The 143,100-nt window shown below is 44.6% G+C and overlaps 2 protein-coding genes and 2 long non-coding RNA genes across 7 annotated transcripts; 2 read left to right on the top strand and 2 right to left on the bottom strand.

Moving 5' to 3' along the window:
• Positions 1-998: 998 nt before the first annotated feature.
• AHSG (alpha 2-HS glycoprotein) lies at positions 999-7,689 on the bottom strand. The gene is made up of 7 exons (XM_015637410.2): positions 7,362-7,689; positions 5,970-6,080; positions 4,734-4,818; positions 3,743-3,906; positions 3,342-3,455; positions 2,474-2,554; positions 999-1,632 (listed from the first exon to the last, which is right to left on the bottom strand). Exons 1-7 carry the CDS (start codon positions 7,563-7,565, stop codon positions 1,357-1,359), a joined length of 1,035 nt encoding a protein of 344 aa, XP_015492896.1. The 5' UTR covers positions 7,566-7,689; the 3' UTR covers positions 999-1,356.
• Positions 7,690-68,450: 60,761 nt separating this feature from the next.
• On the top strand, positions 68,451-116,759 carry SENP5 (SUMO specific peptidase 5). 4 transcript variants are annotated; one of them, XM_015637635.1, is made up of 10 exons: positions 68,451-68,516; positions 74,380-75,953; positions 79,065-79,170; positions 79,320-79,467; positions 80,073-80,120; positions 82,023-82,100; positions 85,360-85,497; positions 87,162-87,245; positions 88,625-88,675; positions 88,765-92,096. In XM_015637635.1, the coding sequence occupies exons 2-10, from the start codon at positions 75,002-75,004 to the stop codon at positions 88,873-88,875; spliced, it is 1,716 nt and encodes a 571-aa protein (XP_015493121.1). In that variant the 5' UTR covers positions 68,451-68,516; positions 74,380-75,001; the 3' UTR covers positions 88,876-92,096. The 4 variants fall into 4 exon arrangements, with proteins under 4 accessions (XP_015493121.1, XP_033372725.1, XP_033372726.1 ...); XM_033516834.1 differs by lacking the exons at positions 68,451-68,516; positions 88,765-92,096 and adding exons at positions 71,506-71,589; positions 116,530-116,759; XM_033516835.1 differs by lacking the exon at positions 68,451-68,516 and adding an exon at positions 71,506-71,589 and having other exon boundaries at positions 74,380-74,634.
• A 2,565-nt stretch (positions 116,760-119,324) lies between these two features.
• LOC117244882 lies at positions 119,325-120,210 on the bottom strand. Its single transcript, XR_004498779.1, has 2 exons — positions 119,943-120,210; positions 119,325-119,822 (listed from the first exon to the last, which is right to left on the bottom strand). It is a non-coding gene; the product is annotated as an uncharacterized LOC117244882 (long non-coding RNA).
• Positions 120,211-122,656: 2,446 nt separating this feature from the next.
• LOC117244883 lies at positions 122,657-129,030 on the top strand. Its single transcript, XR_004498780.1, has 2 exons — positions 122,657-122,999; positions 127,968-129,030. It is a non-coding gene; the product is annotated as an uncharacterized LOC117244883 (long non-coding RNA).
• The last annotated feature ends 14,070 nt before the right edge of the window (positions 129,031-143,100 follow it).

Below are 143,100 nucleotides of genomic sequence, written 5' to 3'. Positions count from 1 at the left end.
ATACTGTGGTTTATAAAGTCTGAGCTGATTCCCCTTTTCTTTACACACCCACCTGAAACACTGGTGCAAGTGCCAGTGACTTTTCCCTTCCCCACTGACACAGCAGAGCAGAACCTTTTTCTATTGTGAGCTGCTGCACTATCACCAAAGCAAGTGTTAGTTGTGTTGCTTACTGAGTACTGGATGGTTGTAACTAGGAGAACAGGACAGGTTATTTGAAACAGTTCAGAAATGACATGTGTTCCACAATTTTTTGCTGTCTGCATGATAATTATCTTGTAGCAAGCACTGTTCCTGGTTAAACATTCATGACTGTCTTTGAGACTGCTCCCCAGGGCCTGCAGAATTCCAGTCTGGCTGGCAGTAAAGATCCTTCTGGCCTGAACCCCTTATTAATTCTCTACCTAGAATAGATTCTGCCTCTAACGTGCCAGAAATTCAGGGAAGATTTGATTGCCAGGACAATGGTAAATTGCCATCACTGTCTGGGTCCTGTTAATGAGATACATGCCAATAATATATTTTTTATTCCCTTGAATTGGCATTTCCTCATATGCACACAGACCATGCAGGACCCCATGATTGTACTGCACCTGTGTGTCTGCTGGAAGACAGACAATACACATGTATTTGGCTGCAGGGATTGATGCTTTCAGCCTGCCAGCAATGAGAGTGTCAAGACTCTGTTCTTTTCATAGACATGGATGCTCTTGTGCCACGTCCAAAAGTTTTGAGGTACTTCTGGTGGATATCAAAAGTAGTAGGAAATATTATAGGTGGAAGAGAAAAATACTTTTTTCCTGTCACTTCTTTAGTGTTATTGGTGTGTGATCAAAAGGGAGGACTGACCTGATTTTCCGCAGTGCTCAGCACCCACACATCTTAGTGAAGCTGATGAAGAAGTGCAGGAGCTTAGTGTTTTTGAAATCAAGCCCAGAATATGACTCATAATGCTGAGAAGGAGACACTTGACAACTAAATGAAAATATATACAGATAGAAGGTAGCAAAGCATTGAACATTTTATTGTGAACTTGCCTTTCAGGTGGTGTTTCTATCACAAAGCTTCAACTGTTGTATAGCTCTTACAACAGCTTAACTGAAACAATATTTTCTGTATTTTAACTAGAGAATTCCTATATGTAAAGTAAACTACTGCTATATGTTGTCATCATCTATATTTTGGAGAAGGCCTCTGCAAGACCCTGACCATGGCTTTGCTCTCTGGAGGATAAAACTCATTTGGGCTCAGAGCCAAGTGCTCTTACGTATTTGTACTTGATGTTGTGGTCTGTGTGGTGTTGCTGCTGCTGCACTGATCCCTCAGTTTGGCTGCATTGCATGTCTGAAACACAGCCTAGATATCAAAATGGCGAATCTTCCCAGGGCAGGGAGGAGGAGGAGGCACAAAGCCAACTGGGCGAGGTACTTTGACATGCTGAGCAGCCTCTGCAACTGCTCTCTTTGTTACTGATTTTGCTGAGAGCATGGAACGCAAAATTTCTGAAGAGCTGGATTCAGATGCAACAGGGTTATTGTGGGAAAGCCGAAGATTATGGTTTGTGAAGCCTACAGCACTGGGTGCCAGTCCTGCTGATGTGTCTTGACCTGGATGAGTGTAGGTAACTCCAGGCTGGAAAAGAAAAACAGGTCGTGTTGGTTTTCAGTGATTTAGGGCTGGTGACATCCAGGTAATTGATGCCTTACTAGGTACCCTGCTCCTAACTAGCTATGGGCCTGCAATTCAGGTTCAAATGTTCCTGACTATCACAGGAACATTTGCATGCAGTGGAACACATGCACAGGAACCCAGGAACACATTTTTTATAGCCAATGAATCATCAGGACCAAATTCTGTGCTACATGATCTTTCAGGGCCACCTGCACAGCTGGTGAAACATTCAAGACCAGCTGTCTCATTTTCTCTTTCATATACCTCTTAGACAGCTAATTACTATTGAGTTACCAAGAGCTGCTGTCCATGGGAAGTATTCAACCACCACCTAGTCCTCCTGAGACCAAAAGTAGACTAAAATACGTGAAGAGCACTCAGGTCAAGTGCCTATGTTTCCTTCCCCTTGCTACAGCAGTGCAGGACGAGACCTCTGAATTCAGTGATGTGTAAGGACTAAAAGCCTCCAGCTTCACAATGCTGATTTCTCTTTTACATTTATCTATCCCATCTTTAGCTGATCAGAGTTGGTTCCCTTTGCCATGCTAGACATGTGAATCTCCCAGATGGCCAAATTGTGTCAAGCATGGATGGCAGACATGACTTAAGTCAATTCCCAACACAGAAATCCACAGGATAATCAGGAGCTACCTCTACCCTGACTTTTAGGATACAAATTTAAGTTATCACAGGTGGCTAATGCAGTCTACAGTGAAAGAAGTAAACTCAAGATGATGGCTTGTAACAGTACCAGTAGGCTATAGAATAACCAGGAAAGCAAGGGAATATCTAGAGCTGTTACCTGATGTCCATACAACTGGCAGTTCACCTGAAGGTCTTGTGAGGGATGTTTTACCACCTCTGCTGTGCAGAAACCAAAATTCTGGCAAAGCAGAACATAGTCAAGAGAAAGATAGTTAGAAAATAGAGGGAGACTGAATTAGAATTTTTAATTTCAGCACATTTAGAAATGGCTACTTGTTCTCATGTTTTATATGAGCAGTAAAATGCTTGCTTTTTAGCCTGCTGGGCTCAAAAGCCAAGCTCTTTAAATGCATAAGCAGCAAATAAGGGAAACACCTGTATTCTTCTGTAGTAAGATCCTTTGTATGTCTGGATATGAGGGAGCGAGAGAGTATATAATAATCTAGGTTAAAAGTTCCCACCCCCTCAAACTGCTTAGGACTCAGTTTCATCAGAAACAGAAAAAAAAAACATGATAAAGTACACAGTATAATTCTCAAGAGCATATATATCAGAACTGAGCACACTGGAATTGTAGGAGAGGGAAACAGTCTGCTTTTTTTTGTTTTTTTTAATGTGACTGCGAACTGTCCAGTACAAAGACCCTGATTTTCTCAGGCACTGATTTTAAGAATAAACAATAATATATATTCCATTGATCAAAAATATTCTGTCTCTGGCCCTCAAGCCTTTTTTAAAAGTTTTCAAATCCGTTAGAATTCAGCCCAGATACCTCAGAGAAAAGAGAAAGGTGTGATATAGCTTTAAGAATGATATATTGAAAAACATATAATGATGGTACACATCTCTTGCACTTTGTACCCCACAGGGGTCTATTCCTGCTCCAGTGCAAGCACCTCCCAGCATAATGCTACTTTTCTACTTCAGAGCTAGGGAGACTGGGGCTGATGTGCTGCCATACTCACAGACTGATCCTCGGGCAGCAGCTGACAAGCCCCCACATTGGCTTTAGCTTCTTCTCCAGAGCAGTTCGTGGCACCCACAGCAAACTCAGTAACAACAACGTGCACTGGGTGATACTGATAAAACAGGAAAATTGTTTAACTGACTTTGCACTCAGAAACTGCAGAGCTGCTGAGAAAAGATAAAAAGCAAATGTTGTGGCTTCATTTCCCACTGGAGTGAAAGGGAATCCTGTGGCTAAAATGACACCTAATAATAGTTGGGAAATTAAAAGCAAATCAGGTGGTCAAATCAGAGCAAGCAAATTATGTCTATTTGCAAACATAACTAGGTAGCAGCACACAATTACTGTAGAAGAAATATTATGTTTGCATGAAAGGCTAGACATAGTTCTAGAAATTACCTGTATTACGGCTCTTCCGATCTCGAGGAGCCTGAGGTAAGGACCAGTGGTTTTGCTGTTGTAGTCATTGAGTGCAGCTGACACTGCTTCTAACACGTCTGTGTCATTCAGATTTGCCAGCAGGGGACAGTCCGGGCAGACTTTGCTAATGTCTTCACGGGAGTCTGCAGGAGGAATAGATCATGCTTTGATCAGATTGTAAATTGTTTAGAAGGGCATTATAGACCTATTCAGTAGCACAAAACACTGTTTAAAAGTCTGTCCCAAATGAAAGTGGCAGGAATTTTTCCAGTGCAGGCTACAGATGGCAGTGTGTCACACAACTTGGCCATTCAAATCTTTCTGCAAGGAAAAGTGCTGTGGACTTCAGTAACACATTTTATTACTCTATTTTTACTAAATTTTCTTTCTGGAAACCTCTATGACACTACTGAAAAGGTGCTTTAGTTCACACAAGGAATGGTAGAAAAATGAAGATACTTTAACTTATTGGAGTTGTGTTTGTGTGTGTTATTTCAGTCATTGGTTTTGACAGTAGTACTGAAGATATCTCATACAGAGCAAAGAGATCTCACACTGAGCACACAGAATAGACATTCTGCTTTCCCATGGTAGTATTGAAAATGCTAGATTTAAAGAAGCTTCATCTGCCAATGGGACTGATGACCAAAAAGTGCAAGCAAACTCAGACCAATAAGGAATCAAATTCTTAAGGTTAAACTGCTGACTGAAAAGACTCAAATCTGGGACTTGCTCCCCAGTTAGTCTTACAGTATCTTAATTGTCAAAGTAAAGAGGAGCAAAGAGAAACAGTGGGTTTGTAAGGGAATGAAACCAGAAAAAGGGGCTGGATTTAGAAAACCCATTAACTGTTGTTCTTTATTCCATATTTATACCCAGCAGTTTAGAATCAGAAAAGCTACTGAACTGTAACCACTGCTATAAAAATACTCCAGCCTCTAGATTTAAACCTACAGAACAAAGCCTTTACCTGCATGTGAGTGGCATTTGCTAGCGAGTACAGATAATATCCCATTCACCTTCTGCAGTTTAACATCACAGTCACCCTCAACTGCCTAGAGAGAGACAAAAATCAAAGGGTTACATTGTTCAGATAAATTGGATTTTCTGATAAAGGGCCACTAAATTCAAAAGAACAGATCCTAGCTGACCATTCCTGGAAACATCGGCCTGATGGCAAAGGCACTGCTAGGCATGTCCTGATGTCTGTGATTTTGTAAAAGGCAGATCAGAGATACAAAATCTGGATCCAAATCTGGATCTCAAAAGTATCAAAAGTACCAGGGTAGCAAGATTGTGGACATTTAGTGCAGGTTTTTCTCTCATATAGAGCAAAGAATATGAACACTTATGAATCAAGACCTTCCACAGAACTGTTTGATAACATTCCCGCTAATCTCAGCTGGTCAGTGGCCATGGTAACAGCAGAGTGTGCTGCCTTGTGTGAGCAACATGATCCAGCAGGGAGGAGATGTCAAAGGCAAAGCTGGAGTCACTGGGAAGAGGAAACAGTTAGAGTTACCTCCCCCCCAATGGAAAATAGAATCTGAGCCCTGATGAATACAGGGGTAGATCATGATTCATATTTAGTGAGCTCTGTGAATTGGGCCCCATTCTAGAAACAGCAGGCTCAGACAACATTTCCAATGCTTTGGTCAGGGAAAGAGCCTCACAGTTGGATCACACTTGCATATATCTGAGGCCAGTAAATTCCTGCTGAGCTTTACTTCAAAGGCAGAGCCCCATCTGAAGAGAATAGCTCATCTGCAGTTGTAACTAGGAAGAGGTGGCTTGGTGGAATTGCACCAGGTAACAACCCACATGTAGCCAAGGGAAGGGTATTTTTGCACAGATTCACAACCTGCCCTGTCTGTGGTTTGCAAGGAGGCAGTGACATCTGGGCTGAACAAAGGGACTGAATCTGGAGCCCCTAAAGAAGGCCCCATGGCATTCATGGACTGTATATGGGATGTTATGTTGGCAGAGATCTGTCCTCTTCAGATAACAGGGCATAAAAGAAATCCAGGAGTGAAGTCCTTCATGACATGAAGGCAGTGAAGTCAGCGAGGAAGTTACAAGTGTTTGAGTGGCTATAAGCTTTTACAGTGATATGACATTTGCTTGGGAGTCTGGTGATAGCCTGGCCTCTGGCATCAACATATCGAACGTGCACCTTTGGACCCAGCTAGAGCATTTAGGTACTCACATGTTCTGCAAAGCTCCTCACTGTGCAATTTGCAAGAGGTGTAGGGCTGAGAATAGGGCACTTGGTCTCCAGTAAGTCAAGTTCAAGAAATATGATGTCAATATTTGGCCCCTGAAAGAGACAAAATAAACCATTGGAACTGATGTAATTTCTTGACAAAACATCACCAGATTTCACCCTGGGGCTGCCCATGGGTAGCTCCAGGTATACACCAGAGTAAAGCAAAAGGTCCTTACTTTTAACTTCATGAAAACCAAGACTCCAAATCTGGAGCAAGTCAAGACAATCACACTGATTTTATCCCAGCTAATAAGGAACAGGCTCATAAATTTTGGAAAGTTGAGCTTGTATGTAATGAGTAATTTCTCTTAAGTTAATTTTATGTTGTTGGGTAGTTTAAAAAATCAACAGCTTTCTTTTTGATGAAAAAACTTCATGTTTCTATAACCAGATACCAAACAAACACCAGTGAACACTGATCTGTCTTGTTTAGTCCATTGTAATTACACTGAATTGCACCAGTTCCTTTGCATCTATAACATAGGACACAGTTCCTTGGGTTCCCTAGGTCCAAGATTTATTCTGATGTTCAAGTCATGAGTGATTCCATTTAAACCAATTGAGTAGTTTTAATGTAAAATCATTAATATGAGCAAAGCAGTGTCACCAGTGTTTTTGTGTAGTTAACTCTGGACGCACTTCTAATCTCATTTATGTCCATTGTAGTACTTTCTAAATGAGTATTTTGGTATCTTCTCTTTCATAACAAATAGCAAACAGCCATGGAGTTTCACTCACATCACTGTGACTATTTTCCATGTTTTAAGAGAATCAAAGGTTCTGAATTGGTATGTACATTGTATTCCTGACCATTTCTGTGTCCTTTCTAGATGCCTACAATGAAGGCAATAGATCTTAGGGAAAATAAGCCAGTTATTTCCATTTAGACCCCTTGGCAGCTCAATGGGATATTAGGTAAAATTAATGCCTACTACAAAGTCACTAATAGCATGGAGTTTTGATAGGCATGTATTTAGCCAATAAGTAATTACCTGTATTTCAAATATTATCCTCAAGTTTTTTCCAGATTACCTATGGGTCTTGGGAATCAGCACCTGGAATGATCTGCTGTAGCAAACCTGCTGTGTTTGTGAACCAAGCCTTTTCTAGCATTGTACAAAAACATCTGAACATTTCTCTCTTCCCCTCTGTTCTGCTCTTTGAGAGATACATTCCAATGACCTGGATTCTCCACTGCTACCAGGTGTCCTTGCCCCATTTAAATCAACAGAGCCATGCTGATTTCCTCATGTGAGGATACAGCCCTTGCAGGCCCTTGCACTGGTGTTTGCCAAGTGAACACAGTGTTCTGCCCGCAAGCTCCTCACTTACCTGGGGTACCACGCGGATATCCTCGATTCTGTTCAAGGCAAACTTGTATCCATGATGACTGTGGCCATTAATATAATTCACCGCAACTTCAGCTGCTGCTTCAGATTCTGGGTCATCACAGCCCAAGGGAGCAGGGGGAGATTCTGCTTCAGCTTTGTGAATTGCAAGCTGAACAAGCAGTATTAAAGCTACTAGTGCCTTCATGGCACCTGAGGAAAACGGATCCCTTTCAGAAATAAAGATCTAAGAATACAGATCAGATGGCAGCTAGGCAGTGAGAACTGGGGCCTCATTTATATAGTACATACCTCAGATTTACATGAGCACATGCCTGATATTTGTCCCAGTTCCAAGAAGCATTGCAAACAACAAAAGAGAAAAGTAAATGTTAGGACATCAAGCTGACTGATTAATTTTGGCCAAAGTAAATTTTATCAGGTAGGACATTGCAAAGTCTGCTAAAGCAGCTTAAGAAGAAAGCGTCAGCAAAAATGTAACACAATTTTTAGACACTTCTACCAAGCAAATACTGTCCATGTAAGAGGAATGTGATCCCTTCTGTTAAATGTGTAGAGATGCTAGTGCTAATTAAGCTTTCTTGTAAACAGGACACATTCTGTTGGGGCCCAAATCTCACCAGACACCAATCCAAATTGTGAGATCAGTAGCATGGTAATTTAGAAAATGGAATTTTAAGTAGTTCTAAGGATCACATTCAACAGCAAATGTAATTGAATGGCAACTTTTGCTACTGAATTTATTTGGAAGAGGAAATGAGGCATAGCTCCTAAATCCTTTGCATCAGCTCTTTCTTTCTCTGAATAATCTGAATATGTCCAATAGTTCTTGGAGTTTTATTTTGCAAAAGAGGCATCTTGTAGGAATGTTTCTGGAATATGTTGTACAGATTTGAGGATTTGGCAGAAGATCCTAAAGAGCACAAAGTGTTTTAAGGAGAATATAGAGGAAAATTAGCTGCTTAAATGCTTAGGAATGCTGGATCCAATCTTATATTTACATTCACAGTGTACATATTTACAAAAGAGTAACAGGATAAAAAATATATTCTTTGTAGCAGAATAAAGCATCTATGATGTGACCAGCATTTAAAGTCTTTAATTTAAGGTGAGATGACTTTGGCTAGATAGATTCTAGATAGACAGACTGACTCAACCAGTAGAAATGGTTTTCCTGCAGGGGTTTCAGAGCAGGTTTCTACCATCCATGTTAGGGCACTGATCAGGCTGTAGAACAGTAAAGGTCGCTTTTGGCTTTAAGGTGTCTGAATCTCTGTTGTCATTTTTAGAGTTGAGGAGCTAGCTGCAGATTTGAGATGAATAGAAGGCCTTCAGCATAGTTAGAAGTTGGGGTTTTTTACTTTAGATAATAAGTATTTCTCCTCAGCTTACATGATATTTGAATGAGGCTAAAAGTTTTGGGAAAAGAAACAGTCTTAAGTTATGCCTGTCCTAGAATCTGTGAATAGAGAAAACACTATAATTAGAAATGGTTTAATTGGATAGATTATGTGATAAAGAAGAAGAAAGGGAAGAAACTAAAAAGATTGGATGATTTTCTTCAGTTGTGTGGCATGAGGTGTGTTTTGGATGCTAGGATTTGCAAATTGAAGAGATTTGTGGGGAAAAGAAAGACTTTTTCTCTCTCTTGGATTAAAAAATTGGTTTGAGCATGATTTGTTTCTTCTCCATGACTTGAAGTTGGTGTTATTTGGAACTTGTTCTTTTGTGTGGATGATCATTTATTTTCCTGACTTTGGCCTGGAACAATTAAAGAATAAAGGTTTGGTGTCCCCAAAACACACTTTAAGCGTTCCTTGTGGGCATCTTTTGAATCACAGCAAATTTATTTAGAAAAATAGTATTTTACTCTTTACTGTTAATGCACAGTTCAGTTTCTAACCTCTAAATCTTTTAATTTCCCTTTTCCTTTTTTTGGTATGAAGCACTGAGGTGAACTTCCACCAGGTGCAGATTGAAATTGTTTTTCACCTGAGTGACATATAATTATCCCAGTAAAGGACTTGGAATATTATTTATAAATTTCATGTGGTCATTACTCAGTTTCTTAGGTTACATATTCTCTACTTCAGAATTGAAAATACTATAGGATGTATAATATTTCTGCAGTCAAGCTCTACATATTCCTAAATATAATATATAACCCAGTTCAGTCAACTTCAGGTTCCAGTTTCAAAGAACAACTTAAAACCTCAAATAGCAAACAGGATTTATTATCTTCTTTCTTTCCTCTTCATTGTCACTCACATTCCATATTCCATTTACCAAGCAGGACAAAAAGGAAATACTTTGAAGCCTGCTGTACCTCTCCTTAGTTTCTCTATAGGCTTACTCAAGCCCTTCCCCTCTTGGTGACTGGGTGAACTTTATTTATGGGTATACAGAGGATCAGAAATGTGCCCACATGATTATTAATGCTCAGTGCAATGTGGAATGTTTGCAGTTTGCAGGTTTTGGGTGACTTGTGATACGTGTGAGGAAATTTGTGTTTGGTTTTTATGTTTGGGAAAGGAGTTTAAAAATACAATCAGGTAGTTTGGGTACAGGTAATATGACAAAGGAGCCTTTCACCTTTTGGGTACAGACTGACACACATCTGCCTAAGTATTCCCTCTGAAAGTGGGATTGCTGGTGTCAGCTCCCTGCAGGCCTGTGGCCCATCATGACTGGCCTTTTTATAGACCCCCTCACTGAAGAGGCAATAACTGCAGAGATAACTTCTCACTGAACTCAGGGCAGATCTATTCTCTCTCTTTCATGCCTGAGACATAGTAACACATTGTCCTGTATTTGCAGCAGTGGCTGCAAATAGTTCTTACAGTACAAGAAAGTGAGCTGAATCCCTTGGGCTCCTGCACATAAGGTGACATCTCAACCCCACTGAAGTGGACAAGTCTTTCACAGAATCATGATATCACAGAATGGTTGACTTTGGAAAGGACATCTGGGGGTCACCTTCTCCAACCCCACTGCACAAGTAGGGAGGGACACCTTGAAACAGTCACCCAGAACCATGTCCATGTGGCTTTTGATTATCTCCAAGAAAGGAGACTCCCCAACCTCTCTGGGCAACTGTGCCCGTGCTTGGTCACCCTCACAGTAAGGTGTGTTTCCTGATGTTCAGACAGAACCTTCTATTTCAGTTGATGCTCATTGCCCCTTGTCCTGTCACAAGATACCACTGCAGAAAGTCTTGCTCCACCCTTTTGCATCCTCCCTTCTTGGATTTATATCCATTAAGCCCTTCCAAGCCTTCTCCTCTCTGTGCTAGGTAGTCCAAGCTCTCTCAGCCTTTCCTCACAGAAGATGCTCCAGTACTTTAATTACCTTTGTGGCCTTTTGCCACACTGTCCCTGTCTCTCTCCCATATTGAGGAGCCCAGAACTGGGCACAGAAACCAGGTGTGGCCTCACCAGTGCTGAAGACAGGGAAAGGATCACCTCCCTAAAGCAGCTGGCAGTGCTTTGCCTAGTGCAGCTCAGGGTACTGTTAACTCTGCACAGCAAGGGAACATCACTGGCTCAGCTCAGTGCCTGCCTGGACCCCCAGGTCCTTTTTGACCAAGCTGCTTTCCAGCTAGGTGGGGCCCAGCATATTTTCCTACGTGTGCTCCCCCAGGGGCATGATTTCAGACTTCTCACTGAACTTCATGAGGTTTCTGTCATCCCATTTCTGCAGTCTGTCATGGCCCCTCTCAATGACAGCATGACCCTCTGGCATCCGTTACTTCTCCCAGTTTTGCTCATTATCCAGGTCACTGATGGGGACATTGAACAGGACTGGACCCCAGTACTGTCCCCTGTGGTGCTTACTGCCCCCCATCTCAGCTTTGTGCCATGATCAGCACCTCCAGGCCCAGCTGTTCAGCCCAGTTTTCAATCCACCTCAATCCACCTTTCACATTAGTGCTGTGAGACTTTGGCCCTGGTGAATCAGGTTGCCTGAGAGACTTGACAAGACTTCACTGTGATGGAAGCAGAACAAGCTGGGTTTACTGCCCTTGTTATATAAAATGTAGTATTGATTCTATGCTCAAAACTTGAGGCTCCACTGAATCTCAATTCTTAATAATTCATATAAATCACAATGGAAAGGTGAGTTGATGGTTTTCTTTTTTTCTTTCTCTCTTTTTTTTGGTTGGATGCTTGGAACAACTAGTGATGATTGGAAACTTGCTGCCCCTGTGCAACCTCATTTAGAAAAAAGCAAAGAACCAGTTCCCTAGATGTCAAATTGACACCTTCCTGAGCTTAAAATTCAAGCAAATTAACCAAGCAAACAGATAAATATCATCTTTTTAAAGCTTCACATCAAAGTTAAACACTTGTGGGGATTTCTGAGGCTCTCTTTTCAGATTACTAAAATGTCATTTTTTGGTAAAGCAGACAGAACTGGTCCAATTCTCTGCACCACATCAAAAGATGCATTTCTGAGCAGTCAGGCATTGTACAGTACCGCAAAACTTAATCACCTTTTGCTTTACACTTGATTAAGTACATTACTTTTGGATCATCGAGTTCACAAGATATTGGAACATCAGGGCTGTCTTCTATATAGCCATCACCTACTCAGAAACCTGCACGCAAAGGCAAGAAAATGTCTGCAGGGGAAATGTCAGAAAGTTAAAGTCACCAGTCTTGTCAAGGCAGCATATTGCTCCCTTAAATGACAGTATAATCAGCATTTAAAAATAAAGTGTGCAAAACCCCATAGAGGTCTCCGAAAAACCTCAAGACAAATTAGACTAATTGATTTGCATAGTCTTATTGGCCCCTTTCCACTACATGGGCAAATCTTCAGCAGATATAAATTGGCTCAGAATCACTTCAAGTCCCTCATTGTCCCTATAACAGGAATTTCAGGCTGAAGAAAAACTGTGAAGTCTGAACAGTTTTACCAGATTGTAATAGTAGAACACTATATGTAAATTAAATTGTTTTTATTAAATATGAGAGTCTTTACGAGAAGGAAGGCTGACCATGTGCCCTAGCTTGCTGTGCTATTTGCAGTTGAGAAATTTCTTACTGTGAGATATAAAGTGTGCAGGCATGGCATCTAATTTGGGAGGCTCTAGTCCTGGATGTTCAGCTAGAGATTCCTTTTCAGTCAGCTTTGCTGATCTCAATCTGTTAATCTTTATTTTCTTTTAACTGTAAGATGAAAATAACTATTTCCCCTTTTAATTCTGTGATCTGAAATAACTGACTGAATTTTGTAAAAATGTTTGCTATCACTGGGTAGAAGGATGTATTCAAAACATTAGAGGAATCCAAGAGACAGGAAAACCAGATGCCAGTCAGTAAAACCTTAGATAAGACTATTTCCTGGACTTATTAGAAATGTAGGAAGATTGAGAGGGTTGAAATTTGGTCTTCCAGATTTAGTATTAATTATTTCAGGGACATTTTTCACTTGTTATAGTTTTTTAGTTAAAAAAAAATATTGTTTTTATTTTTCTTTTCCTTTGAAAGAGCATAAAAAGTTGTCAAGAATTTTGAAATTTTTACTGAAATGGAAATTTTAATTTTTGACCAGCTCTCCCAGACAAAGCCAACCAAATCTATTTCTGTTCTGTTCTCTCTTGTTCTATTTTGCTCTTCTATTGTCTATTCCACTGAAATACTTGAGTGCCTTCCAGAAGTACATCAACTGACAAAACTAGCATTTGTTACATGAAAGTCTATTCTACTTCTCCTCCCAGTGGGAAGATTATATAAGATGTTTTGTCTTAGTGAAGTTTTTGATTGATTTAAATTTTCCCCCCAATTTCCGCATTTCCCCTGCTCTGTATTTTGATGTTGCAATCAGTAACTTGAGCAGTTTTATGAGTTGAGGGTTTTCAAGCCTCTGATTGACTTACCCTGTGTTACGCTGACCTGGTATGGGAGACCCCCCCTTCCTAAATTTGTTATACTTTTTTACCCTTTTATCGAGGTCAAAGTTATTTATGTTGCCATGCAACTCTAAACAGTGGGATATTTTTGCTTCAGCCCTGCAGGGATGTCATGGTTCTCTCAGTATCATTCCTGTGCAATTTGATGGGTGTGGGAAAGCTGTGCTGGAGATGGATAGGTGGCAACTGTGAAATCAGAGATTAGCAGCTGCAGAAGGATTTGGGGGGTTTTGGCTTTATGTTCTTACGCTATAGTTTGTTTTTCCAGTTTATATGGGTGTTCCCCTGATCATTGCTTCACGCCAGAACCTGGAACAAACAGAGCAGGATACCTGGGAAGAGACTGCAGGGCTGAACCACAGGAGCAAACAGTGGATCAGAAGTAGAAAGAAGGTATTTCACACTGGGTAAACAAATGCCCTGAAGTCACACTGACCTCTCCTCATCTCCATGAACATCAAGGGAATTTCAACTACACTCCCTGGGAGAGCTGGTGATGTCCTGGCATTACCAGGGTATGCACAGACACATGGCTCTAGTTTAAAAGCACAAATTGAAACATGCCACATTAATTCCTTTTACTTACAGGAATCTTTAAAGATGTAAGTGCACAATTTGTCTGGGTGCTGTCATGTTGTATGATGCTGTTAGTCTCTTTGATGGAGAACTCCACATGATAACTCCACATGTTATCTTGCCTTGCTGAGTTAAATCCTGAAATTTAGTAGCAAGTGTTAGGGAAGCCTGCTGTGCTCTCTGGATTCCCACATGCTCAGCTGCAATGACATATTTTTGATGTGAGAAACGAAGTTCACTCTTGGCACTGTAGGTAAGTGCTTTTTCCACTGAGTTTTGTAGGAAAAAACACCACATTCATTCTTATGCTGTGGCAGTCTGAGAACATGAAATTGTTCCCTACTTACACTGGGCTACTGTTTTGAAAATAGTGCATGTGTTTCCATGTGGAGGCTCATTGGCATGAGTGACAGGAGAGTCCACACTATTCCAGGTAGGGCTAGGGAATGGCAGGTGGGAGGATGGCAAACTGGTATCCTTTCTCACCTTGGAGCACTCCTTCAGGGGCCTGACAAACTCAATCAATATCCCAGTGAGATTTACATAATTCTGACTAGCAAGAGAGTCTTAAAAAAAAATTAAAGTTATTTATTTTTAGTGAGACAGATGATGAAGTCCTATGGGGTTTTTTTTTTACAGCTACATTCCCCAAAATCACCCATTTAATTCAACTCTCTGCTGCCTTCCAGCCACATGGCTAAAAATCTGGAAGTAAGATCGGAAACATGAGGGGGACATTTTAATTTAATAGTGTGGAGGCGATATATTAATAACACATTTGCAACAGGGGAAGTGGGTCTTTCCAAGTTAGTACAGTTTGAAAGAATTTATATAGACATTCCTGCTTAAGGAGTTGAAATTTTGCATGTTAGACATAAAGTACGGATGACTTTTATGACAACAAAGTAACTACACTTACAGCTTTCCTTGCTTAATTTACACAGCCTCAGATTCACAGCAGACCGGGACCCCAGGCTGACAAGAGCAATAAACACGAGGTTCTCTGAACAGACACACCAGTGCCCAGGTGACCTCCTCCTCTGTGCCTCAGAGAAAGGGAGATGTGAATGTGAGCATCATGAGCTGATTAAAAACAACATCCAGTGTCACATTTCTATAAAGAGGTGCATGTCAACACTTTTTCCTGATGTGTTTGTGAATTTGTTAAGTTTTGTTATGCCAAAAGAGAGCTGTAGCTTTGTTTATATTCAGCCCAGAAATTCAGAACCAAACAGTGATGTTAAATGTTGCCCGTTAGAAATTGTACCTGGCTAGTGCAGAACATGACTTTTGTACTCATGGATTTATGAATAAAACAGGCAAAGAGAACTCACAGAACTGCTTTGGTGAGACTACAAAGTTCTGCACTGGGCATCTCAGCCTTTGCTGCTGGCATGTCCCCTCTGCTGTTCTGTTGAGCATTGTTAGTCTCAGTAAATTTCTAATTTTTCCGTTCATTATTTCCATTCTTCTGTCTCTTGAAGAGGATCTTGGATCTTTTTGAGTCCTCTTGTCTAACACAACTACTCTGGGTCTACAGCATAATTTTCTTCCTATCAAATGTATCTGAAAACTCTGTTTTATCTGTCACTGTAGCTCAGTATGTTTATATTACGATGATCTCCATATGATGACTTCCTCTACCATTGGTTCTATTCCCTAAGCAAGGCTGTATTTCTTAATTTCTCCAAGTGGTTCCCCATTTACAAGAACATCAAGCTCAATTTTCTCCTTGCATCTGCAAGGCCCTGGCCAAGACCAGACCTTCTCTCTCAGCTTTCACCTGGATCTCACCTTGTCCCTTCTGCCATCACCATCTATTTGAGCCATTCAGCCTTGTCACTGGCAGATATGTCTCTTGCACTCTCTTCAGAAAGAATCCCACTTCTGAGCTTTTCCTTGTGGCCATCACCTCTCTGAGTTCTCACAGGGCCTGAAGAGCTGCCTCTTGTCACATTATCTGCAGTAAAGTGTTACATGACTTTTAAACCTGTTATTGTTATATAGGTGGTTGCACTTACACTGAAAAATTTTAGGACTTCACAAGGCAAAATGTTTGAAAACCACCTAAAATGGTCAATTTATCTACCACATTTCTGTTTTGACAGGTATTTTCTTAATCTGCCTTTAAGAGCACACATGGCAATGACACTCTAGGGACAGTCTTATCTTCTTTGCTTACCAAAAGCAGTTTGGTATGAAACATTCCTTTGAAAACCGTCTCATCTGGCCCCTTCCTAACTCTTGCCTTCATTTTGGAATATGTGAGGAGCAAAGAAACCATCCTGTAGTTCATACACAAGTCTTGCAAATGAGGCTGTCCTTGGGATAGCTGAATGAAAGCCTTTCACTGACAAAAGGGAACATACAATATTTACTTGTTATGGAAGAGGAGGTGAGGTCTAGTTCATACATTTTGAAACCTTTGAGTACCTAAGAGACAGGTTGGTAATTCTGGTGTCAAACATGGTTATTTGTCTTGTTATGTAACTTACCTGTAGCTCAACTGCAGTTTTAAGTGTTTATTAACTTGGGAGCATAAGGCTTGAGTAGGATTACGGTGTTGCAACTCCCACATACTTTCTGAAAGGAAACAAGATCTTTTGCAAACCTTGGACCAATAAAAATATAGTAGCTGTCATTTGTATGAAGTTTCTTGAGAATTGATTTACTTCATTTGTGTGAAGCCTCCGTCTAATGACGCAAGTTAAAAATTTGGGTTTTGAAACAGCTGCTAGGTGTTGGTTAGAAACCTTACAATCTAAAATCTCACTCAGAGGATATTTCCAGAAACGGTAATTTTCTGAGTACAGCTGAAGATGTTAAAGATGATTGTGTAATGTTATGTGTGTGTTATAGGAACAGGTAAAAACAGGCACCAAAAGGGGATTTCTTTGCTTGAAATTCCCACCTATTGTCAGCATTCATCTCTTTCTTGGTTTTTGATACAGCCCTTCAAATTTTTGAGAGTCAGATACTTGGGGCAGGCTCATGGAAATGCCAGGACAGATGGACAGATGAGCTACATGTGCTTCGGAGAGCTAAAGCACTGTTGCAAAGACTTGCTGGAGACTATTTGTGCACAGAGAAACAAATAACTCATATTCCCAGCTCTGTAATCAAAAGCCATTCTTGGCTGGGGGAGATCCCCGCAACAACATTCTTGCCTCCCCTTGAGAGAAGGAAGCCAATGATTATTCTGTTACCCTTCATTATCATTCAGTGTGGTATAAACTGCCCAGGACTTGAACTCTCAAGTGCCCAGGAGGGCCAGTACATGAATATACCTTGTGTCAGCAGAGGCCATTTCAAATAATACAGATGATGACAGATTGATGTTGGTAGCTCATTAGGCAAAGCACTGACCGAGACATCAAATTCCTTTCAGCGAGAATATGGCTGGAGTGTTTGCTGTTGTGCATTAAAGGAGAGACACATTTTTCTTCTTTGATTTCTCTTGCTTTCTGCTTCCCATGTTCGCATCAGACAGTGCCAGCTATCAGATCTGTCATCATGTTTGACTTTCCTAATGTGAACATCTGTGCCAGAAGAATCAAGGTGTAAAGCTAAACCAAATCTGCAGATATAGTATATATATTTCAACAAAAGACCTGTGTTCACAAGCCTCCTGTGGCAAACAGATTTTAATATAACACTTGGCTTCTAGCTTGTCCAGATCCACAGTACAATCTTCCCACCCGTGCCTGAACAGATAGAGAACAGATTTCTGAAACAGTGTAAGGTGTATTCAGATTGCTGTCTCCTTGATATGCTAGCCCCCACTCGTACAGGTTATGTTTTCTCACTTTTGGGGCATGCCTTAACCCACATGGTTAAGCTGGTAGCCTTCTGCCTCTTCCTGAAGAAGATGGGGAGTTTTCCATGCGGCACATGCTACCACAGTTCTCTACCTACATGTCACAGTCCAACAGAGGAAGCCAGGTGACTTCTGCTGCTATCACATTCCTGCACAGTGATCAGTCTGTGGAGGAGGACAGAGCACATTGCACATTGTGCTGCAGAGAAGAGAGGTAGGTCCAGGATTCAGTGAGGGAAGGAATCTCCAGTCCGTGTTTGGTCCTTGAGCCTAGACAGGATAAAATACTTCTTAGTCTGAGGGCTAAGTAAGAGCAAACACACCTGAGGCTGGATGATCACTGTTGTGTCAGTGACAGAAAAGAGGAGTTCACACCTACTGAGAGGAACCACAGAAATGAGATGGACACCAGAGGAAGAAATCAAAGCAAGAAGAGGAGGAGGGGAGTATTCAGAAATTGAAAAGGCCCCAGGGTGAGGATGGGTACCCAAGGCTCTGTTGGCTCCTGCTGCCTGTGGCAGCTCTTCAGCCACTGCTGATACCAGGCAGCCAGTCCAGCACCACTGCACAGCATTCTCTGCAGCCACACTGTTCTGGGGCTTTGTATGCACTAGGTAATCTTAGAGTACACAGGGTACTTTATCCCCACAGTGTTTTTCATATCCAAAATGATGTTACAAACTGTATCCCTTGGAGGTAGGAAGAGACAAACATTGCATTTATACAAAATACAGTATTGGAATAAACATCACTACCAGTCTAGTGTGGCAAATGTCACAGAGGGATCTGATTGCCATGGTACAAAAATGATGTTTTAAAGTGAATGTGTGTTTTTTCCCTGTTTACTGCTCTGCTCTTAGATCCGTATCTTTCAGGTGTGGTCTAAAGTGTATCCATAGAGTAAATTGCAAGGATCATGATGAACTGCTTTAAATAGAACTGGCTTTAAATAAAGTCAATGAGAAATGACATTATGGGGCAGAAGTCTGTCAGACATTTCCCACAACTCAGTGCTGGGCTAGACTGACATGAAAAGATTAGCATTAACATTATGTCTAATGTTACTAGTCTGATTCACATACAGTTTATTGATTTTGTTTGAATTGAGTTTGTAATTGTTGCTTTGGTCTTCATTTATATAACCAGTGGCCAAATGCACTGTTTTCTTAGTAATTCTTGCACTACTGAGAGCTACATGCAATGACAGTAACTGTGCCTGGCAGTCTACCATCTGGGTACATGCTAATAAAATAATCATCTGCATAATTTTGGAAGTCATTGCAGATACTGGGGGGAAAAAATGTATTTGGTTTGAGATGAAAATTGCAGACAGCTCAGTAGAATAATAATGATACAAATAATTTCCCCTAAAATCCTGGAATGGTCTCTGTTGGGATTTGTTTTACATGCATCATGAAGCTGCCTATGCTAACTTTGCTTTGATATGAAAGGTAAATAGAGGATGAATGATTAAATAATTTCTATTCAGTTTTGTTGAAAAGAAAATTTAAGTCAGTAAGAAATGAAAAATTTTTCTGCTGTATTATGACAGTAATGAGGGAGGAAAACCCTTTTCTCTTGCATCTGTAAGTAATAAACTAATAGGGATTACAGATCTTGGTCACAATTTGGTCCCACTGCTAGGATCAATATGTGTTTGTCAGTAAAAGACAGTTTGATCTGTAAGGAATATATGCCATTTGCTTCTTCTGCATTCTGAAATCAACTGTAATTCACCCCAAAGATACCCCCTAATAAATCCAGAAAAAGTAATAATTCCATAAGAAGTACGTGTCTGTGAGAAGAAACACGTGGTTCCAACAGATTAGCACTGTATTCAGGAATAAATTCACCTATTCCAGTCCAAAGGCCCTTTCTGCAGTTGGAGCTGAACACAAAACATCTTATTTGGACGGAGGAATAATTTCTGAAACAGCTCTTTCCATCTCCAGTTCCCATTCTGTCCCCATCCAGTTTATATTTTCCAGAGACACTGGAGAAGATTCAACAGTGCCCATGAAAAAAAACACAGGAGCAAAGAGCCAGACTGGTTGGTATCTTGGGTAGAGCAGGGAGATGGAGTGGAGATCTTCGGATATTTATGATCTTGGATGCCACAAATTGAAACCTCTCAGCAACTAAAGCCTGTGAAAGGAATTGTGGGAGGGGAAAAATAGGAAAGTGAAATAGAAAAATAGGAAAATTCCACTGAAATTTATCAGGTTAGAAGAACCAGCATGTAAAGTTTTGTAGATATTTAAAAAATTATTACTGGCCTGTCCCTTCAGACTAGAGACAATGTGGGATACATAACACTGAAGTTTGTACTCAGGCTTTTGGGAGATTGATATTTAAATGGAAAGTTTGAGCTGGGAAACCAGTTTAGCCAACTTTGAACAGACTACACAATGGAAAATATACCAAGAGCAAAAGAGATAACAAGATGGTGTAAAACAGACTTGCAGAGTACTACGGGAAGCTTATGGAAGAAGACAGGAAGAGATGAACAGGCTTTCTTAGAGCAGAAGTTCAAGTTTGCTGTGTAACAACAGTCAAAGACACTGAATCTGAAATAAGAGCATATTTTTGAAGATAAGCTATTAGGGCAGAAGAACCTGAGCCTACAAACAAAAAATGCTTCAGAGTAGCTAGAAACTAGAGGAGGTGCTGTGCATGGGCTTAAGAACATTTTACCTGCTACCAAACTCTCTTAATGCCTAAAATCTTTGGTGTTCAGAAAACTGTGGAAAATGTGCACAAGTAGCATGTCCCAGAGAGGCATATTCTGGATGCAGGGGTTTGCACCTTCAGCAAGAGGGTGAACATGCTGGCAGAAAATTAAGGAGATGGTGCTACTAACAGGTTTTAATCACGAGGCTCAGAGACTGCCCCTGCCAACTGTTTTCAGACACGGCTCTGCACCTGCAGTCCAAATGCCAGGATCCACGCCTAATGCTTCCCAATTGTAGCAAACTTGGGGCAATCTGGCAGACGTCCATCAGAGGTACTCAACCACACCTATGGCACTGTGACAGGTTGGGGGAACAGGGCAGGCATGGAGAATGGAGCAGGCTCAATTCCCATGTCTGTCCCGAAAGCACGGGTTGACATTACGGGTCGCTGATGTAGCTGCTAACTGCCCCGGAAAGGGGAGGTCCCATTCCCTGCTCCTGGCCACAGGCTCTCACCCTCCTCTGGCATTGCTCCTTCATTCACCCAACCATGCAGTGCAGTGATGCAGGGAGTTCTGCCATCAGAAAATGAATCACTCACTGTGGTGAGGTTGGTTCTTTGGCAGATTAACTCCAGGAGTTGGGTTAACACAGACCCTGCAAGTGGCTGTGCAGCCACATAGGAAACAAGAGCCACCAGAGGGGAGCCTGGATAATCAGTTGAGTCACTGAACCATAAAAAAATTCTGGAAGGAATCTCTGGAGATCATTTGGACAAACTGCCGACACAAAGCAAGACTATCACCATCGTTGCAGTGGTGGTTGGAGGCTCCGGCTGTTTCAACTTCAGTTTCTGTGCGTGTGAAACAGGGGTGACACCACACTGGGCAAGCTGAATACCTGTTTGGTGAAGCATCTGGAGATCAACGGGTGACAAGCACTGCCTCAGCCTGAAGGATGTACAAGACTACTCAAAGCTGCTGGTGGTCAAGGATAAGAATTTTGTTTTTCCTGGCCTTTGTGTAAGGCTTGTGATATGGATTCATGTTTTAGACACAATAATGCTGAATTTGTTCAAATATTAACATTTCTAAGCATAGCTTATAGAAAAAAATACAACCATATTGATATATATGCCATTGAAGAGGGGATGATACAGCCCTAAATATTCATCTGTTTCCCAGTAGATTTAAAACCAGTGACTGCCTGGAAGCTATTCCTAATGAGATGCTGGCTGTCATATTTGTTTACCTAAACTGAATGATATCAAAATAGAGATACCTTCTTTGCTCCTTTATAGTAGCTTCCATGTTTCAGACTGGATCAGGTATAGACCTTTCTTTCAAAGAAAATATTTACTTTTCATCAGAAGTTTACATAACATGTTCTCCAAAGGAACAAATACTGTGTTTCAGCACAGTTTGAAACATGGGAGATGGCAAATAAGTTAATGAACAACATTTAAGTCAACACCAAACCACTTTCTTTCTCTAGTAAATACCCAGACCATCACACTGTGATGCAATAAGGAGAAGTTCACGGTCAGTCTCTTTTAACTCACTCTTTATTGTATTTTTGGGACCTCATGCAAAAAATTCTACACTGGCCTTGAAAGAGTTAACTGCAGGCAGGGATAAATAACACATATATATACCTTAAGGTGAGCCTGATCTCGCTGGAGAAGTCCGAGGGAGAATTATATAAAAATATTATAAATAAATGAGAATGAGTGGAGAAAGCCTTAGAATCCTCTCTAGCAGAAGAAAGCACCTGGTGATAAGTACTGTGGGACTCCTTTAAAAAAATTACTGCTTGGCTGGCAAGACAAAAAAAAGGGGAGAAGGAGTAAGAAATACCCAAAGTTTGTGACTCTCAGCCTGTGGCAGGGGTCTTTCCTGCAAGTCCTGTGCTGGGAAGGAAACTGAGCTGGATTTCCTTTCTGGGAATGGGGATGTCCCCTAAACAAGCCCACGCTGTTTGTGTTCAGTACTGGAGACTGCTGGCTTTTGTGAGGATGCTTCAGCAGCTGAGCAGACCCAAGGCTGGGTATGAGTTAAAGAGAGGAGTTTTGGAAAGAGCTACACCTTTGCAGACATGCATGAGGAGTTTGTGGTTCATCCAAGAGACAATCCCAGTCCATTTAAGCCGATGACAATGGTACATAAACCTTTTGCATCTTTTCATTTTATGATGATCTCTAGCCTTGTCCCAAACATAACAGGAATTAGCAACAAACTGCCTGTTTACCATTTCCCTAAAAAGCCATTGGCAGAGATGGAAGAGAGAAAATGTCACAGCAAAATCTGCATTTGCACAGCAAAATCTGCACAGGGCACAGGGGACAAGGCACTTTTTGTACTAGAACCCTTTCAGACTGGGAACGAGAAACAAGCAAACAGAACCTCAGGCTTGTGATTGGAGAACAGCAAATAAAAAATGCCCTCTGTTTCCAAGCAGTAACAACAGGGTTGCTTGACTTGTAACAGTAGCATGTAATACTTATGAATAGACTTTGGAGGGAAGAATGAGAGGAAGGATAGGAGGGACAGAGAGAAGAAGTGAAATAAAATGTAGGAAGCTTTTACTAACTTTGGGTCATGTCACACTAATATTTTTAAGATAATCAATTTTCACAGGAAAAATGTGGATCTCCTAGGCTTTAAGATCTGATAGCTGCTATATGGGGAATTACTAAAGATGTTACTTACATATTACAATTCTGCTGGCTAAAGAGGAGACACAAAAATATGTACTATAAATAGGAAATGTATCAGCTTGGAGGAAAACTGATAGCAAGGTTTTCCAGATATCTTAGGCTAGTCTTCAAACTTCTCCTGCTTTAATATATTGCTTCATGTCCTGAGCACATGGGTAGGGACGCTGTTGTGCAAATTGCTGGTAGCATTTAGAGGACACCATTAGTAAAGGAGGATCAGGATATGCTACACAAAGGGCCACGTGACCTCAAAAAGTGGAGTAATAGAAGTGGAATGAAATGTAACAGAGGAAAGAAGAGAAAAGCAGAGCCATAGCTGGGAATATTGTGCTGTAAACTTATCAATAGTATAAAAGAGGGGACAGGAAAGTGTGGGCATTTAGCCTGATTTCAGGATGATTGGACTGTTAGCATGTAGCATCTGGAAAAGAATTTCAGGGTCTCATGGTGAGGAGCAGCAGGACAGGGAGGTGTGAATGCCTTTGCCCAGGAAACTGGTAGAACATCTGCAGTGCCATACCCCTGTCTGGCACCCTGCTCAGGAACAACCTTCTGTGGAAATGGATGTAGGAAAAGGTTTCTAAGGTGAGCACAGTCCCTTACACAGGAGCAGACTAGGGAAGAGTAGCTCTTTTATTCTTGGAAATTCAAGACTAAGGGAAGGTAAGGGCAAATAAGGCCTTTTTTGTTTTTAACAGTACAGTCTGTCAGTCATTATCAGTCACTAAACCCTGGACAGATTAAACAGTCTATCTGTCTGAATCAGAGAGGTTCTCCCAAGCTTCCACTTGCTATTGTGCTTCCACTTACCACATTGTGCAGTGATCTGGAAGCCCCAGGCACGTGCCATTCCCTGCAGACCCAGCAATGGCCGTCCTTAGAGCAGTGACAGCCTAATCAGGTCCATCTCAAAAATAAAAGAAAAATTGCAGATGTGAGGAACAGTAATGTGGAGATAATTCCATCTCCCCTGTGTGGGAAGTAGGTGTGCACTGACTGCAGAACTATTAGACATTTGTCTATGAAGCCTTTAAAAAGGAGAGTTTGAGGATGCTGATAAAATAGCTGAATCTCGAGAACTAGTGCAAAGGCTTGTTTGATATCTGCCTTGATATTTGATATAGGTGGATAAAGCAAATGGATGTAAACTCATGTGAATGTGGATGCAGCCTCTCTGGCAAGGCAGTGTTGCTTAGGAATGCCAGTTAGGACACATATTTAAGTCAGATGGCTTGGGGTTGGAGGGGGAAGCTGGGTTGCAGTCCCCATTATGCAGACCTGAACCTGGAGTGACTCTGCCCAAGTCGCTGAGGTTTTACCAGTTGGCTTCCAGCCCAGTTTGGTTCTCTTGACCAATTGTCTTTTCACCTTTGCTCGCAAACAGCAGCAGATAAAAGTTGGCCTTGTCTGTGCTCTTTTGGGTGACTTAATCCCCAACACAGGCTTACTTATCAGACCTCTGTACACAAGGCAGAGTTAATTGGCTCTGATCCACCCGAGTGGAGGTCCCTGGAGCTATGCTGATTTTTACCAGAATATGTTCTGACTTAGCCATTCGATTTCCTTATGTAAAAGAGCCAGTTGGATTTTTCAGTGAGCTTAAATTAGTGATAAAAGATAAATCTTTTCCCATTTCATGAGTTGGAAATATATTTATTGTGTGAGTACTTGCTGGGGAGGTGAGAAAATTGTTCCCAAGCTACGGGAATGTATTTATTCCATCTCCCCTGCTCTCTAACAGCAGACTGTGTTTTGGCTGCAGCAATGTATATCCACCTGTGAGTTCCTGAGTGTTGATGTCACAACCCCTGCCTAAGTGGCCTCTGTTTTTATTCATCTTGCCTTACAAGACAAATAAAGGATCTCGAAGGATGAATAAGGAGAAGCCGAGGAAGCAGGGAGGCGCTGGGGTGCAGTACGCGCCTGCCAACAGCAGGGGGTGCTGCTGCATCTCAGTACCAGCCCCTTCCCGAGGGACTGCAGCGGCCGGAGGGGCTCCGATCCGAATCCGCTAAAAATCACCCGCCAAAGGCTGGGGAATATCATCTCCTCACCATCACAGGCTGTTTAGCAGCCCAGTCACGGCCCCATGTCAGTCTGTTGAGCTTTGCTGAGTTCTCAGCTGAAAAACGACCATAGAGGAGAGTGGCAGGAAGCATAGAGGTTGTTATGAGACTTTGTGAATTTTAAATCTCTTTTCAGGAGTTCATAAAAAATTCTCTCTGGCCTATACTGGGGAAGCACTCTGAAAATTATTGCAAAGATATGAAAGGCCAAGGTGCAAAACTTGAGATCAGCAGCATAGATTTTTACTCCTTATTTTAACCTTTTTTTTTACCCTACTGATGTCTCTGTTCCTTATCTTAATTATCTCTGAAGGAAATCCTATTCTTTCCTCCCTTTCTATATAAGATCCTGCAAATGTCATTAAGTCACATTGTTTCATTGCACTGGGGAGCCCAGGGAGTGTTTCTATCATCCTTATGCATGTGATTAACACAGATTTTTGTAATGGGAAGCAGTTCACCTGGACCGGTTTCCATGGTGCCGCTAAGCTGGAAGCATGGGATCTGGCACTCATTTGCTAAAACCTGATGAGAAGTTGAAAGAGAATTTTCCCTTTGACCTTTCTTGGCAGAGGTCACTAGTGCTAATCAATATCCTTATTGGATTTCAAGCATTCAGGGACTCTTCTTAGACATACCCCCTGAAATTGCCATGAGGACTGATTACAGGGAGACAATCAGATTTGCAATATGGCAATTCCTTTCAGCAACCACGGAAAGGGCAATCAAATACTTGCAGACCATTATGAACCACTGGACTCCTCTTCTTCTTTAGTGACAAGGTGAGCTACATTTTGGTTTGAAGGCAGTATTGCTGCCAGATTGTACAGTTCATGTACAGCATAAATAGAGAGAGATGAAGATCTTAAAGAGCAGGTTTAGTTTTGACCAGGGATGGTTTGACTAAGACTGTCCCTGCCTTTCAGAAATGGCATTATGTCAGATTCATTCTTTTATCCTGTTTTATAAATTTTAGAGTAACCTTCCACTATTCATTGAAATGTCTGGGAAATTAAAAATCCACTTCTCTTTATTGTGGCAGTGATAGCAACAGAAAACACATTTTATTTACCTGTTTACCACTTGAGTCTACAGCTTGGCACAGTGAATAGGTGCATGACTTACGTGCACAATAATGTAGCAAAGATGTAGTAAAAGCCCATGTGCCAATGCCTGCTGACATTTTCATCATATTTTTGCATTGCCCTTGTTCAGTATGAGTTCCTAATCAATACTTACATCCAGATACCACTTACTAAGAATTTTACCAATTAAAATCAAAGCTAATAATCAATCCAGATCCAGCAAATCAGTGAAAGCTTCCTGTAGGTTGTATAAGCAAACAGGTCAGCATAGTCTGACCAAAAGCACCGAAATCAGTGCAAGGATGCTTATGCAGTTTAGTGGATGAACAGAGTCAGGGTCTTTCTTCTCTCATACACAGCCTCACCTTTACACTCACAGCACGTCTGGGCATACACAGAGCTACAGAAGACAGATCCCTGAAACCTGTTCAAAAACATTTTTGAGGTTAGGACTCGTCTTCAAGGAGTTTGCTTCATCCTAGAACAGTCAAAATTAATAAACTTTTTGTGTAAGTACATACACCAGGTTTCACTTTAGAAGCATTGGTCAAAAACAAATGCATTTCATTAGGAATTTAGGGGATTTTTTTTCCCAGATAGATGTGAAATAAATAATGTGAATATTCTCACTTCTAGACAGGCAAAATATATTTAAGAAATGGTTAAAAATACCCGTGAGAGAGCTAGCAATCAACACTCTTTTTACTGGTTTTGTTTTGTATTCTTTTCTGACTAGTATGTTCATGACCAGCTGTTTTTAGAGCTAGTAAAAATTCTCAAGCTCACATTAGGAAGGTTTTCAGTTACATGATCTGTAGCTACAGTTGTTAGAATATTTGGCAAGGCCTTTAAAAATGAGAAAATTGTTTTTGTTGAGTAAAGCACCAAAGCTCTGAAATAATATTTCACTGGACTAACAGAAAATGTGTTTGAACTTTGCTTTTAATGCCCAAGTGACAGGCAATTTAGTAGGCAGGGAGTTTCTAAATATGACTTAAAGCAATGTCCATTTAATCTGTGTGAACATTAGAAATTTCTGTGCATTTATGAGGGAAGAACTTGTACCAAATCAGCCTTGACCAATATTTCTTTGTCCACACTAGTGTGCTATCTTGTCTCACCCAGGGTTGCCTCAGCAGTGATGGGGAAGTGCTGCAGCAAAGGCGTCTCTTGTCTTTGCTGCTCACCTTAAATGGAGAAACTGCCCAAGTGTAGTTAAATCCTAGCAAGTTTTCCTCTTAACTGTGCACAGCCTAATAATGTTTCTTGTTTTCTGGGCAGAAAATACCTATCTTATCTCCATCAGTCCCTGCCTGGCAGCTTGTACAAACCTCTATTACAGAAGCAAGCACAGTAAGAAGCATATTTGGACTACACTGATAGAGAAACTGGGGCTTATAATGGTGCAGTGGTTTGTTGCTCTCTCAGATTACTTCAGACTCCACAGGGAAAATAGATTTTGGGAGTAAAAGGAATGTGTGAAATTCAGAAGGGTTACAGGAAAAACTAGCCTGGCATTCTCAGAGCAGCAAAACTAATGAAATAAGGCTGAATGATTGGATTTACCACTAAGATTTATTAAGCAGGATAGTTTCAAGAGTCATGAAATAAGGTGAAGGGCACAAATGCCAATATTGCCTGTAGCCCTACTTCCCCAGGTGCCCATAGGGAAAGAAGGTCTTGGGAGAGCACCGAGATGGGCCAGCCTGCTTCCTCCCTTTCATACCGGTGTTTTTGCCAAACAGGGGAAAGGCTACATCCCTTCTTCCAGCTCCTGTGACACTGCAGGGAACAGGGAGCAGCTACTGGCCCAACGCTGGCCAGGTCAGGAAAGAAACTCTGACCCTGTCTTTGGTCCCAGGTACCACCAGTGTAGCGAGGAAACAGCCCTGCAGAGACAGTTTTCACAGCAGAGAAGAAAAGCTAAGTGGCCCTTCTCAAATATCCTGTGATTAAGTCCCAGCCCTACTATTTACTCCTTGAAAATAATTCCTATATGCTATAGTCATTGTCTCCATATAAAAATTCAGAAAATAAAGTTACAGAGCCAAAATAGATCAGCATAGGCAGTGTCAAAGAATCTGAATGATGAGTTTTATTCTTAGGGTAGAAGTGGTCATTGCTTTGGATATGAATGGACAGAGGATTCAAAATTCATAAGGAAATCAAACATTCAGCTTCACATTCAGGATATCACTCTGTGCCTCCTCTCAACCAATATGATGACTAAAATGATCAAGGAAGTTAAATATCAGTGGGGCTGGTTGAGATTTTGTTTTGGTTGTGTAATGAGAAATATGGCACATTCCTGCTTTTTTTGAACTGGGAGTCAGATGGAGTGTAACTAACATTTGTCATGGTACCATTAGTCAAGTTAAATTCACTGGAGTGGAACTAGAGGGGAACTGAGAGGAATAATTTGGTCCCACAGCCATGACTTATGGACTGGAAGCAGGACAGTCTGGAGATGTGACAGTTCCTGGCAATTATTTTTGTCCTGCCATAGACAGTTGTAACAATTACACTTACACTTAATTACTGCATTTAGACTGTGGTAGGATAAAGCACTCCATAGGATAGGAGGTGTTAAGAAGTAGAATACGTTTTAAATTTAGAAAATCCCCTTGAGAAATATCCTTATTTCACACTTATTATTAGCAAAGCCAGCTTTGCAGTAAAAATCTTTGCTTCCATGACTGGAACTAGTGTCTTCAGCAAGAAGCAGGCGTACAGAAATCTCTTGTATGGGGACATCGACATTCCATCTGCTCTGAAAATCTAGGAGCTGCTGAGTCATCTCCCATCTCATGTGTATTTGACATAATTTTTAAAGGTTATCAATACTGGGGCACTGAGTGCTTAACAGAGAGGGGCTTTTATCTTACTTCATTTTCCATGAGCCAGAAAGCAAATACCTGCCTGATCCTAGTACTGTTAAATTCAATTACTAAAGTCCTTGTTTGTTCCAATGATAGAGCATTTAATGTTGCAAACTTAAATAATTGAAATAAGTGACCCACAGTGATATGAGGCACACATCCAACAGGCAGAAGGTCATTTTCTTCTTAAGCTGTTTATAGGTGTGAATTAAGATGCCTATGAAAAATGCTTTACCATTTCTTCCAGATTCATCCATGTAGCAAAATACATGCAGAGCAAGCAGAGTTTATAGGGGAAGGACTGGAGCAAAAAATTACAAATAACATTGTGCAGCCCCCAGTCTTGGCTGAGACTGTCAGCACCCAGCAGTTTCTGTTGTGCTGCTTATGGGCTGGGATTTTTGGTATCCTGTGTTCACTGCACACCTTGTGTGTTGGTTTCCTTTGAAAATTTAGGTACTTGTTTTCCTGCCTAATTGGAAGCAGAACTCATTTGAAAATGTATTCGCTTTCCCTCCAGGGATGGTGCTATACCAAAATACAGTGTATGCTTTGGCTTAATTTAATAAGTCATAATCTCTTCTCATATTTTATTACGTCTTAGTGCGAGGTGATTTTTTCCAGAGATGACTCAAAATAATACAAAAGAAAAGGCTTGTCCCATGAACAAAACATGAATTATAGCTGATAAAATCAAGATAGTTTGAAGGCTTGCCAGTACAAAGAATAAACTCCCTCAGATTCCTAACTTACAAAGTAATGTTAGCAACACCAAATTTCCCGAGTAATTTTGAAGTCTAAAGGAACCTTAAGGACAGTCTAAGGAAATCAGTAGAAAGAAAAAAAAAATCTGTTAATGCAGAAAATTGCTGCAAAATGAGGAAAAGAACAAGGTAATTTCTGCTGTTCTGATGAAGACTCACAGCTTGCAGTGCTCTTGGACACACTTAACCCGTGCTTTTCGGATATGGATGTTGTTATGCTCATTGGGAACTGCCATCTCAAGGAAGTATGTAATGCTGCCTGTGGAAATGTCAGCATAAGCAGAATGAGGTGTTCACTTGGTTTTCTGAGCTGCCTGCACAGGGATATTCTGCTGAGGCTCTGTGTACTGCACTATCTCACAGCTCCTTTGCCAGGTGCTGTTCAAGATGAGAGCTTTGGCTCTAAAGCCATTTATGGGTGGAACACAGCATTGCTGGCTCAGGCTGAGAGCCTTGACAGGGTGTAAACTCAGCAAGCAGCACAACTGAGCGCTCAGAGATTTACATTCTGAGCCCCATAGGATTTGGGAGTCTGGTGGAGCTGTTCATTTCAATCTTGAGGAGCATCTTTCAGTCAGACCTTTCTAACGAAGGAAGTGGAACGTGAGAGAAAGAATATATTGGATTTTTTAATATATTGAACTCACTTTTAAGAAAAGAAATAAATTCATAAAAATTCATTCTATAAAATGTGTAGAAGAGCCTCTCTTTGTCCTCATTATTTTCTCTGTTGCAGAATGCAGTAAGTGAACTGATTTCAGTGGAGACTGTATCTCATGAGCTGAAATCAGCCCTGGTTCAGTAAAGAATAGAAGAATGTATGTAAGCACTTTTACATTAAGGCTTTGGATGTAGGCAGAGTTGTGACTAAAGTGAAACTCATTTTTGTTAAACACTTTTAGGCGTGAAAGAGGCAATTGCACAAAGTGTCTGAAGCTCTCTGCTCTTCAGGATGTCTCACACGGGAACTTTTCTCTCTGTGCACATGATGTACAGGCTTGGTATTTTTAGAATGACAAAAGGCTGTTCTTTCTTCATCAGATCATTCACTTTTCTGGATGCCTTAGACCAGAGTTTTCAGAAGGTATCCACTGGCTCTGGACCTCTGCACAGTTTGAGAGATTTATAATCACTCTGCTGCTCTGCCTCGTGCTTTAGAGAGACGTTCTTGAACATTCCCCCAGTCTGATCTCTGTTGGTGTTTTTGGGCCTCTCCAAAATTATAATTCTCAGAAATTAGACCCCTTAAGCTACTGACAATATATTTAAATGTCTGAAGATCATATTCCAGACTTCTTTTGTAGCCTTGGGCAAGTTCCTTAACCTCTCTGTAAGCTTCAGTTTCCTCACCTGAAAAGGAGGGAGAATATGTAATCATGCTGTGCCACTTAATTCAGGAATATGACCAGGAGGAGCTCTGGACTCCTGGGGGTAGAATGCAATTACATTACCAAATATTATTAGTACTAGTATTAGTATTAAATAACAATACATATTTATTCTAAATATCCTCTCATTCTACTTCATTCAATACCATCTAAAAGACCATTCACATTACAGAGGGACGTGCCCTGTGTAGCTTGGCTCAAGTCTGAGCTTCATGAAAATTTTGCCATTGGCTCATGTGGAGCCAGAATTTCATTTCATGGTCAATCTCAAACCTGTATAAATCAGTGCAAGGACAAGACTTCTGTATCGTGAAAGTGTGAGTGATCCTTCATTATTATAAATTCTACAGAAACATATTTTTTAGGCATAAAGTACATTTAAAAGGAAAACAATCATAACTATGCATTTCAAATCAGTTAAACATTGCTGGCATTAAATATACTTTAGTCTTATGAATAATTTGGAAAGATTATTTCAGAGAAAGATTAATCAAGTTTCAAAAATATCCCAGAGTCAATGATACTCATTGCAACTGCTGTCTGAAAATCAGTATGTGCTTTCTGAAATCTGCATAGGACTGGTTTCTGCCCCAAAGAATTCAAAATATAAGGTGGGAAAGAGAAATCCCTGAAACAAAATAATAGCCTCTTGGTGTTTTTCGGATGCTGGAAATAAAATTGGTCAAAGCTGATGGCGTCTACTAATGTCTCTCCTATTCCTTAGGATTTTGTTAAAAATGAAGACTGCAACACAAAACATATTGAGAGGAACAAATCTGAGATGAGGAATCAGTTCCCCATTGACACATTTTTTGCCTGAGGAGTACATAGCCTCAATTTGAGTCAGACTTTTCAATTCTCCTTGTATAAGTGTAAAAGTGGTTATTTTAAATGCATGCATCATACTGAAAGGATGGTGGAATGGATCCTTTCTAGTTCAAGGTCTGCTGCTGAAAACATTTTCTGCTTTATTAGCTGTTTGCAGGCTGTGATGTCTCAGTGCTCAGTGAGAGTACTCTTGGGTGCCAAGATTTGCAGGGTTCAGGCCAGAACAGAATGTAAGATTAGGCTCTGAACTGGTACAAGTGGACTAACTGCAGGGGTGTAGACAGTAGCAAAATTACACTTGTTGCTGCCCACTTATCACCTCCTGATGTCACTTGGAGTTTTCTCTTTCAGTCTGTTGCTGCAGCATGTTGGTCTAATAAATCACTTGTTTTACACCATATGCACCATGTGCTCTTCTCTGCTGCTTTTAGCTCACTAACAGTTAATATCTGTGAGCCATATTCTCCAACAAAGAGAGCCACTCTGTCATGGAGAAACTCTTTATCAGCCTGGCAACTTGTGAACTCCTTAGCATTTGATCTGATGCAGACAGCGCTCCTGATGAAATCAATAGCTGCATTGATTGAGTAACAACCTGAGGGACTGGGCCCTGGCCTGGGCTAGCACAGCCAAGCGATGAATTCAGTGATTGAAATGTTTTCAGTTGAGTTAGGAGCTGTCCCCTAAGACAGGAGATTTTCTGCAGACTAGAGATTTTAGATGTCATCATACAAACTCTGATATATGGACAACTCACCCTTAAATCAATCTTTTCACGGTATAAACATGGCTCTCAAAGTTCTCAGTGTGACTGAACTCCCAAGAAGGGCCTGAAGGTGCTCCCTTTTGTGCTTCCCCAGCTGTGTTCTCCATGAGGCAAAACACTGGCTCCTTTCAGTACAGAACATGCAGCTCACTGGCTCCACAGATGGAGCCTCCTTGGAGTGTCTGGGAACAGCAGCACTTCAGAGCTACCCTGGGCTGTGCTGCCACAGCCATTCCAGCCTTTTGCTCTCCCGACACCAGGAAAGGCAACTCTAATTGCTGCAGCTCTCCACATCTTTTCAATGCCTCTGTAACACTTTCACCTTCCAGTCTTTCAGAAGTAATCCTGAAAATGGGCACTGTCAACTGAGAAAAAACAATGTGTTAATCTCCACAGTCACCTAAGGGGCAAACCAGACTTGGAACGCTTCAGTAGCTGGGCTTCATGAGCTCTGTGCTTCGTGCCAGTGTGACCAACCTCTGGAGACCTCACAGATTCATTCCTCACCTTGGCTAACCAGCTTACCAGCAGCATGACTGGGGTCAGTTACACTCACTAAACTCCTGACCTTGGATAAAGCCTCACTGATCCCCTCAGCAGGACAACATCCTTTTGCAGTACTGATAAAAGATCTGGTTGTGTGCACCTTTGTGCAGTTTGTCATTGAGTTACCCTTGACTAACACCAACATTAGGAAAACACTGCAAAGATTTCTGAAACGTTTACTTGGAATATTATTTTGGTGGGGTATTTTGCTATTTGTTTTTTTTTAATTGATACTAACTGATCAATACTTTTTCCATGGCACAGTGAGGATCAAAGCCAGAAATGGGTCTGTATCTACTTATCAGTGCTCTTTTGTACTGGAAGACATCATAATTTGCTGCAAAATATCTGATATCTATAGGATAACTAAAGCTTTGTCTATGTGGGAAAAATACAGTGGATTAAACGAAAGCATAAATTTAAGGTTGGGTGAAAATTCTTCTTTTGTTGTATGAGAGATTTGTCAGAGTTTAGCTTAAAATAAAACTCAGAGAGACAGCATATCTGGGTATTCTACCATGAAAAACAATAAAACAATGAAAAACCCACCTCAAAACCCCCCAAACAAAGCCAAACAAAAACTAAACCTTAATTAATTAACTGTGTTTTCTCTGTTTAGTATGCCAAAATTTTGACCTAGTGTGTGGGCCACAGGAGGTGTTCCTAGGTAGGTGCTCAAAGAAGGTTTCTTTTCCTCTGTGAGACCTTTCTTACCAGGTGATTCAGGTGATTCTGTGATAAGCCACAATCAGATATCCATCAATGAATCCAATTCTGCTAAAAAAAAGGGTTATTGTCTCCCAATCTTTCCTCCTCTCCCAGCTGTTTGTTGGTCTTCCTGCCAGATGTTATCACATGCTCAGATTGTTTGCAGAAGAGGGTCCTTAAGGTGCTTCTGACAAAATCCTCTCAGTTAGCAAAGAGCTATTACTTAAACCATTTTAAGTAAACCTGTCTTGTTTTGATTGATAGGATTGGGAATGCTTAACAGATCATCCCTTAAGAGGCTGTGTCCTGCTTGCCTGTTGGTCTGGTGGCAGGGCAGTGGCAGGTAGCTCGAGGCAGTAACCACTCAGGAATTTTTGGCCACTGCATCTGCCCAACATCCCCTGGTAACTCCTCAGCTGGTGCTGCTGGTGGGCTGGGACTCCTGGGCTCTGTTTCTGGTTGAGTGCTGACCCTGTACAGAGTCTTAAGCACATCAACCATTTATGCTTCAGTTTCTGCATCAAGGCATAATCATCCTTACAGCAGGAGCACTGTGAGAGTTTATTGTAGAGTGATTTGATCCCCTTGGTGCTGAGTTACAGGTGACTGCTGCTACTTCTGCCTTTCATAAGAATTAACTTTTTTTTTTTCTCTCTGATGTCTTCAGTAAATTAAAAGTCAAATTTATGTTCACAATGGGAAACTGTGCTTCACTTTGAAGAATGTTGTTTATTCTGATGATTCACTATCAGGAATGTTGCTATGTAAAGTGGCCCAGCAAGAAAACCTCCCTCTCAGCCCTCATCAGAACAAGCACACAATTCCCAGAAACAAAGCACCCAACTATTCAGCTATCCACAGGGAGGGCTAAAATCTTTCTCTGGATGCCCCTCACATCCAGATCAGCTTTGTAGAGCTGGGTAAGGTTAGTATGAGTGCATTCTTGTGTGTATTCAATTAAAACTCACATCAGCTTCTCAGGGAGACCAACACTCAGTGGAGTGCACAGCAGCACACACGACATGTCAGTGAGAACAGCAGGAGGGAAGAGTCCTCTTCCAACACTAACACAAGTTAGGAACACCTTTTCTCCTCCCAGAGACAGGCACATAAAGCTGTGTGCTGTAATGCCATATGAATCTAAGGCTACAGCTCTGCAGTATAAAATATTTCTCAGCAATGCCAGCTTGAGGAATTCCAGTTGTCATTCCAGTGACAGCACGGTCCCTCAGGTGATCATCTCTCCTGGCAGCACACCCCAGTGCAGAGGTGATAATAAAGTCAGGGGTCATTTCACTGCTGAAGAAAACAGAACATGTTAGTACACCTGAAAATACCTGCTAAGGTGGTGCATTGTTCCTCCTTACACCACTCTAGCTTTGGCTCTTGTTCCTCCTTCCACCACTCCAGCTTTGCATGTACGTGGATATATATATATATATATGTGTGTGTGTGTATGTATATAGTGCATAATATGGTCTGAACATCTCTTCTAGTGGAATAGCTGGGGTAAGGAGTGTTGCTTACATGGCTGGAAGAATCTGAAATTGAGCCCTTAAAATGAATATTAACAAGTATTCCTTGGTAGTGGCAAAGGGTCAGTGTGCAAAGTGAGTGATTTTGTAAAACTGCTATTGCCCAGGAGTCAAGAAGCTATTTTCTAGCAAGTATCCTTCCAGAAAATTCTCACTCTTCAAATTATTATAAGATGCTTTCAGCTCTCCCAAGATGATATGATGGATGGTGAGAAAAGCAAATGAAACATACTGAGTTTAAGCTGGTTTACTGAGTTTAAGCTGGTTTACTGCTTAACTGTATCTTCTACTGGGTTTACTGTTTTTTTTATTTTAAGCTGCAAAAGGGTTATTACCATCTTAAACCTGGAAGCTCCAGTCTCCAAATCCTTATAACATCATGCAGAAGTAAATGGGACAGTGAACTGACAGACACTGTCATAACTTACCCGCTGGAAGCTCACTAAAATCCTGCCTGTGAAGGCACAGAACCAAATCCCATCATCACCTGTGGCTAAGACAGTGTGACCATGGCAGCTTTGGGTGGAGCTTTGCCCACATCACCACACACAGTTAAGGGCCAGCCCTTACCTTCTCTGTATTCCAAGGACATCTCTTCCTCTTGTGTCTGCCTGAGGAGTCCCAGTGTGACAGCGCCTGTCATGACTGAAATCTTTGAGAGGAAATATGGAAATAGTGCAGGAAAGTTGGGAGATTTGATTTACCAGAGAAGCTTGACCCAGTTCATTCCCCCAAGGGTAGGTTGGAATTGCAGGAATATCTCTTGTCAGCCTCCTGCAAATAGGGACCATCCACCCTGGTCCTTGGAGGCCATCTCTCCTTTCCTCCCTTCCTCCCTCCCTCCCTTGTCACCACCACGCCAGGGCTCCCTTGGAGCAGTGTTGCCAGACATCTGTTAGCTGCTGCTACCTCTGATCACTTCTCTGCTTACCACACACTGAGCCCCAGGAGCAGCTCACACTCTCCCTGGTGACATTCATTAACTGCTCTTTCTTCCTCTCTCCATGACCACTGCTACTTTTGGATGGGTTTGCACTGGCACCAGGGTTCCTCCTTCCCCAGCAGCTTGGAGCCAGGGGACAGGACTTGGGGCAGGGAGGGCAGTGTGAGAAGCCTTTCCCCCTCCTGCTCTGCTTCCAGGGTGTAGTCCAGGCTGCTCATCTGTTTTTCTGAGACATTTCTGCTTGCTCCCTACAAAGGCTCATTTTCTCTGGCTGATTTCAGAAGCCGTGGGAGATGCCGATGCAAAGCCAGTGTTGTAAAAGCACACTGAAACCTAGCTTAGACTTGGAGCCTGGCCTAACCAGATCAGCAGTAAAATTATCAAAAGGAAAGAGGAAAAAAGCTATTTCCCATCACAGGAGCAGTGGGGTGTTTTCCATGGGAACAATGATGTTCTGGTTAAGTTCTAAGAACTTTTCTAATTATTAGGCCAAACCAATGAGAAAGCTGATGTCAGCAGGAAGAGCTGATGGGAGGAATTATAATTGTGTCTGGGGCCCTATGAAAGCATTATACCATGTCTTGCTCCAGACTTCGCATGAGTCATTTTCCTCCTGGTCAGGATTGTGTATTGAAGTGCAGACTGGCAGTTGTCTGGATTTTTCCTTGTGCCAAAACTGCTGTGAAGTTGGTTTTGTTTGTTGTTGTTTTTTTTCCAGTGGCACTGTGAGAAGTACCATCAATAGAATTTCTTTTCTGTGGAGGCAGCATCAAGCAAGGCATCACACTGTGTGGGGCAGTAATTGCAACACTTGCTGCTGATCTATTGTCAGCAACTTCTCTTGTGGAGAGAGTGCTTCCTCAGTTCCATCCATAAAACTCCAGTGGTTTCAGGAGGAATTATGGCTGCTTGCCACTTCTGAGTATCTGCCTTTGAGCACTTCAGTCTTTAACTGTATGTATGTAGATTTTCTGTAGAAGCCTATTTGGAGCAGAGACCTACTTTTAGACACCACAGTGCAGGACTCTTCCCAAATTATACTGTTGTTTCTATATGTAAAGCTGAGATAACAGTTTCACCTCTCCCTTGATTAGAATGCATTTTTAAAAGTAGATGCACCAAGTGATCTACCTCTTTCCTTCCCTTTCAGCACATTCCAACTCCTCTTGGTGTCACTGGACAAGTACCTATTGTTTTCAGATAGAGATGGATTGAATTTCAGGATACTCTAAGGAGACAGACATCAATTTATTGTCATTTATTTGTCATTTATTTGTCACTGTTGTCAACAGGTGAAATGGGTTAAAAGACAGTGTAAATCTAAATTTTGTAGGAAGCAGCAAAGTAAGCAGAGAAAACAGAAAATGAGAGAAGTCTGAAAATGATCCGATAGTTGTGCCAAGCACTTCCTGCAGTCTTCGAATCAGAAAGAAAAAGCCATCAGCCACCTCATGCTCTGTGTATGCCATGCCCATGTGATGAGTTAAGGCACCACAGCAGCTTCAGTGCCTTCACTCACAGATCTACGGGACCTGCTGAATCTTTGTGCAGTCTTTTCAGGGCATAATCTGTAAGGTTTCATTGTATGTTAGGACTACTTAAATGTTCATGCACTGAAAATATGCAAAGGCTTCTGTCACAGCAGCAAGGCTTGGCAGAGCTCTCCCTCCTCAAACCTCTCCTAGGCAGCTCTGGGAGAGGCTTAGCTTTTCAGCCACTGTGGCTGTAAGTGCTGTCTGTGCAGGTCTGTGCTCAGCCCTGGTGTGAGGTCTCTGTTCACAGTGGAGCAGAGATTTTTCCCAGACTCAGACACAGGGATACTCAGAACTTTTCAGTTTATGCATGCAAGGATATGTCCTTGCACGGAATGCACTTGCTTTGCACAGAATATTAAAGTACAATTGCTTAGCAGCACAAAAAATAGAGGAATCTCAAAAAAAAAAAAAAAAAAAAGTAAAAAAAGGCCACCAACAAAATATCTTTATTTCCGACCTCTGTTTCTTTATCACTATGGGTATTATTCAGATAATTGTAAGTTGATCAGTTTTTCTTTGCAATTCATCTTATGACTTTTGAGACCTGAAATCTGTTCCCAGCTCTGCCTTTTGGCTGGTACCTCATCTAAACCAGGATGGGCCTGCTGAAAAAACATTTCATTCTTCTGTCTCATCTTCTACTCCAAACCTTGTGTGTTTTGCTGGAAGTATCTTTCTATATCCCAAAGACTGATAGATCTTGATTCATGTATTTGTTTTTGATGCATTTCTCTGCTGCAAAGAGCAGCCCTCTGCACAAGGGCTGGAAGAAGTGACTTTTCATGCTTGATCTTATCTTCTCCCTCCAGATACGCTTCCTTCCATCAGTCTTCAATGTTTTCTGATGCAAATTTGTAAAACTGGAATTAAAATTCATCCTGCTGCAGTATGTGGTGGTTTCCCTCTCGACAGTTTTCTGAGTGAGAGCAGCAAGTGTGAAGGTGTTGAAAAGCAGCCTGCAGCGCTCCATGTCAGCTGTAGCTCTCGAGCAGGAAACGCTGCTGTACCAAGATCAAAAACTGCTATTAGCACGGTGTCCAGGGCAATGCCGCCTATTCTTCTCATTCTGTTAAAGAACATGCTATTTTCTTGCTTCATTGCTCCATCTGTAGCACACTGGCAGTGGTGATTGTTATTATTGTTATTAAGGGAGAGCCTATCATGCTTTTCAGTGGAAAATTGGATTCTTGACAAGATCGTTTTCCTTGAAGTTTAATCTTTGGTGGGAAATTTTCACTTTTTTTATTAAAAATCATTCAAAGAATATATTTTTTTGCCTGGAACTTTTACAAAGTATTTCTTCAGTGCAATGTTGTTAATTTTTATGGGAGATGGGGACAGATGTGTTTATATTTTCTGTCTGTTTTTATGGCTTACTGTTATAGCACTGACTCTTGTGGCTCCTCAGAAAACCGTTCAAGTGCCAAAGAATGAACAGAGGGCCAGTATCTATTTCACAGTTTTATCAGGACAAATCCATGCTAGCACCACTGAAAGAAAGGAAGTTTCCTTGTATATCTGTCAGTCTATCCACAGGGCTGTTTGACTGGTTGTGCACTGGGGGCAGAAGCTCCCTAGTGCAGACATGGCTTATATTGGCAGAGTAATAGTAATCTTTTGCCAATCTACTTCAAACTAGTTTCCCATACTGCACAAACTATGCCTGGAAGGAAATTTGTTTCTGCTGACACTGCTTTTGTCAGAAGAAGAAGAATATCCAGCTTCTCATCAAGACAGTCGCTTGACTGGACCCATGATGTGCAGGCAAGGACTCAGAGGCTGTACCTGGTCCTGACTGTCACCTGGCTCATCCTGCAAAGGACTTTCTGCTTTTGTTGCTTCCTTGGAGTAAAAGCAAGTAACACCACTCCCCACCTCCTTGACTTGGGTCAAAACTGTAAAGGTGCAGAGAGATTTGGTAGTAAAGCAAGTCCCCCTGCTAGGCAGTGACTTTCACATGAAGGGCTGGGCTCGTGGTGTGACCTGCCAGCAGAACAATGTTCTGTCTGCCTGGTGATAAAGCCACAAAGCCCTGGAGGCACTCCTGGCACCTCCTGAAGTGCAATCTAAGGTGCATGTCAGCACTGATTAAATGGAAGCTTTATAGAAGGCGGTTTGGACCTTGATTATTTTAGAAGCAGCAGCAGTCAGGGAACTGGATCACTTGAGCTGTCAGCTGGGTGATTTAGTGCAACTCCTAGAGGGAATAATGAAGGTTGTGATAAACTGCAGTGTAAGAAGCCGGTAAATAACTTTTATGGAAGAACTGTATTTGGAAACACTGAATAATGGCAACTAATGTCACAGATCTTATGGAAAGGTGCTTTCCAGAGTTATATATTTAAATGGTCATAGTGGGTCTAAACTGGTCTTTGGGAACTCAGTGGAAATCAATATAATTACTTCAGGGTTGATTTAAGAAAAGAAAACATCATCAATAATGTTACATATTTATTGATAACGTGAAACAATTAACTTCTTTGGAGAGGAGGAGTAAATGTGTTTATGTTAATGCTGATTTATTACTTTATTACTTCCATAACACAAAACAAGACTTCCAAACCACAGCATCCATTTGTTTTTTTTTTATCATGACCTATTTATCAGTCCTTTTTATCATGAAGCCCACACAAATGAGGAGAGGCATTTATTATGTTCTTTTTATTTCACAATGCATAATTCAAATCTGAAAAAACAGTTTTCTGGCATAAATACACTTTTATTTTTAATGCTTTAATGTGATTTAAATTTCTATAGGTTATTTTAGGAACTAGTATTTTGGTCTTCATTTTTATTGTTTTTAAATTCAAAAAACTCTCTAAATTAATGTCCAGTGGAAAATTGTATCTCATGTTCTGGTTGTAGACAGAATTAAATCAATAAATTCTAACTAAAAATTATATATGAGATTCCCTTTATGTTTTCATGAGCCAAATTTCTTTGCTTCTCCAGCAAAATTTGCAGAGTAAATAACTGAAGTCACTCTGGAATACTATTTGCTTTTGGATTGCTATCCCATGGGTGCTGGACACTGGACAGGTGCTTGTATTGACTGTAAATAGAATTTGGCTTGATCACACCTGAAGCATCCATACACATGGAGAGAACTTTCCAAAACTGTCTGCTCACATCATAGGGATCTTTCCTGTGCTTCTGTGCACTCTGGGAGAGCAGGGAGATGACATTTTACTGCACTGGGGCCTGTCCTGACCGGGTGCACAACTGTGACACGGTGATGGATGGTGGATGTGCACTGAGCCATTGGACCCAGTCCTGTTCCAGCAGGCCCAAGTCAGCTCTGGCTGCAGAGGGTGGGCTCCTGCCTGCTGCAGGGCTGAGGAGGAGGAAGTGGCTGTGATCCTTGCTTGGTCTCTGACCACTCATTTTGTCCATCAGCTCTATAAATCCTCTGCAGCTCTTGCTATTTGAATCCTCATTATTTACCATTATTTACTGGTGCTGAACTTCCCACTAGTGGCAGGTCTTGTTCTGCCTGTACCACACACTGGCATCCTGCTCTGTGCAGCTCTCCAGGGCTCTGGTGTTTCCCATGATGACTCCAGAGATTCATGTGCTGCTGGGGCCTTGCATTTCCCATGAGCTCTTACCTCCCTTTGCAGTGTCTGTGGTACAGTGGGATGTGCCCCCATGAAAGAGGTTGAAGACACTGGCAACTCCAAGAGCATCGTGACACAAGTACAATTTGGAATAGGTCAGACAGAAGCCTTTTAAACTATGATAGGTGAGAGAACACTTTGAAAGCATCTCCCCCTCTGCCTCCCTCTTCCTCCAAGTGGTTGCAGAGATCCAGCCTATATACTGGTTCAGAAAAAAACAAATCAGATGAAGAAAACAACCATTTAGGCAAACAAAGGCAGGGAGCCATCCCTGGGAGGGAGGGTCTCCTTAAAAAGCTTCTTAACTGTACAATGCTAAGAATGAATCAAAGTAGAAAATGAGACTTTATGGAGAGATGACTCTTGGTGGAGCCCCTAGGAGTGGCACACTCGGTATTACCCTGCCTCAGAAGTGGGGAGCTGGGAACAATCACAGGCTGTTAAGCCAAAGGGAGCACTCTTCTAGTTAGGATGAACTTCTTAGCCAGCCCTCTCAGATCTTAAAAATAATAATTTTACCACCACAGAGGTAATGTGAGGTCAGCATTGTCTTTTTTCAGTTGCAATGAATCTGCAATAAGTGTTGAAATGCCTTCACTGTTCTCCCTGCAAAGAAGAAATTTTAAGACCAGAATTATTAGAAGTGTCAGAAAACGTGAAGAGCAGCAGGGAGCTGCTATGGCTTGTAAAGTGGCATAAGGAGAATCTGAAGGATGCCAGGAGGGTGGAAAAAACAGTGTAATGCTTCTTTCTGGCTTCTGAATTTCTGGATGACAGCTGCAGTTTGGGAGCATGATGGTCAGTTTTGTGACCCCTCACTGCAGCTCTGTGGGTTTGACTTTCCAGTCATGGGCAGCTTCTGATTGACTAGAGTCAGTTAGGATGAACTACAGTCAGTAATGATAAAACTGTTACTTTCTGTACATACTATCAATGGCTAAAAACCTTGGTCAACTTTTGTTTAGGATCAGTCAGGGATCCTTTTATGATTTTTGGTTTTCCTTTCACTATTTTTCCCCTCTTAGAAATCCTAGTTTTTCAAAATTGAAATGATTCATGAACCAGAATCTTCTCTAACTCAGCCAAAGCATGGAACTGCTTTTCAGAATATGTACGACAGTATCTTTTGACATTTTTTACCTGAAATATTAATATTTTTATTTCAATTGAAGTCACTTTCTACTTTGAAGTTTTAAGGTAATTGAGATCAGAAGATTTAAATGAAAAAAATTAAAATAGAAACAAAATATTTAAAAATTACAACAAAACACTCTGAGTGACCTAACCTGAACATTTTGTTCAGCTTTCAGTTTGCAAAATTTCTAGATTTTCCTGATTTGATTGCACCACAGGATTAAAGCATTGACAAACCAGGATTCTTTGACTGGTGCAGGGGTTCTTCCTTCCCTGTAACAACCACATAAAATTGTGACATAGTAAAGTCCTCCCTGAGCAACAGGACTTTTGGTGGCACCCACTGTGTATTCTGACATTTCCAACCATTTTGTGAAGTAGCAAGTTTTCCCTCCATTCTCTCTGTCCCTGCCTTTTGGAAGAAATACTACTGAAAACAATTTATTTGGATGAAATTAGCAAAAGGCTTTTCATAGGTGCATTAGTGGATTCAGGTAGCAGCATATGTAGCATATATAATGTATATGACAATATGAGAGAATAAGAGCAGGTCAGAAAATTAGCAATTGCAGTCAGGTTAGTTGTTCCTTTCTAGAAACCAGCTGCTCCCAGTCCTCTCTGCCTTGCCTTTCCCTAATGCTGTGTTGAGCCACCCCCATCCCTGACCAGACAGGATTTTCTGAGCTCCTATCTCAGCACCAAGTGAAGGCACTGTCCTTCATGGGCAGAGGCAGCAGGTTTTGCTCCCACCTGGGTACAGCCCTGCAAAGTGTGAGTGCAGTGCTCTAGTGCTGCTCAAACCAGCACAGGTGTACCCACCAGCCCCAGAAAATCTGTACACAGGTAAAGTAATGCAGTTATCCACTGCTCTGGGTTATGCTGTCATTCTGTATCAAGACAAATTAGTGTACTCGGAAGCAATCAGAAGTAATTACTCTTTAAGAAACAATAGGCATCACTCTGTGGCTTCTACCTGACAGCTAAAGGACTTGGCTTCCTGTGAAAAACCCATACAGCTTAATCTTCTTGTGTCAGATCATATTTCCTTGTCTTCTCTTGGTAAATGTTTACATTGCTGCAGTAAAAGGGGCACTGCATGATCTGGGCTAACAGGGGACTGTGTGTTTAGAGATAGTAATGGGAGCCTGCATCTCTGCTATCACGAGATGAGTGCAGAGGTTTGCAGGTACAAAATAGCACCTCTGCGGGGGCTTGAGTGGTCCCATTCTCAGGAGTAAATCCTTGTTCCACAAAGTCAGCTCCTACTGTTAGATAAGCTGACTCTGTGGCACAACACTGATGGGGAATAAAATGATAGGAAGTAAGCACAGAGACCTGGCTGTTCTTTTGCTCTTCAGGGAAGATGCTCAATGACATTCGAAGTGATCCATTTTAGGAGCGTAGATACACACACTGAACCTTGCTTTTGCCACCCCTACTGCTGCATTCCAATCACCACTTGTCATTTTTAAGTGTTTCTTTAAAGACTAAACCCTTCTCAAAGGTTCCAGTGGCATATTTGAAATCTGATAGAAATCTAAAGTCAATGTGTGTACCAGTCAATGACTTCGATTTACATTCTCCAGGAGGAACTGCAGGATTCATCTCAGTGATGAAGTGAAAGAATGGCAGACTGAGATCCCAGTCAGCTCCACACCTATAGGGATAAAGGAAGAATGACTTTTTCTTATGCAGTAAAAAAGAGCAATTCTAAATTTCAGATCCTGACAAAAGCTGTCATCATTCCTGCTGCCCTTAGACACTTACTTCAACTTTTTGCAACTTACTTTTGCAGTAGCTAGTGGGAAAAGAAAGCTAAGTAACACTAAAATGATTTTGTGGTTAACTCAGTTATGCACTGCATAGGAAATCTGGATTCAGCTCCTGGCTTTGTTTTGGATGTGCTGTGTAATTGAATACAGTGTCTGTTCACCTCAGTTCTCCTTTCATCAGATAAAACTGAGAACATTTCCATACCATCAGAAGGTGATTTTGAGGATATATTCACTGGTGAGAGATTAAAATAGACATAGGCCAGTAAATACCATTCCTTAACTGGGTTTTACTCCTTCTGTGAGAATTAACAGTCAGACATGACTTTTAGGGACAGTCTCTTTCTTAAGAACAAAATTTAGTTGACCTTCATTAGTCTTTTACAAGATACTACAACTCTCAGCAGACTTTCTCATGCTTTATTTCTTCATCAAGAGGGCGGTGTAGCACTGGAAGAGGTCACCAAAAGTAGTTGCGAAATTTCCATCTTTATATATTTTTAAGAGGCTGTGGGGCCAAGCCGTGGTTGACCTGATCTGGTGCTGGCAGCACTCCTGCTTTGAGTGGGAGGCTGGACTGCAGATCTCCAGAGGTCTCCTCTAACCAGCATTTCTGTGACTCTGTGAATCTAATTAGCTTCATCCTACATGGAAATATCAAAGTTATTTTAGGAAATATCTATCTTTGTGCAGTGGAAGCAAAGAAGATAAGTGGTTTTTATCCTTTATTACTAGGATTGAGTAAGTATTCTACCAAAGGCAAACCCTTGAATAGCCCTGATTTCTGGTTCTCTCAAAGCAAAACTAAAGACAGATATTAGATTAGATTAGATATGTTATCCATTTTTCAAATTATTTTTCTATTATATCCATTGCTTATGCATCTTACATAATAATTTATTTGACAACACCATCCTGGTATCACTTCTAAATAATAATACTAAACCAAAAAATTGTCAAGCATTAACTCTACGAACATATTGCAAACTGCAGCTTAAGTATGTCAGTGTCTTATGAGGATACTTGAGGCTGAAATATCTTCCCTACCTACAGACTTTTCAAACTAATACATATATGCTCTACAGAGTTAACAGCTGCTGCTATTCCACTAATGGGAAGTATTTTCTCTCTCTTATATTCCAAATAAATCATTATTCACATCTTTCTGTCTTATGTTCAAGGTCCAAATAGTCCCATCTCTGTAATAGAAACCAGTAGAACTTAATGAGCTCTCTCAAAACTCAGAGTGACTTGTGTGTACTCTCCTCTAGCTATTAATGCTAAAAGCGCTCACATAAAGAAGAACTGTAGTGTAGTAACAACATCAGGTTCTCACTTTATATTTTTGTGTTTACTACTTATTACTATTTCATGTATATGAACTGATATAAAAAGAGTGTGCAGGCATACTTACAAGGATGCACAATGCAATGAATTCTGCATCATTCTGTTAATGGGCTTTTGAATCCTATTATTTTGGTGGAGGAGAACTGTTGCATTTGAGTGTCATTTGGTCCTTATGCATATATGAAAAAGTATGAATGACACGTGCCAGGAATTAGGGAAATGAAACATACAGAAAGTCAAGGCACTGAGTGGATGTTTGCCTTGATTTCCTCCTTTCATATTACTGGTATCTTACATGCATATTGGATACCTAAATTCTACATCCCTGCAGTTTTTGTCCTGAGAAAAAGTGTAGTAAATGTACCAAAGAATAATTATTTTCCTTCGATGTGCATTAATAATTTAAGTGTTCCTTTTAAGCACAAAGGTCTGGCTTGTTATTCTGTGTGTGTGTATGCTTGGAGAAAAGGGTAGGAGGAGAAGCAATGACAGCAGTATTTTGGCTGGGACTTTGGGAGAACCAGAGAGGAGCTCTGCAAACTGCCCTAGCAGGAGCTCCAGCCTCATGGCTCCCAAGGTGAACTGGACTTGATCCACTGCATCCATACCTTGAGCTGGTAATGCCCTGGCCTTGGGAACCCACCACTCCACTAGCAGAGCACATGGAATACAGGGAAAGGTGCATGCTCTGATGTCCTGTGAAGCATCTGAAGGGAAATGTTTTTCTGAGGACACAGATTCCCTAGGAGGGAGACTCACCCACAAGAGAGGCCTGTTACAGGGCTCTCCTGAGGTGCAGCCAGAGACAGGGGCACACGTGGGCAGTGAGTGCCACAAGTCAGGAAGAGAGCACACTGTGACTGGAGTGTGGGCACCTCCATCTCCTACAGCAACTATCATTGTGGGACTGGGGAGGACACTGTTTGCCTAAATGGCAGAAGACCAAACAGAAGTACCAAATCAGAGTGGGCTCTGCTCTTCTGGCATGGATTTTTGCTAATTTTTTTAAGGTGAATTCAATAGACTGATTCCAGTGTCAAGACGTAAAGAGCAATGAAGGGTACAGTGCCTACCAGAGCTGCCTGGACTGGCTCTAGAATCATATCTCAACATAGGTACTTATATTAGTCTCTCTCCTCCTCAGGGGTCCTTGCACTGTGATTTTGCCATTATATCCAAAGAGTGTGGATGCAGGGATGTTGCAAACAGCTGCCTTGTGTCACTCGCTGTCTCCTTTTCTGCTCGGGCAGGGAGCAGTGCAGCGTTTCAGCAGGAGATGTCTAAATCTGTACTCTGCTCTGTGTTTATGTTGGAAAAGGAAAGATCAAAGCATGTGCTTGGAGTTAAAAATGGAGACTGTGTAATTAGGGACCTCCTCTCATTCCAAGACACATGTGCATGTACATGTACTTACATACATGAGATATTCCTGCCCTCATCACCGCCACATCCTGGGGCAGGAGACAGCTCTGAATCGAGCTGTTCCTTGCCATGGCCATCAGAGGTCAGGGCTGCCTTTGAAGGGAAGTGGCTTAACCTTATCTGTGACTAATATGTTATCTGCAGCAAGGAGAGACCCAAGACCAGGTGGGTGATAGTGGCCCTGTTGAGTGAGAACAAGGCCTTGCCCAGCCCGGTGTCCTGTCTCAGACTGTAGGGCTGGAAGTGTAAGAAAAGAGCGAGAACAGTACTGGACAGGACTCCTTTTTTGATGTCTTTCCAGATTTTGGTGTTCAATGTAGAGGCACTTCCTGATCTCCAGGCTGTATCTGAATTGCAGTATGTAGTGGCTGTTAGATTCCCATGAATTTATCTATTTCTTGAATGCACTTATTCCTTTGGACTCTGCATCGGTGAACATACAATTCGACTACCAACTGTAAATTCGATTACCAATGTGTAAAAAGTGTTTCCTTTTTATTAAAAAAGAGCAATTACTCCATTTGCTTTCTCCATCCCACTCCATGCTAAATACCTGAATCACATCCAAGTTCAGCTATTGTTTGTCGAGCAAACGAGTCCTTGTGTATGAAGTCTCTTCTACTAGAGAAGCCATTTGGATTGTTGCTTCTCACTCTAATGTACCTTTTTGAGATTGCACAAACAGAATTGCAGGCAATGCTCAAGACATGGGCACACTGGGGAATGACAAAATTGCAGAATAATGTTTTCCATTTTGTTGCCTCTTCCTTTCCCATTTGTCCTTAGCAGTATGTGAGTTATCAAGTTGCTCTGTTGTTAGAAGGGTCTACAGGGAGAGCCTCGCAGACTCCTTCTGGAGGAAGGATGTGGATAACAGGACATGATTTATCTGTTTAATTTATGTTGGACTGTTTGATTTTGCAAAATTAACTTCCTCCCTGAAGAAAGATGTCAGATGAAATTTTCAGTTGAAAGGTGCAAGGGGAGAGTGAGAGATTAGTGTTCAGAGCAGTGCAAAGTTGTGTGCTTTGATCCTTCTGCACACTTACTGCTCTTCTCCACTGTGTGTCTTGCCTATAGGACACAGTCTGGGGGCAGACTGGGGGACTTATCCAAAAACTGCTAACCAGATTGTTTCCCTTGGATCAGACCCTATCGAAGCAGTTATGTCCTTGGCTTTTCACATGCAAAAGAAGCAGTTTATTAAAAGAAACAAGATACTTCCCAGAGTCTGACAGCTTGCGTTTTAACTATCACCCCTAACAAGGGACCTTAAAACTGACCCCAAGACTTAATTTAACCATTACAATTCCATTAGTCTAATTTGTCATGAAACGTCTTTAACTAATTACCTGCATTTGTAAGTTAGTCCACATGTCATGAGATAAGAAGTCAAGCATAGTCATAGGTCATTGCTCTGGGCTGCCATCACATAACACAGACCTTAGATGAAAGGGAATTCAGAGTTGATAGGAGGAATCCAAATGACAGCTACTCAGCCAGTACAAGGCAGACGTGGCTCTAATGTAAAAATTGGACCATTGTCTTAGAAGTGGTGTTTTGGAAAAGATGGGGCATGCCCTCATTAGCGGAATAAGGTCTAGGAAGACTGAGCATTCCTTGTAAGCATTTGTCTTGAAGGTGGTAATTTGATAAATACAGGTCCCCACTAAAACTATTTGCTAAATTTGGCAGACAACAGCATTAAATATTTATGACTGAATTTAGAGCTGTCCCTTTTCAAAGAGACCTGATTATATCCCGAATGGCACTTAAAAAAGCTCATTTGGGAACTTTTGTTGGTTTCCTCAAACAACAAATGTTGAAACAGAGGAAAAGACCAATTAGGAGTCTGATTAAAGGTTGCTCAAGCCTTTCACAGAATAGTTTGGATTTGGCTCCCTATTACTTGTTGGAAATCTGCCCATGAATTTATAGTGGGAGCTACAACATGCTGTGTGCCACAAACACCTCTCTCTCAGATTTAGGCAACTGTAAACTTCCCCTCATTTCTCTTGTTCCAGTGCCTGTGACATTCCCCCCGAGACCAGACAAGGAGAAGGATATGGTACGTGATTAATGCAGGATGAAGCATTCAAAAAATTTTCTCATTCTTGTTCCTGTTTCCTTCCTCACTGAGCGGAGGTGCAGAGGGAGGCTGCTGAGTGATTCCCCCATCAATACAGAGTGTCACCATCACACTTTTGGCTGCTGGTGCTGAGTGTGAGGGGTAATTAAATCCCTGCCTCCACCCCAGCTCCCCATCCCCTTGCTGTTCCTTACAGACAGCAAACACCATTGAATCCTTCACTTCCATCACTCATTGGATCAATACAAAGGGCCGGCAACGACACAGTTATACTGGTCAGGCCAGCCCTACCTTTGTACTCCCTGAGTACAGGCTCTGTCCAAGCCATAAATCACAGCTACTCTAAATTATAGAGGCTGCCAACACATCAGAGGCCTGGAGTGGGAGCTCCCTGTGATCACAGCAGGGAGGGGAGGATAAGGAAGGCCCTGACCAAGCTGTCTATTCTGTACTCGGGGGCTTTATTCAGACAGCAAGGAAGAGTGCCTGGGACCCTCTGTGCTCCTCTTGCCTGCCACAGTGGCTCAGCAGTGTTCTGGGGTTACCTGCTGTCCTCAGGAAAAATCGAAATCCTCCTTCTAAAGGCCATAAGGCATTCACTGGGATTAGCAAGAAACTCCCTTTGCTGGCATATTACTGCAGACTTTATACCTGCACATACTCTTTCTTGCATCCCTGTGGGGAGAGAGGACTGACTCATTGATTTGCATCTTCCTCTTACCATCAGCCAGCACTGAGAGAGCTCAGTCCTCTGTGAGGGGGAGGAAGGGCAGCGCCCCGCTGTCCCCAGCTCCTGTCACACAGCTCTGTGCGGTCACACTGCTCAGTGGTGTGCACACCATGGCACTTCTTTCTTTCCATGTGGAAGTTCACCTGTTATTTTCTACCAATATTCCTCCAAATCTTTCAAGATAAATGAATCTTCAGATCTCCAAATCTTTAGCCTGTCTGAAAACAGCATAAAATATCTACCAGTCTGCAATGAAAAATCACAGACAATCCATCCTTTCGATCTCCTGCTTTTATCCTAAGCTGATAAGGGAGGCCCTCCTGTGCTTGTCAGCTTTGCATTCTTGGTGTGTGCAGCATAGCTGAGGATTGCAGATTAAAGGTGAAGAGTTGAACAGGGAAAAAATGCAGGAGCAAAGCAGCTGTTTAATGAGATAGAGGGGCTTTCCTCTTGAAAACTGCTTATCCATATCCGGTCTCTTGGTAATTGCAGAGTATTTTCTTTATGGGGAATGCTAGCACTGTTTTTCTTTTTTAATATATTTTACCCACTTGCATGATCATCTTTTCACTTTGGTAGGTGAAACCATTTTTTATGAAATTGTGAATGTCAACAGCATTTTTTAAAGCTGCTTAGTTCTGTCCTGTGCATCTTTTGTCTTACACTTACAACAAAGTTCAAGTGTACTCAGGAGTTAAAGCTCAATCTCTTACTAAGTGTGAGCCCTTGTGGTTCCGGGTTTGGAAACTCCTTTCCACCCAAGTCTCTCTCAATCTGTAACAGAACATCTAAAATTACTAGTCCAGATATTGTTGAATTGACTTTCAGTGGTAGGATGTGCTGTGCTGATAGAACCAAACATGTGAAAGACAAGGCTCTGGCAGCTGTTTTAGCCTGCTCACATCACTGTCCATCTTTCTGCTAGAAATATTTTAATTTTTGAAAACTCCTCCCTGTGCCTTGCTCTGTTTTTCAGGTAGACCCTTCACCTCTTGGTGTCCCTAAGGATAGGATGTCAGCTGAGAGAGCTTCATCACTGGTCCTGGTTCCTTCATCAGTGCTGTAATTTTCTGGGATTCACCTCCATAAAGAGATCTAAGGATCCATCATTACAAAATCTGCATAAGCTTACAGGGCCAGAGCAGCTAATAAAAATCACTAGGAAATGACTAATGCATATGGGCTGCCACTGTACCTACCACTGTCTTTGCTGGTCTCTGGAGAGGTGCTGGGAGAGCACAACAGCCACTGGTGGAGAAAAACAAGAGAAGAGAAAGGATTCATCTGCCAGGAAGAGATGCAGTCATGACTCTGGCTTGGTGTGATAAACAGCATGTGCTGTTCAGAGATCTGGCTGTGCACAGGCCATATTCCCCTGGTCTCTCTCCAACTTGGAGATCCTTCTGCTGTGGTTGATGTGAACAAATCTCATTCTTTGTATCACCTCCTTTGCAAATGAGGTTAGGAAATGGGAACATTTCAGGGTTGGAAAGAGTGATCTGGGATTTTTCAGATACCAGAAGTTCCCAATCCTTTTTTTATAGATATCAATGTTTATATATGTAGAAGTGGTAACAAGGAGGTTGGAGAAATGGTGGGATTTTGAGTTTGGACTGGGGAGGTTGCTGTGAGGTGGGGGCTTCTGAAATGGCAGAGACTTGGGATCACAGTCTGGAGAAGATGGATGCCTTGGCTTGAAGTGTATTGCCACAGTCTGGAGCAGGAAATCATACTGGGTTTGTGATGTGGAACAGAAGAGAAAATCTGCCTCACAAGGGATTGAAGGAATTTATTTTAGGGACTTGAAGGATTGAAGTAACTCATTTCACATGACTTCTCCTCCTCTATCCCATGCTCATGACTGCATGCAACAGTCATTTTTGCTGATGGAAATGCAGTCGCTGTATTTTCTGTCCCACTGTCATCTCCTTGTCTCTTTCCTTGTCCATACAGTATCATATACCCTATGGCATCATATAATTAAAATAGATGATTATGCAGATGTAAGTGGATCCCTAAGGAAACTTAGCACATGGACATAACACCACAGGCAACTTTTAACTGATTATGCAGCTATAAAGAAGTTTCTTCTTTTTAAAATTAAAAACACCTTAACTTTTTTTCCTTCTTTTTAAATGCTAACAGCGTAACATTTTCCTCCCCAGATAAGCTATGAAATGGAAGAGAGAGAGCAGAATACCTTATGGAAGTGAAGGCTGTAGGTTTATGGGTTTAGAAATCTCTGAAAAGCACAAAAATATTTCCTCCCATTTGGAACACCCCTCCCCCTGCACACAGAGTGCAGCCCCTGTATGCATTTGGTTTCCAGATCTGTGATTCCCACCCTCCTTTTTATAAGCTGTGAATATTTTCCCTTTCAAAGCACAGATTTTACCCCCTCCCATGCCCCCAGGGAAGCCTTTGTCCTGTGAGTGCCCTAGGTTTTTTAAGAATGTGGAAACTCCTTGGTTTATTCTGTTTCTGTGCTGCTACCTCCAGTTCCTGATTCCTGTTCCTCTGTGGCCTCTGCTAACGCAGAGTCTGTCCCGAATGGGGCTTTTCTCTGCAGTTCCAGTGAAATGTGGCTGTGTGCACAGGGACTGCAGCCTTCCAGCCAGCATTCTTTTCTTGTTATTTAGTAGAGAAGAGGTATCACTTTTCCCCACTCTCCATCATCAGCCTGATTTTATTACAATCACATAATACCAACACTGTTCATGTTTCCTCACCCCAAGACTTGGTGGATCCATTTAAACACCATGTTAATCCCTCTCTAGTCTCAGTAGCACCTTTATGATGGTATTGCCTTTCCAAACTACAGTTGGTCTTGCAAGCCTTCACACCAGCTAATCCAACCTCATTTGGCTCCTTTCCCAAAGGTGTACAGTTCTAAGGGGAACACTCAGCAAGGAGATTTTCACTCAGTATCAGTGGATCCAGAATTTCTTCTTTTCTTACCTACAGGGCTGCTCACTCCTCTCCATTACTAGCAGCAATGAGGGATAGATACTGCTTACAGAATACAATTATTTTAAAAGGAAATGAGACAGAAAATAAGGAATCTAAAAGATGTCTGCATTTTCTACCTGTAGGTACAAGTCAGGTAGAGGTTCCCTAATATTTGTGCTGCTGAACAAGGAATAGCCTGTTATGTAATAAGCAGTACATATTCTTTCCTAGGAGCAATCTTGCAGTGAAGCAGGAGAAACCACCTCCCTGGGTGAAGGGACCAAGGATTAGCTGGTGCTTGAAGCAGAGACTGTATAGACAGCATATCCAACAATATTCCTCAGAGCAGCTTGAAGAACTCTGGCAGATCACAGCAGAACTCTTCTACTTTATTATGTGCTGAAAAGTAACTGGTTTTTACACATTAGACACTAATCAAGGTCACCCTTCCATTGCTGAATAATCTGCATTCACTGTGCTGTTGGCAGGAAGGGTTGCTCTGCTCCTGTGCGTTCAGAAAAAAACCCAAAATAAAATAAAAGGAGAAGAAATTCTTTGGCCAACCATCTGTTGGAACAGAGGCCATGGACACAATGCAGATACAAACACCTGGATGCATTTTGCAGGTGTGCCCTGTGACCCATCTTTCTGTGGAAAAATTCACTGGGAAAATAGATTGCACTAGACTGTTCCTGCAACTGCAGTTAATCGTGCCTTTTCTGTATTACTGCTACAGGATTAACACAAACATTGCTTCTATTTTCAGGCTTATCAAAGGCAGCAGCACATCTCTCTAATCTCCTATTTCCCTGCTCTCTTTAAAGTGTTTAAATGAATGGAGCACTGATGAGCAGGGATGTGGTGCCAGCAGGGATGGTGTCATTTAATGCCTCGCTATTTATGCTATTTAATGCCTGCGTGGCTTTATGTGCCCTGGGTGACTTGCAAACCATCTGGCACTCTCCACCCTTTCGCAGGACAGACGGAGGTGCAGACAGCACCTTCACTTGTCTCTGGTTCAGAGAGTGACCAGCAGCAGTAAAACAGCACAGTCCTGATGTGCCTGCTCCTAACAGCCTGCACCTGCTGTCACTGAAGGATGAAGCTTGGAGGCCATGGATTGGTGACCCAATTGATGCCAGGCAGTCTGGATCTCAGTGAGCTGTGGGCACTTACCTACATTCCTGTTGGACTGCCTGGCACAGGCAACCTGGATTTTTCTTACAGCTGTAAAAAGCATAATGATATCTGATCTGCCCCAGCACCTGTTTGTGCACGGTTAACTTGTCAAAAGGTTTCAGACAAGCTGGAATCAGCAGAATTGCGTGTGTCATATCAGCTCCTTGTCCTAAGAGTCCTACAGCTGGATTTGCAGTATCATTGAATCACAGCCTGAATTTTTAGCCGTATTACTTACACGAATCACAAATACTTGGGTTGTGTCCTCCAATCTGCTAGGAAGTGGGCTGAGATCCACCCTGCAGCTTTCACACCACTGTCAGCTGGCATTAACTTCCAGTCATTTTTTCCTTTGAGGCCAGATTGAAATCAGTGACCTAGAAGTAAAATACTCTGTATTTTGTTAGCAAGCAATCCCTGGAGTTTTGCAGTCTAAATTGGAATGTTTTCTCCATGAGCTCTTTTGTATATCTTCTATGGCAATTGTGCTGTAATTACCACAATCCTCTTCTGATAGCAGAATTTATTAATTGCTTTCCACTTTCTCCAATGCATTTCTGCTCAGATCACAGTGAAATAAAAACTTTCTTTACTGTGTGGAAGGGTATATTATATCCTACTGTAACACATTCGTTTTCTATGGTGAAATAATCAGAGATTATATTATGGATTCACTGATATTCCTACAAGAAGAGCAAACTGGAAACTGTGTTGGACACTTATTGCACTGCCTGTTAGCAGTACAGCTGTGGGATCTGACCCTGAAAATGCTCATGTCTGGGAGAATATTTGCAGAAGTAAGGACTAGTCATGTGTAGAAAAATTTTCACAATCAGCCATCGTGTTTATGGGATGGATCATTTGTGGGCAGTGCCGAGAATCTGCTGGGAAGTGCTGGCTGCCCTTGCCACTGCCATTTCTGGAGGTTCATTTTATTCAGCATTTTAAGGAAGTGCCCAGCTCACATTGTAACTTTACTGCAGTCTGTTCATATGAATAAGTTATGTCTCCACTTTTTCTGGTGTACAGAGTCTGTGTTCAGATTCAAGGTCAGATCCACTTGGTCACTCTGTGGCAGTGTATAATGTATAATGAATTGCCAGCATCCCAGAACATACAAAATTGGAGATTAGAAGCGGCTCCACCTTATTATCATGATAGTCAATTGCAAGTGGTAGTGCAGTGGATAAAGGGCAAGGTAATGTAACATGTGAGTGGAAGAGCTCTCAATCTGTGTATTATAAAATTGTCATTCTATGCCACTGTTCAGCATAAATGGACTAATCTTCAGTTTGAAAATGAGGAGAGCTTGACTGTTAAAGAATAGGTCATTTGGCTTCTGGCAGCAGCAGATGATGCTGTAATATTAGCTGTAAGAACTTGTGCATTCTTGGTAAGGAGATAAAAATGATTAAATTGCACTGCTTGCTTCTCTATCTTTTAAAGTAATTCATATTTGGACCCGGATTCAGCTAAGCATTTGCATAATTCCTCAGGCCATTCCTATTCAGCCATGCATTTCAGTTTCTGCTTAGGCTCAAGCAAGTACTGAAGTTCTTTTCAGGTCCTGGGGCTTCAGCCTTGCAGAACAAAGTCTGGGTCGTTACTTTATGTTTCAGTAGCTTCTGAGGTTGCTGTGCTACAGCAAATGGAAATTTGCTTTGTATGTAGAAAATGGAAGTTTGTAGTTGTTGTACTATGGGCTGAATACTCTTTAATGACTCAAAAAGGTCAAGGGTGAAGATGTTGGGGCCCTGGGGAGGATAATTTTTAATAGAGTCCTCTGTTGGAAATCCAAGAGCCGGAACAGGGGTCATGTCTCTGAAGAGTTTCACGGACTCTGCAAAACTGGCAGTCACACTGACTGCCTCCCTTCTGCTGGGCTCTTCCTGAAAAGGAATGAGCAGAGCCAAGGGGAAGCTTTTGTTGGGCTCTTTGGGACATGGAGCTCTTCAGGCTGAATTCTGTTCCAAATTATGCTCTGTTTTCCAGAGTAACTTCTCAACTTTGGTGGGATTGTGCCAGGTGGTAGCCATTTGTGAACTGTAGTTTTAACATACCTTTCAAAAACTGCAGTATTACTGTATGTATTTGTACTGTACAAACTTTGGACAGAGGGTTGGAGAAGAACCTTGATACACTAATTTTTTTGTTTTCTTTTCTGGGGCTGTAAAGTTCAAAATATTTTGCATGGCATTATCAAACTTTTGTGTGTCAGTTCAGTTTAGAAAAAGAACATGTCAGCCAATGGAGTTACGCTGCTTCATGAAGATGTGTCTGGGAACTGGAAATTTTTTAATTGGGATTGACCCCAATCTAAAATGAAATGTTTGGTTATGGCTTTTTATAGAAATTACAATGAAACAATTAACTTTTTTTTTTCCTTTGGAAAAAATAATTTTTAAGCATTTGGTAGGAAACCCTTTACAGAACAGATTTATGGCCTGAAGTCTTGTTCACAGTGAAACTGGTGGGAGTTTTGCTGTTGACTTTCATGTAGCCATTTTACTGAGGTTTTCTTTGCAGCAGGAGGGATTGTTTGACTATCTGGAGGTATTAATGTAACTTCAAAGCTTCTTGGCCCACTTCAGAAATAAAAAATATTCTTCTATATCCCATTGACTTCTTGGAGGTTGCTTCATTGAAAGTAACATGATTTTTGTCTCTGTCCCAGAGAACCACAAGGAACTCAATCTCTATGTGTGAAAATGGAGACCAGCAACATGTTCTTCTAATACAAAAGCAGCAGAGAAAGGGTAAATATGCAGGTTAGTGCTCTGCTTTGCTGGGTTGTTTTCACATCATTGCTTTAAAATGTTTGTTCTGTGGAGGAGAATCACTGCAGGTTCCAGATGTAGGTGTTTACAGGGGATTCTGTTTCAGTGCAGTGCTGTGCATGATTCTATCTCTGTTTGCCTGTTCCCAGTGTATGAGATGATTCACCTGCTCCTGGATTTTTCTTTCTGTATAGCAGATTTTATTAACCCCCAGAAAGCTCTATCTGGAACCTGTTCTTCCACCCCAAACTGAGGTCTTAATATTAACAATCTTTTATGAGCATGGAGCAGTTTATTCCATTGCTGAGTCCTTTGTTACCTCTTTACATGGGACAAAGTGTCAACAATAGCGAGAGAAGGAAGAGAAAGGACTGGAAGAATCAGAGGAGGGGGGAAAGGAGAACTCTGTGATCCCTTTTCATGAGATACATGCATCTGTAAATTTGCTAAAATATGTTTGTAATGTTTTTAATAAAAAACATTAAATGAAAGTACAGTTAGTCTTGGACTTAACCTACCCATTTTTCCTTGGATTTAGGGCTAGTTCAGGGCAATCTTCCAGTTTTGCACTTCAAGCCCATCTCTACCTGCTTTAATGGCAGGTTGCACCACACTGAGGACAGCTCTGTCTACCTCTGTGTGGGAGATACAAAAAAACCAGAACCTTCAAGGAAGAAGTGATTCCTAGGAGGGGCCTGAGAGCCGAGTTTCAAAAGCATCATGTTCCCAAAGAAAGGCCAAATTTTTCAGAAGGGCTGAACAACAAGCACTCCTGCTGTGACAGATGGCTGAGTATTTCAAAAGATCTTGCTATTAAAGCTGGCTGGAAATTCTCTATTCTCTTGTTTTTGACAGGAACTTGGGTTTTCTGTTAAATACAATAATAGTGCAGAATGGACAGATTTTCCTTCCAGCATTCTATTTTTATGTGAGTTTTAATTATTTTGGTCAGGGAAACTCTCACTCCTATAATACATTGATTTACACTCACTGTGCTGGAGAGCCATGTGACAGACACTTCCCAAAGTCTGATCCTGGGTTCTGACCCCCCAAGCTGTTCCAAACTCTGGCTGAACACAAGGGTGCTGTGTGTGATGTGGTGGGCAGAGCACTGCAGTGTGCTGCTTCCAGACAGGTTTTCTTGGGTTTTCTTTTAGGCTTCCTAGAGAAGGTTGAGTTCTGAGATACTTGATTTGGGATCCTGAACACAAGATCTCCACTGGGTATCTTCACTTGTGGCTGCTCACAGGTAGGACTGGGAGTGAAAGGCAAGCTGTGTTTGTATGTAGCTGAAGATGCAGAAAGTAGGATCTTGGAACTTGAGGCTGTTTCTCAAAATGTGTACTTTAACATTCCAATGATTTAACTTTCCTATCCACAAATAGGAAGTAAATCTTCATCATCAGTGAAGGACTTAAAAAGTTCAGTGTTTATACATGCAACTTTGGAGAAGCAGAAATACAAAAAAATCCTTTTCGTTCATCTGAATGTCTCAAAGCTCTTTTAAACTGTTAATTAATTGAGCAGTCATAATGATGTGCCAATGGGGATGAAGGGGGAGGAATAATTTACAGGTGGGAGAAATGAGGCATGAATGACTTCCTAGCCTTACCTGTGCCATGCTGTTAGTCTGTGTCAGATCCAGACAGATACCTTCTGTCCTGTCTCCTTTTGCATCTGTGATGGGTGGCTGGGAGCATCAGTTTTCTCCTCCTTCCTGCTTCCTCCTCTTCTTCTGCAGAGAACCCAACTCCTTTTCCTCAGGCTGCTGTTTCGTGGAAGTCCATGTGGCTCTCTCCTCTCTGAGGGAGCAGGTCTGGAAGCTGGGACATGTTTCAACTCCCACTGGACAAGACACAGCCAGAGAGTCAACTCCACTGCATGGGAGAAAGGAAATGAAACCTCAGGTTGCTCTTAGAACAATGGCACATTCTGCCCTGCCTTCCTCCTCCTGACTTTATGCACAGCTGAATTATGGTGTGCTGTCCTCTGCACACCTTCCACAACAACTCAGTTTATACCTTTGCTGCACTGAGCAGAGTACCTCAGGAATATCTGACCTGGCTCTGAAATACCAGCTCACCTCTGAGAAACAACAGAGCCCCCTTTGTCACTGCCTCTTTCTTGTCTGAACTCCTGTATCTGAGGTCAGTACACTTTTGTACAGAAAACATTGAATCTTCTAGCATAAATAGAATAAATGAGCACAAGGTAAATTCAATTTGTTTAAAACTTACAGAATGGGCAGGATAAAACTACTGCTTAGGAAAATACCTGGTGCAGAATTTCATCTGGAATTTGGCTGAGAATCCTGTTTAAACTTAGTTTAAACACAGCTATGAAACTCATGAAGATATCACATCAGTAGCTCATCCAACAACCTTGAGAGCCTCCTGAGAAGATAATCCCAGCACCAATAGTAAGCAGTAATTCCAACAGGCTGCTTTCCTCTAGCTACTCCTTATTGAGCTCTTGCAACTTCAGGCATGAAGTTTTTCTTCTACCCAACATGGTTCCAATGGCTTCTCCCTATCAGTAATTCATATCTGAAAGGGAAAGGAAAAATATTGACTTAAATTGCTGGACCCTGGAACACAAGTTTTTTTATTTAACTGACAGGGCTTATGGTTACCTTCAGACGTAGCTTTTAAAGTAGTTTTTAGCTGGATGACAGAGATAAGCCCTCCAGGAAAAAGCAGCAGTAAAGTGGTGGGTCATTATAAATATTTTGTTCTCTCTGTAGTCATGTTTTCCATTCTTTTTCAGTTTATGTATCTTGTAAAAATTTTCCAGTAAATCTGCTACCTTCTATGTGGTGAATTTAAGCCTATTGATTTGTAGCTGTTCTAATTGCATTTTACAGAACCCCTGCTGCCTCTGAGACCAGAGCTTGAAAAGTCCTGTTTAGTGAAATGGATTGTCTACCACAGGTCATTGACACCCTATATTCTGACTTATCTAAATTAGGCAGTCTCCAGTATTCTCTGATCTAATCCCAAAAGTAGTGGGTATGTGTTATGTGCAGATATAATGCCTACACATAAATTTCTATTGAGCAGTCATTGGAAAAGGAGCTGAAAGCAGGTAGAGCTTGCCCTCCCAGCTCAGTGCAAGCACGGGGATGCAGTGCCTGCTAACAGCTGGCTTTTCTGCAGCTCGGCAGGTGATGGAGTTCCCACCACTTCAGGAGCCCACTGCCAATGGTTAGCACATGCTGTTGTGAGGAATCTCATCAGTCAAAAACGTCTCATAAATAATTTAGAGGAAAGCAATTAGCAGACACAGCTGTAGCTGTTTGCAAAGTCACAGTTATACCTGCCAGGGCAATCTGGAAATGGAAATTTCAAAACCATTTCTTGAAGTGGCCAGAACGGTCTAGCTTGGAGCTAAGGCTGATGGGTAGTTGTTGATGAGTAAGGAGCAAATTGCACTTTCATGTCTTTTTATGTGTAATGAAATCCAGGAGAGAATTTTAGTATTTTGTGCATATTGGGAAAAGGATCAAAGGGATGCATAGTTTTAAAAACTCCAGCAGTCAAGGCCTTATCCTTTCAGAGGCTCTGCAACTCATTCAGCTTCAGAGCAGAGGGGACAGATTTTAACAGAGACTTGGACATGCATTTTGAATGCATCAGCTCATTAGAGTTTGTCTATATGTACAGACTGCTCAGAGAGGACAGGCAGGAGGAAAAGGAAGATACTGGTTGAAGTATCTCATCTATGTATGCTTGCCTTGACAGATCGATGAGACCAAATTGTTTGAGGATTTCTTGTTAATGCTAAAAGGGAAGGGAATCTGTTCTTTAAGAATCTCAAGCAACTACAGGGAAGGTGTGAAAACAGATTTGTTTGTGCAGGTGAGTCCTGAGAAGGATATCAAACATTAAATCTAGAGATGAACACAAAGCTGTGTAAGTAGGGCACGTGTAAATATATTCTAGGAGAGGGTTAGAAGTCATCTACCATGATACTATATTGGGACAAGGGGATGGACAATATAAGATCCTCTCAGCATTTCTGATAGCTGTGCATTCAATCATGGTATCTCTCATAACTGAATGCCTAAAACATGTTCATCTTCACAGGAACCTCCCTTGGCTAGGGAATTCCTGTGTTACCTACTGGAAAGTAAATCACAGTATGTTACCACATGAGGCAATCCCAGTCCTAAACTCTGAGATTCCTTCCTCTTTCTAAGAGGGAACACTGTATTGTGAAAAAAGCATTCAAACGTGAGCTGGTCATAGTATGAATGCTACAAAGCATTTCAACTATGCTTAAAGACCATCTCAATTAGAAAAGACTGGAGTTAGAATTCGTAGCAGTGGCATTATTTTATTCTGCATGTCTCCTATAGAAAACCATGTCCCAGTTCCCTCTGCTGTCTGCACCATTTGACCTGTTCTTCTAAATCCAACTGCCATCACCTGGCCAAGAAAGCAGCAGAGAAGCCCAAGAACCTGCCTGCCACTTTCGGGTGGTCAAGGCCTCCATCCAAGGAAAATTCCAGGGGTGAGCCTTAGAGAGTAACCGAAAGCAGCAGCTGCTCATTGACTGGGAGCTGGATGAAAATCCCTGCAGTCAGTCAACAGGCTGCCCCAGCTGGTCTGGCCTCACAGAGACAAGACCTCCAGTAAGTGATATTAATTGGAGTCTATCTAGAAATCTCTTACAATAGATTTTGTTTGACTGCAATGGGAACTTTAACACATTATTGAATACATTATGGCAGCACACCTTCCCGGACTGCATAATGATTAGCTGTTAATGTGTTTTGGTAAAAGGCTCAAATATTTCATTTGCTTATTTCTTTCATTTTTTTTGTACTTACAAGCTCTTAGTAGAAGTGGGGAATGTGAAGAATGTCCTTCAGAACTGCAGATGAATAATTGCTCAACAGCTACAATTTCAGTAACTTTGAAAATCTTCGTTGAACAGAAATTCATCCTGGGTTGAATTCCACTGGTCACTGGGGTGAATCTGGAGTATTTTGTGATTTTTCTTCTTGTGAGTTAATCCAACTTTATTCCAATTTAACTTGTTAGCTAGATGGGATCATTGTGTGGCTCATCTTAAGCCAACTTAACACATTTTATAAGATTCTACAAATAAGTGTTCAAGAAATATTAGTTAAAACAATTATCTAACAGGCTTTAAATGAACATCTTTCCCACTTATGCAGAGAAAAGTGAATGCAGAATTTGGATCACTATCCATAAAAGCCTGTAGGAATATTTACAGGTATACTTCTTGAAACAAGTGGAGCTCTTGATGTTTATAACATTATTGCAGGTATATGTTAACAGCACTGCAATGCAGAAATATGAGAAACTACTAAAGATGTCAACTAGGTCAACTAAGGATGAGTCAGGATTTTGTTCAAAACAATAGGCATAATGTTTTCATAATTCAAGAATTGTACAGGAGAGATGACTTCTGTTTTTAAAAAGGGGATTATCTGACTGCAGGGTTTGGCTGGGCTTTGCCAATGACTACATGAGGGTAAACATCTGCCTTAGATGGTATCTTCTGGGTCCAGAGGTTACCACCTTAAGTGTCCTATCACATCCCTCTTCTCAGAGCTCTGGAGTCTGGATTGGGATGTCTCTCCATTGTCTTTCATGATAAGTTAGGGAAGAAAGGAAGAAACTAAAGGTAGATTCATCTCCCTCATGTTTAATTTGTAGGAGCTGTCTGGGTGTGACCACAATGAATGGAGAAGGAATGGTTTCTTCACCTGAAGATTCATCATCTAATCTAGCTTTGATGACTTGCCACTGGAGGAGGATATACTTTGCTGTATCATCTTATATTTATAAAATGATAGGTCCTGTGTTGGAGTGGCCCCTAGCTTGGGTTGGGACATTCTCCTTTCACTTCTAACTTCAACTCAGAAAATGGGCAAAAGTCTGGATAATAAACTTGTCATCACAAACATTTCCTCTAAGCAGCAAATATATTTCCTAGATTTTCCTAGATTTTCTCTTTTTTCTTTTCTCTTTTCTTTTCTTTTCATAGAGATGAATAATCTATTTTATTTGTCAGTTCTAATTTGAAAAGCAAAGTTCATTCTGTGTCAAAAGCCTTAGGTATGGCAGCCCAGCTCCAGATGATATTGCATAAATATCTTCATAGGATGCTGGGAAAGGCTGACATCCTTGCCTACATCATTTCAAACTCCCCATTTGACTTTACTTTCTCCTAGTGGATTCTCCCAGGATAAAAAAATGGATGAACACAGCTGCCTTTCAATGGTCTGAAAACATGTAGGAAGGCCCCTCCAGCACTCTCATTTGTCTCTGAAGATGGTCTCGGCTTCTCCAGCCTCTCCCGAGAACAAAGATTTTCACCAACTGATACATCCTCATTTCTGTCCTACAGTGCATGTTCTGTATCCTTCTCCATGTACAGTTCTGGTGCTGCAATAACTGTAGTTATATCCTGCTTTAGAAGGTGTTTAGTAATTACAATAATAGTATCATTTGGGGAATCAAATCTCTGCTGGTTTATACCTCTTTTTCTTTCAAGTTGCAAGAATTGCAACAACAGCTTGGTCCTTCTTCTAATTTATTCCTTATTCCATTTCACTCTTGTTTCTGATGAAACAACCCCTCACAATCTGATATCAGTGAAAGCCAGCACAGTGTCAAAAGCAAGTCCCACGTCTGGCTGCCAAGCAAAAGACAAAATGTACCAGTAGGATGCTGTGCAGCAGCAGTACTTCCAGGAGGCAGCCTTCTTCCAGATCTTCTCCCTGGTGTGTCACTGCTACAGAGAACACAACCAATATGTTTTAATGAAGAATATTGGCAGCTGACTGGAAAAGAAAAAACTGTTTATTCTTCCTGTAACACCATTTGGACTACTGCCATTTATACATGTTCAGGGGACATTCCCAACTATGCTTCCAGCCTTGACCATTTCAGCCCCTGCCTCTGGTGATCCCTATCCAACACTAGAGAAAAATTGTTGGGTATTGCTTTTTTTGTTGTTGTTGTTGGTTGGTTTTGTTTTTGTTTTCTCCATGTGGATAAATTAAATCATTCCATTTCCAGTGAGCCTCATGGATAGTTGTAGCAGCATAACAGGAGACAGTGAAAGGGAACAGAGATGCAGGAGCAAAAAAGAGTGACAGGAAGCAAGAAATTCCTCCACTGGCTTTGTTGCTTAAATAAACATGTGGAATTGTACCTAGAACTAGCTTTATATTACCTGCTGAGCAGCTGGTGAACTACAGAGCACAGCAGTGGTTACCTGCATATTTTCTGTGTTTCAGAAGTGGACTCTGCAGCCTGTGTTGGTACCATGACAACACTGCCTGTGGTACCTGGAATAGTTCATTTAAACATAGCCTGTACATGAGCTTTGGTCTGTGCAGACATACAGCAAGACATAATTACGGACTTTTCAAATCCAAAGCTAAACATTATATTAGGGCTGCCTTTCTTTCACTTCCACAGTCCCTTCTGCAGTTATATCTCAGGCCTGTTGACTTCAATCTGTTTGTTTTCAAAACATACCTGCAGGGCAGGCAAGCAGCCCTATCTGTGTCCTGTCGAGTGAGATCTGAGAACACACTCAAAAGCAGCAAGAATCACTTGGGACAAGTGATTTACTACTCCAGCTGTGTGAGGGCAGCCATCAGTGCCACAGGAGAGCTGATGGGCTGTGTGGCTCTTCATTCCTCAGCATAATGCTGCGTATCTGCACTTTACTGCTTGAGGGTGGCCCAAGCTACTCTGACTTGCACACAAAGTGGGCAGGGAGCAAGAGCATTGTGTGCCCTGTGGCCTGGGCTATGGGGTGACTGCTGTGCAGGAAGCACTGTCCTGAAATGCCAGATATATGGGGATTCACTCTAGGAGTTTGCAGTGTAGCAGAATATTGATGCCAATGCACATCATTCTCAGTCGCTAAGCATCCTCTCTCCCTCATGAAAATTAGCCTTCCCTCTGAAATCCTTCTAAGTGTTGTAATTATGAAAGTACAGATATTTTTAAGGCAGTTGAGTAAATGTACAAGTCGTGGTGGTTTCGTGCTTTAAAAGCTCAGCCAGTATCTATATAATTGGGTTATAATCATAGAGGAGGAACTGGAAGCCTCACCCTGCAGTGGTAAAAATGTCAGAGGTGCCCTCGCCCCCACCTCTGCCAGAGGTTGCTGTGGGTGAATTGTACAGGCCATGGAGAAGCCCTAAACAAGCTACCAGAAGTCTGCCTTTAAAATGTTGTGGGTCTGGGGGTTTTAACCAGGTCACTTTGCAAATCCAATTTGGAGTTTGCTGCATACATTATATGGATAGTCCTTGCATTGGGGTAACCTGCATGTACTGAGATTTGCTGCTGGAAAATTGGCAACCCCTTAAATGAGGTTTGTGCAGATCTGCACGACTGTAGTGATATAAGGCTTAATCTTTATTGAGTCCATTGAATTTGGGGGAAGAAGAAATGCCACTTTTACTTTATTGTGATATAGAAGTCAATATTTAAATTCTAGAAGATTCACTTCTGGGATATGCTGAAGTGATCTTTTCAGAAGCTGCTGTGCACTTGTCCTGGGAGGGATAAGTGAACAAGTAGGGGGTGGAGGCAGCAGAATCCTGGGCAGGGTGTGAGCACATGGGGTGGCCATGGGGAGGGGCAGGAGGGGCAGAGTTTCTCCAACTCCAGACTGAGATTCATTTCATTAACTGGGCGGGGGCTGGAAGTATTGAAGCAAGATTATGTAGTGGAGCTGTTTCAAGAGAGCTTGGGCTACTTCTGCTGTATTATTGCTTCCTTACCACTTCTTGTACCCCTGTGCCATAGAAGGATTAACCTCATGAAAATTCTTATGGCCTGAAAAAACTTCAGACTTCCAAAGCATGGGCCAAAGAGTAGCTGCATTCCATCATTATGTACATAGTTATGTTCAGGTTAGAGTTCGCCTGCTGTGAATGTACCTTTTTTCAAGCTTTTTTACTTCATTGTAATTTGACAACAATTTTCCATGTATTTAATGAAAGTATGTGCTGAGGCCTACAGATATTTCTGCCAGTATAGTCTTTACATCACAACTTGAAGTTATGTTAAGGAATGTGCAAGTTCTCTGGAGTGATCCTCCATTTTATTCTGAATCAGAAGTGGAAAAACAGGCAGGAACAACAAAGAGCAAATTTAAATTTCCTTCTTAAACCCTGCCAGTTCGAATAATCTCTTGCTGAGTTTCCTGATGTGGCTATTCACATTCCTTCATGAATTCAGACTGGCTGTTAGCAGCCTCCAAATAAAACATGGTTATATGGAGATTTACCTTGGCCCTGTTCTTGCTTGGCGACATGAGACTAAGAGAGCAGCCAACTGGTTCAGCTCATGCTATATGTCCTCTTCCAGCAACTGCTTCCTGTACAAGCCCACTGCTCTCCGAATTAATGGGATTGTTGCTTTAGCTCAAGATGTAGGAGATTTAATTCTGGTGTTTGTGTCAGCGATCAATGAAGTCAGGAAACTGCCTTTACAGAGCATTCAAAAGCCCTTTTATTCCAAAAGAATCAAATCCAGGCTTCTGTTAAATGCACTAAAGGCTGCCATCATTAAAACATTGAGGCTGCAAGTTTGGCCACAAAAATGTTACCGTAATGCAGTTGGTATTCAGTCCTTTCTGTCAGCATTGCCAAGTCTGGCTTTTATTTATTTATTCATTTTCACAAGTCTCATGTTTTTCAGGCATTCCATAAAGCCTCGGTGTTTACAGGCATCTTACGCACTGAGAATCTCAGCTTCCAGTTTTTAAAGATCTGCTATTAGCCCTCACGGACAGGGAGTAAGCAGGAACGTGTGATAAGGCTGATCCTCACAGGCAAAACCAGAAGGCTCATAAAACCCCACATTTAAAAAGTCAAATATGATTTTTTAAGAGGATCTCATGAACTTGGTCTCCCATTTATGTGTCTCAAGTGCCTGGCATATATTCTGCTAATGATCGCCTGGGTCAGGCAGTGATGCGAGTGCAGAGGTGCTGTGAGATGCAGGGATCTCTGCAGCACTCAGATGGATTGGGGGAGGAATCCTCTTTCCATTTATTATATTCCTTTTTAACTTCATGGCCTGAGCCTTGCCCCGTGTACCCTGTTTACTGCGTGTTTCATAAAGGCCAGAGGACTCATCCTGTTGCTCTGAAACTGTTTAGCCCATCTTTGGCTGGATTTACTGTTCAGGAAGAACAAACGGTTCTTAGGAAAGCACTGTATTTAACGAGAGAGCCAGGCTGGATTTTTTTCAAACAAACAGATAAAAGCCAGCAACTCTCAGCTTGGCATGGACTTCGCTGTTTTGTTTGTTGCATCACCCCATTGTCTTCTCTATCCCTTTTTTAAAATTTCTTTGTTACAGCATTTCACAATCCACAGCCTGGATACTGTAATTCCTGAAGGAATGCATAGCATAATGAATACTGCATGATCACAAAATAGTTCACCTCGTGCAAAGCCATAGCAGCAAACGATGCAACATGGCTGTTACCCAATCATCCTTGCTTCACTGGTTTCTTTTATTTGAAGAAATTCTTTCAGATTCTCCTCACAGAGGCTACCAAGTGAGAGGAAGCGTAACCTTTCTCCACCCAGCAACAAAAATGCAATGGTTTTGGAGCACTTCCCATTTCCATGATGTCTCTGTAGAACGAAGCACAGAGGTTAAAGTGGCCTGTACGTTCTTCCCCGGCTGCAAGCAGGAGAACTGGGGCACAGAGATGCTGGATGGCCCACACATGGCAGCACATGGAGAAACAAGCTCTGCCTCGCAGGAGAAGCAGCTTTGCCAGACTGCTGGGGCCAGAGTTAACAGCACAACTTTTTAATTTGGGGAGTTTTAGCAGCACTTCCATATATCGAGATATTAATTAATGGCTTATTTTAAAAGGTCAGGTTGAGTTTTTTATTTTGTAAATTGGATTTTTGAGAAGCACTTCCATAGACCGAGATATTAATTAACGGTTTATTTTAAAAAGTCAGCTTGGCATTTTTGAGTGTCTCATTTCCGCGGCCGCTCCCGGGCACAGCGGCGGCCGCGAGGTCCCAGCACCGGGCCCCGGGCAAGGACCAGGGTACCGGGGATGGCCCGTGTCACCTTCGGCACGGCAGCTCGCACGCCCCACGAGAGCCCCGCGAGGGCATCCCAGAGAAAGCGGGCAGGAAGGGGAACGGCTGGGCCGGGTGGGGCCGAGCCCCGGCCCGGCCCCGCTGCGCCGGCTGCCCGGGCGGGCCCTGCCCGCGGTGCCGCCCGGCCGCTCCCCGCCCGTCGCAGGGCTGACGCGGCGGCGCCGGCGCAGCTCCGGCCCGAGAGCGGCGGGGGCGGAGCGCGGCCCAGGCGGCGGCCGGGCTGAGCCGGGCGGCGCCGCGGGCAGAGGTGAGCGGGGGGCGGCGGCGGCGGCCCCGGCTCGCCCGGAGCTCGGCCCCGCGGCCGCGGAGCGGCGGGGCCCCGGCGCTGTCAGCGCGGGGCCGCGGGCGGACGGGCGGGCGGGCGGCGGCCGCGGGGCGCCGCGTGTGGCTGCGCTGCCTTCCGGCCCTCCCTGCGCTCCGGCCTCCTGCCCTGCCCGCCCCGCGCTGTCCGGGGGCTGCCGCGGGGCTGTGACCAGCGGGAGTGGGGGGGAATCCAGGCACGCTGTGCCCTGGGCAGCACGGGGAGGCTCTCCCTGACTGCGTGCTGTGAGAGTTGGGGCGATGATGGGGTTGGGAAGCTGTAGAAGGGAATTTTCAGGTGTTGCGAGAGCTTTGTTTTCTCCGTCACTGGGCTCTCGACCCCACTCCTCTGCCTCCAAGTTGTCTTCCCCCTGAGCCCCCCAGTCTGCAGTGTAAGCACAGCGCTTATCTGCTCCAGTGCTATTCGCTCTCCCCTCCCTCAGCCCTTCCAAGCTGTGCTGGCCTGGAGGGCCAGGGAGCTCAGCAGCAACAGCAGCATTGGGTGCTGAGCCACAGGACAGGCACAGCAGAGATGGATTCCTCAGCTGAAGGCTGCCTTTAACTAACGTGCTCTACCTTTTCCAAACTTCACTCGTTCCAGACTTCCCGCTCAGAAGAGAGATGGATTGCCTTTGGTAATACCCCTCAGCTTTTCATGTTGCTAACACAAGAAAATAAGTGATTTTTGAAATCTGCAGGAAGATGTGTTTAATACTTGTAGAAATACACTCTCTCTTAAGGAAGGCCTTCAGAAAGCATTAAGGAGACCCTTAACCTCAGATACATTCAAGGACCTCAGATGAAATACCATTTTCTATTCCCTTCACAGAGCTTGGAGAGCCAAGTTTGATGGACTTTGTTTCAGCTATTTCCATGCTTCTGCCTTGCAGAGGTATTCAGGAAGGAAGGAACAGAGCTAGAGTCACATTTCATTAAAATCAGTCCAAAGCTTTAAGATTTAAAAATATTTATATCCTTATGCTTTGCTTATACAAAAGGATCTTTACGTTCTTTAATCTAGAAAATTTCCATCTCTGATTTGTGATAGTATTTCTCTTAAAAGTTCTGTTATCTAATATACTTATCTCCATTAATCTAGTTTAGCCTAAAGGAGGACGTTTCTGTAAGTAAATTCTATCATCTTGCCAGAAATAAATCTAGTAGTTGTGTAGCCAGCTAGGTGAGAGTGTGAGTTCCCAGAAGAGAAGAGAGGAGAGTCCATGGTAACTGTAGGAGTTGAAGCCTTGCAGTGTGCCCACGAGGTCACCAGCTACGTGTCCTGCTGTGTTCCTCTGAGTCAGTAACTTCGGACTTTGGCTATTTCTGTAAGGTCTTGTGCTAATGAGTTATGTTTTGTCAAAGTGCCTAGGGCTTGCTTCACCTCTGGGACAAAATGTTTACTCAACAGTCCACAGAACTGTGCTGGTCAGAAAAGAAAGAGAAGGAGGGGATAATTGCCAGTGCTGTGAGTCTGCTTTTGCAGTGCTCATTGAGTCATTTCAGACTTCCTGACCTTATCAGCTTAGCTCTGGCCACGTGGTGGTTTGAAGAGAGACACCCTTCTCCAGCTTCCTCTCTCTCTTTCCAATTTTGGATTCTGCTTGGAGGAGGGAGGACATCTTCTTGCACAGCATATCTCAGCTGCACACCCATAGTCTCAGGCTGGCTTTCTTTTTTCCTCCTTACCTCGTGTCCTTGGGAGCTGCCCAGACCTCCACAGGGAAAGGCTAAACTCTGGGTGTTGTAAGAACTGCCTCCCACTGAGCAGGTGATGCACTAGTTACTGCTGCCTGCTCAAGGCCATGCTCTCAAAGCTGTTCACTTTATTTACATTACTGATGTCTTAAAAACAAGCTTCTTTAACAGAAGAATTTCCATGTGTCATTTGATCCACTGGGCACGCTGACACAGCCCTAGATGGCTTGTGGTGATTTAAGCATTAAGGAGCAGCTCTTCTGCAGTGCTGGGGGTTTGTTCTGCACTTGAGTGGGCAGAAGGTTTCTGTGATCTAACAGTTCAGATATCAGCTAGTAACCTTTGGTAGGGTTCTGTCAGCAGCATTTGCTGGGACTGCTTTCCCAATTTGTGTGCTTTTCAGTTAAAACCTGGGGTCTCTAGAACTGTCAAAAATAAATAGGACTGCCAAGTTCTAATGAGTGATTAAACTAAGAGGCTTACAATGGGTGAAAGATATGAATGTAAAATCTTTTACAGTAGTCAGCTTCACTGAAGGTGATGTAAGTTGCAGCCATGTAAGTTGCAAATGGAGCAATCTGGTGATTGATCTAAGGAAAATACAGTGTCTGTGTGTGCACTGAATTTGTTACTCATAAAGTATCAAGGGCCTCATGTTCCTCCTTTCCCATGCAAGTGTGCAGTGCTTGACATCAAGTTCCTACAGTCATGTTTGTTTGTAGCTTACCAGAGCTCTTGGGATAAGTATTCTGAAAAGTGAGTGGTTCCCAAACATATTTTTAAAAAATAAGAGTATGAAGCAAATCTCTGATCAGAATCTGCCATTAATACTGTGGTGTAACAGTCTGGGGTGGTCTTCATCCAGTGCAAAAGAGGTTATGCCTTTTAATATTTAACCATTTGCAGATGGTATGTCAAACACAGCTAAAGGGGTGAGTTACGGTAAATTTCTTTCACTTTTGGTCTTTGGCATCTGTACATCTTGAGCATTTTGAGTTTGAGGTTTGCTGATGTAGTACTGGCAGCATCCCTGTGCAGTTTCACAGCACAGCACAGAAACCTGGCTACCTCCACTGACCAGCCAGACAACTCTGTTAGTGGTGCAAGTTCCTCAGTTCAGAGGTTTTTCATCCGTGTTAATGAATGGGGCAAATATTTCACTTTCTCTTCAGGTTCTTAAACTTTGGGCAGTGCTTGCTTTATTTTTGATTTTACATTGCTCACTTCAGTTCCTTTTCTAGCAGTGCACTTCTGAGCTGACCTTTTGTCTTGCTGGTTTATGGTGCCAAGTAAACCCAGTGATACTCCTGTAGCAGTGGTGGAAAGTAAGTTCTTTAAGCAGCATCTTGAATTAAATATTTGTATATGGATTATCTTTTGTCATTCCAAGTAACACTCCTGTTAGAAAAGTGAACTGTTTCAGCTCCTAGGGACTGGAATTAACTGTTCTTTGGAGGCCTTTATTTTAAGGGGATCCAGATTCAAAACAGTCATGTTTGAAAAGGGAGAGGGGAAGAGAGCAAGAAAACTTTGCTTAGATTAAGTGTCTTACTCAAATTTTATTTACACTTTAAGGAGAAACTTTTTTGTACAGAAAAATTATATAATGTGGAGAAATTGGTGTGGGCATCACAGACAAACATGAAATATTTTTTAATACTGTAGGTTGTAATTAAAGCATTTTTTAATGCTCTAAGTTAAAAGTGAAACAGAACAACAGGTAGGTAGAGTAGCTTTCCTAACATCTTCCTTTGTTGCAGTTTTAAGAAGCTGGATTTCATGAAACCTATGAGCAAGTGATCTGTTTTTATTGCTGTTGCAATTGTGTTGAAACTGTGGCATCACTCTTGTCTCCATTCAGGGTTGCCTTGAATTCAGGTTTGCCTGACCCCTTGCCAGGGTCCTTTTTGTTACCAGGACTTACCTTTGCTAGAGTCTGATTCAGTGTTTTTCCTGCTATGATCATGAGTTCAGTCTCCTATGGGTAGAACAGTGGCAGCTGCAGGAATTTTAGCTCCTGTGTAATCCATGGCCATTCAGAAAGCATTTTTCTATGTCTGAGGCAGTGTCTGTGGAGGCTGTTGGGCTTGGCTGTGGGAGAGCAAGGATAAAGGTGATGACTCCAAATTGTTCAGGAGTCTTCTTAAAAACAGGCAGGTATGTGGCACCTATTGCAGAGCCTGGGAAGATTAAAACCTTGCCTCCATCTGCTCTGCCTCCTAGAAGTGCTCAACACTCACTGTGTTGGCACAGAAGCCCCTTGTGTGTGGGGCTCTGTTGAGAGTGTTGAGATTTGCCTGGGTTTGTTTGTTTTACCTGGATGAAATGTGTCTGGAATAAGCTGTCCTAGCAAGCCTGTGGTTTGGCTGATGTTTACTGAGGCCACTGACTGAATGTTTTGTAAGCTCTGCACACAATAGACAGACACAGAGTTTGTAGTGGAAAAGCAGGCGTATAACTGCATCTAGGGTAGAGAAATATGGAAGTGCTAGATGAGGAAGTACAAGAAAATTGGTGTGATGAGATGTTATGTCCTGATTTTCCTGGTAACTGAGTTGTGTGGTGAGTAATAGAGGGTTACAAAAGAGCCAGGCCCTGTTGCAGTGCTTTGATAGCGTTAAGCTGTGCTCTCCATCAGTGGAGGTTTCTTTCTACGTTGTAGGTCCAGTGAATTCTGGACAGTTTTCTATGTGATGGGAATATCTTACACAAGTGGTAATTTATATTATTTGTCCTTTCTGCATTTCCCCTCCCCTCTCATTCTTGCACCAAAAAATAACCAAACCAAAAAAAAAAACCCAACAAAAAAACCAAAGACCAAAACAACAAAAAAAAAAAAACAATCCCAACTGCTGATTTTGTGTCTAAGGTGAGTAGAGTGAAAAATGGAAAAGAGCTTCTTAAGTCAGGCCTTGAATACCTGGTTTTGCAGGTGTCATTCATAGTTGCCTTAAAAGTCCAATTGTTAATGTTTTATTTTCATTTATAGACCCTATAGACTCCTTTATTTTGAGGTACACATGCCTATGTGTAATGATTAGGACTGACATGGCCAAGGCAAAACTTGCTATAATAGTCTGTAAGTCAGAATAAGTCTGATGGGGGGCAGGAAAAAAAAAAGTCCTTTTTTGAACTTGAGAAAAATACAAACTTGTAAAATACAGTTTGGGATGTACGTAGTGAGGCTGAGGCAATTTGCATGAAGCATCTCATGTTGTGTGTGCTGCTTTTGCCTTCCTCTTGTGTTTCTGGATTTTTCTAACTTCTAATTAATATTTTTAGCCACATAGTGAAGATAAACAGATATTACTATGCAGGCTTTACACACTTTTGTAGTCAAAGAAAGTTCCTTATTGAACACTTTGAGATGCAGGTTTTTTAGTAGGGAAAGGAATTTTTAAGATGATCAGCTGCTGTGCTGCATTGGTTCTGCTTTGTTAATGCAAAGATAAACACTGATTATAGAAGCTGATAGTGGTGGTGTCATGGAGTGAGGTGTTGCTGTGAGTACAGAGCAATTACTTCTGGAGTAAACTGTGTCATTCTTTATCTACTCAGAGAATCAAAATTTCTGTGGGTGTTTGTGTTTTGCTGTTCCTTTAAAGGAAAACTCTGTGCGAGCTTGTGAAGTGTTTTCAGAGGCTGCTCACGTTTATTGCACAAGAGTAAGGGCTCCTTTGTACAGTGCTGATGGGGTGGGGTACCTGCACACACTTGTTGATAACTTGGACTTCAAAGTTTTGTTTTTTCAAAGGCTTTTTGAGGCAAGCTGGTTAACTGTGCTTACCCTACGGCATAGGCAGTGAGAGAGGTTTGACCTCAGGCTAGAGAGTCATGAATTACACATTGGAGCATGGGGATGGGTGGGAATTACCTGTTTATTGCTCTACCTCTAGGGAAGGTAAATGAGCAAAGCCTGTTTACACACCGAACCATTGCAACTATTGCTTGTTTTTTACTCTGGGTGCAAGTGAAAATGTTTTAGGGAATGTGGGGTTGTGATTGAAGGAGGGGTAGAATTTTAGATAGGCATGTGGCCTGAGGAATGTGCCTTAGTGTTTTGCTATTATGTTACAGTCCTGATAACTTTGAATTAATTTCCCTTATTCTTTCAGCTGTTTTTGAAGATCATAATGCAGTAGAAAAATGAAAAGCTATAGAAGACATTTGCTTTGGCAAAGAAGTCAGCTGCTGGCCCAGTCTGGAAGATGGACCACTGGTTTTGGGAAGCTTGGGAAATACTGCTTCCAAAAGCAAGTTTTCCTAACCTAGAAGAAAAGACACAGTGCTCAGCTATTTGTGAGTTTAAATCACAACAAACTGTACAGAAGACTGCAGTGCAGAAGGAAGACACTTGAGCTCCAAAGCAGGTGGGCTCCTGATGTGCTTCTAAATTCAGAAACTTCTCCAAAACTTACTGTTGAATCATACAGCTTTCCTCGAAAAACTACTGAGAGCAAAAGTATCCTGTCCCTATTGCGAAGCTGAAAGCTCTTCTGGAGAAGCAGTAAGGAAACTCAACAGTTAATCTTTTCAGAGTGAAGATCCCTTGAATGAAGAATTTGAAACTGTTGCTGTTCTCAGTAGCATCTCTGGCCACACCCATTATGTCTCATGTGGCTCACTGGAGGGTGCTGCCTTACCTGTAAAGAAAGGTGGTTTTGTATATAGTGGGGAGGAGAGCAATAATGATGAGGGCAACACAGTCCTGGTAGTTTTAAACAGCTATAAAAGGAAATGCTGTTGCAAAGGGAGTGGAATGGAACTTGTGGCCCCTTGACAGTTCTAAAGAGGTCCAAATTTAATCATCATACTGTAAAAAAGAGATTTTTATTTATGATGCATAAGAAACTTTCTATGGTTAGGTTTCGGTATAGAATCATAAAATTCCCGAAACTTCGAGCAAGAGGCAAGACTTGCAAATTAAGAAAAATCAAGCAAAGGTGGGTGCAGAAAGTTACAAGGGACCATCGAGAAACGCTTCAGCGGGATTTTGAAAGTGGATTGTGTAATTTGTTTTCCTCCTGGAAATCTAAAAGTAAGCGTCTTTGGAAGCGGTACAGCTTATCAGATATGAACAATAATACACCCAAATCTTTAGGAGCGGAGAATGAAGTATGTGCACCTGAGATCTGCCACACACAGGATGTGTCTGCTGAGCCGTGTTCTGAGGATGCAGAATCCGGAGGGCAGGATGGCAGTGTGGATGCTGGCCCACCAGAACTGCATGTTAGAGCTTCTCCAGAGGCAGAAACCGTGCACCAAGTGGAGACCAACGGGGCTCTAGCAGAGGATCATTGCTCTGACATTGTTGTCTCTGTGACAGGAAAAGAAATTGCTGTTTCAGATCAAGATGGTGAAGAATCCAAGGAGGTTGTGGGTATAGATGGAATGACACTGTTGCAGTCCTCCTTGCAGGATTCTGATGTCAGTGATAATTTTGCAAATGGACCTTTATCCATGGAGCTGACACAGAATGAGGACAGCTCTAGCCAGATGGAAGTAGAAGGCTCTTTAAACTTGGACATTTTTAGTTCAAAACTACTAGATCACCCTTACTGTAAAAGTCCTCTGGAGGAGCCTTCACCAGAAAGCACAGGACTGAAATCAGGAACTCGGAAGGGAGGCAAGAGGAACAGTCAGAAAACTTCCCGAGTGGCTGATGAGCAGTTGGCAACGTGGCTTTGTGGTATACTTTTTAAATATCTTAGGGCATCCAGGAGTTCCTGAAAGCTGCTGCATGTATTGTGGAATTTACATATTGTGTTAATTCCTTTACAAAAATTGTTTCTTACTCTGAATTGTAAAGGTCACTTAGCATAACATTTGATTAAATGAGGCTGTAAAGAGGACAGCTGCATGAAGGAGGGACAAATGAATGTTTGTCTGACAAGCTATTTTAAGATTATTTTGTTTTAGAGAATACAATGTAGTTTAATTGGGATCTGCAGAAAATTGTTGGTAGATATTTTAAATGTCTTATCATGTGGAATCAAAAGGTTCAGGTTTTTAACCGGTTGACAGTTGTTATTCTTAATTTGGTTTTTGAAAATCCTAGGTATACTAATGCTTCCTTCTACCCTTATACTCTCTTCTCTTGCTCTTAGTCTTAAACTAAATCACTTAAACTCAGGTTTTAATAGCCAATTATTGTTCATTTTCCCTTGGTTTTCTCTCCAATTGTTGACAGAGTAAGCTTAATGAATCCTACGAGATAATATATTTTAAAAAGACTAGTCTTAGTAAAGGTTCAGCAAAAAGGCTTTGGGGTTTTTTTGTGCTATGCTGAGCATGCAGTATTCGATAGTCTCTCTAAAGAGGAGCATGATAAAAATAGTAATTGGTGTCTTATTTATGTGTAGCAGCTTTTTACACACAGAGTAAGAAGCAGTAAGCTAACACGTTGTGCCATATTGTACCATCAGTGTAACTTCAGAGATGTTCTGATAACTTCCTTTGGAGAAATTGGCTTTTTAGAGTCCCATAAACTTCAAGCTGGTGTCAGTGAGTGTTAAAGGAAACGCGTGAAGTTTGACATGCTCGGATTTTTCTGCCTACCTATTTGTCCTTCAATTTTGCAATTGATTTCTGTAAAGCAAAATGTGAAGAAGGAGACAGTGAACCTCAAGAGAGGAGTTAGCTCTCCACATCCATATCTGTAAGTTAGTGTGGGCTGTGTATCTTTGTGACTGGCTTTATGAGATCCAGCAAGGACAAGATGCTGTCTGAGAAATTGAGAAAAACTGTGGTAACCCAGTGAAGAGATCACTTCTGCAATGGACTTCTAAAGTTTGTACATCAGAAAAAGAGATGTAGTGCTTCTGTAACAGGCAAGAGCCAAGGTTGTATCAGGGTGGCAAAGGTTAAAGTTTTGTGGTCTGATAGTATAGTACTTGTGAGTTTTCTCAGCTGAAAAGCTGTAAAGTGGAAATTTAGTTGTGGTATAACTGTGTGCAGGAGTTCTTGTGTGTTTAGGAGTGTTGTTAATAATTAACTGCACCCTAAAAGATAGTGCTAACCTGGCAAGAGTTCCTGAGGTAGAAACATGAAGGAGGTGCAAGTGTTAGGGCTGCTCTTGGGTTTTGAATTTCCCTGCAGCAGCTGAACTCCAGCGTTAATGGGCTGCAATGCTTAGTGCATTCAGAAATGCTATTAGGTATCAAACAGCCCCTTGGTAAACTCCTGTTCATGATATCTCATTTTTGCCCTGGGGCTGAACTTTGTATTCTCTTCCTTGAGTTACTACACCAGCCCAAGTGAGGTCAGTCTTGCTGGAGGTCTGGAGCTCTGCTGCTCTTAGTTGTAATGACAAGAACAGCCCTTCCTCTGTGCATCCATAAAAAGCCTTGAAAATTTTTGTATTTTGTATAAAAAACAGAATAAGGTACACTCATAAGCCCCACACATTGTCTAGCTAGAATTCTATCCAGAGTGAGAAACATCTTCCTTGTCACAGTGTACTTGGATGTAAGGGATAAAAGTTGTTAGGCAAAAATGTGGCAGAGTTGCAAGGAAGGTTCTTTTCCCATGAAGAATGCTTCAATGTGGTTTGATCTTGCTCTTCAATCCTTTCTCCCTTCCTTCTGTCACACTTCTTGTTATATCTTCACTGCTATTCTCAGCTCATTGTGGTGTGGGTTTTTTCTTGGTCTCTCTCCTTTGGTTTTTATTCTTACTGCTGTTCTTCTGGCACTTTTTCTGTCCAATGTTTCATCTTGCTTTTCCCTATCCTGATCTTGAAAGTTTCCAGGAAATGTTCTTAAAGCCTTCATAAGCACACACTGCCCTATCCAGTGATGCTCTGCCATCACATCCCAGCCTCAGAAGAGTCCTGGACTTTGGATTAATGCAATTTTCCTGGACTCTGATCTCAGATCCAGCTTTCTGTACGCAGAACACATGTTTTCTGCTGCATGTGAAAATACTTTTTCAGAGAGCTGGACAACTTGGTCTTTTTTATCTTGTTTACTAGCAAGTGTTGAAATCCTGTTCTCCATTCTCTTCAATTCTCAGAGTGGTTTTGGATGCTTGTGTGGAATTTTTATCTCCAGTGTTCCAGTCTTCTGTTTGAGAAAGAAAAAAATCTATTTCCTAGATTTTTCAGTTCCTCCAGCATTCATCTCTTCATTATTTCCAAGTTAATATCTTTTTCTGGTGTGGTTGCTCAGTGTTTTCCTGGGCCCTGACAGGTTGACATGGCTGTCTGTGTCACCTTAAATGCCATTCCTAGGACACAAGGGTAAAGGAGTTAAACTTGCCATGGTCTGTCTGCCGTCTTTTCCGTTCACTGTGGCGCGGCAGCGGAACTGAGCAGACTGCAAGCACTGCCAGCTCCAGCTGCCTGCATTTGAGGAGAGTCATTCTGTTTGCCATAAGGACAGGATACTGGCTTTTCAGTGAAACCTGTTGCATCAACTGATGGCTTTTCACGTTGCAGTAAAATGATTTAAAATGCTAATTGAAGTAGGGAAGGGGATGGATTCTTCTCTAGCACTGGTATAATTAGTTTGCTGTAGATATGTATGTGTATGACAAGAACAGGGGCTGATCTTTTCCTGTGAAGCTGAGTGATCAGATTCATGCTTTATTTTTGTCCTTCTTCCCCTACCCCCGCTTTTATTTAATGTTGCCAATTTGAGCTTAGTTTTCTTAAATATGTATTTGGCATGTGTGGTGCTGCATGTTGGTTGGGTGCAGAATGACTGCTGCTTGTATCTGTAAGAACTGAGAGCTTTATTGGATTGGTGAACTCAGAAGGTTTTTATCTGTTTGCACTTTCATTTTTCTGGTATATTTAAAGGATTCCTAGATGAGGTTATGAAGAAATACGGCAGTTTAGTACCACTCTGTGAAAAAGATGTCATGGGAAGATTAAAAGAAGTCTTTAATGAAGATTTCTCCCATAGGTGTGTAGCAGTATCGCATTGTACACCTGGTAAAGAACAAACCACTTGCCTTGCCTACTGCATGCTCTATGTCTAACAACTAGCAGAGCAGAATCCATTTGACATGACCTTGACTTAGTTTTTTCTCTACCTTTTCAATTCTGTTTTAGAAAACCTTTTATCACCAGGGAAATCATGATGTATCGAGAAAAACATCCAAAAACCTCCACTTGCAATTTCCGGGTGTTCTATAATAAGCACATGCTAGATATGGATGATTTGGCTACACTGGAAGGCCAGAACTGGCTGAATGACCAGGTCAGAGATGCTTGGTGTTTATGTGCTTCCCAAACCCTTTTTAGCCCATTTATATTAGAATACCAGTTGTGTATCTTCTGCTGACATTACAGGTGGGCTATCCTTACTTCACAAGTAAAAGGAGTGGTGGGCAGCTTTTACAGTGCAGTAAGTCTGGAAGCTGGGAAGTGTCATAATTAGACTGTTTCCTCTTGAAAAAATGATGTTGTACTGATTTGATAAAATAGTAGTTACCCATATAGATTTTAGTAACTTCCCCCATCCCCAGCTTGAGCAGATTAGAAGAATGACAGGGTAAAACAGCAAACTGTGGCCTACAGCCAGAAAAACAGGAAGGCTGCAGAGCCCAGGCCATGCACCAGTAGATTTAAATTAAATTAAACTGCATTTAAGATTGAGGCAGACTTCAAGCAGCTAGTTACAGTCTGTCTCCAGGATGACCACTATTAGTTGCAGAGTGCTTGTCCTTCAGACAATGTGGCTCTAAAGGCTTCTCTCCCTATTGCTGATTTAAGTGGGTAGGGGCCTATGTTTTATGATCACTTGTGAATTTGGGTCTTAAAAATGTGTGATGTATGTATTTAACTATTTACTGACTCTTCCAGATAATTAACATGTATGGTGAACTCGTAATGGATGCGGTCCCTGAAAAGGTGAGGGGGTTTTGTTATTATGCAAATGTACCTAATGAGAGATGGAGAGGGGAAGGTGAAACTTTGCACACTTCAGGAACAGAATCAGGATTCAACTCAATGATGGTCTGAGTGGTTCCATTATAATTTGTTGCTATGTACTGCTCAGAATTTCTACCTTTCCTTTTTCCTTTTCAGTGCTGTTGCTCTTGTTTCAGGAACTGACTGTATTAGCTGTGCAGGTGGTCTCTGTGGTAACCTAATGTCACTGATGTACCTGTAGAGGACACGTGCCCTGTTTTGGCCCATCCCAGTCTCTTTACTTCCCTAGAGGTTTCTGTGTCCAGCTTATCTGCTTCTAAAGTGCTGTATTCATGCTTTTGCTCACCAGCCTGGTGTTTCAGCTGAAATTTCTGATGAAGATGGATTTCTGCTGAGATGACAAACCCTGAGTGTTAGCATCTGAGCCATGCACATGTGCTGCTTGCACTCACCCTCCCACCCACCTCATAGCTGTGGGGGCTGTAACAGCTCAAGCTGTGTCAGCTGCCTGCCTGGTGAATGTGAATTTGTGTGGAGAGCTGCTCGGTTCCTTGGCAGTATTGACTCTGCAGGACTCTGTTTTGTACATCCTCAGAATGCTTACAGCTTTGCAACTGCAGTGCCTGACTGTTGGTGGCAGTTGAGAGAAAGAAAGCAAAAAAAAAAAATAATCAAGATAACAACCCCCCCCATTTTGTGACTAAATTTTCAGCAGTGACAATTATAAAAACCCATCTGTTTACTAGTAGGGCAGAACAGTTTTCAGGTGAGACCACAAAGAAAGAACCAAACAAAGCCATTCTTAGAAGAGCTCTGCACAATGTAACTCTTAAAATCTTCAAGCTCTGAAGAAAGTGTTGTTGCTTTGATTTGAGGTGATGGTGATTCTTCATTAGTATTCTCTATATTTCCTGAGTGTGCTAGGCTTGGAGTATTGGAGATTGTGTCTGTTTGCTTGTGTCTGCTTTTTCTTCCTAGTGCATAATTGAAATCCTCATGGGAGATTTTGTGCTGGTACCTCAGAATGTGGTTTTGAAGTCTGTTGGCATAGCTAATGGGTGTTAGACTGTGTTCTCAGCTGCTGAATTTTCTAACTTTTTTTTTCAAGTAACAAGCCTTCTACCACCTCTACACTAGGAGAATTATTAAAAACAGATGTTGCAGATTTCTATTTGTATTAATCTGTTCCTATAATTGCAAGAAGCTAAGCACAGGGAATAATAGTGTTAACCTGGAGCTGATTTTATTTTTTTTGCAAAACCCTAAATTTTTTTATCATAAATGTCAGTTTTTACTTACCAAATGGATCAATCATATCTTAAAAATACTTCTCAAAAGCAGAATATCGTTCTTGCTGGGAGCTGGTCATAAGAGTTGAATACCAAAGACAGTGTTGTTGGACTAAATCTCATAAATGTTTTGATCAATTTTCTTTTTCTGAGTCTCAGTTTCCAGCAACTAAAGCCAGAAGTTACTCCCTTCACCACCCCCACTTTTCCAGTCCAGTGTTCTCTTCCTTGACCCCTGTAAAGAACAACAAAAACTAACTTCTTGCCCTGGCGTTTTTCTCCCAAGTCAGTCCCCAACAAAAAAATTAAACATGATATGCCTGGAGATACAAAAATGTAAATATAAATGCTGCAGTGGCTCACATGATATATTATAGGAGAATAAGGCTTATTTTATTAGCTTGCTGAAGAACAGTAATAGTGGAGGCTTGGCAAAGCCTCTGTTTGTCCCTACTGGGGTTCTGTTTCTAAACCTGCATTAAATATTGCCTCATTACAAGTTGTTTTGTATAAATTATCCTGGGGGAAGGGGAATGACTGTGCATGAAAATTTCTATGCTCATTCCTCCTCTCTCTCTCTCTCTCTTTATAGGTTCATTTCTTTAACAGCTTTTTTCATAGACAGCTCGTAACCAAAGGATATAATGGGGTAAAACGATGGACTAAAAAGGTACCTTTAACACAGTGTCATCAGTGCTGGGGTTCTGCTAGGCTGGGCTCAGTCACTTACCTGAAGCTGGGTTACAGTGTGTTATTTACAAAGGATGGGTTAGCAAAGGAGCTGTACAAAGTGGGGAGGGCTTGATGAAAATAGTAGTGTGGCACTATTCAAGTTAGTACGGGTATGTTGTACTTGGAATGGCTAAATCTTCAGGGGGAGGTTATCTCTTTGTGTATGTTCATGCAAGTTGTTAATTTAACTGCAAGAAATGTCTCTTACTGCTCCTGACAGTGCCAGGTACACTAATCTACAGGAGAGCAGACTTAATTCTGCTTCTTCCTTTTATCTCAGACTGGCATTTGACAAAATCAAATTGTTACTCCAAGTAACACATACCAGGTACTAGAGAGCTGAAAAGAGACCCATGGTTAATAAGCCAGACTGTTGTTCTCATGACAAGAACAGAATTTACCTTGCTTTCCAGAACCCACACCAGATCATGGGTGTGATATTTTCAGGGGTAGCTAATGCAAAAAAAAAATACTCTCTTTTTTTTCTTTTTTTTTTTTCTATGAACATTTGTTCTTTCTAATATGGGAGATGAGGCAAGACTAATCAAAGGCCGTGTTTGAATGTATGATCTTTCTGCAGAAGTACTTAAATAGCACACATCTGTGAAATGCTAGAGATGAACTCATTATCCAAATATAAAATCTATTCATATAATTTATTAAAAAACTCTTTAAAGAGAGATGAAATACCGGTGCTTAATATTCCCACATATTATTTTTTAAACATTATTTTTCTCCACCAACCCAAGTTTTGTAAAACCCACAAAATTAGGGTAGATTCTGGAAGCAGGATCTCTATTGTTGTTGCTTCTGAGGTACCTGATGAGACAAGACAATTTTTAGACATTTACACTTAAATTCCTGAAGAATCTCTCAAGCAAGAATGAGAGCTAAGCAGTTTCTATGGGAAGAATTCTGTAGACTCCTTCATCCTGCAATGTGTAATTAAGGGGAAATTTTTTCTGCTCTTTAAACACACCAGAGTATTGCACCATGTTTTATAAATGTTCTCTGCTGGGATACAGATAGCCTATGCTGGCTGTGGCTGCAGTGGTTTCAGAGCTTCTGTTTGCCATCACACTGGCATTCCTGATCCACTGTCATGACACAGAGCTAACTAACTCTGCTGTCTTGATGAATCTGTGTTGCCACCACTCTTCCTGTACATCAGTTCTTAACTAAAGACCCCACTTTTGGCTGCCTGTTTCTACTCTTCTGCTGCAGGATTGCACACCTGCAGTACTCCCACAACTAGGGCCACATGAGGACCCTTGGGTTCTACGTGGTTCTGCTGTAGCTGAACATCACAGAAGATGTAGTTCATTTATCTTATTCCAGTTTTCCTTTGTGGTCTCAGCTTGCTGCTGGCTGATATCCCTCTGCTTCTCTCTGAGAGTGATGGATCAGTGTGTAGTGGGTGTGCTGCAGTCTGGTCAGGAAGCAGTTTCTGCAGGTGGGAGCAGGGTCGATGCTTGTCACAATCAAAGGACTGTTGTGAGCCAGGCTCAGCTGATAACTTCTGTGAATGCCCAAACCTTTTTGTCTCTTCAACTTCCCATTGTTACTCAAGAAATAGACTTTTCTTTCCTACAAAAGACCTGCCCTTGCCAGTAGTGTTGCAATTATGTACTGTTCAAATTGCATAGTGCTTAAAAAGCCAGGAAGAAAGCTTAGAAATCTTCCCACAGGATGAGTTCATTTAGTTCAGTATTCTATTTTTGCTTATTTTCTGGACTGTGCCACCAAAACCCCAGTAATTACACACTCATTTCAAGAGGAGCTAGGAGAAGGAAGATCATGAAAGGCCCTGGCTTGGCTGGCTTCCAAAAGCATAAGGGCTCATCTGCCATACAGACACTGAGGGTGTTGCATCTGATCTACTTGTTCTGTACTTCGAAGACCTTTTCCCTTGTTTGCTTGCCTGTGACCACAGTACATCTGCTACAAAGTTAGCTTTGAGAAAGGATGAATCTGCTCTACCTTTTTCCCCCCTTTCCTCTGCTCACCAAAGCATCCTGCACTCCTGCCTTCCTCTGGCAAGTCCCAGAGGCTGTGTTAAAGCAGAAGGGGTCAATCTGCAAACTTGCTGGTTTTGTGGGATGTTTGTAATTACAGCTTCTTCATAGAATCGTGGAATGGTCTGTGTTGGAAGGGACCCTACAGATCATCCAGTTCTGCCCCCCTGTAATGGGCAGACACATCTTCCACTATCCCAGGTTGCTCCAAACCCTGTCCAACCTGGCCTTGAACACTTCCAGGAGTGGGGCAGCCATAGCTTCTCTGGGCCTGTGTCTCACCATCCTCACAGGGAAGAATTTCTTGCATCTCATCTAAACCTATCATCTGTCAGTTTAAAGACATTCCCTCTTGAGAACCCTCAAGGGCTCTGTGCCCTTGTCCAAAGTCTGTCTCCAGCTTTGCTGTAGCCGTTTAGGTACTAGAAGGTGCTGTGAAGTCTCTATGGAGCCTTCTCCAGACTGAACAACCCCAGCTCCTTCAGTCTGTCTTCATAGCACAGGTACCCCAGGCCTCTGAACATCTTTTTGGCTTCTGGACTTGTTCCAATAGGTCCACCATCCTCTTAAGTTGGGGGCCTCAGAGCTGGACACAGCACTGCAGGTGTGGTCTCCTGTGAGAGCAGTAGAAGGGCAGTCCCCTCCCAGACGTGCTGACCTCACTGCTTGTGGTGCAGCCCAGCATGCAGTTGGCTTTCTGGGCTGTAAATGGGCTGTGAGTGCATGTTGCTGCATTGTGGTGTTGAGCTTCTTATCAACAACCCCAAACTACTCACAAAGCAGCTCTGATAGAAATGAATGATGCTCACACTGGATAAGTGTCATTACTGAAGAGATGTAGCCTAAACTGAGGCTCGATTGTATTGCCATCATTACCTAAGAAATGCCACTTCAACACAGATGCTGCAGTTCAACTTGAGCAGGATTTTGTCACAAATATGGTAGTGATTAATTCTGATAGTGTACAAGGTTTCTCAGCCACTTTCTGGACTGTAACTGTATTTTTGTGCCTGCAGATAAGTTGTGTATTAGGTAAACATAAAGAATGTGGTAAAAGATTGGAGGGGGGCAGAAGATTTCAGTTACAGAGTGGTAGAGAGGAAACTTGGATACAATTAATCTTTTGCTTTGCTGTATTCTGCCTGTGGAACTCTCTCTAATATATGTTGTTCTTTTTGCCAGGTGGACTTGTTTAAAAAGACTCTCCTGTTAATTCCTATTCACCTGGAAGTCCACTGGTCCCTCATTACTGTGAACATCCCCAGTCGAATTATTTCATTTTACGATTCCCAAGGCATTCATTTTAAGTTTTGTGTAGAGGTAAGAGTGACAGCTGTGTCTGCAAAGTCTGAACTGTTTTCTTAAACAAAACACTCCCCCTTTGTTTCTGTTCAGCCATAAACTTTAAATGTGGTGTGTCTGTCATTGTCTTGCTGTGTATGAAATGAGAATCAGCCTGTCCTGCTGAGGAGTCTGAAGCACAGAGCTTGAGGGTCACACCAAAGCTGGGAGCTGAGGTCAGATTGCCTATTGCCCAATTAGCCTGACCGTGTAATCAGCACAGCTTTGGTGACTTTGACTTGGCACTCCCACAGAAAGCAGGAGCTCAAAGCCCAGTGCCATGGGGAAGCAGAAGAACCCCCAAGGAGAGTGAGGACATTTCTTTAATCTGTTAAGGGGCTTGTGTTTAGGCTAAATGATAAATTGTGGTCCTTTAGGGGATAGGTTGCCTAGGTGAGAGCACAGGACTGAAGATGCTGTAGTGTTGCCCAGTGGGGTTTATGTGTTACTGTGCTATTGACAGCGTGTTGCCTTTTTCCTTGGCCTGCATTGAAACAGAGTGTTTGCCTCTGGTTACAACCCAGCAACCTTTTAGGGCTGCAACCTGAACACTGGAGTTAAATTATCAGTCTTCCTGATAAAGAGCAGCCAGGAAATTTTTGCTGGGCTTAGCAAATTGTAATGACCCTCTTACAAAAGCTAATTTTGTCAACTTAATTGCTTGCTTGATGCATCAGCCCTCTACTTTTAACTGTGTGTAGTTGTTGGCTTACAGAAGAGTAGTAATTATTGTACCCAGGAGAGTTCCCAGCTAGGACTTCTGAATGAAGATGCCTGCTGGCATTTGCTGAGGATGAAGCTAATGTTTGTCCTGGGAGCAAGAGATCTCATGCTCTCTAGCTTGTGAATGTTCAGCATGAAGCAGCCATCCCTCTCGGCAGCCCTGTGGTCTCCTGCAGCCTTGCAATGTGGTCTCTCCCATCCCATTCCAGGCAAGGCATTTGCACCTGAATGTCTAACAGGCATGAGGAACTTTTATTTCTGCCTGTTCTAGGGGCAGGAGGGAAGCAATACCCAAAATTAACTGTGATCCACACGCTGTGTGCTGCAGTGTTTGAATTGTGCTATAAATGTCCAGCCTGTTTACAGAGAAGTAGGATTTGCTTAACCCAAGACCATAGTCTCATTTATCTTGCTTCCTTCTCTTCGCTTGTGTCAGCCTATTTTTTTTTCCTGTATGTTACTAAAGCTCTCCCTGGAGCTTTGTTGATTAGCTGCAGAACTCGAGCATTTTGTATTGAGATTCCAGCAGGAAAATGCTGTCGTATTGAACGTAAGGGTCTTGGTGTCAGCCAGCAAGCCAGGAAAGAACATGTGCCAGGCTGCTCTGTTTTTCTCTGCATGTCTGGGAGCACTCTGACCTTGTGCCTGGGTGCCACAGCTAGTCTGGTATGAAGTAAAGCAGTGTACAGTGTGGCTGAGGGGTTTTAGAGCTCCCCTTGATAGATTAAAATTAGTCTTGGTGGAAGAAGGCACAGTACCCACCAGATTTCATTTCTTTACCTCTAGATATGAGCTCCGCTCCTAATGCTCACCTGAAACTTGTCCCCACTGTCAAAAGGATACCATCCAAGCAGTCAGTGTCTCTCTCCTGTTCTTTAGTGGGTGAATAATGTTGCTTTTTTCCTCTTTCTTCTGTAAAGAACATTCGAAAGTATTTGCTGACTGAAGCAAAAGAGAAGAATCGCCCCGAGTTCCTTCAGGGTTGGCAGACTGCTGTGACAAAGGTAAATGACAGCACTTTGAGCCCTGGGGTCTGACTTTGTGGGAGATTTCATGAAGCTGCTTCTAAATTCATATATTTGTAAAAGTAGTAAATGGGTTTATGCTGCCCATGGAGGGTGCTGGGGGAGGTGCAGGTAGTTACATGTGGGAGTTCCAGCTCCGTTGCTCATTCAGCTCCCACCAGGGCTTTAGCGCTTTCTGCAAGTGACTTGATGATCTGAGCCTTTCTCTGCACAATTAAATGTGTGCACAGCAAAACCTGCAGCTGGTGTCCATACTGAGACAAGGTCAAGAACTGAATGAACTGGACACTCAGCTGCCCCTGAAAGAGCTGTTCTGAATGGATGGGCTTTGGTGAGGGAGGGAACAGGCTAGTGTTGCTACTGCTGATATTTTATGTTTGCTATGGATAGGGGGCTTTGGTCTCCAGGGCTGTTTGTGGCACATTGCATTTGATTGCAAGTAAACAAAGTCTGGCAACAATAAAAGGGAATAACTTGTGTGTAGTGTAAATGAGGGAATATGTAATTTGCGTAGCCATCCCATAATGGCTCCAAAGATATAAAACAGGTCATTGCACACTAGACATACTTCCAAGCTCCTTCCTTGCACAGGTTTATTTTTAGATGCTGATACAATGATGAAATGATTTCTCTCTGCACTCATGCACAACCTGTGCAGTCAGTTCATCCTCCTGCATTCTGTGAGGCAGAAGATCTAGGAATTGAGAAAAAACAATTACTTTGCCTTTTCAAGTGCCAGATACATAATAGCACTAGTGATTGGGACTTTTTAGCTCTGCATATCAAAATTGAGCATGTTTGAGGAAATAATGTAGGTTGAAAGTTATCATTTGAGACTGCCTTGCTCAGTCCTGTTGCCTAGTGATGAACCATTTGTCATGTTCTCTGAAACTCTTTGGTGTGGCTGGGGGAGGAAAGCCACTGCTGGTAGCATGGATGCCGAAAGTAATCTTACTCTAGGCCTGTGTGACTTTGCTGATAGAGTTTTGTCCTGTGCAAAGTAGATAATGCTGTACAAACATTTATTTAAACTAATTGAGAAGCTGTTCTGTGTAGGTCACTAAAAGAAAATAAACTTGAAAGAAAGACTTGTAATTTATTTTCTGTCCTACACTATATATTTTTCTAAATATTAGGTGCTATTCTATCAAGGTGTTGAGTGTCACCTTGCAAAGTTTGAGATGAGAACAAGTAATTACAACTCCTGTTTCTGGCGCTGCAGAACAGCTAGCTCTGAGCATGAGACAGCTGATCCTTACGCTGAATCTCCTTTTGGACTTTAAGCAGGAGTTAGAGAATGAAAGGATAAGTAAAAGGATAAAGATCTGACAAGTCTCTGGTTGTTTCTTTCCTTTCAGTGCATTCCACAACAGAAAAATGACAGTGACTGTGGGGTTTTTGTGCTCCAGGTAAGATACTGCTTTTTAAAAATCAGTGGCCTGTATTGTTCATGTAGTAAATGTCCTTTTTTTCAACCAAGCCTTTTCCTTTTCCCCAGTACTGCAAGTGCCTCGCCTTAGACCAGCCTTTTCAGTTCTCCCAGGAAGATATGCCCCGAGTGAGAAAAAGGATTTACAAGGAGCTGTGTGAACGCCAGCTAATAGACTAATAAAATGCAGCCAACCTAATTTCTCTGGCATTTCTGACAAGTTGCAGCTGGTGTTTGTGTACTTGAATTTCTGAAAACTTCCATGAATTTTGAGCGATTCTCAGCTGAGTGGTGTGGCCACTGTCGTTACCTCAATCTTTTGCAAAGTTCTTTAATTGGCAGAACATAGCAGAGCTGCCATAGACTATTCCTAATGTCAGTTTGGTTCTCTTATGTTCTCTCCTGTATTTAATATTTATTATTTCAGCATGCATATAGGCAAAGCATGCAACTACAACCATGAAACGGTAGATTTGGGGCACCTTTGAGGTGTTGCTAGAAATGACAAATACAGGTGAATTTGTCTGGAAAAATAAAGATGCATGATATGTTTTCTGATGCAATAATGCTTTGAATGTATGGAAAAAAAAATCAATGCCATAAAAAGAACAGCTAGAATCTATTTGATAGTTCCATTGTCCCTGTTGTGGCTGTGTAATACTGAATACCACATTTTAGGGTGGCTAAACTCATCTACAGTTTTAATTTGTGAAGACTCCTTTTTCAAATAGTTCAAGTTGCTAATAAAGGTTGTTCTGTTAGCATTTCTCTGGCTGTCATTATCAGCCTGTCCCTATAGATAAAAAGCAGCCTTTGCACAACTAAAGCTTCAGCACTTGTCTGTATAATAGAAAATACAGAAGTGTTCAGTCAGTCAGATGGATGGTAAGTTCCTAGATGCTGCAGAAGTCTCCATGATGTGTGTATTAAGGAGAATTATAAAGCTGACCCTGAAGAATCAGAGCTTAGATAGTAAGATAAACTCCTTGGCTGTAACTGTTTACATCTCAGATGGCTTTGAGTCATTTCTCAGATCCACAATATGCAGTGAAAATGTACCATTTCTCCCTTCAGCTCTGTCTTCAAAGCTTGTTGTCTTTAACTTCCCGTTGGCTTTTGCTTTTGTTCAAATGTAAATGAATTCATTTTTGCTGCATCTGCTGTTTGATTGTCTCGAACATCCCTGGTTTTGTCTGCGTTCAGGAGCATGGATGGGTCTGGGTGGGAGTTACAGCACTTGTGGGTGCAGTGCAGGTGATGTCATCCTGCTCACAGGGCTGGGAGCCCACAAGCCCAGCCTTCAGCTTTGAAGGGCTGTCATGCTGGGCAAAGAATGAGTGAGAGCAGTGGATCTGCTGGGCTTTCACCTTGGTCTGTAAACTGTGATGTGCTCCTTGCTACTTCTGTTTGAAGAGATTGTTCTCTGGCACTGCTACACCGGCAAACATCTTTGCTGTGTTTTTCTGCCAGATACAGGAATGAGTCCAGAGGAAAAGTATTTTCATTGCTAAACATCATCTGCTGCACAGCTTCACTTTGTGTCCGTCCATAGCCCTGGCTTCTGATGGAGGAAAACCACTTTGACTTCCTTGTCTTTCAAATTAATTCAGACTTGAGCTAAGCCAGGTGCAAATCCCTCCTAGATGACGGGAGGGAGAAGGGAGGGAGTGCCAAGCACAGTCAGGCCAGGAAGTGGAAGCACGTGCACACTATGCTGTGCTGGAGAAGGAGTTCCTGCAGTATCCTTGCGTGTTCCCACTTCCCCTTGTTGGCAGCTGCCAAGGACTGGCTTAATTTAGCAAGATAAGGAAAGCCTTAAGCACTTGGTTAGATAATTTAAACAAGGAACTTAATGAATCAGAAAGAACCTAAAACCCAGACAGGCAAGGTTCATCTGCCCATTGTGCGGCGCAGAGCACCCCACAGCACATGGTTTATTTGTGTTTCCCTGAGGTGTAGCTGACAGGACAGCAGCACCTTTTTGAGGTGAGTGCTTGTGAGCAGTGGAGGATGACTTCCATGGAAAGTGAAACTTGGAATGGAGTTTCTCCTGTGGGATAGCACATAAAAGCCAGTGCTGCCATTCTCATTTTCTCTGTGCACTGGTGTCACATGAACGGTTCCAGTGCTTTCATGGTGGGACAACTGATCCAGGCCATAACTAACCCACAGGACAGTTCTTACCTCAGTATAACTTGCTACTAAATATCCTGCTAAGAAGGAATACACAGACCTGGGTGGCCAGGAAGAGATGTGGAGGCGGTGCCACTTGGTTGCATGCAAGTGAGCCTTTATTTTCAAGTTAGACTCCTGACAGAAAGGGAGTGGAAAAAAAAGAGAACTGCATGAGCAAATTGCTTTTATTTTCAGAACATGAGCAATTTGGTAAGGAAGCTTGAAAGGTGTCCTGTGAGACTACCAGCCTGGGAGGCTCAATGCCTCAAAGAAAGACCCTTATTTTTTTGTGCAGGTTGCCTTGTTGATGGATATTTTTCATTGCATGGGAATGTGCTGGAACACTGCACTGCAGACAGTTGTTTCCTAAGGCTTGGTGCCTACTACTGGTTGGTGGGCATCCATCTTGCTCTCTATGAGAGGTCATGAGGAGTCTTCAATCACGATCCCCTTAGCAGCAGCATCAGCCAAAGTGATTTCTGTGAACTGTGTGTTGAACATGGGTGCTTTGAAGCAAGTGCACGTGTGTCCCAGATCGTTTGAGGGGAGGGGGCTTGCATTTCAGTCTGCTGCCTTGTGAACTGGGGAACAGGGTGGGGAAACATGCATGTTGGAAAGTACTTCTTATGTGCTTTCTTGTCATCTAGAGGTTTCCTGACAAGTGTTCCAGTTGGTTATGGGGCAGCACAGAGGAGTTGCTCTTGGGTCTCCAGCTGCGAACACACCAGTGAGGGGCCTCTGAAAAAAAAAAGGAGGGGAAATTGAAAACAGATCTAATGTAAGCAAAGTATGTTGGTGCAGTGTTGAAATTAATCACAGGCAGTCAGAATCTCAGGCTCTGTAATGGTGTATCCTGTGAAACTGGACTAATTAACTCCTCCTTGAGAATGTCTTTGATGCCTTAAAGGAGATGGACTTCATAATCTGTAGTCATTTTACTATTTCTTAAAACATTCAGAACTATGTAGAGTGTTTTTATTATGAGAGGCACATTTATGTGGATGTAGTTATGGCTGTTAGCAATTCCATTAATGTGATCTTCAGATTTTCATAAATCACTCTGAACTGGTTTGGTGGATGCTTAAATTTCACGACTTGTTCCAAAGAGATTGTCTCGCTGTGCTGATTTATACAAATAGTCCCAGAACGGGTGAAGCCTCTGCCTCCTGCGTGACAAATTTAAGCTACCTGAGTTGTAATAAACCTTAAACAGAATTGAAAATGAATTATCAGTTTCCATTTCATTTGCTTTAATCTATAGTTTTAAATGACTGTGCCCCGATACAAATCAATAATGCAGAGTGTGGCCTTGATTCTGCAAGGTGAGTGGAGAGATGCCTGTTGCTGAGCTGCTGGTACTTGCAGAATGGAGGCTGGACTTTTGTGCTGTCTAATATGCAGTTGTTCTGTTCTTACCTGGCTCTCTAGGGTGTGAAGGTGATATTTTGAATGTTTCACATGCACTGATCACCGAGCCGGACAGGCTTGCACAAAGCTGCTGGCTTGTGTTGAATCTCCAGCGTAATGCTTAACCTACCTTTACATTCTCAGAGTTTTGATTGGCGTTATCTACTGTAGCATTTACTCAATTCAACGTGAAAATTTAAACCTTGGGAAGTGCTGCACAGTTAACTCCACTGAGCAACGGCTGTGCGCTGTGGGTGTGCTCTTGCATTGAATGAAGCCCATGTTCCTGTGAAGTAATAAATTTGAGTTTTACTGTAAACCCTATTTTCTTTCAGTGGTTTGGTTTCATTTTAATTTTAAAGCAACTGATGTGATGTTTGAGGGAATGTTTGTAGCAGCTTGTTTTGGGATCTGTGTTATTAGGAGAAGCCTCTCCAGTTGATTAGTTCAATAACTCTGAGCTGAACGCTAATGATGCTCTCTGTCTCACAGTGATGTAACTTTCTGTGGTTTAAGTTCTGACAACATACAAGATTGGAGATGTCACCCATTGCATAAATAAGGGTGGAAATCTTGCATTAGACATTTTCTTCTAAGGTGGCGTTTAAAGAACACAAATCTGTCAACAGAGCACGTAGGACTTAAATTGCTTTTCTAGATCAAACTACACTAATGCCCTTCTTGTACTGCTTGTGGATTTAGCTGTGTAACTATAGAGTTAAATCTTGTCTTTGCCATGTTAAAAAGCTATACAGCTTGTGAATTTGTGATAATGGTGAGAATGAAGGCTTAGCAAATGTCTCTTTAAGCTATTAATCATGAGACTGGCAACATCATTGTCTTTATTACATTCATAATTTAAAATCCTATCATGGAGGAGGAAACATGGATGCTTGTTAAATATATTCTTCAGTGGAAAGTACTAAGAAATCAGATCATTAAAGTACAGAATCATAAGAGACACTAGAGCCTTGCCAGGAACAATAATTACTATTTATATGTAATAGGCACTGGGAGGGAAAAAGATGAGTCTGGTTTGCTTATGCCTGAACTTAATGGGTTTTATGAGTAACCAGCTAGAAGGATTTGGGGATTGAATTTCATTTCAGAGTATGTAATATTACAAGCTATAGAGCTAAAAACTGTTGTAAATGGAGTGAAATATCTTGAGAAATCAACTGGTTTGTTTTCTCTCAACACAAGTAAGCAGAACATGTGCGAAGCAGCTCCAGTTCCTGCCTGAAATTCCGATGAGTTCTTAATTCTTGGGCTTAATTTCAGCATTGCTGGTAACTCATCTCCCCTAGCCTGGCGCTCTGAGGTTCCAGACCTTACCTAAACACTGAAGTTACCTGGGGCTCTTTACAGGCAACTTTGAGAAGTGGCTGAGTGGAGGAGGGATCCAAAATCCATTGGGGAATCTGGTTGCACCACCCTGTGATAAATGTTTTGTGGGAGGAAGGGCAGGGGAGAAACTGAGCTTTAAAAAAGATGTATTTAACTGGGTAATGTGGGTCAGGTCATGTTTATGGTACCTATAGAGCTTGGTGTGGACAAGGAGCCATCTTGTTTATGGAAACCTTTGAGATGAGTGGGAGAGAAATGCAGGGAAGAGATGCCTTCTGCAGGGATCATTGCTCTGCACAAAGGGACACTCTGTCTTGTGTCAAGCCCGTGAATTTTACATCAACTTAAATGCAGGCAGCAACTGCAGCAAAGGAAGAAATTCCCTCTGCAGTGTTCAGCTGAACATCACCTTTGTTTAGGGCAGTTGGGGCTTGACAATTTATCCTCAGCATCTCTTGACAGCTCCAGCCCATTGAAAGCTGGCAGGCATTGCTGCTCCAGGCAAACACTGGGCTGCTCCAAGGGAAGGCACTCTCAAATCCAATAGATTCCAGCTCACCTTTCAGGTCTGGCTTCTTTGGGGTTTCAGGTTTGGGGGGGTTGGTGCTTTTTGTTTTGTTTTCAAAGAAGTCTGAAGTGCAGACAGTATTAGGGTAATTCTTCAAGTAGTATATTCCCTTTTCATCCAGGAAACTTGGCTTAGGAGATCTGCTCTCAGTTTTGCATACTGAAATGCTTCTGTTTCACTATTAATGGGCAGAATAGAGTCTTCAGGGCAGAATTTTTGGCAGTTTTGGGTTTTGTCCTCTGGTGAATGGCTCTTCAGGTGAATGTTTTTTTTCCTTTAGAACATGAATATAGCTAAAATATTCTTAAGTAATGAAATGTAATACCTTGAATTAATGGCCACTTTAGATTCTTGTAAGCAATTGGTTGTCCCCAGATGGGATGTCCTAGTCTTTAGAAGGGACTGGGAAGTATTTTGAGGGGATCAGTGCTAGTTAGAAAACAGGGAGCATAAAGGTCCAGCTCCCAAATTCACCCTTTGATCATTTTACCCAAACATCAGAAACAAAGGATTTAAGCTCTGGTGCATTTCTTAGCAGGGCTGTGGGTGATGGCCTTTCCTGGGGCTGTGGGGGATCCATCTGAGTCAGATGGATCTTCCCAGGCTACTCTTTGGCCACCAGATGTCACGCAAGGACCACCAGAGCAGCGTGTGCTGCTGTGCTCCAGCTCCCAGCCCAAGGGTTGACCAAGCCATGGTGTCTCCTGGTTGCGTGTCGCTGCCACGTCGGTGGTTGTCTTCTCACACGTTCCTCAGCAATGTCTGTGCTGCACTTGCAGAAAGAATGTGTGTGTTAAACCAACCCCCCCCCACCACCTTCCACCCACCATCAAATCCACTGAAAATCCCTCTGTATCAAACATGTAAGTGTTTGGCTCCAGTGCGATTACTCCAGAGTCCCATCAATTTTACAAATTGGCCGAAACATTTTTTGGTAGAGAAGCCTTGCATACCAGAGGTCTTTAGTCTGATCAAACTGCTGCCCTACCATAGATCATGACTGTTATTTTTATAACTCTGTATTACCGTGGCAAATGCTGGGAGGGGGGAGAAACCACATCAGTAGCAACTTCTGTCTGATTTGTGGTCATATGCTTATAACTTGACATGGTTTTGCAAATAACTAAACAAAACCAGGAATTCATTTAGGGGGAGAAAAATAACCCTACCCAAAACTCCAGAAAACGGCTGCATCAGATATCCTGTGTGAAGAGTCTGAATTGCTCACAATTTGGATCTTTTAATGGAAAATGGTTCAGCGCAGGAAGGGGAACTGGTTGCCCTCTGTTAGTGAGCTGGGGCTGTGCTGTGGCTGTCAACCACTGCCAAACACTGTGACAGCCTCTGGGCCATCCATTTTCTTGAATTTTTATTTAATTGCTGGTGTCTGCTCAGGCTTTATCCCAAATTTAGTAACATTCAGTGCTCACTTTTCTCTGCAATACCTTTATAAATTCCCATATAATCTGATATCTAATTTTAAAGCCATCTGTCATTTTTGAGCTGTATATTTTCCAGCTTTAAAAGGTCTTGTTGAAGGAAAATTTAAATTCACGGCCTACTGAAAATGCATTTATCTTTAAATTATTCATTGGTAAAACGTCTTTGAACTTGTGTTTGTGTAGCTGGTGAGTCGGGGGCAGATGTTGGGATTCCTGGATGGTCCTTACACAGATGGTCTATCAGATGTTGGGATTCCTGGATGGTCCTTACACAGATGGTCTATCCAGTGCACTGCTCACCCCATGGCAGCAGTGGGACTTCCAGCGACACCTCACCCAGGGACCAACCTTCAGAGGTGTCCCCTGTCTGTCACACACCATCCTGTTCACTAGGTGGCATTGCTTCCCAGTCTAAAAGCTTCTAAATACGTAATTAATTATGGTAATCCCTGTGGTGGATGGAAAATGAACTGCACTGCCATGGCTTCACCCTTGTGTCCTTTTTACTCTACTTGGCTGATGGGATTTCTTGGGTTGAGTGACCTGCAGAATCCTTATCCCAGCTGTTGAAGTTCTGGGTCCAGGCAAGGCTTTGGCTTGGAAAACTTGAGCAAGCCTGTTGGGAGCACTCTGAAGGTACTGCCCTGGCTGTTGGTAGTCAGTTCTGTGGTGCCAAGTCCACCAAAGCCATCACTCTCCTCAAGTTATTGACCTGGATTATCATCTTTAATAAAAAATGTCGATGTACTTGCCAGAGCAGGGATGGTGAAGCCTTCCCTGTCCTAGGGTGGGAGTAAAGTGTGCTGATGTGGGAATCTTTTCTGACATCAGCCATGGGGGCAGCAGGAGAGCAAGGTGCTCTGGAGGATAGCTTGGGTGGGTACTCATTACTTGAGTGTTTTGAGGGAGATTTGTTCGTCTCTTTCCCATGTAGCCCTGTTATTTTATTTTACATTCTTATGCCCTTTCTTGTCTTTCTCCTTTCCTTACTCCAAGTCTTAATTAAGGGCTGAAACACAGTAGATTTAAGAATCCTGTCTGTTGCCAATGGGTATTAATTGCAGCCTTTTGTAGGCTTTAAAATGAGATGAATTTTGCTTTTGCAGGCTCATTTTAGTAGCAGGAGTACTTGGTTTGTCGTGGGACACATCAGGAAGGCAAGGTGGCGAGGTGTCTGTGAGGTGCAGCTCTCACCTCTGTAGGTGTCAGGTCCAGTGTGTGAAATCACAGGAACCTGCGAGGCTGAGAATGACCAAACCCCCCAGAGGCAACTGATGCAGCTGAGAGCAGGGTGCTGCCACTTCCCAGCCCTGAATTCCAACAGTGCTTCCCAGCCTGCAATATTGATGCCCTTTCCCTTTGCAAACCATGGAGGTGCCACATCCGAGTTAAGACCTGCAGAAGCAGCTCTGTCCTGAGCTGGTCAGGACAGGCAAGGCCCATGCTGGGCTCAAGAACATCCTTGCTTTGCTCTCATAAAAGGACAAAACAAGAAAAGTAGTTTTTGAACAAGACTTTTAATGAACAAGCAAGATAAAAATAAATGTAAATTGAAGATCCTGTTTCTCATGTATTTTATTAAAGACTACAGAGTTGTTTATTCTTGCTGTGTAGTATAATTGCTAAAACATGATTTGTAACCAAATATAGCTGCTTGCATTAAAAATGGCACTGCTTCTTACTAGGGAGGATGATATGGTAGAGGAATGCTCATTTAAACAATTACATAGTTCAGTTTTTGTATTCAAAACCTCAGCTTTTTCACTTTTTTAACATAACCTTGAGATGGTTTTTAGCTTGAATTTTGTTGGATTTTAGCTTGAATTTTGTTGGACTGCACTTGGATGAAGAATGGTATGCAATTAAAATAAACAATATACTTTAAAAACTGGTTAAAATTAAACTTGTCAAACCATGTTTTGCATTTTGCAGTGATTGAGTACAAGATAATGAATGTGACAGATTCTGGTCACAACAGGACAATGCCTTTCATCGTCCAGGGCCTCTGCAGCCATGGGAAGCATTTCCAGAAGCCATTTATGAGAGAGCAAGGCTTACATTTACTGGTTTAATACCTACAGCTTTTTTAATTGGTTTGTGTGGCTTTTTTCCTCTGAAATTCTAGAATTTCTAGCTCTCACCCTTCCATTTTGGGTTCAGATTTGCCGGGTGAACAGGGATGGGAAGATGGATTCCCTGTTTTCCCAGTTCCATCTGAGCTGGGCTGGGTGAAGATCACCTTGGTAGGTGGACTGGAAACTGGTGGCATGAGGAGATGAGCTTTCTGTGTGACAATATGTGCAAAAATTTACACTGTAGTAAATAAATCCATCCTTTGTTCCAGTCTAAAGACTGACATGGTGTTCTAATGTGGGACCCAATGCACTTCAGTAACCAAAGGGTTACCTGTCATCTGAAAGCAGGGAATGCTCCTTTCTGAGTTTGTAACCTGCTAAAAATCCCCCATCCATCACCTGAACTTGGCCTTTCTAAAATACCCGCTTGTCAATGGTGTGAGAGCAGTCCAGGCTGTGCTGGGGTCCCAGGGCCTCCTCATTTCTCCCTTGCCCTCAAAAGGTTTAAATGTTTGCTGGCTCAAGCTCAGTGTTGACTGGAAAGAGGATCTGTTGTGGCAGTCCTGGTGTGCAGGAAAATGCCTTTTCAAACCTCCTCTCTGCCGTTCCCCTGGGAATTCAAGAGCCAGTTGTATATCCACACCTTTCATTCCTAAGTACCCCTCTTGTGAGAGCCAGATACAAACTGGTTTAGAGATATCTTTAAAAATCAATAGTCCTGGAAAAAAGTAAACAACTTCCCTCTGATATGAGATGAAGTCTCCAAGAGCCTGTGGATGTCTCTGGGGAGGATCATCAAAACCATCCTCAGCCTCACTGCCATGTCAGAATTTTCATCTGGAGGAAAGGAACAATTGCATTTCATTTTAAATGCTCTTAGGAGATGATAGCTTTTTTTAGAATTAATTTTTTTCAGAATCTTTTTAGACTTGATGGGAAGTTTTGGATACTTTCAACCTTATCTAAACAAAAACATTGATTTTTGGTTAGATGTCTCCAAAGCCACACTTCTGAAAGCTCATTCAACAGAACGTTTAAAGGTTTTATTTCTATCCCAAAGGTGAAAGAAAACAACTTCAAAATGTCAGAAATGCTGTTACCTGATGAGCTCTATTTTTTGTAAGGTCAAGAAAAAATGATGGATACAGTAACAAGTGTTTCTACTGTTACCTTTTAAAATATATATGTGATTCTTCATAAGTGAAGTGTGTGCCTTTCAGAAGCTAAAAAACAACGGTGTAAAGCCAGAGTCCTTGGTCTGTCCCTCCTTGTTTCTCCTGAAATCGATTTTTGTTTTAAGTTCTTCTGGTGTAAATAATTTTAATGAAAAGGAGAAAATTGCTAGGTGGAGTTTATCATCTGGAATATATAGGCTTGGATGGTTTCTTGAAATACAGAAGACAGGTGAGCAGAGCTCTGAATGCCCTGGAGAAATAGCACCCAATCCTTTAAAAAGAAAATAATAATAAAATTTTAAAAATAGTTGTTACCCTGCAGTAGACTGACCTGGTGCCATTGTGTGAATGGAAGGGTTGGGGCTGTGGGTGCAGCCAGGGTGTACCTGGGTGTGGGATGGAGCTGCCCCTGTGCCTTGGACATGCTGTAGGGCCAGACCCCTTTCTCACAGCCCTTGAAGCAGAGGAAAGAGCAGCTGAGGAGCCTCATCCTCCCCACTTCATCTTCTTGAAACTGGTCCCAAGAGATGGGGAAGCACATCTTTATGGGGGGCAGGGGGAGAAAAAGGGGATTTGATTAAAGTCATGATCCATCCCATGATGGATCCATGTGGTCCATGATTGCACTTGCTCTGTGCTCCTCATTTCTTCCTTTTTTCCAGCTCTGATAAACACATACCAGTTTGAAGGAAAAAAAGAGAGGAAACACTTGAGGTAGGAAGGGAACACCTGGGTCCCCACCCATCTCCTTCTCACGAGCGGGTTGCATGCAGGAACACATGTGTCTACAGAGTTTTGTGCTCTCAAAACCACTTTATGCCTCTGGCTTTACTGCTGGGAGATCCTCTGAGGCGGTGGTTCAAAATCTAGCTTGTGTCTATTGCCCCACTCCCCCACACTTTTATCGGGGTCCCATAGAGCATCCTCACCCTCCTGTGCCTCCATGCCAGCCCAGCAGGGGCTGGTCCCAGCTCTCAGCCCTGGTCATTCCCCCCAGACTCCTAAAATCCCCTGCTCTGATCCTGTCCCTGGTCACCTCCATGTGGCTTTGTCACCTCAGCGCTGCCCAGGGCTGTGCTGATGAGCCCCTTGCTGCCCCTGCCTGTGCCATCAGCAGTGACCGTGCCCAGGGCACCGCAGCAGGGAGCAGGAACCTCTTTGCTGACACCAGCGGGCGTTGGAGGGGGTCTGTAATGCTTTGCAGACAATTTTCTCTCTGTTATTGTTTTAAACTCCATGTTAGCCATTCCTGCTTCCCAGGTTTCCGCATGTTTCAAATTATTTTCCCCAGAGGCATTGACAGCATTTTTCCAAATTGAATCTCATTTATTTTCTACCCAGGTTTCCAATCTCTCTGGGGCCCTTTGTATTATTTCTCAGTCCTCACTGCCGTGTACAATATATCCTAATTTAGTATCATCTGTGAATTATATTACCATGCCCTTTAGTTCTTCTTCTATTTAATGAAGATATTTCCAAGAAAAAAAAATCTAAACTACATTTTATTAAAATAAGAAGGTATAGTCTTAAAAACTCCTTTGTGGGTTTCCAATATGAATTCTAAATCTTTTTCAGAGGAATCTTCAGCGTTCTAAAGAGAAATTAAAATCTTCCAAATACCAAAGTTCATAGGTGTAAAAATTCATCAGTTTTTCAATTAGCTGAGACCTCTGTCCCTGTGTAGCAAGCTCTGCATAGTGCACTTTCCCTGACATAGACACCATCTATGTACTTGCAGCAGATTTTTTTTTTAAACCAGCACCAAACATATGTTTCAATTCCTCAATAAATTTGTTCCCTTTCCCTTCCTGACCTTTTCAGGTTTGCTCTATGTGGCTGTTCTAGCAAACATGTACACTGTCAGGAATGGTGCTGAAGCAGCATATTTTAATGCAAACTATGCAGTCTTATTCATAGGAAGTGATTTTCAAATTCAGAATCATGAATATTTGCACAGTAAGGTTGATTCTGTTGTAGCTTTTTATTTATAAGCTAAGAAGTGCTGCCTGTTGGTGCCTGGCTGGGAGAGCACCACGTGTCTGCTGTGGAGAATGCACCGTGCTCTGGGAGCTGCGTGTCCTATCAACACAGCTCAGATTTCCAACCCTGGATAGGGAAATAGCACTGGCAGCAGGCACTTTGCTGGAGATTCATACCCTAAAATATTTGCTGCATAATTTCTAGCAATGGGCAATTTCGTGAAGACTATGATCTGCTTGTGAAGAGAAATAAGATGTAAATTGGATTAATAAATTGTTCTCTGCAAACAGTTTGCTGGCTCCAGAGGGCTTATCACTTTGAGAAATGCTGGGGTCTTCGGTCCTCTGTGGATTGGGGGTTTGACCCTGCATGCAAACCAGTGCTGGGAGAGGCTTCTGAAACACCTCAAGCTTTGGCATGTCCTGGCTGTACTGACCCATCCCACTCTGCCTCTGGTTCCTGCTCTCTGGGGACTTTCCCCTCTCAGCTGGAGATCACCGTGCTGAGCAGGGCTAGGGATGCTGCTGGGGAAATTCGTGCTCTGTTTTATCCTCGAGAACGTGTGGGCTAATTGGGGTGGGGAGTGCTGTGTCTCCCCTGCCCTCGGGACTGAGGAGGGCTGGTGTTGGAGCTTGGAAACATCCGCAGTGTCAGTGCACAGGCTGAGCTGCCTGCGTGCCCCTGTCCCTTTTGGCTTGCTGTTGTTTGTTTCGGTGTTAAAACACGAGCCTTGTTCTCTGCAGGTGTAGGGGCTTCCCCAGGGATGAGGAATCCCCGAGCTCCGGGGGCTGTGCCACCGACATTCCTGCCACCACCGAGCGGGATGCTCCGGGTGGAGCCGCCGGCTCGCTGCCACGCAGCAGCTGTAGGAAATTAGAGGAGCCTTGGGGCTATTCTGGGAAAGACTGAGGGAGATTCCCGAGGTTTCCAGAGCAGAAAACTGGCTCAGAACTCCTGCCTCCATGCCAGGCAGGGATGATGTAGAGCTGGGCGCGGAGCCCCGCGGAGAAGGATGTTTGATTGACAAATCAATGGGATCCTGCAGAAGTGATGCAGAATCAGGGACCACCAAGAGCGGTGCTGGAGGGCCTGGCCTGGCCTGTGCTTGTGGACTGCTCAATAGGCTCCAGCTGAGATCCACATCACTTGCATGGCACAGCAGGCTCCCTCAGGATAGCTGGCACGCCCCTCACATGGTGCTGTGCGTAGGGCCCATGGCTGATGTGGGACAGGGGGTGTAGGAGATCACCTGCCTGTCCCCTGGGGCAGGCAGAAGATGCTTGTTGCATCGCCTTGAGGGGATCAAAGGTAGTAAAAGTAAACTCTTGCCCTGTTCACCATCACTTTGTGGAAACTTCAGCCCTCAGGACTTTTCCATCTCTGATTCTGACGCTTGCCTGTGGAGAGGTGCCTAGCTTTTGAAAATACTGCTCACCTTGTGGACAGGGACATGGTGCCCTCTGATTTCACCTGAGAAGATGAGTGCACAATTGCTCATCCCTCGTCCCGTCCCATGGAGCAAAAACCTTGCCAAAAGAGGGACTAAAAGCCACATGTGCAGTGCCAATGTTTGCACTGTGTCTTCCACATGAGGACATATGGGTGTGGAAAACACTGGGTCCAGATACCTCCTTGGTAACTTCAGGTCTGGTGAAGCTGTGCTTCCTCAGCTCTACATGAAAGCCACCTTTTATTTCCAAAGCCACCTTTCCTTTAAGTCCTGGTCATGATGCTGTTCCAGCTCAGTGGGCAGCATAGTGTTACTCAAGCAAGTGTTCAGAGAGCAGCATGTCCTTGGGGACAGTGGTGCCTTTATCCCAGGGGACACACCCAGACCTGTGCACCCCTCTGTGCCATAGGCCAAATCCCCTTTATCAATAATTTTAATCGTTTTAATAATGTCCCCTTGCATGGATAGGATTACGATTAGAAAATGTCAGAGCCTTGTTATCATCTAATTAGAGTCACATTTCAGCAGAACAGAAAGGAAAATCTTCAAGCGCTGCCTTGTGCAGTGAAATGGGAAGAAAGTGATGATTTAAACCAGCTGCGGGCCGGGCCCGGCTGCAGTCCCGGCTGGGACGCGGGGCATGGCGCAGGACGTGGCAGTGGGCCCTGGTCAGAGCCCTCTGTGCAATCAGTGCAAACTGCTCCCAGATCACTTTCGCAGAGCGAAAAACTCCGGCGCAGTCCAGTAAAAACAATCAGGCTGTCAAGTTTGCCGGCTAACAGCTGAGGGGGTCAGAGCAGCAACACAACACAAACCAAAATAAACACCACCTCACTCTGCCAAAAAGCCTTTATCACTCTTCTGGGAGAGAGGGAGGCACTTTCAGATGGCTTTAACTTTTCCCTTTTTTTGGTTGTTTGTTTTTGTATGCTTAAATGTGAGCTGAGAGTTAGGATCTCTTTCCGCCCTTCCCCTAATGCCATTATGGCAGGCCGAGGTACTCTTAGGAGAGCCTCTTTGTTTGCCTTTTGCAGGAGGAGGTTGGAAAGACAGGGGAGAGTGGGTGTGCTTAACCCCTTGGAAGCTGTGTGGGGGTTTGCTTTGGCTTAGCTCATCCTTGGGCCTTTGCAGCACAGCATCCCATTTGGGGAGGAGGTTGCCTGGCTGCAGTGAGGGACAGGGCTCTGCCATGCTGCTGGAGTGGGATTTGCAGGGGCACCGGGCCTGGTGGAGGGGAATCTTGTCTCCTCCAGGTCTAATGACCCCGAGGGCTGCAGCAATCCATGAGTGATGCAGTGCAATGTTAGGGCACAAATAAGGGCTCATAAGTGCCACGGCTGTGGGGGGAGTGATGCCTTCCCTGGCTCCTTGGTCCCTCCACGCAGAGCCCCTTTGGCTGCCCTCCCGCTGGGAGGTGCCTGCAGGTCTGCCCTGGGAGCTCATGTCTGGGAGCTGAGCAGGGGAGCCAGCAGGGAGCTGTAAAACCCAAACCTTCTGCAGCTGCTGTGAGGCTGAGCTGGGGATTGTGGTCCTGCTGTCATCCCAGTGGGACAAGAAGAACTGGCTGCACTTGGCCAGATCATAGGGTGGGGGAGAAAAATGCAGTGTTTCTCTCAAAAGAAATGCCTGCTTGTGCCTCACCCCGCTCTGTAGGGATAGAACCATAGATTCATGGAATTCAGGCTGGAAAAGACCAAATTCATCAAGCCCAAGCAAACCCAAGGGATGCACCTGTTGTGTGCCTCCAAGGATCTGGGCTTAACCACCCTCCTTAGAGCCAAAAGGGTCTTCCTCCTGTGATTCCTGCCTTTGGGAGCCTGCTGAAGGAGCAGGAGGACTGTGGCCACCTGCTGTTGAGGTGCTTGCCTGAGGCTGGCCCACCCTACACCAGCATTTTGTGCTGGGAACACCTGCTGTGCAGAGGGGGCCAGGCCCCAGCACTGACCAGCCCCACATAATAAATAACCACAGTAAAAATAGCCATCACTTAAATAGCACTTTACATCCTCAGGATGCTGTAAAACCCCAACTGCTTAATCACAAGCTGCTCTCTTGATGTTTAGAGTGAAACGGTATTTTTGGTCTCGGAGGAGAATGTATTTTCTGGTGCCAAGAGCTACAGTGGGCCGTGTCAGCAGCTCCTCTGGGAGCAGGACAGGGCCACAGCAGAGGCAATTAAAGCTCAGGTGTTACACCAGCACATCAGACTGACCCAGCCCGTGGCAGGGACTGGGTCTGAGCCAGCACCCAGCACTGAGCCCTGCCTCCCCCCTGCCACCGCTCTGCGGCCGCCTACAAAACTCCTGACATTTTGGGATTTGCTATATTTAAACAGGAGGACAGTTCAGGGCTGGCCAGGAACCCACCTCTGACAGTGATGGCTATTGAGAGTGGCACTGGGCTGCCCCCGCTGTGCCGGGGGCCAGCGGTGCCATTTCTGCCAGGCAGAGCTCCCCCTTCCCAATTAGGGGTGCTGCTAATTTTAAATGAGCTGCTGCCACCAAGCAGGAGCACTTAAAATATCATCCAGCCAAAGTGCCTGTGGTGACAGCCGAGGGTTGAGTGTGAAGTGGAATCTCTGGTCCCTGATATTTCAAGGCAGGGAGAGCTGTACACCTCTGCCTGCTGGAATGGGCAAGTTTGGGAGAGGAGGATTTTCTTTGGATCGGTGTTTTCCAGAACTTGGGGAGGGAGAGGGAGATTTCTTTAATAGCAGTGACAACCAGCTCTGATTTCATTTTAAAACTTGTGAAAACATTTAATTTGACCTGATACGAAGTGTTGCATTTCATTTTGCGTTTTAATTAATTTTGTGATCTTTTAATTAGACTAATTTCAGAGAAAAAAGTGTTTCTCTCAAAAGTGGAATTCAGAAGATTTTGAAGATCATTTCTGCCTCTGAAATGCTGCTTAAAAGCATCAGAGGCTCTTTCTAGAAACTCCAGTTAATTCCTGCCTTTAAAGAGTTTACGAATGTCGTGGGAGTTAAACCTAAGGAGCACTTTTAAAAGGGACCCTTGTTCCTCAGAAAGTAAGCACTGCTGCCTGTGATCCTGGGATGAAAGGGGAGAGGGTCTCTTCTCAGGCCTTTCCTGCTCCTGAAAAAATTCAGGGCAATTGTGGGTAAAGAGGGAGCTGGAGCCCATCACTGGCCAAGGGCCTCATGACTTTAGGAAACCCCAGCAATGGTAAAATCTCACACTGCCCAAGTCACTGCTCATAAAGGAACACAGCAAAGGACCCGGGATGGAGCCTCTTAGGATATTTCCCACTGAAGAGGCTTTTGTTCCCCTGTGTTGTTTAGCTGCTGCAGTGGGCAGTTTGAGGATGAGTCCACCTGGAGAGCTTTTGGCTCAGTAGCCAGAGGGCTGAGCCTCCACCAGCTCCAGCTTCAAGCCCTGCTGGCACTGTGAGCATCCAAGGTCATCTGACATTGCTCAGATCTTAGTTATGCTTTAATGCACCTTTTTTTTCAGTCAATTAAGAAAATAGAATCACGGATTTTAAAATATATACATGTTTACAAAGTATTATGGCCAGTAAATCCCACTCGGAGGTCCCATGGGTTTCCTCGAACCATATGGGCACACCTAAGCTCGATGAATTCCTATGTGTAGAGGCAAAAAAAAAAAATTCTTTAGAGAAAAGTGTTAAAGATGTCAATGGATGGCTGTAGCTGCAGCATGGGCTCAGGGGACAGATGCTCAGCTGCTGCTCTGCTGCTGGCCCTCATCACACCAGAGTTACCAGTACCTGTATGAAGGAGACCTGCATACCACACTGAGCCTTAAATGAGGAACTTGTTTGTCTGCTGACCATCATCATCAGGGCTTGGGCACAACAGGGCTTCTCCAAAAGAGTCCTCTGCCCTGTAGAATTAATTACGTGTCATCTTGAAACACTGTTCCTTGCTCAGTGCTCTGCCAAGGCAGCTCCAGCCCCCTCCAGGTACTCCTGAACTGGTGGTGGGTCTCATCTCCTCAGGCTCTGGGCACCAGTGGCATCCACCTGCCTGATGCTGGTGATACAACCTCCAGCTGCACCACAGCCTTAGCTCCCATGTAAAAACCTGCAGGTGATGGGACAAAGGTGCCATCCGAGGGCAGAAGGACCCCTCGCTGATGCTGATCCCATAAGATGAAGGGAAGCTTTGGGAAAGTGAAAATCGATTGGGAATTTAGGAACACCCTCAGCCCCAGTGGAGGTTATCACAGGGCTGTTCCTTTTCCTAGAGCCCTGTTGGTGTTTCACATCTCTTAACTTCAGTTTATAATTGGATTGCGGCATCCATCCAACTTTGTCCATTTCGGACGCTTGGGAAGCGGACGATGGAGGAGCTGCCTGCTGTTGTACATCACATTTTGTACCTGATATTGAAAGGACAACAGGTACCAGATGCCTCGGCTGCTTTGTAGAAGTTTAGACTGCATTTTGGAAAGAGTCAGGGCTGCATTATCAGGAGGTAATTTTATGCAGCATAACAGGGGCAGTCAAATAAACTCTGACCCTCAGTGGGCACAGAGCAGGGCTTTACTGAATGTGTGTGCCCTCGGATTGACTCAGCTGGTGGGAATGTTTCCCTGTACCACTGACCTGCTCTGAGCCACCCCCAGAGCCTTTTCTCCATGTTGGTATTTCTGGGTGTATTTTCTCTGCTCGTGATTAGAAGTCAGCACTCTGAGGCTGCAGAACAAAACACTTTCCTTGAGATGGCATTTGCATTTGAAAGGCACGATGGCTGTTCCAGGGACTTCACTAACTTCTTCTGTACAGACTTCTGTACAGTCTCCTGGCTCCATTCTAACAGTGCTTAATTTGGGGCTCTGTGCTCTGATCCCAGCGACCTGCATCTGGCTCGAAGCCAGCCTTAATTGCCCTGTCTCAGGGTGGTTGGGAGAACCATCCAGCTCCAGCACAAATTACAGTGCTCTGAGGACAGCTGCAATTTCTGTCCTGCTGCCCCCAGTTCCTGGGAACTCTCCTGGCAATCAGCAAATGATGTGACTCACGTTCAAAGAAGCCAGATCCACTCCAGCCTAGCATGATATTTTGATTAGTAAGAGGCTGGCATAAGAGCTGAGAGGTTCCTGTGCGTGTGACAGGCTGTGAGTGTTACTCCCCCACTGCACCAGGCTCCTGCTCACTGCTGTAGCTTTGGGGAGTGAGTGAGGACCGAGTTGGGGTGCACACTTGTACCTTCCCTGCGATGGGGTGAGGAGCTCCTGCTGTCCAGCCACCCTGGCAGGACACTCACAGCCCTGCTCTCCCCTCAGGACTGGGCTTGGTTCCCTAGGGGCAGGTTCACTGATGCAAGCAGAGCTTTGGTGGCAAAGCTGTGTAACCCAGCTCTGCCTGGCCCTTCCTCTCTTTGCACAAAAACTCTACAGCTGGAAGTCAGGCTTTGTTTGCCCAGAAATCCAGGCAGTGTACAGGAGAGCAACTTAGGTCCCCTGATGTGTAGGTGAGATGGGAAATTGCAAATGCTCACACCTATAAATGTGTGTGAGAGCTGGGACGTGCTCAGATATGCTCACTTTTATCAACTCCACCTAGTTCTGGAGATGCCTGGTTAATTTATCAACTGAGAAGCTCCATCTCGCTAAAAGTCTCATTTCCATATTCTTTCCAGATGGTCAAGATGCCAGAGAGACAGTTTCTAAGTAAATAACTTGCTTCTTCATGCAACCCACTGCCAGCCTCCCAAGTAGCTGCCCCAGATGGCTGGAGCATCCTGACGGTACCTGGGTTGTGAAACAAAGTGCCGAGTCCATGAATAATAGACACGGGGTGGCTGTGGCTTGGTCCAGCAAATTCTCTGTTTGCAGCCCCGGATCAGGGATGGAGAACTGCTGGGAAGTCACAGTGCCCCTTCCTGTGTGGGTCCAGCCCAGCTGGGTGGTGCTTTGGTGGCACTCAGGCTGGGATGCCGTGGCTGGGCTGGGGTGCTGCAGTGCCGAGCTGCCGCTCCTTACGGCTCCTCTCTGCACCGCTGTCTGATCGCGAGTCAAAACCAAAAGGTTAAAAGCATTTAATTATGCTGATGCTTTCCCAGCGGATTAAACAAGAGGATAAATAGACTACAGCGTGTTATTTTGGATTTGATTTTGTTTTTTAAACAAGGGGAGGGAGGCAGGAGGCTGCGGCTCCTTGGCAGCTGTCACAGGTTCCGCTTTTGATGGTGTCAGTTGTGTCTGTGAGGAGGTGTTTCTCTGCCACTGTCAGCATTTTCCGGGGGAGGCTGAATTCATTGATACAGTCTGTTTGCTGTCCACATATTCACAGTTCATGTGTTACATTTTACATAAAGTAAACTTAGCGAGGGGAAAACCTATTCTGCAATTCTTCAAAGCTAATGCACACTAAATATATTCTGACACTGACAGGTATTTCTTATTAAATAGCTCTGAACTGCAGTACCAGGTTTTGCTTAAGTGGCATTATTCTCCCTAAGCAAAGACAGTTCATTTATTAGTCATTCTGAAAACCAAATAACAAATATTATTCTCTAAGCAAACTAAACAAACCATTTAAAAGGGGCCTGTCTGAAATGATTAAAGTACAGTGTCTGAAAAGCAGCTGACATTTTAGTGCCAAAATACCATATGGAGGCTCAAGTGCTTTATTAACATCCTTTGACCTAAGCTGCAAAATCTCCCAACACCTCTGAGCGTGGCAGAGCTGCCTTCCTGCGTGCAAGGGAGAGCGTGGAGGCAAATCTTCCTGCCAGTTCTTCAGATGTCATTTTGGCACACGGAAAAGTGAGGTGCAATAATTGAGGGGCTGGATGCGAGCAGGTCTTTTTTCGATTTCTGCCAGAGATACAGCGTAAAATAATTCAGCAAAGCTGAAAGCGCAGGCTTTCCACTTACGCCATAAAAAATAAATATATAGTGTTTTTCTTTTTTTTTTACAGATCTCTCTTTTTCTTCTAACTAAATATTTCCTTTCTTCTAAGCATCAGACATTATTTCTAGCTTTCAGGCGAGCAAAGTAAAAGAGCACGTGCACTGATATATATTTATTTATGGTCTACATGGAGCTGCCTTTGTGTATCCCCGGCTCTGCTCTGAAGATTTCCTTCACAAGCAGGAAAACATTTTTGTGCTGCAGGTCAGACAGAATAACTGATAGCACTGTTTACAGATCTGCACTCGCTGGAGAAGCTTATTAAGCCACAGTTGGGTAAGGAAAAGCCTGCTCATCCACACTGGGATGATAAAGCTGTGGGTAAGGGCTTACGTGGCCGCTGCACCAGGCGCCGGTGGGAAGGGCCCCGTGAGCACCAGGGAGTCGCTGGATGCCAGGAGGAGATGCTGCCAAAGGAGCTGCTGGACAACCTGTTGTAACATCATTCAGTCAATTGTTCTCAGCCTGTTCCACCTGTAAATGCTTGGGATCCGACCTACTTTTTTATTTTTTAAACAAATGTTTTCATTATTAATAGGAGTTCATCAGATAGCTAAAGGAAATAAGTTTTAGCCTGAGGTCTGCTCACCAATCATCTCCTGCGAGCACATCCTTGCTGGCTCTGAAGCTGGGCAGCTTGACTTGGCAAGGATCAAAATAATATAAAACTTACGCGAAGAGTTTAATAAAAAACCTGCAGATACTGAGCTGATGTATGTTATTAACTTGCTTCTCTGGGATTAGGTAGGTCTGGGTAAATGAGGAGATATTGGTCCAGGTTTGCTTTCTGCCGGTGTTGTCCTAGTGACAGGGGATTACGCGCCGCTGGGGATTAGCCTGATGACATGACATTGCCGGGGTAACGATGCACATGCGGATGTCACCGAAGGCATTTGGTCAGGTCCAGAGTTTCTGGCATGAACTGATGATTCTTGCCCCCATTAGCATCCCGGGAATGCCCAGCAGAGCGGCACATCCCCAGCACTCTGTTGTGTCCGTCAGTGCTCTCCTCTCCCTGGCAGGGGCTGTGTGATCCCAGCAGTCGTTCCCTCCTTGCTGACGAGAGTGCACAAACAGCATTTTCATAGCTGGCACCGGCAGGAGCTGTACAATAGTGGGAGCATTCGAAGTTCCTCTGTGGACACATGATACGGTTCAATAGGATGCTTTAAATAGCTCCTCTTTGGAGAGAGAGAGCGGGTCAGAAAGGCACAATGGCCGTGGCTCTGTGTAGCCATCGCCGGGTAATGATAAGAGCAGCAGATGTGGCTTGTGCTTTCAAAGGCCCTTCTGCCGGCAGCCTGCGTTAGGGAAAATGAAAGCCAGGCTGTTCCTGCAGCTCATGGGGGGGTGCAAGGCATCCACATGACACAGGGAATAATTGGGATCTGGGGAAAAGCAGCAGAATGAGCTCTGGAGAGCAGCCTGTGCCCTGGCCGTGCTGCTGCCTCCGCACAGTGGTGCCAGGTTCCTGTGGCTGGGTTCCCTCCCTGCACTGGTGCCAGGCTCCCAGGCTGGTTCCTCGTCCCACAGCCGGGTGGTGGCTGCAGGTGAAGCCATGGCCCGTGCTGGCAAACAGTGCCAGAACAGCTGCAGCTCCCGCCAGTGCTGTGAGAGAACAACTTCGTTAATCTGACATTGAGAGCAAATGTTGCTAATGAGAAGCCCAGGCTTTGGTAACCATGGCAATTCATGTTCCTGAAAATGTGAAACAAAGTCAGAGAAGGGGCTAATCCTGCTCCCCTCTCTGCTCCAGTGCACTCTTCTTGCTGGGGGTTGCCAGAGGAATACGGAGTCCAGCAGCAGCGAGGAGTGAGGGAAGCTGGAGAGCAGGAGCAGCCTGAGGGCCTCATCCACCCATCACAGGAGGAGCTTACCTTGCTCTCAAAACATTGTCCTCCCGCTGCCCACTGGAGGCCAGGCTGTGCCACATCAGCCCAGCACAGGGCAGAGGCTTTGGCTGGTGCCAGGATTGCTTTAGCCATGACTCCCCGGCTGGGAAAGGCAGCAGCACTGCCAGCACGTGCTGCATGGCCACCTCTGCCAAGTGGCAATTCACTGTCTGCTCCTCACACTGTGTCTCTAGGGACAGCTGGGTTCCCTATAAATTTTTATAGAAAATATAAAGTGACATCTGGAAGCCTATGGCAGATAGGCTCTCATTCTTTCTCTAAGCAGGGAAGAGCATTGCCCTTTCTTAATTTTTCACAAATCTTATTGTCGAGCTCAGTGGAGAAAAAAAAAATGGTAATTGGGTAATCCTGTCTGCTGTTCCAGCTGCAGAGCCATCACCAGCTCCACACATTTTTGGAGAATAAACACAAATTCCAGCCTGTGCAATGGCCACAAAGCCATTTGCAAATACAGGAGCTAAATTGCAATGCACTGAGCCTAAAGCAAAGCCAGGGTTAAGACCAAAAATATCATTTCCCAGAACAAGGCCAGTCTCAGTTCAATGAGCAGATGCACCCAGGTGCATCCCTGAGTGTCAGGACATCCCACACAGGCACCCTCAGAGGAACCCTAAATCCAGGCTTCACCCATTCCCCCTGGGCAGCCGAGGATTGCTGCGCTGCTGGTAGAGGAGGAGCAGAGAGGAGCGTTCCGGTTGATGAGGCCTTAGGGAAATCCACTGGTAAGCGAAAATCTCTAAAGCAAGGAGGAGTTTTGCCTTAATTAAACTGCAGTGGGGCCACTGGTGCAGAAACCTAACAAAGCTTGGGGGATTATTTCAGCTCAGGAATGCGGGAGATGCCGCAGAGCCGTCGGGTCGGTGGGAGACATCTGTCCGAGGCGGCAGCGAGTGCTGGTGCCAGCGCTGGGGAGCACATGTCCTGCTGGGGAGTGGGGACACCACAGTGAGGGAACAGGGCTGTCAGACAAGGCAGGAAAATAAAAAAACCTGGCAAATAGCAAAAGAGTAGTAAAGCAACAAAAGCGACGACCCATGCAGGTTTGTAACCAGAGTAAAGCTTAGAAAGAAGATCGATTAGGAGCCAAAAACCCCAAAACCCCAAGGCTTTGGGGCAGCCAAGGTTTCCAGGGCTGCAGAGGATGAAGCACAGCTGCTGGCTCTCCTGCTGTGGCCCTGGTGCCTTCCTGAGGAGCTGTCTCAAAGGCACCAGGAGCAGGGAGGGGTTTGTGTGATGCCTGCAGAGATGTGCCCCCACTGCCTGCAGGGCCAAGGTCTCCCTGCCCAGAGGATGGCCCCTGTTCTCTCAGGTTTTTCCCTGTTTGCTCCATCTCCCTTCCCGCAGCACTCCTTGCTTTCTCTGCCCACCACCCTTTGCAGGATCAGGCATATTTCCCCATCTCTTCTGCCCCTCTAATCTCACTCATGTTTATAAGCTTCAGGAGGCCAGTTCTGGTGGAACAGCTTTGTTTTTTAAAATATTCTCCTTTTTGATGAAGTTAGGGTTTGGGAAGTCCTGGAGGACTGCCTCAAAGGAAGTGTTAGGTTTATGTGAAGAACAAGGCAAAAAAAATAATAATCTCATTTTACTCTCTATGGAAGAAGAATTGTCCCCTCTCCCTTTGGCTCCCCTCCCTCCCCATGGCTGGGAAGAGAGAAAAAGCTGCTCTTGCTGCCAGTATACATTTCCAGAGCCTGGGGTGTTATTCCCCGTAAGCGTGGCATATCCTTGGACCTGCAGATGCTCAGATGTTTCAGGAACTGGTCCTAGTAAATCACTGCAAGAGCTCCAGGGCTCAGGACTGGCTCTCACCCCATGGTAGGGCTGCTTGGTCAGGAGATCCCTCCTGCAAGGTGCTGTCTTTGCTGCTGTGTGGTACTATAACTGCTCCTTTCTGGGTTTGGTTTTTGGGTTTTCTGGAGTTTTTTGGTTTTTTGTTTTTTGAAAGGGGTGATTACTTTTCTTTATTTTGACCTGTTACTAATTCCCACTCATCAGACTGTCCTGGACCAAGCACCAGCACCTCCTGCAAAGGTGGGATCTACCATTTTGTTCTGCTGAAGAAGGAATGGAGGAGGACGAGGGATCCAAAGTGAAGCATCAAAGCAGAAAAGGCATTAGGAAAAAACCTCAGTTAGGAAGAAGAAGGCAGGGAAGGAAGGAAAGAAGAACTGGGCTTCAGCTGCAGCTCAGTAGCCCTATTAGAGATGAAAGCTCCTTCCTGGATTGGCCACATCCTATCCCACTGCTTGCCCAGAACAGCAAGGCTCCCAAAAAAGCATCAGCAGAGCAGCCCCCCACCCTGTTCACATCTCAATGCTTCACCAACCATCTCACACTGCTTACAGTGATGCTGTGCAGGGGCATTTCTGGCATTACCTGCAGGGGCCTGGCAGCCACAGCAGTCACTGCTGCCTGGGGGCTTCTGGCCATCGAGGCCGGGGTTCCCCTTGCTGTGTGTGCCAGGGACAATGCCCCAGCCCAGGGCAGGGCTCCTGGGGCTGCTCTGAGTGTTCATCACGCTCTTGCTACCCGAGCACACATTTTGGCAAGACATTCAGCCTCCCCGTGACTCAGGGAGCTGACAGCTCTCAAGTACATCCCAAGGATGAATAAAAAGTGACAGAACAGGTAGTGATTTCTGCAGTCAGCCAGAGTATCTGTGAAGACAGTCTCAAAACTGTCTCACTGTCTTAGTGGCCAGAGGATGCCTGTCACAGCCACTTGACCTGCAGGCAGATGGTTACTGCCTGTCTAACGCTGTCTTTTGGGGCTTGATAGGCACTTCTAAAATGCAGATAGACGGTGAGCCCTCACTGGGGGAAGGGGGCAGCGCTTGGCAGCCGGATGCCAGCGTTAGGGTGTGCAGGGCAGGTTGCTGGGGAGCATTGGCACGTGTCTGTTATCGGGGCCACCTTGATAGCCCCAATCCAAATTCACCCTGAGGCTGGCAGGGCAAGGTCAGAAGGGTTTGCAGAGCCGGATGGAAGAGCAGAAGTGTCATGGACTGATGTCACCTGCCTGTGATGTCACCACTGTCTTCTTCAGAGGAGCACTTCCAGTGATAGCAGAGCTTCTGCAGTCTGTCTGCCAGCCTGGCACTCGCTCTGTACAGCGTAATTAAGCAAATATATTAATAGATTGGGAGCCGGGGCCTGGGCAATGTTCTTTTGTGACAGACAAACGCAGAGACAAAGCAGACGCTCCCTTCAGAAGTTCTGCAGGATGCTATTAGCGGGCACAAGCTTGCATCCCATTAATGCCATTGCTGTTAGGCAACACCAAGTCATTTACATTTTAAACGAAGCTCCCAGACCAGCTCCAGTCCAGGATTAGCTCCAGGAAAGCTGCAAGGCTGTGTCTGCACCCGGGGAGCCAGGCTGTCCAGGAATACCCTGCTAGTGAAAACAAACATTGCAAGGGCTTTTGTGCTGATTGCAAAGCCACCCCACAGAGGTGACATGGGACAGGAACAAGAGCATGAGGGATGCTGGCAGGGCTCATCTTTGCCAGGGTTTTTTTGAGGATGGTGGTGTTGGTCTAAGTTGATACTCCCTCATGGCCCATTAATGACTTAAATATAGCCCGTGGGGTGGCCAGCAGGGAAGGACTCTGCCAGCTGCATTTACAGGGACAATTCCTGCACATCTGCATCACCTACAAGGAGAACAAGTTGCCCATCTCTGCTGAAACAGCTCTGCAAGCCCTGAAACTGCCAGTTTCCCATCCCTGGCCTTACATGATGGTCTTAACAAACTATGGCATAAATATGCCAGGCAAGGGAAGGCAGCTTTCACAGAGGATTTGGAATGTCATAAAACAGGGGATTTTTTTTTTTTCATCGAAAGGGAGATCTACTCATTTGAATGGACAGTGCTGCAGAAACAAACTGTTCAGAGGTGTTGGGAGGGGAGGAGAGTGGCACTGCAGCCAAAAACCAAGGGGCTAATTGTGTAAAGCTGGTGAGGAGACGCCTTGGTCTGAGCCACCAGTGTGCTAATGGGGAGGTTGCTTAGCTACAGTGGCAATGGTGCCTCAGCAGCCCCAGGTAGAGGAGGGAGAGCCCAGCGTAAACAGCCAGGAGGAAGAAGGGTCATTAAACTGTTCCCTAAAGACCCCTAACTAGTGCTGGTTGGAGGAAATAAATAAGGAGGAAAAGTTGGTCTGAGTGCCAGGGAGGAAGCCAAGCTGTTCAGGAGATGGCTTGTCTGCTGCCTGAAACTGCCTCTTGTCACTAATTTCAGCTGGAGACTTTTCCGTAGCACCGTCTCAGCCCTCAAGCATTCCTGGCTTTTTTGTCTCTCTTCCACTTTCCCATTTAATCCCTTCCCCTTGGAGGTGAGGGCTGGGAGCTGTGGTGTGAGTGGGGCAGTGGAGGGTGCCCCGATGGGGGCACACACGTGTTGCCCCTTCACGTGTGCCTCAGGCTTCGCAGCAAGAGCAGCCAGGTGGCTTCATGTGACCTTTCCTCTGTCAGCAAACATCACCCGAGCTGACCTGAGCCTCCAGCCCGTGGTGCACACTAACAGAAATCACCAGTGAAGCTCTGCTGTGTCCTGCTCCCGTCCGGCAGTGCATGGTGGGCAGGGAGAAAATCACGGTGAGTGGCACTGACAGCACCAGCTCTAAACAACAGTTAGGAGGAGAATTATTTTAATGAATACATTTCCTTTCAATTGTATGCGAATAGCGAGATCCCATTAGAACGGGGAAGCAATTAAAGCTAATAAAGATGAACACGCAGCACTGGGCGCATGTGGAATAACAAACAGCGAACAAAGGATTCAGGAGAGAGCTGACTCTAATCCAAATAAATGAGCGGCGATGAAAGGGAAAGCAGCTCGGGTCTCCTGCCGTGAGACACGCTTCCTCCCCGCCGGCTCCACCTCAGCGTGGCAGGGAAAGTCATGCTCGGGATGAGGATGGGGCGTGGAGGCAGTGGCCAGGGGCATGGTCCCCACCCTGCCGTGCCGCTTGCCCAGGGGCCGGAGGGGTGGCCACGCTCCCTGGGGCGCATCCTGCCGCATTCTGCATGAAGGTGGAAAATGGTCCCAGCCGGGGCAAGAGGGCTCAGCAGCATTTGGTGAGGCTGCAGTGGAGACAGGGGGCCTGACTGCGAGGGTGGCAGAAGCACATAAACTCGTGCCATTCCCTGTCTTATATTTGATTATTGGTGGTGACTGTCCAGCCAGATTAACAGCCCTGAACACAACAGGCTCGTGACGAGCCCAAAACTATCAGTGCTATGTTGAGGTGGAGCATGGAGGAAATAATAGCCTCTTACAATGGTGTATTTACACAGTAGGCTCACAGGAAAATTGGGTAAACTGATAATTACCCAAGGATATTATTGGCTTTGGCAGAGTTAATAATAATTAGTACTTCTCCTTTTCCAGGCTACTTACAGCAGAGACCTTTTATAATCCACGGAATACAAAGGACCCAAACCACCAAGAACTGCTTCCACGTGTAGCTTTGGAAAAAAACCCACACTGACTATTTCAGCTGGCAGGCTCCAAAGGTGCAAATCACGCAAAGACACTGGGGAGCCAGACTGAGAAATAATAATAACACTAGTAATAATAACAACAGCGACAATAATAATAATAATAAACTATTTTCTGTATTTGAAAAAAACCTTGTGTCAGAACTGCATTTTCTCCAGTCTATCTCATGCAGCCAAACCAGAGATAAACCCAGCACTGACACTTGACAGATTCGTGGGATGCTGGAAGTGCCCTGCTGTTCCTCTCCCAGCGCTGGCAGCTCCTGGTTTGCTTTCTAGCTGTTGCTTTCCGTGGCAGCGCAGCACTTGCTCTTCCCAGAGAGCAGATATCATCCGTCGCCTCTCGCTGCATCTCCTCCTTGCAGTATCTCCCCGGAGCCTGTGAGACAGCAGCTCTGCACCACCAAGCGCCTGGGGCTGCAGTGCCACGGCCAAGGATGCTGTCACCGCTCTCTTCCTGAGCCCAGCCTGCTCAGCAGCACCGAGTGGGGCACAGCCCTCCCTCCTGCCCCGGCCTGCTCTGCTGCTGCCCCCGGGAACAGCCTTTTCTGGGTCAACGCCGCTTGACAGTTCGGGTTAAACGGGGTGAATTTGTTTTGAGACTCGCTGGAAGAGGAGTGTGTGTGTGTGCCCCCACCAGCCCATGGCCTCCTGGCTTGCGGCTGCCTGGGGGCGAAGAGGTGTGGGGTGAGAGGGACCAGCCGGGTGTTGTTTAAGTACTCGGAATTGATGTGTGTGATCAGCCATGCGAGCACACCCCCAAAGCCGAGCGCTGGGAGGGATGGAGAAGGAGGGCTCCCGATTTCGGCATGCCAGCCTCCCTCCTGCCCAGCTCTGAGAGCAGTGGCCTCCCCTGGGTCCCCCACCTCCGGGCTGAGCCCAAATCCCAGCAGCTCTTAAGACATTTTAAGGCATAGCTTTGCCTGTCTCTTCTGCAGCTCCACCTCTCATTCCCACTTTTGCCTCCCCACACTGCACCCAGCCCTGCCCCTGTGAGCTGCAGTGCCCTCGCAGACCCTCTGTGCCCTCCCCGCTGCTGCCCTCTGCCCCTGCCTGCCACAGCCACATCCCTGGCACGTAGGATGTTGGCTGTCTCTCCTGCTATGGGCAGCCTTCAAATGCTCAGAAATCACCAGTGAAATCCCCCCCTGCCCCAAGCTGGCCCATAAATCACAGCATTATAAAAATAAAACTGTTTTGTGCGTGCATGCACATTTCAGGTTGCCTTTTAAACCTGAACTTGTTTCTCACACGTTGGCAGAAGAACAGAGGGGAGTTGGAGTCAAAAGGCAAGCTTGAAAAATAAACGCATACTTCTCTCTTGCTGCTCATGAAGGGCTCCCAGAGGAAAACAGAGAAAAACAGGGCAGGAAGAGGCCCCGGAGGGGTCAGTGTGCCCATTCCCCAAAGCAAGGGCAAACTCTTCCCTGCAGACATCAGGCTGGCTTGTGCCCAACAGCTGGGGTGACAGGAGAGCCAGCTTGGTGCCCACAGTCTCTCATTTCCATTGCCCTCCTGATTTTTCCCTTTCTCCCTTTTCCACCCATTTTCCCCTGCTTTCTTGTGGTCCCACGTTCATCCCCTGTGTCTACCTCGTGTCCCTGCAGGGCTGCAGCCCTGCTGTGGTGCCCTGCCCCGGCCATGCCACGTGTGCTCTGCTCCTGCGTGAGCCACCCAAGGAAGAGACTGAAAACTATGCTGTCTTAAGCCACAGTTTAACATAATTAGACATCCTGGCTTGAGGGCAGTAATTACTTTTATAATCCTTAAACATATCTTAAAAAAAAAAGTAATTGCCTCCCAATTCAATACCTTTCAAAAAATCCTTTTAAACAGTGCTGCCTCCTTCAAACACAACTCAGTCAACAGTAATTACAATAAATTATTCTAAGTTCCAAAAAACATATAGGAATTAATCTATATGTGCAAACTGCTAACCAGTTCTTGTTTACCCTTCCCTCCTGCCAGCCGGATGCTTCCCAGCTCCCTGGCTGCAGCCCTGTCCTCGTTGGGCTCCCATCCTTGGGATCCAGCAAAGCCTCTGCCTGCCCTCACCGGTACCAGATCTGCACAGAGCTCACCCCATCTGGGCTGGACACAACAGCAGCCAGCTGTAGCTGGCACTTTGCAGCCTTGGCTACATTTCAGAGCCAAGCCACAGGCAGGCATCGCCAAATTTACCAGCTTTTTAGGAGTGACTTCACTCTAACCTGCAAGGCAAAGGTGGCATGAGTGCTGGCCAATGGATTTGATCCTCAGCTGGGAAAAATAAGGCATAATTCTCCTCAAGTCAAAGGCGAGATCATGATTCACAGCAGCTGAGAATCTGGCCAACAGTGTCAGCAGCACGACAATAACGTAATGTTTTCATTATGCATTGTTTTTTTCCAAATACTTAAAAAATTATCTAGGAATTACTCACACATCCAGTAATAGTTACCAGTCTTGGGTATTTAGGCAAAGGTTTTTTGAGACAGGGATGGGATTGAAACAGCTTTAGTTATCGCCTCTCATGCTCTGTGCACTTCTCCTATCACTTCTGCTCTCCTCCTCCTCTGTGTACACAGTCCAGTAACCTCTTCCTGACAATCTCCAGATCCACAAAATTGCTCAGTTGGAATTTTGCAGTAAATAGAAAATTGCTTTGCTCCTTTCTCTCAGGACAGCACAGAAAATGAATCCAAATGAAAAAGCAAGTAGTGTGTATCTGGTAGACATAAACAGCACAAGAAAGGCAATTCTGTTTTCCAGCCCCGCTGCAGAGCAAATGACCTTGGAAATAATAAAAAGCCTGGGCCTGAGCCTGCTGCAGAGCAGCATGAGCCTTTATTTGGGGAAAGGCTGGAAAGGAAAACCTGGAGGAATGGGTATGTTGATGTGCAAGTCTCTACCAGATGAAATGTCTCTGCTTGGGTCCACAGCTCGCAGCAGGAGGAGGACAGAGCTCATTAGTCCTTTCAGCCTCACCTGGTGCTCCTGGGAGGCTTTACTCAAACCATCTCCCTCTTCTCTGCCAGCTGCCCACAGTGTGTCTTTCCCAGATTGGAATGCCTTTCCTGGTTGGGGTGGTGGGATGATGGCCCGTGGCCAGGGATGAGCAGCTCTCCCAACACCATATTCAGGCATCCCTGCTAACATCTGTAAATGATGGAAGCCCGGTGAGGAGATCAGGGTAATTCGTGGCTGTGGAAGGAAGGATGGGATAAATTTATAATTCTAATTACATGTCAAATCAGTGCACCAAATCATGACCAAGTAGGAAGCATCTGTTTGGCCTCCAGCTCAGCTGATGGCATCACCCACATTCACATGTGGCACTCAGCAGCAGGAGCTCCATGGGTGCTCATGGAGAGGTCAGGAAGGATCTGAGGAGTGAAAATGAGAGGTTGGACCTGGGTGTAGTTTGTGTCAGAGGGAAAAGCTGCTTTTGCTTCTGGGGCTGCCAAGGGGATGGTACTGTTCAGAGCACGCCCACAGCCTGGCTCTGGCTGTGCAGGATCCAGCAGCGCTGGCCAGGTCATTGTGTGCTGTGAGCCGTGTGCTTTTTGATTCCCACATTTCTTCAGAAAGAAGGAAATAAATTAATAATTTGAAGAAAAAAAAAAAAAAAGTCCATGGAGGCAGCCAGCAGAAAATACGTATTTTAAAAAATAGGTTCCTGGATAAGAGCAAAGGGGCAGCATGTGCAGCTCTGCCTGGCACGGTTTGCTTGGTGCCAGGGACGCCGTGTCTGCCTGCACTGGAGCAGGTCAGCAGCTCTGCAGGGACAGCATGGGGGTCCCAGGACGGCTTCACCCCCCTGCAACTCCCCCAGCCCTGCTTTGCCCACCCATTTATCCAGCACAGAGGACTGAAAGCAATTTGTAATTTCAAGAAAAGCCGTTGAACTGTAATAATCCCAATATTTGCTCTGTTACTGCTGCGTTTTTAGCCCCAGCTGCTCTCAGGCAGGGCAGGGTGTTGGATCAGCAGCGGTGAATCCAAGAGGAGGCTGGGCTGCTGGGACAGTTGAGCGAGTGCAGCTTGCCTGGCTGTGAGCAAACGACAGGCTTAGGTTTCACTGAGGATGGAAGGGGCAAAGCAGTTACCCAGGGGGTCTGGAGAGCTGAGAAATGCCCCGGTGACCTACGAGTGTATCTCCCAGAATGGCGTCTCCCTAAATCTCAGAGCTTGTTAACTCACTTGCATTTTTATTTTGTAGCAAACTATTTAATCTGAACTTCAGAGGTGCAGCTTGCCCCCGCAGAAAGCAGTGAAACGACGATGGGGGGGAAAGGGAGAAGTAAATCCCACCTGTTTCCTGTTTTTATTTCCCCCACCCCCATCTTTCTGTATTTTCTTAGTGTTCCCTGGCTGTTTGGGAGCTCCTGCAACTTGTCCAGAAATACCTCTGCTAGTTCAGTGGCATTTTGGAGCCCAGGAATTTAAGGAGGGCTTAGAAATTCTTAAAGCAACTTTCAACTGACTAAATGTGGGTAAAGGCAGCTCGCTGCTTTTTCAATCAGCATTTCTCTTTTGTGTCTCACTTCCCCTCTCCTGACCTCTCCCTTGTTCCCCTCATGCCCAGGAGTTGTGGTACCCAGCTTGTCTTCTCCTGCCCCCTGTGTCTGGACATTTGGTGCACACGTGTGGTGGTGGCAGTGAGATCCAAACATTCCCTCAGACAAATCCTATGAGCAGCTCTGCAGACTTCTGTATCTCTGATGGAGTTTTGGGGACAAAATTCCACTATATTGCACTGTAGAGGAGAAATCCCTGAATGTGGGATGGGACAAATGGGACATCAGCTGGGAGATACAAGTTCTATCTGATATTTCCAGGGTTGCTGGGATGGTGCTTTACTATCCATCATGTCATGAGAGCAGCACTCTGTTTGGAACAGGAATTTCCTAAGCTCTGCACGTCTCAGTCAGAAGCAGCCAAATTTCCCCGTTAGAAAGATTCCCTAAGAAAACAGTCAGGATGGAAAAGCACCCCATGAAAGCATGGATCACCTTCCCTGCACCAGCCATCTCTACCTCAGCTGCCAGGGTTAGCAACGCTGCCAGAAAAATGTTTGCAAGACGCTGCCCCGCTACCTAGAAACCCTTATACATCTCCGATATCATCTGTACCACTCGCCTCACAATACACCAATATATTTTAACTACAACCCAAAATGTTGCAAAAGAACCTTTTGAGTAAATCTCTTTGGTGCAATACAGATACGTCAAGGCTGATTGTTATTGTACATGTCAGGGCTGTTGAAGTGCAGGATAAAGAAGGCCATTGTGCTCCCACGGAGGGGACAGCTCGGATGATTAATGACTGCTCCCTCAATTCTCCGAAGAAGAGATGGAAGTCGGATAAGGCCTCCGCTGGCGGTAGGGGCAGAGCACCAGAAGACATACCCAGAGTGAAAAAAAGAGGCTGGGGCTCCGCATGGAGGGGCAGGATCAATAGGCAGCAGCCTGCCGGAGCGCCGGCAGCTCGCAGGCTTGCAGCGGGAGCGGGGAGGTGCTGCCTAACACTGGGGCTTGTGTTTGCTGCTCTCACCTCCTCTCCTAATCCAGGCTTTTTTCTTGCCGCTTTTCTGCCTCCAAAAGTGGCTCTTGGGAAGGCAGATGGTTGCCCATTGAGTAAGGCAAATGGCAAAAATCAGGGAAATTGCAAATTGATCTTTGCCGAACACACACGGTGACTTTGTTACCCGCTTTTTGAGCCTCGGCGCAAATACCTCCCGGGCTAATTCTAAGGCGTGCCAAAGTAAATTACATTTAGTTTGCCTTAAATAAACAATGACTCTTCCAGGAAAGGTTTGTCTCTTCTGGGCACTTGCATCATTTATCATTGCTCCACTGTTTTGAGTTGGCTGCCCTTTTAGGGTGAGATGTCTCTTGGTTTTAGTGTGTGCACAACCATAGAAAGGACAAGGTCTTACCCCAAGAAAAATGTACTGAGAAGATGTCATTAAAGCTAATGAGAGTCCAGGCAGCTGCAGCTCATTAGAGAGTGCCTGGGGCCAATTGTAACTGAGACCTTTAAATATACATCATAGTCAAATAAACAACATCATATTCGATCTGCAAAGTCTCTATCAGTTCCTGCCCAGTCCTTATCACCCAGCCTTACATTTTGCTGAGAAAATGTTCCCTGTTCAATAACAAACCCAGAAGCAAGTGAGACTCACATTTAGGAGTGATGTGCTGAGAAATGGACATAGAGGAGGGGGGTCCCTTCTCCTGGAAGCTAAATTGGAAATTAATTGATTACAAGGGTAGAAGACACTCAGGACTCAAGCTCTCCACCCTGCCCGTAGGACAACATGGCAAACAGGTCAAAGAAACTGCAAAGATGCTGAAGACCAGCACATTTTAAACAGTGAGTGAGCAATTAGTTTTTCTCTAGTTCCTTTCTTTGGCTTCAGGACATGACTTTACCGTAAAAGAAAATGAGAGGTTTCTGACACTACTTTACATTTGTTGTCGTTACGAAGCATTTAGTGAGGAATTACAGATTTACAAGCGTGGGGATTTCCTTCTCAATCAGCAGAGCTCCCAGAGGGGCTTCCCATCACCCCCCTTCCCCGCGGGCAGGAGCCCCGGGCTGCGCCATGGGCAGGCTGTGGCTTCCTCCTGTCCTCGCCCCACGTGTGATTATTAAGTTCTTATCGCAATAAGGAGTCACTGACACTGGGCTGCTTTCCAGGGAATGCCGCTCCCTTAATAGGCCATTATATCTCGGTAATAAGGGCTAAACTCTTCTGGGGGCATTTAATCATAAATTAAGTAAAATAACACCACCGATCCTGCCTTTCTCCCAGCCCTCGCTAAGGGGGGTGATGCTGTCCATGGATCCTGACCAGGGCTGGCTTCTGGGGCTGGTGCAGGGTGTGCACAGCGCTGCCAGAGGGGTGCAATGCCCCTCACGCCGTCAGGGCCATGTCTGGGTGTCCATAAACAATGCAGATAATAAAACAAACTGGGGACAGGCTGTGGCTGGGTTCATTGACTCCAAGCCCAAGGCCTAGCTCCCACATGAGGTCTCTGCACCCTCACTTGACAAAGGGCATCTCCAGTTCCTTTCATGCTGGGGCCTGGGAACCGGGTGGCTCTCACTGTGGGTATCAGCCTGCTTCAGGGCACAGTGTCACAGGCAGGATCATCCCTGTGACATAGCCATGAAGAGCTGAGCCTGGGGTTGTCACTGCCTGTCTGGAGCTGTTGTACCTTCTGCATTAGTGGGAATCAAACCATGGGCCCATCTCTGCCTGAGCAAGAGAGCTCTGGAGCCTGGGATAGGGGAACCTCCTACCACGAGGGCTTGTAACGTATTCTCCTGCCATGGCTTGCAAGGTAGTCTCATAGCATGGAGGTTTGTGAGGTGGCCTCCCACCATGGGACCTTGCAAGGTGCACTGTGAGCTCCCATCTTCATCCTCTTGATGATGCTGAAAGGCAGGATTTGGACACCCAGTGAGGGAGGGACATGAAAGGCAGCCCAGGGAAGTGGGATTTCCAGCACCAGGGCTGCCAGGGAAGGAGTACATCTCTGTCCCCTGGCAGCAGGGACAGTGAGGGTTCTCCTGCTGGTGTCATGTCATGTTTCCAGCCCTCATTAGAGGCAGTTATGGCTGTGCTGGCCTGGCAAAGCCCTGCAGACACACGGCTGCTTTGAAATGGTAGACACAGCGCTTCAGCTCCACTTGGTTTTAAAGCCAGTCTAGAAACAGCAATGCAAACCTTCTATAAAGGTATATAAAGGAGGAGCACCTCCCCACACAAGGTATATTGGTTTAATTTGCACCTGTGCATTTCTTGGCACAGCCCAACCTGCAGCAAGCCAGGAGTAAATCCAGTTAGGAGATTTCTGGCACAAAGCTGCCCCAGCTGAGCAAAGCCAGCATGAAACAACAGGAGTTCAGTGGGTTCAGTCTTATGTGCAGCCCAAACTTGGGCTGTAGCTACACCCCTGCCCTGAGATGGCAGGAGAGAACAGGAGGTGTTTGGGGTGAAGGGATTTGCTGTGGGTAATTTATGGCACCTTAGAGCAGCTCTTTGCCAATAGTGACTGCCCAAGGGGGAGGCTCTGGATTATATCTGGCTGCCTCCTATTCTCCCTTCTCTTCCAGCACCTTGATGTCATATAGGAGTTCCCCCCTTTCCCCTCCCCAGGCCCTAAAGCATTCTGGAGCGTCTGTGCCCTGGGAGCTATCCCACTGCCAGCCTCTGCTCAGGCACTGGGGACCTGTAAGCAGGATGCTGATGTTCATACTTGAGGTTTTTTGCTCAATTCCTTTCTAATCCGAATTTTCAATTGCTCATAACTTATGTCATTTGGGCTGGAATTTTCCAGACATGATCTCCCCTACAAAGGTGGCTCTTTCCTTTCCCTTTTATTTTCTTTCTTTTTTTTTTTTTTTTTAACCAAGGAAAAGCATTCAGCCAAATGGTCTGGCCATGTCCAGTTTTTCTTTTTCTTTTTTTTTTTTTTTTGTAAACACAGACTTTTCTCACATTATATATTAAAATTATAGTTCTGGAGTCACCTTTCCTGCTGCGGTGTCAGTGGGGAGCAGGCCTCTGGCCGACCGCCGGGGAGCTGGCGTGTGGAGGGGGATCCTGCTGTCCAACCCAGCTCAGTTTTCCTCAGCTCACCCAAACTCTGACCCTCCCCAGAGCCCTTCGGGTGCCCTGGGAAACCTGAATTACGACCCTTAAAGAAGACATTTTGCCCAAGAGCAGAGCAAGACGTGTTGCTGCCTTAGTGTTTGTCTTCCTCCAGCAAGCTGGAGGCAGGCCGGGTGGGGGCCAGGCTGCTTTCAGCAGAGCCTTGTGTGGGTTCAAGTTCAAAACCCCTTTTCCTTCCAGATTTTCCAAGAGCACTGATTTCCACGTAGAGCTGGGAAATATACATTTGCAGGTATTTCTGACATATTTATGCTGTTTCTCCCTGTCATCTCTCCGTTGTGAGGATCTGGGGGATGGTCCCCACCGCTGAGGGGGTGGACATCCCCACTGGGCTCAAGATGGCCAGCAACGGGAACAGGCAGCACACACGTTCCTCCCTTCCTTGCGGCAGCAAAGGGGTTAAAGCCGACAGGGTGAATCCCAGGGGGTGTTGGGGGGCCATGGCTGTGCGGAGCAGGGCGGAAGCCGCTCCCCCTCCCTGCTGTTCTCGCCATGATGTCACCTCCCCGCTGTCCCCAAGGAAGCGCTGAACGAGCCCGAGCGCTAATGGGGCGGCGGGGCCGGGCCCTGCAGGTGGGCAGCACCTGGCAGGGGGTGCCCGTGGCTGCAGCTGACAGAGAACCTCAGCCCACAGCACAGCCCCTTCCAGCCCTACGTGCCACCTCCTGGCTGCTGAAATGCCTTGGAGAAACTGGGGCTGAGACGAGTCGCTCTGCTCCCCGTGTCCCTTCTGATGCCTGATGGAAATCTGGAGCAGGAGAAGGCTGGAGAGAAATCCTCATTACATTTTCCAGGGATTAATAGGCCATCTGACAGTGCAGGGGTCATCCAGGCTCTTTTTTGGGGCGAGGCTGACTGCAGAGCATCCCTGCTGTGCCTCCTCCATCCCCATCCCATCCTGACAGCAGATGCGAGTCCAGCTTGCACCCTCATGCAAGAGAAATCCCTTTCTGCAGCCCTTCTCCTCTGCAGAGAAGAGAGGCGTGCAAAGAAGGCTCCTATGTTTCTCCAATTAATGTAATTAAGAGAATTAAACTTTTGGAGAGAGTGAGTTTTTCATTTTCTTTTTATTTGGTTAGGGAAATTCCCACTGCACACTCTGTGCAAATGAAACCCAGGCTCCTTTCCGTTGTTCGGCAGCCCCGGGAGGACACGTTACCTTTCAATCTTGCACACTAATGTGTTTAGAATTAAAATCCCCCCGCCCCAGGCGAGCAAAGGAAGGATCCCAGAGCCTTGATTAAAGCACGGCTTCCTGAGCAAGGATGTGCATGTGGAGCTGCTGGGCTTGCAGTGTGCCCTGCACAACCAGCCGAGCCTTCCCGTGAGCACCAGGAGATGCCACCACATCCTGGGGCTTCCAGTTTTCTGGTGGTAAGTCCAGGGTGGTGCAATAAAAGCCAGAGAAAGGCAGGGCAGCCCTGGGATGGGGTAGCTGGTCCCCACATTTCACTGGAGATCCCTCCTGGCCAGCTTGCCCACATGAATTCCAGTGCCGTGGCCCCATCAGGTGGTTTAGCACATAATACTGAAAAGCAATTATTTTTGGCAGCCTGAATATTAAAAACTCTTCTCCATAAGACTGTATTTAGCTATCAAGGTTACTGAAAAATAAAACACACGTAAAAGTCTTTGTACAATCCTGCCATGAGGCCTCGGGTACTTATATTATCCCACAAGCGCTCCAAAATTACAAGCCAGCTCCCCAGAATGAAATAGGCTTAAAAATCAATAAGAATAAAAAAATGCATTATGACTTTTAATTTTTCTTCAGCTTTCTGAGCATTTTGGGCACACAGGGGACATGTTAGACATTAATGAAAGCTGCTTTTCTCATCTAAACACAATTTCAGGTGGTCGTAACTTTGAAAACCATGGAGACATCACTGGGTCTGTGGCAGGTACAGACCTGGACAGGGAAGAGAAATCAAAAAACTGGGGCAGAATGGTTCCTTTAGCACCACTGGGGTTTCCCACAGTTTCTTGTAGCGGGAAATGTGTCTACAAAGAGCCAAACCTGCTCTTTTTTAGTTTCTTTCCCCCCAGCAAAAATCTGCTGACCCAAAGTCTGGCTTTCTGGTTCCTCCCATTTAGGATAATGTATTGGAGATAGGGCTCCAGGAGCGCCGTCTAGGGTGGGAGGAAACCACAGGACGGCTCAGGAGGCAGCACAGGGCCGTCATAGCTGTGCCGACATGAGCACAGGTGGCCCAAGAGCGGGCTGGAGGTGAGGCTTGGATTTCCCAGTGTTTGGCTCCTGTCCAGTAAAAACGTTAAAGATCCACGGCAGAAGATGAACGGGGTTATCTGGATTTAGCAGGAGGCGTTACCTTCCTTTTCGCCTCCAATGGAGGAGTGGGAACAGCTCCCTGTGGTCAGGAGGAAAACTTGAAGCTTTAAAGCCCATCAGGTTTCTGGGCTCACAACGAGCTCTTCTGATTATATCTTTTTTTTTTGATTAGGTGAAATATTTTTCTCTGTTAATCTCTAATTCCTCCAGATTTCCCAAGAGTCATCCAGAGGAGAGAAGCTGGAAGTGGGGGGGAGGGAAAGGCTGGGCAATGTCATGTTGGGAAAATGGCACAGGATTTATGGATGCTTTTCCAGATCCTCAAGCCTGTAAATAATAAAGGCAGTGACTTGCTTGTGACAACCCACAGGTGTCTTCAACGCGTGATTTTGGAGAAGAAAAGCACCCACAGCCATCACCCAGGGACCAGCTGCCCATCACCACAGCCCTGGCAAACCTCCACTTTGGAAGGATAACGAGCATTTTTGGCTGCAGCAGCAACGACGCCATAAAACACCACGAACTGCTGTTTGCAGGCTTCTCCCATCGCTGCTCGGAGCATCTGTGGAAGGGAAAACTTCCCAGCGTAACATCCACAACCTCTTAAGTAAATAGTCTTTAATGTTGCACTAAAGGGTTGTAGCCTTAATATGTAAAATCTGTTTCGCTTTTTTAATTCTTGGATCGTGCTGTGGAAAGTGCTCCAGAAGTTGCCTGTTGGCTTTTTTCCCCCAGCCTTTGGTCTCGGAGGAGCCGTGGCCAGGAACGCCCTCCCGCAGCGCCGCCGCAAGCCCGGGCCAGCGGGAGCTGGTGGGAGATGCCCTGAAGATGGCAGCAGGGCCATGGGCACCAGCCTGCGACAGCCGGCGGGTACCACAGCGCTCCGCTAAATGCTGTTTGCAGCAAATATTTTTGCTTTCAAGAAGAAGGGAAAACGAAAAAATAGAAAAGGAAAAAAAAAAATAAAAAATAAAAAGGGTGGGGAGCTGTTTTGTAACAAATGCCAGAGCGCTCCCCGCAGCTGCAACTTTCTGCTGCATCAGGATGGAGCAAATCACACCCGCTCGCTGCAATCTGCCGGGATGCTCAAAGGCTCATCAGCCCCTCACAGCTGGGTCCTGCCCGCTGAGTGGCAGCTGAGCCTTTTCAACTAGGCATGAAGGGTGGGATGGGTTTCCCCGATGGCTCTGGGTGCTGCCAGCTCCAGGCTGAGGGAGTTATTTTAGGGTTTCTTCTTTCCCTTGTGCTTGCAGCCCTTGGAATGTGGGCTCATTGCTGGTCTGTGGCTGTTCCACTGATGGCATGAAGGCAAATGTGAGATGGAGCCAGTAGCTATTTGGCTCCTGGTGGAGCAGTGTGTGTTCTGGTGTGTTGACTGAGTCTGCTGGGTGCTGTGGAAATACGTAAATAAATGAAAAAGCAATCTTTCCTCAGTTCTCCCAGTCTCAATTTAGGGTGGCTGAAGCGCTGTAAATGACACAGTGTGGCTGAGAGAGGCACAAACAAGCACACGGGGAGAGCACCAGGAGGAGGAGGAGGAGGTTGGGGTGCTGTACCCATGTTTTTGTTTAGACTAGGAGTGCTGCAGCTGAGCTTGTCTCCTGCCTGAAGTGGGGAAGCTCAGGAGAGACCAGCCCTGCCAAGGATGGGGATGTGTGAGGGGGAGCAGCAGCCCTGGAGGATGGAGTGAGGCAGGGCACTGTGGCAGGGCTGATGGAGCTGAGCAGGAGGAGAGTGGCAGCACCTACAAGAAAAATACCCAACCTCATCCATGGGGTTGCAGGGCAATAAGAGGCTTTAACCCACCACAGTGAAAAAGCACGTGTGGGAAGGTGGCAATGAAGGCAAGGAACATGGTGAGTTTGAGCAGTAGGGTTGACATCATCATCTTCCAGTGCTCTGACCTTCATGTCCATCTTGCAGCTGAGGGGCCTTCCCCATTGCCAGAAACACTCAGATGCTGTGCAGACAGAGCAGGGCCAGGCAGGGTGGCAGGCTGGCCCCAGAGATGGAGTCCACTTCTGTGCAGAAGCACTGGTCAGGAGACAAAGGAATATTTGGGCCCACAAATCTCAAGGTAAAGGCCCTGAGTGGTGTTAATGGGCCTAGAGCTGGCCAATGGAGTGGGGGGTGGATGTAGGAGAAAGGGATGGGTCCTGGGACCTAAACATCCATGTCTCAGACGACAGTAGCTGTACAAAGAGAGCTCTGTGTGCTGACAGGCAGGACAGAGCCTGCAGACAGACTGGGGGAGGAGGAGGCTGAGATCATGTAAACACTGCAAAGGTAAGAGATGTTGGACCAAGGCACGAAGCACGCGCCGGCAGGCGGCCAGTGACAGCTCTGGATGTCAATGCATGGGCACAAGGGGTTTCAAAGGAGAAGGCAGTGGAGCAGCATGTCTGGCAGAGGTGGGAGGTGGGCTTGTGGCAGTGTTGCTGCAGTGGAAGAACACAGAGATGGGATGTGGGAATACATGGCTGCAAGTGAACACAAAGCCCTGGTGCCACCACATCCAGCCTCAGTACATTTGAACAGTTGTGCCTCTGGTTCAGCCCCAGCCCAGGATATGTGATATCTTTCCTAACCCTACTACAGAGGAGAGGCTTGTGAGTTGCCACTGTGGCCCCTGAACTGTGGCATGTTGGCCTCATGCTTTGCAGCAGGTGCCACAGTGAGAATATCTCAGTGCACAGGGCTCCATGGTCCCCTCTGTGGAGATGGGGCACAGCCAGCAGTGCACCCATCTGTCCTGCCAGCATCACCCATGGCCCTCCAGCCATTGGCTGAGTCCAGGCAGCACCATGCTCTTGCTCAGACAAGATCTTTCTGTGCAGGTACAGCTAAGATGACATCCTTGGTGCCTGCCCTCAGTGTCAGCATCCCTGGGGCCCCTGTGAGTCAGCACTCAGTCCCCTCTGCCTGGAGTGCTGCCAACCCCTGAGCAATGATTTCCAGTGCACGCGGCCAGGTTGTGTGTCAGGAGGATTAATGACAGAGGCTTCTCAGGGCTTTGAGATCTGGGTCTAATTTAAAACCAAAACAAAACTTAGAATTTTCGGAGCAGGGGAGTTGCTGTCCTGGGGCAAGCCTGGGATGCAGCTCGTCGCATATCCGATCTTGCAGAAACATGTGCCAGGACCTTCAGAGAAGGTACAAGCAAACACCTGGTACACAGGAAAAACCCAGCCTCCCAGGGGTGCTTTCTTCTTTGTCTTTTGCTATTAGTCATTAGCTTATGCTCCGAAGCACATGGCCTTATCTTCCCTCCAGGCATCTTCCTTTTATCTACCTTGACTCATGGAGCTACAGAATCTTCTATGAGCTGCGTAAATGTCAGATCTTCTTTAAAATCTTACAAAACTCTCTGCCTCGTTGTATCTTACGGCAGTGAGTTCCACATATAAATCATGTGCTGGTGTAAAAATGAGTTTCTTATCAGTTTTTAGCTTTCACTCTTTGGATTTCACCGTCTGTCCCATCAGGGCTTTCACTGTTGCATGAGGGATGGACACTCAATACAGAGTGAGCTGGCTGCCAAGATGAACTCTGCTTTTCCCTGACTTTTTCTGGTAAAGGGCTTAAAGCTGGTGACTGGAAGAATTTGACAGCAAAACTCCTCTGCAAAAAGTCTTCAGCAACTTTCTTGCTGGAAAGAAGGGCTGGCAGTGGAGCAGGTCTGCATGCCAGAGGGATGGGAAGTTCAGGCTGAAGATGTCTCCCAAGGCAAAGGCTTGGGGTTGTGCCAGGTTGTGGGAGGTGGAGGTTTGGGAAAGGGCTGCAGGGCTCAGCCAAGGACCAAAGGAAATGTGGAACAGGGGAACGTTTGTCTTGATTTAATTTGACACTTAAACTGAAAGAGTGTGATTTGTAGCTGTGCACATTTAAAAAGCTCCTCGAGATAGGGAAGTGGAGGCAATAGCAGGTTTGGATGCCAGATCAGATAACACCCTGTGGGTAATGCCTCTACCTTACTCATTTTTATTCAGATTTATCTCCACACTCCTAAAAAACCCAATGGCTTGAAATTCTCCACTGCTGACTCTATTTCCAATATCTCATTAACTGTGAGGCACCTGAACCCCATGTGACATTCACTGTTGTGTTGCCTTAGCCTGGAACAGCTCTCTCTGGCCCTGCCTTCACATGTCCAAAGGCAGTTTGGTGTTCTGGTCTCTACTGAACACCAGGCTCTGTGTTGTGATGTATTTGAGCAGCTTGGACTTGGAGACTTGATGGGACAGAGCCCCAGAGGTGATGGAAGGGGGTCCTGCAGGCACCTACTGTGTGCAAAATCCTGGTTACTGTGTGTTAGATGATCTATATATATCCTGATATAGGGCTGATCCTTGCAGAACGTGGAGGGAACAGTATTGGAAAGACCATTGAAGGTTTTGCTCACCAGGCCCTGTTGCTTGTGCAGCAGAGACCAGAGCAGATGCCTCAGGGCTCTCTGATCTGCATGGGAGCTTTGCTGGGAAGAAGGGAAGCAGGCACAGCCTGGGCATGTGGAGGCATCACCGAGGAATGTGCCCACACCCTCCGCAGGGCACATCGCGGGGTGCTGGCATGAGAGCCCACAGAGAGTGATTCCAGCAGCCAGCTCCTGAGATGGGCCCTCTGCAGGTACTGGAGTAGCTGCTGGAGCACACACAGACTCATGTAAGTGCTGGCCAGGATGAATGCATTTGGCACTGACCCTAATCCTTTCCTGCCAATACACTGATTGGAATTGAATTTCCAATATGAACAGTCGTGGGACTCTATCTGCAAGCTGGCGAGGAGAGCTATAGATTTTTATCATGTGTTTCACAGCTATTTCTTTAATTTAAAAAAAATAATGGGAGTGACTGCTGAAAACACTTCAGCAGCCAAACAGTCGTGGTGGCGTTGGGCAGGGCAAGACGTGGCTGGATTTGACCTGGGAAGGCAAGGAGGGAGCAGCAGCTGCCAGAGCTACAGCCCAACACCAAGGCAGGAGCAGCTCAGCCCCTGCTGGGTTTGTGGGAGGTTTCTCAGCCCCCTCTGGGATGGAGGGGATGCTCACTCCTGATGGGTATTATGGCCAAAAGGAGCTTGTTCTCCCTGAAGATTCAGCCCATTGTTTCTCACTCTTCCTCCCAGCAGGGTCCATCCACCTGAGGGACATCCCATCTCCTTTCCCAGGGGATGCCTGACCCCAGCCAGGCAACCACACCAAGGCTTTGCAGACTTCTGGCAGACCTCACTGACCTTGGCCAGCTTTCACTGTTCATTTCCCACTCCATTACAGGACAGCACCCAAAATAGGATATATTCACAGGGGTGACTCTGGCAGGGCTGGGGAGGGTGCTGGAGGCAAGATGTTCTTTTTGTATCTCCCAACAATACTCCTTTTTTAATCTTTTAATCTTTTTTTTTGTCGCAGTACAAGGCTCCTGCCTTGTGTTCAGCCTGCAATCCATTACATCCACCAGTTCTTTCCTGCAGAGAGCTGCCTTGCCAGCTTCTCCCTGTATTTATTTAGGCTTCCTCCCCTCTGCCCTGTATTTGTTCAGTTGAACCTTGCACTTGTCTTGGTGAACACCCTCCTGTTTTTCCTGGCTCTCTCTCTGATTTATGAAGATCGTTCTGAGCTCTAATCCTGCCTAGATGAGTTGCCTGAGCATTCCTGGCTCTGGCAGGAGGCACGAGTTCTCCAGCAGGTGACAAGAGGTGATTTTTGTCTATGCACATGTTAAGGACAATCAATTCCTCTTCCTTTGACCCTTTCCACTCTCATATCTTTAACAAGACTGGTCCATGTGTGGCAAATACCCAGGGAACGCTCCCAGGGATTAAAAAAAATAAAGATAGGCAGCATGCCCAGGGGAAGGCAAACATCCTAGAGATGCTGGGAAAGGGGCACAGCATGACACTGCCCTGCAAGAGCCTCCCCTCTGCCCCTGTTGTTATTGCTGCTCCCTTTTTTGTCCTGAGCAGTTTGCAAATATTTTCAGTCCTGCAGGTTGTTTCCATTAAGAGGGAAAAATCAATGAGGCAGCCAAGAGTCTGTGGCTGAGCCTGTTCTCTGCTAAAAATGGACCAAATGCCTCTTTCCTGAGTGCAGCGGGGTGGGTTTGCCTTTTCCCAGCTCTGACCCCATCGCTTCCCGAAAGCTGCTCCGTGTTCCGGGCCTCCCTGCCTTGGAGCTGCTCTGGCTTCTCCTCCCTCAGCCTGAGCCCAGCCCCAGTGCTCATCCTCGGCTGGGGCTCGGCAGCTCCTGCTAATGGGAAAAGCATTCCTGTCATTTCATCAAGTCGCTTAATAATTTGCCAGAAATGCCTATTGATTTCTTGCACGCTTCTGTGCAGACAGAGGTAAATAAGAGCCATTTGTCATTGCATTATGTATCGGTAATTAAAAATTACTAGGTAACTTGAACCAAAAATTGAATAATTTGAAGTAAAATTAAATAATTCTAGGTAATCAGTACTAAATGAGACCATTATTTTACTTATCAGTGACTAAAAATTACCAGGCATTTTTCCTCATTTGGATGCTCTCCTTCGCCCTCCGTGTCAGTAGAGCCTTTCTAATTTGTTTTAATTGTTAATTTTAATGAGTAGTGTTTTTCTGATAACATTTTAGCATGTTTTGTTGTTTTAGAGAGGGTTTTTATTGCATTGCACAAAGCCTGAAGCACCTCAATGTGGGAGCAATTTGGAAGCTAAATTATTATTATTTATTTAAATCAAACCCTCCAGCCTCTTTAACCGTTTGGCTGATTCTGTAATTGCAGTACCAGTGTGATGGAAATGCTCATGGGGCTGGCAAGGAAGCGTCTAGGTACTCTTCTCAGCTCTGTGACCATGGCATATCTCCAGCCACTGGTTCTGCTTCCTGGGAAGATTTTTTGGATCCAGAGCTGTGCTGTTACTCCAGGTTTGCCCGTTTGGAGGCACCTGGAGTAGGACACAAGTAGAAACCTTCTGTCTCAGGGTCTCGTTCCATCCATGGAATAAGCAAAATTTGGGGGTATGCAGCAAAGCACCAATTTCAGCTCAGTTTTTATCTGGTTGTGGCAGCAGGGCAGGGTGCAGCTGGGGCTGAATTGCTTTTGGAAAGGGTGGTGCTTCTTTGATGTGAAGTCACAACAGTCCTTAGGTCAAGGGCATCTATGATGCTCTTTGAAGCTCTCTCCTGTCCCGTTGCTGCTGTGGCCAGTGGGGCTGTGTGGGTGCACCATGTCCCTGGGCCCCTGAGACACTTCATGGCTCCAAGCGGCCATCAAGACTCACCAGACTCTTTGTGTCCAGCCAAAAATCTTCAGATAGCTCAAGGTGAGCTGTTATTCCCAGGGACTTCTGACCCTTATCTGCATCCATCCCCCTCCTGCTGCTTTCCAAGGGACTCCCTGTGCTGGCAGGGGAGAGCAGGGTGGGACTGGGGCAGCGCTGCTGCATTCCTCCTGCCCTGTGAATCTTGAGGAGATCCTGAGGCAGATCAGCCTCATCCCCCGTGAGCCTCCCTTCCCTGCAGGGAAGGCCTGGACCTCCATGGTCTCTCCACTGTGCCTGGCAAGGGTTTGTTACCTCCCTGCTCCATGGCACAATGTGTTTGTGCTCTCAGACAGAAGGATGCTGGCTCACTTTGCCGCTGCTGGGTCGCATTACAGTCCCTTGTCTGTGACAATTTGCAACGCGCCATCGCCCCGGGCAGGCAGGAGCTGCTGCAGATGCCTTTTACACACGGGTCAAAGCCCGGGGAAACCCTGCAGGTATTCACTCAGCCTCTGCCTGTCCTGGAGGTGTTGAATGGTATAAGGCCAGGCTGGAACGCCTTGCTGGGGCTCCAAGGGTCGAGAGAGCCTGCTCTGGGGGTCTGTGAGCATCCTACCCTGCACTGTTCTGTCCCTTAATGGCTGTTAAAGGGGAAAAAAATGTCTCTTCTGTGGAGATGGAGGTTGTGAAATATCCTTGTAATGTTCCTTTAGTGGGTGCCAGCCCTCAGCCTGTGCTAACCCCTGCTTTGTGTTGACCAAACAAGACAGCAGATGGAATATGCAAATAATTTGGAGATTATTTTTTTTCTTTTTCTCTCCTTCAATAAGACCTTCTTCTCTTCTCTGAAGTCCTAAAAAATAACTGGTTGAAAAGCTTTGCCTGTTGCTGGTGTCAGGCCTGCCTCTTTTCTTAGGTGCTTCCTTGGGGCTGAGCCTGGGAGCCAGAGCAGGGAATGGGCTGGATGGACTGAGGATGGGAGCCTGGGGATGGCTGCTGCAGCTGAGGAGCAGGGGAACCACAGGAGGGGAAGGGTGGACTTGTTCTTTCAAGCTCTGCCTCTCTCCCATGTGCATGAGATGCCCTCTCAACTTCCCAAACCCAATCAGTCCATTGCAATCTCCACAGTGGGCTGGGGCTTCTGGGGAGATACCTGGACAAATCTCCTGCTGGGCTGTTGCAAGGCACCCAAGGAACCCCCAGAGTCTCATGCCCACTTGCTCAAGCCAGTGGTCCCAGTTACTGACCCAGTAGCCAGCCTTTGACCTCTGATGAGACATAGAAGTGCCAAATTCAGAATAAGTACCCCCAGATCTCTGGGGTGCCTGGTGGGGGAGGTACCAGGGGTCTGGACAGGACGTTTTGTTGAGGTCTGCCAGGAGAGGCTGCTCCCTGCCTTGTACCTCTCACACCCAGGAACAGTTTTGTGGTATTTGGCATTCATCCCCCTACGCTTAATTTCATCCCATTTAGACCTTGTAAAAAATATTCCCTGCAAGCAATTTATTCAAGAAATGTAGCTGGCACTTTCTGTTGCTGAGTTGTCCAGGAAGAGACCACAACTTTTAATGATTTTTTCCATTCAGTGAATGCTCTTTATGGCAGTATTTGAGCTCAGGGTTGTTCATGAATGGCAGTATAGTAAAAAAAAAAAATATCCGGTGGTCTATCTGACTGCAGTTTGCTATTCACGCTGCGAGGCCGGGCACCTTATCGCACCAAGTATTGTTTCTCTCCCCTGAATAGGAGCTCTCGTCTCCCTCAACTACCTCCACTCCTACCCAGAACAAAATTAATTTCATCCTGCAACAAATCTGTCTGCTTGATTAAATGAATCTGTTGCCGGCCCTGAAAGATATCTCAGTGAGCAAAATTTCATTTCTGGTTGAACACCCACTGAGGAAGCCACAGATACAAGTGGGTGGCTCCCAGAGGAGCTCAGGGCTGTATTTACGGTGCTAACCTGCTTCTGATCCCCCCCAACTCCTGTTTGTAATGCCCTGGAAGGCAGCTCCTGGTGGTGTGGAAATACCCTGGGCACCTCATCAGGCTCTCCCAACCCCAATGCCTGCTCCTGGCTGAGGCCTAGTCAAGTTTGGCAAATTGAGCTCTTTTAATTTTTCCTTACAAACCAATCCCTCGAGCCCTTTTTTTTTCTGTGGTAGGGGAAATATCACCCCCCACGTTAATTTCTCTGCAATTTCTTGGTGTACTCTGAAGCCCTGAGTGTGTTGCTGAGCCTGGGGTTGGAGGTGTGATGCTGCTGGCATTGCATCCTCATCCTTTCCCAGCTCCTAAGCCTCTATTACCCACAGACACTGACTACTCCTGTTGCCATCCCACTCATTCATTCTGCCTTGTTTCCAGGCACTGAAACCCTTTTTATTCTGTCTGATCAAGACAAACATAGGGGAGTACTCACGGCCGCTTGCCCAGGGAGGGGTTTGCCAAAACTGTCCTATTCTGGAGCATTTTTATAGTAACTGTGTGATGAGGAAAAGATGGTGAGGGCTCACCATTCTAATTAGGATCATTTCTGTCTTGCAAGAGGGATTGGCGGGGAGTATTTATGGATACGAGTAGGTTCAGAAAAATTCCTAGCACCATCTGTTTGAGAGAGAACAGGAAGAATTTCAATATGCTTTAGACCTTGAAGTGTAATGTTTGTATAACAGGCTCATAAAATCAATTTCTAATAGTTACAGGTACCCCCTCAGGAATTTAAATAGTCTGTTAACAAAGTTATTCCATCTGCCAAGCAAATATATTAAATATGCACGTTCCATGCTACATATATGGTTGTATGTGCCTTTCTCCTGCATGACATGCCCTTGGATCCTGTGTGTCGGGTTTGCTTCTGGGTTACACTCGGTTTTTCCTGATGGCAGCTCAGTGTTTAGTCCCAACTCAGTGGGAGCTCACTCACCTGCCTCTGGCCTGATAATTCACTGTTATGGTCACCTTGTTCTTTGGGAGCTGAGTGTGGGGGTTGCTCTGTCCTGGTTCCCTTCCCATCTCCTGCTCGGCTACCCTTGGATTATCTGGGTGGAGAGAGCTGGCCACAGGGGTTATAGAAGGGTTATAGGGGACAGAGGGATCTGAATTTTCAAACTGGGGACGTGCATGGGGCAGGATAATCCTTTCACACCCATTTTGCAGACATTGTAAACTGATGCTGCAGCCTGGATAATGGGCCCGTTGCATTTTGCTATGCTCCTTGCTCCCCCATGGCACCTCACTTTTCCATTACCCTTTGGATCCATCAGTGCCCTGCTTGGTGCCAGAACTCCAACTGCCTTGTATGTTTGGGATCAGGCTGACAACTCGGGGCATATGCAGGCAAACTGCAAATATGTCATCCTGTTAACTAAACAGTTTGCATTTAACGCTGCCCGTGGAGCTGAGCAACACCTCGCCAGTTCTGCAAAGGTTGTGTTCTCAGTGTGATCGGGAGTGATTTATGGCGAGAGTTAGGCTGTGTGTCCAGAATATCGATGGAGGCGTTTGCTGCCTATTGTGTTTAATAGCTGTTGGGGTCCCTCTTTTTACCATTGTGTCATTTGCTGCCTGCCAGCCTGTGCAGGTCTGGGAGCTCGTCTGTCTGGGCAGAGTTATTGATTGCGGCGTGCTTGGAGTCGCTGCTGGCTGGGTGCTGGCAGTGGGTGCCTCTCCCAAACAGCTGCAGCAGGCATGGCACACGCTGGCCACTGTCCCCAAGTCCCCTTGTCCACCTGCTGCAGCATCGCCTCAGGGGAGGTGCTCTGCCCTCCCCTCCCCACCCTGTATCAACAGGAACCACACTGAAACTGCTCTTTGCTGGGGAGTGGAGCTGGAAGGCAAAATCTGCACGGATTTAATGGATTTACCCTCTCCACCCAGAAAGCAGATGAGGCACAGGAACCCCATGGGATTCACCAGCAGGCAGGCAGGAGCTATCCTGGAGGGAAGAGGCAAAGCCCCTCACGTCTGAGGCGTGCCGGGAGACTGGGATTTCCTTCTGATGATGATTTCTTTGTGCTAGGCCGTTTATTCTTCTTTTTTAATTTAAAAATCCACATTCCCACTTCCACATAGCTCGTTATCTCAGGGTGTGTGATGAGGTGTCCAGGGGTCTGTCCCGGCAAAGATGATGCAGAACACATTCGTGCGGGCTGTTGGATCTGACCCCCCTCTCCCTCGGGGAGCGGGTGGTTTTCATTTCTGCCTCTTCCATTAGAAGCTCTAAGGCGAGCTCCATCTATTAACTGAGAACTGCAGGCCTGTAAATTTTGGCAAGAAAAGGTCCTTGGAAGCAAATAATCTGTATTTTCTCAGGGTTGTTTGTCCTCTGCATGTGCAGCCTTTGCTGGTCGGGAGGCAGGTACTGCCACTGACTCCTTCTCCACATGTGCAGATTGATGGTGTCTGCTCCAGAGCCCGCTCCCTCTTCCCTTTCTTTCCTTCTCAGTTTTGTTCCTTCCCTTTTGAGCTGTTTCTGCTTTGCTTAGGAGACTCCTTTATCTGCCAAGTCCTGATGTGTATCTGTTCATTTCCTAGGGCAAACACATTGATCTGTGATTTCTGTTATGATACTGCAGATTTCTGTTCCCTTTATTCTTTTTTTTTTTTTATACTTTATCCTGCCATCCAGGAGGTGGTTTCTGCGCTATGGAGAAGCTCAGTGTTTCTAGAAAAATGTGTGTTTCCCTGCCTCAGAGCTGTGCCTAATTGCATACAGAGCAAGCGTCCATCCCTCTTAGTTCCAGTGTAATTCTTTGCGGTGTGTTCCTTTGTGATTGTGTTATTCCAGCAATAACAGCCTCTCTCCTTCCAGATATTTATTCTTTTCATGAACATCACCATACTGGCAAAGGGTTGGGCTTTTTTTTTCCATCTTAATGCTCTACTTCATAGCTCAAATCAGGGATTTATGCTTCAGGGATCTCAGAGAAGGCTTTCCTCTTTTCTGCTACATCTTTCCAGAAGCGCCATCTTTCTGTGCTGGGATTTGGAGTTCTTGGACATGTGTTACTGCTGCCGGGGATGCTGCTCTCTGCTTTTAGATTTGTATTTACTGCCGTGCTTTGCTCTTTAATTTTGTTGTTCTCTTTCTGGCACAGAGATGAAGTGATGCAAATGAAGGCTGGAGTGTTTGGTTTGCAGAAAAAACCAACCCTGGCTATTCCAAGTGGAGGCTGGCAGGGAGTGGGAGGGCAATGGGCAGCATCTTTCCATGCAGCCACTGCAGCTCTGGGCATCCTGTGAGGGCTGTAATGGAGGGGCAACAGCCTGGGCAGGAGTGGGTGTCCCCAACACCTGGCACAGTGAGGTTTGGAGAGCAAAGTGCAGATAAGGCAGGGATGCCTTCCAAAAATACCACTTACCTTTATCACACCTTTCCCTGTGCTGAGGATAACGCATTAGTTTTTCATCCTGGAAGACCTTATTTCTTATTATGAGTTAGTTTTACAGCACCCTGATGTGTGCTCAGCACTTTACGGTGCAGGGAAAAAGATGAGGTCCATGTGACAGATTTACCCGGCGTTAAATCCTGACTGAGTTACAAAGGAAAGAAGCAGCATGTCTGAGACCTGGCCTTCATCCTGTCCTGCTGCCACAGAGGCTTTGAGACCCTTCTACATTTTTTAGTGACATGAGGGAGTTTTTTCTGCCCCATGTGCCCACTGTGTTCTACTTCTCACCCAAGCCATCACTTTTGGCAGGTGGGAGTCCCGCGAAAGCTGCAGCAAGGAGGGCATATGGCACACAGCTCCCAAACAGGGACCAGGGAATGGTGCCGTGCCAGGACCATTTGACAGCCTGGCACAGTCCCCCTGAGCCACCTGTGAGTGGGGGAAAACGTTGGCATTCAGCAAGGGCTCATTCACTCAGGCTGGCACCTCAGCTGCAGGCTGTGCTGGAGCCAGTGGGACCTAGAGGCTGTGTCAGGGTGTGTTTGTGGCTGGGAGCCATGCTGGAGGAGGATAGGCTGCCCCAGGGCCATGCCCTATCTTGGGCAAACTCCCTCCGCCCTTCCAGAGGGTGCATGAGTGTAAGATCACCACAACCCTGTCACCTGGGCAGGAGAGCTGCAGACTGCCTCCCCCAGCTCTGGGAGCTCTGGGGATGCTGATGCTCCACCAGGGTCAAAATTGGAGGCAATGGGCCCTCTGCTCCATCCCCATGCCCAGGTGCTGCCATTGCCCTCCCTGGCTATGTGGGAACGACTCCCAGGGCTGCAGCATGCTGAATTTCACTTTTCAAATGGGGTTTCTGGCACCCAGCCAGGCAGCATTTCGTGTTGTCAAATATTTTGGCAAACCACATCTCAGCTTTAGTCTGAAGCATCTTTCACTGGGGAAACGGCGTTGAGCCGAGCTGCCAGCACAATCCCAGCCTGGAGGGGAGCACAACACTGCCAGACATCCTGAACAGGACCTGCTGGTGCTGGGGTGCCCTGGCTGGGGGGCACTGGGACCACAGCTGGGCAGGGTGACTGGTGAGCAGTGAAAGGGCCAAAAAAAGGTGTTTCAAGGTGACTGTAAATGGTTTGTGAAATCAGGCTGAACAAGGAAAATTGTATTGACAAGAATAAGAAAACTCTGAAAAGTGATTTTTCAAGTCTCGATTTTGGCTTTTTTGTTCTGAAATTGCTCTGCATTAAGAAGAGAATAAAAAAAAAAAAAAAAACCCGAAAAAAAAAAAAGGCAGCTCTAAGTAAACTAGAAATAAGGGGACTGTATTTTTTTTTTTTACCAGCTCATTGGAAAAATGAAACATATTTGTTCTGGGTCAGACCAAAATGAGCAAAGCAATCAGTTATCCACAGAGCCACGCTGCAGGCTGGCTTTCCTTCTGCTCTCTCTCCTGGGCATCCTTGAATGAATATCCAATACCTTTTTATGATGTTTGAAAGAAAATATCTCTGAGGAGAGGAAAAAAGAGCAAGGTGTGATCCCAAAAAGTCTGCTTTCACAGCTTGGACAGACCCATCTTTCCCTCCCGCAGCCGCTGCTCCTTCCTCCTGCCTGTCACGTTGTGTGGTTAGAGCACACGTACTCACAGCCCCAGCACCATGATGGGTTTTGAAAGCCTGAGAAATCCTCCCAAAAGTCTGGTTTCCGGCCAAAAAACCCCGAGGTTATGCAAACATACACGGAGCTTGCAAACAGGCTGTGTGTGTTGGATGGAGAGCAGCTTTGCGAAGCAGGTGTGAGCTGATGCGGGAAGAGCTGCGCTGCCTGATGTCTGTGCTGAAATCCAGTGTCAGCCCACAGACTGAAACCAGGGCTCTGGAATTAAAGGAAAAAACAACCAAGGAATAAAAATCCACCGTTGCCACAGCATCCCAAGCACAATCCCAGGCCAGTAGGCAGTGCAGTCCATGCAGGTTAGGGCTGCAGGGCCCCTTTTGGAAACTCCACCAGCCCACTTGGGGGCAGTGGGGTGACCCCTCCCCAACCCAGCTCACCCATCTGCATCCCCCAGCATGCTGCCACTACCCTTGTTGTGCCCCTAGAGCTCTGCTTGTGCCTCTGTAGAGGTTTAAAGGTGAATGGCTCCTCAGCAAAGGCACACCTGAAGTCTTGTGCACCAGTGAAACCTCCTAAAAAACCAGTTTCTGTCAGCTGCCAGGAAAAACCTTGTTTGGGTTTAAAATGTGTTCAGAAGAGTCATTCTCTTATGAAAAACTGTGGCTGTCAAAGCACTAAGGTGGAGTTGCATTTATTACATGTTAATGATTCCACATCAGCTGTGCTTGTTTTACAGTACCCAAATATTGGAAATATCAATGTATGAGCATTCCCCAATGTGAATTGTCAGACATGCAAATCTTGGGGTCTGGAAGCCCAGCAGAGCCACTGCATTACCCACAGGAAATGCTCCCTGTGCTGGTGAATGCCATCATGGCAGGGGGAGACTGGGTCATCCTGGAGCTGGGCACCCATAACCATGTGAAAAGTGGGGAAGATGTGAGTCTGTCTTGCTCCATCCTGGAGCTGTGAGCTGCACCAACCTCCCATTTGGATGCTTTTAACAAACATGGGATGGAGAGGCTCGAGCCAGTGTGATAATGTGGAGGGGCGTGCGTGGTGTGAAAAGCTTTAGGGGAAAAGGGACAGAGGTGTTTGCTCTGTGGGATTTCTGACACCTGGTGTTGGAGGCTGGCATGGAGAGGGTCATCCTGAGTGTATAAGCCTTTTCCTCACTGCTCCCTGGAGGGACTTGTTTGGGGATTGAACCTTATCCCTTGGGTTGTTCAGTGGAGAGGGTCTGGGATTG

The sequence above is a fragment of the Parus major genome, chromosome 9 (genome assembly GCF_001522545.3).
Source record: "Parus major isolate Abel chromosome 9, Parus_major1.1, whole genome shotgun sequence".
NCBI lineage: Eukaryota > Metazoa > Chordata > Aves > Passeriformes > Paridae > Parus > Parus major.
Note: the sequence above shows the minus strand (reverse complement) of the source record. Positions and strands in the feature narration are given on the sequence as shown.

Excerpts from the sequence above, each read along its gene's own strand:
- AHSG (XM_015637410.2), bottom strand. The coding sequence starts at position 7,565 with ATGAAGGCACTAGTAGCTTTAATACTGCTTGTTCAGCTTGCAATTCAC. Across the intron at positions 4,819-5,969 it reads TGAGGAGCTTTGCAGAACAT|GCAGTTGAGGGTGACTGTGA; the intron begins GTGAGTACCTAA and ends GTCTCTCTCTAG. Across the intron at positions 3,907-4,733 it reads CAAATGCCACTCACATGCAG|ACTCCCGTGAAGACATTAGC; the intron begins GTAAAGGCTTTG and ends TTCCTCCTGCAG.
- SENP5 (XM_015637635.1), top strand. The coding sequence starts at position 75,002 with ATGCTGTTGCAAAGGGAGTGGAATGGAACTTGTGGCCCCTTGACAGTT. Across the intron at positions 75,954-79,064 it reads GTTGGCAACGTGGCTTTGTG|GATTCCTAGATGAGGTTATG; the intron begins GTATACTTTTTA and ends GTATATTTAAAG. Across the intron at positions 88,676-88,764 it reads GTGGGGTTTTTGTGCTCCAG|TACTGCAAGTGCCTCGCCTT; the intron begins GTAAGATACTGC and ends CCTTTTCCCCAG.